Here is a 144,179-nt window from a genome sequence, read left to right as displayed (position 1 = left end):
CCTTCCCTCTCTTCTACCCTTAAACCTATACTCGCACATATTTTCAACCTCTCCCTTAGCACCAGTATATTTCCCTCATCTCTGAAACATGCACTGGTCACACCTATCTTCAAAAAACCTTCTCTTGATCCAACCTTCCTATCCAACTACCGCCCTATTTCCCTACGCCCTCTTGCCTCAAAGCTTTTCGAAAAGCTAGTATATGTATGCCTATCCCATTTCCTTACATTAAACTCCCTCTTTGACCCACTGCAATCTGGATTTCATCTCCATCACTACACAGAGACAGCAATCATTAAGGTTACCAACGACCTACTTACAGAAAAATCAAAAGGCTACTTCTCTCTGCTTATCCTCATTGATCTGTCCGCAGCCTTTGATACTGTTGACCAACCTCTTTTGCTCCAAACTCTCCAATCCTTCGGAATTTGTGACACAGACCTCTTGTGGTTCTCTTCCTACCTGTCAAACCGTACCTTTAGTGTAGCCTTCTCTGGGGCCTCCTTTGACCCGTCATCACTTTCTGTTGGGGTACCGCAAGGCTCTGTCCTTGATCCCCTTCTCTTCTCAATCTACACGTCATCATTAGGTTCCCTAATAAAGTCCCATGGGGTTCACTATCATTTAGTATGCAGACAACAGCCAAATATACTTCTCTGCACCAGACCTATCTTCTTCCTTGCTAACCCGTGTCACTAACTGTATTTCTCACATCTCTTCCTGGATGTCCTCTCACTACCTCAAGCTAAATCTCTCAAAAAATGAGCTCCTTATTTTCCCTCATTCCAAAATCTACACCCCCAAACTCTCTAGAACTGTCGGCAACTCGATCATTGTGGATGTTTTAACCTATATTAAATAAAGATTTTTGTTTTATATTCTTTTGGGCTCTAGTTCAGTGCCTGCTTCCAGTTTTTTGTGCATAACTCCATCATTACCCCTACCCCACATGCCCGTTGTCTTGGGGTCACTCTTGACTTTTGATCTTTCTTTCACTCTTCACATTCAGTCCTTGGCTAAATCCTGCCCCTTCCACCTTAAAAACATGTATAAAATTAGACATTTCTTGACACAACTAAGATTGTAATCCACTCTCTCATCCTTTCCCACCTCGATTACTGCAACTCTGTCCTCTCTGGTCTCCCCAGCTGCCGCCTAGCTCCAATCCATAATGAATGCCTTTGCCAGGCTCATCTTCCTTACACATCGCTCTTCATCTGCTGCACCTTTCTGCCAATCCCTTCACTGGCTTCCTCTTGCATCCAGGATTAAACACTACATTCTCTCTCTGACATACAAAGCCCTCAACTGCACTGCTCACCCCTATATCTCAGACATTGTTTCCAGATACTCTCCCTCCTGTCCCCTTCGCTCTGCTCATGACCTCCTATTCTCCTCCTCTCTTGTTAACTCCTCACACTCCCACTTACAGGACTTCTCCAGACTGGCGAGAGAGAGAGAGAGACACAGAGGGGTAAGAGAGAGGCACAGAGGGGTAGAGAGAGACAGGTTAAAGAGAAAGAGAGACATGGGGGAAAGACACACACAGAGGAGGGAAAGAGACAAACACAGAGGGGGTGAGAGAGAAACAGAGGGATGGAGAGACATACACAGAGGGAGGGAGAAAGAGACAAACAAAAGGAGGGGGAGAGAGAGACAGACACAGACAGGGGGGAGAAAGAGAGTCATACAGAGGGGGAGAGTGAGAGACACACAGAGGGGTAAGAGAGAGGCACAGAGGGGTAGAGAGAGACAGGTTAAAGAGAAAGAGAGACATGGGGGACAGACACACACAGAGGAGGGAAAGAGACAAACACAGAGGGGGTGAGAGAGAAACAGAGGGATGGAGAGACATACACAGAGGGAGGGAGAAAGAGACAAACAAAAGGAGGGGGAGAGAGAGACACACACAGACAGGGGGGAGAAAGAGAGTCATACAGAGGGGGAGAGTGAGAGACACACAGAGGGGGGGAGTGAGAGACGCAGACTGGGGGGAGAGTCAGAGACAAAGAGAGGTGGGGAGGGAGAGTCACACAGAGAGGGGGAGAGTGAGAGACACACATAGCGGGGGGGAGAGAGACAGATGGGGAGAGTGAGAGACACACAGAGGGGGGAGAGAGACACACAGAGGGAGGAGAGAGACACACAGAGGGAGAAGACAGAAATACACTGAGGCAGGAAAGAGAGAGACAAGGAGGGAGGAGAATAGAAAAATTGGATGGGGAAGAGAGAGACGGGTAAGAGAGAGAGACGGGTAAGAGTGAGAGACAGAGGAGGGGAGAGAGACACGGGGGGAGAGAGTCATGGGTGGAGAGATCGAGACACACAGGCTGGAAAAAAGAGATGGGGAGAGAGAGACACAAACGGGGGGAGAGAGACACAAACGGGGGGAGAGAAACACAGAGAGGGGAGAGAAACACAGAGGGGGGGAGAGACAGACACAAAGAGGCGGGAGAGACACAGAGAGGGGAGGGAGAGAAATACAGAGGGGGAGAGAGACACAGGGGGGGAGGGGGAGAGAGAGAAAGGCTAGAGTGACGACATGCATGGCAGTTAAAAATAATTACTAAATCAGTAGGCTCCATCCCTTACATTGCGAGACCCTTAGTCTACACATATTGAAGGACAGGCTGTATTCTTTTTGTTTGCCAGCTCAGGACTTACTGACAATTGAGTACTGCATCAGACCCACACACCCTGCACAAACCTGATTGACAGGGTTTCAGCAGACCCGAAACTTTTATAGTTCACAGGCACCACATCTACCTCTGGGCCTGTTCTCCCTCTATCCTCTGCGCTAGTTCAATGACTCTAAGGGCTGCTATACAGGCCCCCCTAGCTCTAACCCTCTCTTTAAAAAGCACTTGGTGTTTATAAAAACTTACAGATTGCAAATCAAATTTAAAAAAATAAATAAAATGGGTAAAACAAATTTAAAAAAACTCACAAACATCTTAAAGGCAAATTTCATAGGTGTATTAAAATTCACTTTTTAGTGGGTTACTTACAGATTTGTAATAATGGTTGAAATGCCCAGAGAGGATATTTATTTATATTGTATTTGATTGACCATTCAGCACTAGCTATACACATTGGTGTTAAAATTCAAGCTAATTTTCAAAATATAAAATGATTTTGTTAAAATGGCTATCTCCAGGGCTCAGGGGAGTGTGGAATAAGACAAATTATAAATAATATTTTAAACCAAAAAAAAAAAGGAAAATAAATAATGAATATTGTAAAGTTGATTTATTTCTATTAATTAAATTAAATAGGGAAAGCCAAATGTTGTTAACGTCCCTTTAAGCACAAAAAGCAGTGGCACAGAATAAAAAATATGGCAACAACGAAATGTAATTATAAAAAAATTGCATGGTGTATGCATAAATACATATATTAAACATGTTGTTTAAAGGAAAGTTACCTGAATAATTGAGATAAAGCAAAATTGTACAAGGCCCTTGTCAACTGCATCGCCTGTAAATTCACCAGTTGCCTGCAGTTCTTTGAATGCATCTATCCAGTAGTCAGCATTTTGTCTTCTGTAGATGCCCCACCAACTTTCAATTCGCTGGTTTGCTGGGCTTGTTCCTTGCAATACAGATGGTCCGTGAATAGTACCTGTTGAATCTTCACGGAGAAACTCTTGTAGCCTGTTCACATGGACATTTTCAGTTCCAAAATCAGATCTGATCATTTGTGGGTAGCCACCTATTTCAGCAATTGCATGGAAATAATAACCAGCAATTACTCGAGGATTATTATTGGTGAAATAAGCTTGCATCCAGATAATGTGCCTAGAGAAGCCATCAATGCACCCATTGATTGCTATTCCATATGGCTTCAATTTGTCATAAGAATCCATATGCCATAGGTAATTAGGGCCTGGCACTCTGTAATGTCTCCTCCGTAGCCTTCTACCACTCCTCTCCTGCACACCAATGGGATCCAGACTTAATTGTACCTCTCTCACCATTTCTCTTGTAAGACGCAAGCCATGTAAGTGGCATCTTTCAAACATCATTCTATAACCATGTAGACGTCCTGGTCCCTCAAGCTGGCTGGCAATGAAACTGATTACCTGTTCAGGCTCACTATAATGTCCACGACGGTAAAGGTGTAAGTTAGCCAACCTCCTTCTCAATTGACGGATGCTGATTTGCACATTGTCTATCACTGACAAACATACTGCTATTTCAGCTTGAGTCAGTCCATGATCAAAATAAATTTGGATGCGCTGGTCCATGGCAGTAGGCAGTAATGATACCTTATGCACTATAGTGGCCCGGAACACACAAATATAATTGTCCTATTTCCTGTTAGCAATACATATAGATCATTGGTTAGTTCTGTTACCAACAATAGAAAGATGTGAGTAACCCCTTCTCCTCCATGTAAAAGTAGACAGGGACAAACACACACATATACACACCCATAAGCAGGCAGGGATACACACACAAGAACACACACACAAGCAGAAAGGGATACACACACACACACACACACAAGCAGGCAGGTAAACACACAAGCAGGTAGGGATACACAAACAAGGGCACACACAAGCAGGCAGGGATACACACACAAGGACAAACACACAAAAGCAGGCAGGGATACACACTAACACACACACACACAAGTAGGCAGGGATACACAAACAAGGGCACATACAAGCAGGCAGGGATACACACAAGGACACACACACACAAGCAGGCAGGGATACACACTAACACAAGCAGGCAGGTAAACACACAAGCAGGCAGGGATACACAAACAAGGACACACACAAGCAGGCAGGGATACACACACAAACAAGCAGGCATAGACAAACACACACAAGGACAAACAAACACAAGCAGGCAGGGATGCACACACAAGGACACACACACAAGCAGGCAGGGATACACAAACACAAGCAGGGAGTAACACACACACAAAGACACAAAAAGTTTTACTAGAAGCATTTTTCCCAATACATGTATATCGTAAATATGTTTATATTTAAATATGTAATTTATTTATCATTGAGGACATTATTTAGATAGAGCATGAATTTGTAAACAACTTTTCCATTTGTTTTCATGATCAATTTTGCTTCATTTTCTTGGCATACTGTGTTGAAAGAGCAGCATTGCACTAATGGGAGATATTTGAACACACTGGTAAGCCAATCACAATAGGCATAAAAATTTGCAGCCACCAATCAGCAGCTATCTCACAGCTCCTGAGCCTATCTATACAGTTGGCCCTCGTTTTACAACGGTTCAATTAACACCGTTTCAGAATAACAACCTTTTTTTCCAGTCATGTGACTGCTATTGAAATGCATTGAGAAGCAGTTTTATTAAAATAGCCAGTAGGTGGAGCTGTCCGCTTGTGTTGCAGCAAAGCCAAGCAAGCTGAAATTAATCAGTTTAACCCGACCTGAGCTATCGAGCAGATTTCAAAGGAACAAGATTTTCCTGTCTATAAATCAGTCCAGATTGGAATGCATTGAAAGAACTGTTTGCAGAAAAATGCAAGTGAAGTCTGTGTTGTGTGATTATTTTATTAGGTTTATAATGCTGTTTAACAATTTTTTTTTGGTCATTTAACTTATTTTAATTATATATTCTGTGTTGTGTGATTATTTTAGTAGGTTTATAATGCTGTTTAGCATTCAAAGTCTTCATTTCAAAGCTTTAAAAATAATGTATTAGGTGTTACTTATGACAATTTTGAGAGGGGCCTGGAACCTATCTCCCTCACTTCCCATTGACTTACATTATAAACTGGGTTTCAATTTACAACGGTTTCGGTTTACAACCATTCCTTCTGGAACCTAAACCCGGCGTAAACTGAGGGCTACCTGTATAGCTTTTCGGCAGAGGCTAAGAAGAGAACAAAGAAAATTAGATAAAAGAAGTAATTTAGGAAGATGTTTCAATTTGTATGCTCTATCTAAATTATAAAAGAAAATGTTTGTGTTTCACGTTAGTCTCACGTGACACAATTTGTATAATTGTCTTTACAAAAAAGAGCTCCGCTTTAATTTCTGCTGCAGAAGAAACCTGAAAAAGTGACTGCAGTCTCTAGAAGCCGGCATAAAGAGATAGGGGGAGACAAGAGCTGACAAAAACACAGGGGAACAGAAAGACACATGGAAGGATATAGAGAAAAAAACACAGGGGATCAGAAAGACACATGGAAGGATATAGAGAAAAAAACACAGGGGAACAGAAAGACACATGGAAGGATATAGAGAAAAAAACACAGGGGATCAGAAAGACACATGGAAGGATATAGAGAAAAAAACACAGGGGAACAGAAAGACACATGGAAGGATATAGAGAAAAAAACACAGGGGAACAGAAAGACACATGGAAGGATATAGAGAAAAAAACACAGGGGAACAGAAAGACACATGGAAGGATATAGAGAAAAAAGGAAGAAAAATTGAGAGGCAAGAGATGCTGAAACACAGTGGGTTGAAGAGAAAGGACATATAGAAAGAGGGAGTAAAACACACACAGATGTAACTAGACAGAGGGAGACACTCATGAGAAGAGAAAAAAAAAGCAGAGAAAAAAGGAAAATAAGCCAGGGAAAGACTACATGAAGTACAGATTCTCATAGATAGATACAGATAAACACATTAGTAAAAGACAGAGAGAGGAGCCCTGTGTTTACAGAGCAGTCAGACAGCAACTTCAGTGAAATGAGAGGATTAGGAGAAATCAAGGCAAGGCAAAATATCCCTCATGATCTAACTAGTAGCAGGTCCTGAATGAGAATAAAAGTACTTACTCTGGCTGCTGGTGAGCACACTACACTGCTAGGATGATTAGGTAGAAGGTTGCAGGCTCCTGTGACAGCTTGGGAAGCTGCTTTCTCTTAAAATCTTTATGCTCCCTCAACACTTCCTGACTGAAATCTAGCAAGGCAAATGTATCAATCTGAGAGTAAAAGCATTCTTCATAAACAACACAATAGGAAAAGAGAGACAGAGAGAGGAGCCCTGTGTTTACAGGGCAGTCAGACAGCAACTTCAGTGAAGTGAGAGGATTAGGAGAAATCAAGGCAAGGATCAAATATTCTTCATGATCTAACTAGTAGCAGGTCCTGAATGAGAATAAAAGTACTTACTCTGGCTGCTGGTGAGCACACTACACTGCTAGGATGATTAGGTAGAAGGTTGCAGGCTCCTGTGACAGCTTGGGAAGCTGCTTTCTCTTAAAATCTTTATGCTCCCTCAACACTTCCTGACTGAAATCTAGCAAGGCAAATGTATCAATCTGAGAGTAAAAAAATTATTGGCAAATCAACTTGTTATTTTAAAAAAACAACTTGTTACCGCGAGAAAACAATTTTGTTATTTTAAAAAAACAACTTGTTACCGCAAGAAAACAATTTTGTTATTTTAAAAAAACAACTTGTTACCGCAAGAAAACAATTTTGTTATTTTAAAAAAACAACTTGTTACCGCGAGAAAACAATTTTGTTATTTTAAAAAAACAACTTGTTACCGTGAGAAAACAATTTTGTTATTTTGAAAAAACAACTTGTTATCTCGAAAAAACAATTTTGTTATTTTGAAAAAACAACTTGTTATCTCGAAAAAACAATTTTGTTATTTAGAAAAAACAACTTGTTATTTCGAAAAAACTATTTTGTTATTTAGAAAAAACAACTTGTTATCTCGAGAAAACAACTTGTTATTTTGAGAAATAACTTGTTATTTTGAAATAACAAGATAAAAAATTAATAAAAATGCATGGCCTCTCTGGGCTTCCGTATATGTCTTCCTGCTTCTGCCTAACTGACTGCCTTTAAACGCCCCTTTAATTTCTGCTAGACTCCTCTGGTATGTCTTCCTGCTTCTACCTAACTGACTGCTTTTAAACGCCCCTTTAATTTCTGCTAGACTCCTCTGGTAACCATTTCCTCTGTCTCCATTTTGTCTACCTGTAATCATTTTATCTTATATTGTCTAAAACGTATTCATCCTTTCACCCCACCCCCTCTCTAATTTGCAAGTGTGTAACTCCTGCTAGCTAAAACTGCCTGTAACAGCTGGCTAGAATCATTTCATCACTTCTCACTCCTACATATGGAGAAGGCTTAAGGCTCATTTTGGGCCGAGGCTCTCTGATTCTAAATAGCTCTCTGTTACAAGTAGCAAGAGTTAGCAAACTGCAGTTAGAAACGAGGTTGAAACTGCAGACCGACTAACAGGTAAACTTAATAACTATACTTCTACACAATGCTCTTTATGCCTTTTCTGCTCTCTCTGTCTTACCTTCTCCTAAAAATCACTGCATGTCCCTATAACAACAATCCCCACACTATCCATATCTCCCCCTCCCTTCTCTCATCCTCTATGCTGTCCTCTCATGAACTACTTTGTTTCCTTAGAAACACTTCCCCCTCTAACTCTCCTGTGTCTAATCATTCCCGCTCCTACGAATCTCACTCTCACCTTCTGTCTCTCTCACTGCTACTACTGCTTGCTGCTGGTGATGTCTCTCCTAACCCTGGCCCTGCAACAATCGCCACACTTTTACACTCTCGCTCCATCTCCAACTGCAAAAATCCTAGGTCATGCAGTACCAACAATCTCATCTCAATTAACACACAGCGCCTAACCCCTCCCTTTTCTTGTGCCCTCTGGAATGCTCGCTCCGTCTGTAACAAGCTTACAACTGTTCACGACCTCTTTGTTTCCAACGCTTTCAACCTCTTAGCTATTACTGAAACCTGGCTATCTTCCTCTGACACTGCTTCCATTGCTGCTCTCACACACGGTGGTCTTCACTTTAGCCACACACCTAGGCCAGGTGAGAGACACGGTGGCGGTGTTGGCATCTTACTCCCCCCCTCCTGCTCCTATCAGTGCCTATCCCCATTTCCATCTCTCTCCTTTTCTTCCTTTGAAGTCCACTGCATTCGCCTGTTCTCCCCTCTCTCTCTCAGAGTGGCAGTTATCTATCGCCCCCCTGCACCAACTTCCCAATTCCTTGATAACTTTGCTGCCTGGCTTCCTTACTTTCTCTCCACAAATACACCTACTCTAATCCTAGGGGACTTCAACATCCCCATTGACAACCCATCTGCCCCTGCTGCCTCTAAACTTCTCTCACTCACTAACTCCTTCGGCCTCTCACAATCTACCCTATTCCCTACCTACCGCGATGGACACTCGATTGATCTGGTATTCTCCTATCTCTGCTCTCTCTCTAATGTTGCATGTCGCCCATTTCCCATGTCAGACCACCATCTGCTCACCTTTAATCCTAATATAGATACTAAACCTACTTCCCCCTCTCGCCCCCGCACCAGCAGAAATCTGCACACTGTGGACGCTCCCCAACTCTCCAATTTTATTCAACTACGCCTCCCCCACACTTCCACGATATCCTGCCCTGACCTTGCTATAACCCACTATAACAATACTCTCTCTGCTGCACTTGACACTCTCGCTTCACCCCAACCTCGCAAAGCCCCACGTCGTCAGCTCCAACCCTGGCACTCCCAACAAATGCGTCACCTACAAAAATGCTCCCCCACTGCTAAGCGTGTCTGGAGGAAATCCCGCTCTGAACATGATTTCATGCACTATAAGTTCATTCTCTACTCTTACACCTCTGCCCTTCGCTTAGCTAAGCAAACCTACTTCTCCTCTCTTATATCCACTCACTCTTCTCTATTTTCAACTCTCTCCTCTACCCACCTGCACCACCCCCCTCATCTGCATTCAGTGCTCTAGACCTCGCTGACTATTTTTTCAATAAAACACGTGCAATCCGAGGAATCATCCCAACACAAACCTGCAATCTCCCAACTCCGCCCCCAGTCACCCCCTCTGCCACTCTCTGCACCCTCCTCCCAACCACTGAGAGTGAAGTGGCTTCCCTTTTGTCTTCCTCATACCTCACTATCTGCCCACTCGACCCTATTCCTTCACATCTAATCCCTCCTCTGTCTACCACCCTCACTCCGGCTCTTACTCACATATTTAACCTATCCCTTTCTACCGGCTCATTCCCTGCCTCCTTCAAACATGCGAAGGTCACCCCCATCCTCAAAAAACCCTCCCTCGACCCTAACTGCCCTGCAAACTACCGCCCCATATCACTGCTCCCACTAGCTTCAAAACTCCTTGAAAAAATAGTTTTCAATCGCCTAACCCACTTCCTGTCCTCCAACTCATTGCTCGACCCCCTGCAATCTGGCTTCTGTCCCCAACACTCAACTGAGACTGCCCTCACCAAGGTTACTAACGATCTCCTTTCTGCTAAAAACAAAGTCTACTACTCTATACTCATCTTACTTGACCTATCTGCTGCCTTTGACACTGTTGACCATCCCCTTCTCCTACGGTCTCTCAGTTCTCTTGGTCTCTGTGACACTGCCCTCTCCTGGATTCACTCTTATCTCTCTAACAGATCATTCTCAGTCTCTTTTGCTGGTGACTCCTCCTCTCTATTGTCCCTGTCTGTTGGAGTACCTCAAGGCTCTGTCCTGGGTCCTCTACTCTTCTCTATTTACACTTCTTCACTGGGTAAACTTATCAACAGCTATGGCTTCAGCTATCACCTCTATGCTGATGATACCCAGATCTACCTTTCCACCCCTGCACTCTCTCCTTCTGTCAACTCTCACATCAGCGACTGCTTATCTGGCATTTCCTCCTGGATGGCCTCTCACCACCTAAAAATAAATATGTCCAAGACCGAACTACTTCTAATTCCCCCCTCTAGCTCCACTCCATTCTCTAATTTTTCTATCACTGTTGGCGGCACCACTATCTCCCCATCACCCCAAGTCCGCTGCCTCAGAGTCACGCTTGACTCAAATCTGTCCTTCATTCCCCACATCCAACTGCTCTCTTCATCCTGCCGCAACCACCTACGCAATATCTCCAAAATTCACCTGTTTCTGAGTGCTGAAACTACCAAACAGCTCATCCACTCCCAGGTAATTTCCCGACTTGACTACTGTAACAACTTACTAACTGGCCTCCCTCTCTCCCGCCTCTCTCCCCTCCAATCCATCCTAAATGCATCTGCCAGGCTAATGCACCTCTCTCGAAGTTCTGTTTCTGCTGTGCCTCTCTGTGAGTCCCTTCACTGGCTCCCCATTCACAACAGAGTTAAATTCAAAATTCTCACCCTGACCTACAAAGCCCTCACCAATGCTGCCCCACCCTACCTGTCCTCACTCATCAACAAATATACTCCTGCCAATCCCCTAAGATCCAACAACGACCTGCTTCTTGCGTCCTCTACCATCACCTCCTCTCATTCTAGACTACAGGACTTCTCTCGTGCGGCACCAACCCTCTGGAACGCACTTCCTCGAGATGTCAGACTTGCCCCTAACCTCTCCTCCTTTAACCCCTTAATGACCAAGGACGTACGCCACACGTCCTCAAAAAAAAGACAGTTAATGACCGAGGACGTGTGGCGTACATCCTTGGTCTGGAAAGCAGCTGGAAGCGATCCTGCTCGCTTCCAGCTGCTTTCCGGTTATTGCAGTGATGCCTCGATATGGAGGCATCCTGCAATAACCCCCCTTGGCCATCCGATGCAGAGAGAGCCACTCTGTGGCCCTCTCTGCACCGGACATCGGTGGCCGGTATCGTTGGTGGGTGGGAGCAAGTCTGGGAGGCGGGTGGGCGGCCATCGATGTGCCAACTGGAGGGAAGGGGGGCGGGATCGGGGGCGGAACCGTCGGGAGCGCTCATGGGGGGCGGCGGGCGGGCGCGTGCACGGGGCGGGAGCGGGAGGGAACCGCTACACTACAGAAAAATGAAGCTGCTAAAAGTTAAAATAAAATGTTTGTTAAAAGTTAAAAATGAACAGCTAAGGGATCTAGAAGGGGTGGGGGGATGGTCTTGGGGGGGGGGAAGCTACACTACAGAAAAGGGCATTTTTTTTAAAAAAAAAAGGCACATTTGTTACTAAACTGGGTACTTGCAGACAGCTGCCAGTACCCAAGATGGCGCCCATTAAGGCAGAGGGGGAGGGTTAGAGAGCTGTTTGGTGGGGGATCAGTGAGGTTGGGGACTAAGGGTGGATCCTACACAGCAGCATATGTAAATATGCCAAAAAAAGCCCCCAAAAAAGCCCAAGTATAGCTTTTATTTTAGTACTGGCAGAGTTTCTGCCAGTACTTAAGATGGCGGGGACAATTGTGGGGTGGGGGAGGGAAGAGAGCTGTTTGGGAGGGATCAGGGGCTCTCATGTTTCAGGTGGGAGGCTGAGCTCTACACTAAAGCTAAAATTAACCCTGCAAGCTACATAATTAACCCATTCACTGCTAGCCATAATACACGTGTGAAATGCAGCGGCATTTGGCGGCCTTCTAATTACCAAAAAGCAACGCCAAAGCCATATATGTCTGCTATTTCTGAACAAAGGGGATCCCAGAGAAGCATTTACAACCATTTGTGCCATAATTGCACAAGCTGTTTGTAAATGATTTCAGTGAGAAACCTAAAATTGTGAAAAATGTAACGTTTTTTTTAATTTGATCGCATTTGGCGGTGAAATGGTGGCATGAAATATACCAAAATTGGCTTAGATCAATACTTGGGGTTGTCTACTACACTACACTAAAGCTAAAAGTATCCCTAAAAGCTCCCTACATGCTCCATAATTAACCCCTCCACTGCTGGGTATAATACACGTGTAGTGCGCAGTGGCATTTAGCAGCCTTCTAATTACTAAAAAGCAACGCCAAAGCCATATATGTCTGCTATTTCTGAACAAAGGGGATCCCAGAGAAGCATTTACAACCATTTAAGCCATAATTGCACAAGCTGTTTGTAAATAATTTCAGTGAGAAACCAAATGTTTGTGAAAAAATTAGTAAAAAAAGTGAACGATTTTTTATATTTAATCGCATTTGGCGGTGAAATGGTGGCATGAAATATACCAAAATGGGCCTAGATGAATACTTTGGGATGTCTACTAAAAAAAAATATATACATGTCAATGGATATTCAGAGATTCCTGAAAGATATTAGTGTTCTAATGTAACTAGCGCTAATTTTGAAAAATAATGGTTTGGAAATAGCAAAGTGCTACTTGTATTTATGGCCCTATAACTTACAAAAAAAGCAAAGAACATGTAAACATTGGGTATTTCTAAACTCAGGACAAAATTTAGAAACTATTTAGCATAGGTGTTTTTTGGTGGTTGTAGATGTGTAACAGATTTTGGGGGTCAAAATTAGAAAAAGTGTGTTTTTTTCAATTTTTTCCTCATATTTTATAATTTTTTTATAGTAAATTATAAGATATGATGAAAATAATGGTATCTTTAGAAAGTCCATTTAATGGCGAGAAAAACGGTATATAATATGTGTGGGTACAGTAAATGAGTAAGAGGAAAATTACAGCTAAACACAAACACAGCAGAAATGTAAAAATAGCCTTGGTCCCAAACGGACAGAAAATGGAAAAGTGCTGTGGTCATTAAGGGGTTAAACGTTCCCTAAAGACCTTTCTATTCAGGGAAGCTTATCACCCGACTTATTAACAAACTAACTTCAATTAACTAACAATTGCCCTCTATCCCCTCGCTAATATCATTCTCACCTCTGCAGTCCCCACCTCCTGTTTCCAATCCTCCTACCCATCTAGATTGTAAGTTCCCATGGGAACAGGGCCCTCAATTCCCCCTGTATTTGTCTGTAAAATTTTGTGTCTTATCGTATTGTTTCTCCACTGTACTGTTATCCTTGTACCCATGGGCAGCGCTGCAGAATCTGTCGGTGCTTTATAAATAAAGAATAATAATAATAATATGCTAAATATATGAGATGCATACTTCGTCTAGCTGTTTTGTTGTGGTATTTTTTATTAAAGGGTCGTTATACACTCATTTTTAAAACACATATATGTTTTTTCTATCTATTTATATAGTCCTTTTTTTATAAGCAATGTCTAGTTTTGATTATGTTTAAATAACATTGCAGTGATTTTCTGACTCCTCCCCAAGCCTCAAAGTTTGATGTGAGTACCATCAGCTACCTTCTCCAGCTTGCTCCTGTTTGTGTAAAGGGTCTTTTTATATGCAAATGAAGGGGTATTGTCTTATTTCCCAATTGGAATGTGCTTTCCAGCTAGCTTTTCAACATAGCTAAACAGATTTTCTAAGTAAGTCTTTAACCCGTTTTATCATGTACTTTGATATCAGTATGTGGTCATCTTGTTGTTTATAGTAGTATCTATTACATGCATTTCTGTGAAAATGATTGTATACTATCCCTTTAATGTAAATGTTGAGTATTGTGTCATGTATGAGTTCCACATTGGTTAATCTCCAAATATATTAGTGTGAGCATATATTTCTCAAGTAACTCATAAAAGGACCTGAAACCATATGCCTGCTAAATTAAATATCTTACTTAAAAAATTCAAACACAATAATGTCTCTTTAAGAAAATAGACTTTATTTAACACGTCATTAGAAATCCTATTCCAATATATTCTTTTTTAAACAAGTACATGTAGATATTCCAACAATCACAAAGAATTAGCATATGTTAGCATATGTAATTTTTAAAAGGGACAGTCTTGAAAAACAATAATGATTTTAATGTTTAAAAATACATAATTTTTTTTTTTTTTTTAAATCTCAAACGTTTCTCACCAATTTATCATAGTTCTCTTGTTATTCTTAGTTGATAACTAAACCTAGGAGGTTCATCTGCTCATTTCATAGAGCTTGAAGAGTGCATCGAATATAAATGCATTTTGACCACTAGAGGGCATTTTGATAGAATTTTCATATAGAAAACTTTGAGCTCATACAGCATAGTTACTCTGGATTGATCAGGGATTGGCTAAAATGTTGGAATGTCAAAATAACATAAATAAGTGGTCATTTTTCAGAAGCATAGATACAAGGGTAATCACATAAGTCACACGTGTATTTCTCTAGGTGTTTTTTTGACAAACTTGATAATGCGTAATACAGTGTTTTCTTTGTAAACAACAATAATGTTCTGACTGTCCCTTTAAGCTGTGTTATTGGCATTCAAACAGTAATATGCCATCATGTATAATTGTAATGGTCATTTTGTTTGAGATTAGGGAAACAGTTTGGACATCACATCACAGAAACCAATCAATGTAATGAACATGGATAGGTATGTGATGATGTGGTGTCCACACACTTGTAACCCACACTCTGCCAAAAATCTGCCTTCATGGACCCGGTCCCATAGAAGCAGATTATATGCAGAGTGTGGTCCACAAGTGTAAGAAGACCACATCATCACATACCTATCCATTACACACATTTAATAAACAACAATATAGATACCACAAAATACTTACTTCCTCTTCCTTCCCCTCTTCCCACGAGACTGAGGCTCTGGGGGGGGGGGCAACTGCCCCCTCTGACGAGTTCTCATTGGAGATGTTTGGGGAAGAGGGGAAGGAGGAGTACTGGGATGACCAGACTGAGGAGGAGATTGAGGAGTACCAGGAGCAGATGGCCCAGGTTCAGATGGCCCAGCAGCAGATGGCCCAGCAGCAGATGGCCCAGCATGCGCCTCCCGGAGGAACTGAAATAGATCTTGTAGAATCTGCACCAATTGGTTTTGTCCTTGTATAAGTTCTCTTTGGCCTTGTATAATTTCTCTTTGGCCTTCTCAAATGGCACGAATATCTTCTGACATCTGGACTCGAGTTTGAATATTTTCCCTCCGGGAGGCACGCATCTGTTCTTGAAAATCTAGCAATACCTGCACCTCAGCTATCTCCTCCTGAGGTACTGCTGGTGCACGGCGGGCTGCTGGTGCACGGCGAGCTGCTGGTGCAAGAGGGTCTGCTGGTGCAAGAGGGTCTACTGGTGCAGGGATGTCTTCGGAAGTGGGGGCTTCTTCTTCTTCTGAGTATAGAGGGATGTCTTTGATGTCTCCCCGAGGTGGCAATTCATCCCCACCACTCTCATACCTGGGTGAAGGAGGAGCCTGCAGTTGTTGTGCTGCCTCCTCCCCATATATATATATTGCAAAAAGAAAGAAATGTATATATTAGCATAGTTCCAAATAAAGATGTAAATGCTTTTGCTCACAATAGAATTACAAATGCAACCTCATTAATCCACTTTGAAATACAACAATACGATTTCCTCATTTTCCAAACCGTGTTTCTGATATCTATCTGGTCAATCTGAATGTTTTTGATTTTGTTTTCAGTCTGTTTAAATGCACACCTAACCTGTAGCCTTGATACTAATGTAATCGCAAGGTAATTGTGAATGCGTTTAGGTAATAATGTGTAAAAAAGCGTAATAGCATTAATCATATCCTTAAATACATTCTTTATTTTTGATGTTAAGAGATTATTAAATGAGCTTACCGTCAGATGAGAGTGGCAGGTTCCCGGTATTGACTCCTCTGATACCGACTATGGCCACCTTGGAGATGCTGGGACGTAACATTTTCTCCCAACTCCACAGCCATTGGAGGGCCGCCACCAGTTCCTGTTGCGTATTGGTACTCCCGAGATAATTTTCTTTTCAGCTCCATTTTGCAGTCCCGGTAGCGATGTTTAATGGATTTGACATCCCTGTTGTGACCCCCCACTGCATTAACTGCATCCCTGATCTCCAGCCAGAGATTCCTCTTCTCCCTCGGGGTGGCCTTCTGAGCTTGCAGCCTCCTAGCCCTCGGCATATATGCCTCTACGAGGGCCTCCTTTTCCTCCATAGTATACCTCGCCTCCCTAGTCAGCTTGGCCTTCCCCTGTGATGGTGTCCTCTGTTTCCCAGACTGTGAAGCCCTACTCTGTCGGCCACTGAGCCCAGCCACTTGTTCATCTTGAACCAAGTGGGTGGGTCCACCCACCGCTTCCTCCCCCACTTCCTGCCCCGCTTCCTGCCCCCCTTCCTGTCCTCTTCCTCTCCCTCTCCCCCTCCCCCTCCCTCTCCCTTGACTAATTTCCTGCCTGACCTCCTCTTCCATGTCTTCCCTACACTGCTCCCTAACTACTACAACAAAAAGTGAATGTGCCCAAATGAAAGGGGGTCAAAATAAAAAATAAAAAGACAAAAAAAAGTGCTCAAAGTGTGAAAGGGATATAAATTAAAGAGGGTAAGGAGTATTTAACAAACAACAATGTATAAGAAGACTAAAAGGAGGATATGTAAACAAAATGTAACTATGGGAGGCAGAGCTTGAAGAGCTGCAGAGCAGACGTGTCTGACAGAAGCTCCTGCAAATAAAAGTTATCAAAGTGAACAAAAGTAATTATTAAGACAAGCAAATACTACAGTTTCATCAGGCAAGTGTTTGGGAGACCTTTAGAAGCTTTTCTGGGCCGATTTTCAGAGGAAAAGGCGGAATCGGAGGCAGGCTGGTTGGGAGAACTGGAGAGATTCTTAGGAAAGTCCGAGGCTTCGGCCTACATCGGAACTCGGCAATAGCAACAACAAGGCCACAATAGAGCAGCATTGTACTAGCCAACTGAGGAACATCTAGGAAGAGCCCGGAGGGCTAACTACAGCTTATCACCTAAATAAAAAGGGACACATTTTTGGAAAGCCGCAGCCTGAAAAGAGCGGTGCAGAGGCAGAAGGTAATACACTACAGCTTCCCTTGATAATCATACTATACCCACTAAACTAGGAGCATAAGGGCTTTACAGTAATCTATCTGCACGAGATTTATTAATTTATATAAGGTCCAGTGAACATAAAACAGCAAGAGTGTGGTCTGGAGATCGCAGAGCCCCACGTGGGAACTACAACAGGCTTGCATGTTTAAATAATATAATTCAGGCTACATAACTTATATCTATGTAAATGTAGTATTCATCACATAGGGGATTCACAAGTTTTAGGTTCTTGTTAACAAGAGTTGACAGTTATAACATCTAAAAGTCTGACTAACTTGATTGTGCAACTATAGGGGCACTGTCAGGACACGATTAGTAGACTAAACAAGCAACTCTCAAAGGTCATATGACATTAGAACCTGAATTCCCTATCTAAAAAATTCAATATGATGTTCATTAGTATTGCAAATCAGGAAATTTTTTAAATGCGGCAGCAATAAAGGTCGGCCTGGAATGACTGAGCACAGTTGTAAAGAGATAAAATCCTCAGAAATGTTGTAATAGAGCTGGGATATTGGAATTGTGACCCTTCTTTATTCTTATATAGCTGACTGGCTAAGAGAACCCCACAAGAGAAAGACAGAAATCTAATATAAATACTCTGCAAGGAGTGAATAACCATAAACAAAATGAAAAGCAGAAACCAATCCATGAAAGAATGTCTCTCAAAATCGCAAACGAAGTTAAAAACATTGGATAAAACTACTTGTTCGCCAAAACAACACACCCTGATAGAAACCTCAGAGGAGGAAAACGGACATCAGGTAGACATTCCAAATATTGAACTTTTGAACCAAATAAAATCTTTTTTTCATGAAGAGCTAAAAACAGCCCTATATGATCTCAAGCAAGACATTAGGGATATTGGAGGTAGGACAACAGAAATTGAAAACAAGCTAGAAGATATTTCAGAAGAAATTCCCCAAATTCAACATACACTTATAGACCATTCCATTTACATTAAAAAGCTTGAAGATCAAGTAGAAGATCTGGAGAACAGATCCAGACGCTCTAACCTTCAAATCAGAAACCTCAGGACTATAAAAACTTACAAGCTGATATAACTGAAATTTTTCACCAATTAATCCCAGATACGGAACCCAACATGCTGATAATAGATAGAGTACATAGAGCTTTGACCAAACCCTCCCAATCTAAGACAAGGGATATTATTGTCAAATTACATTACTTCCACATTAAAGAAATGATCTTACAGGCAGCCAGACAAGCTTGCACTATTACATACGAGGGGCACAATTGTCAGGTTATTTTCCTTGTGCATACAGCTTTAAGGATTCTTGCACCAATCATCTGAATACGCCCCTTACAAAACACCTGCACACCTATCATTCTGTGCTTAGTATTTTGTTTAACTGCTCTAAGTTGGATACCTCTACCTAAGCTCCTGAAGCTAGTACTTTGCTTCATACTTTGAAATTACGGATCAACTAAATCTGTGCTTGCTCATTCTTTCTGTCTGATTCTACATTGGGACATTTTCAGTGTTCTTTAACCAAACCTTCTCTCAGCTATATATACCTGATTCCAGTGTGTGTGCACCATTGTGATATTTTACAAGACTCTGATTCATAAACCTCAGTCTTCAACTTGTATACTTTGTGTGTACTGCTTAACGCTATACTTACTATTTGATTCTCCTCCAGCAAGATCTGTGACTCCGCGGTATTCCGCCGCTGCTATACCTCTGACGTCACACGCCAACGGAAGCTCAGCTGAACGGAGACAGAGCGGTTCAACAACTCCACCGCGCTCTGCACTAAGGAGGTAGAATTACTTACCGGACTCAAGGTACCGATTATTGTATCTGAAGCTCTTCAGCCACTGTGAACTTTAACTTTGTGAATCGTACATTTTCTATTTTACGCGAATCTTGTAGGCTGTGTTTACATTCATCGGAACTCCGATAATTATATCTGTTAAAGCTATTCTCTCATAAGACTTTACCACTCTGAATACAAAGAGAGAAGCGCTCTACCAGGAACGAACAACAGCTCAGTGGCTTGTTCTATGGCGATTTACCACCCGGAAGCAGCCTCTTTTAGACCAGTGTGCTTTTCACAGAAGAAAACTTTCCTGAAGTATATCAGTCTGATCCCGCCAAGTAAGGTCAGTCCAGCCCCGAAATACCAGGCAATTCTCCTCTGAACAAGGAACATGACAACCCCAGACGATCGTTTCGGCCTTCTATGGGCCTCGTCAGTGAGGTGCAGCCACATTCCTCTAAGCACACTGGGCAAGGAGTCCACGTCTGGTTTCCCCCATCACCCATAGGGAGACTTCCCCAGGGTCATAATAATTTGCATACAAAGAGAGAAGCGCTCTACCAGGAACGAACAACAGCTCAGTGGCTTGTTCTATGGCGATTTACCACCCGGAAGCAGCCTCTTTTAGACCAGTGTGCTTTTCACAGAAGAAAACTTTCCTGAAGTATATCAGTCTGATCCCGCCAAGTAAGGTCAGTCCAGCCCCGAAATACCAGGCAATTCTCCTCTGAACAAGGAACATGACAACCCCAGACGATCGTTTCGGCCTTCTATGGGACTCGTCAGTGAGGTGCAGCCACATTCCTCTAAGCACACTGGGCAAGGAGTCCACGTCTGGTTTCCCCCATCACCCATAGGGAGACTTCCCCAGGGTCATAATAATTTGCATACAAAGAGAGAAGCGCTCTACCAGGAACGAACAACAGCTCAGTGGCTTGTTCTATGGCGATTTACCACCCGGAAGCAGCCTCTTTTAGACCAGTGTGCTTTTCACAGAAGAAAACTTTCCTGAAGTATATCAGTCTGATCCCGCCAAGTAAGGTCAGTCCAGCCCCGAAATACCAGGCAATTCTCCTCTGAACAAGGAACATGACAACCCCAGACGATCGTTTCGGCCTTCTATGGGCCTCGTCAGTGAGGTGCAGCCACATTCCTCTAAGCACACTGGGCAAGGAGTCCACGTTTGGTTTCCCCCATCACCCATAGGGAGACTTCCCCAGGGTCATAATAATTTGCATACAAAGAGAGAAGCGCTCTACCAGGAACGAACAACAGCTCAGTGGCTTGTTCTATGGCGATTTACCACCCGGAAGCAGCCTCTTTTAGACCAGTGTGCTTTTCACAGAAGAAAACTTTCCTGAAGTATATCAGTCTGATCCCGCCAAGTAAGGTCAGTCCAGCCCCGAAATACCAGGCAATTCTCCTCTGAACAAGGAACATGACAACCCCAGACGATCGTTTCGGCCTTCTATGGGCCTCGTCAGTGAGGTGCAGCCACATTCCTCTAAGCACACTGGGAAAGGAGTCCACGTCTGGTTTCCCCCATCACCCATAGGGAGACTTCCCCAGGGTCATAATAATTTGCATACAAAGAGAGAAGCGCTCTACCAGGAACGAACAACAGCTCAGTGGCTTGTTCTATGGCGATTTACCACCCGGAAGCAGCCTCTTTTAGACCAGTGTGCTTTTCACAGAAGAAAACTTTCCTGAAGTATATCAGTCTGATCCCGCCAAGTAAGGTCAGTCCAGCCCCGAAATACCAGGCAATTCTCCTCTGAACAAGGAACATGACAACCCCAGACGATCGTTTCGGCCTTCTATGGGCCTCGTCAGTGAGGTGCAGCCACATTCCTCTAAGCACACTGGGCAAGGAGTCCACGTCTGGTTTCCCCCATCACCCATAGGGAGACTTCCCCAGGGTCATAATAATTTGCATACAAAGAGAGAAGCGCTCTACCAGGAACGAACAACAGCTCAGTGGCTTGTTCTATGGCGATTTACCACCCGGAAGCAGCCTCTTTTAGACCAGTGTGCTTTTCACAGAAGAAAACTTTCCTGAAGTATATCAGTCTGATCCCGCCAAGTAAGGTCAGTCCAGCCCCGAAATACCAGGCAATTCTCCTCTGAACAAGGAACATGACAACCCCAGACGATCGTTTCGGCCTTCTATGGGCCTCGTCAGTGAGGTGCAGCCACATTCCTCTAAGCACACTGGGCAAGGAGTCCACGTCTGGTTTCCCCCATCACCCATAGGGAGACTTCCCCAGGGTCATAATAATTTGCATACAAAGAGAGAAGCGCTCTACCAGGAACGAACAACAGCTCAGTGGCTTGTTCTATGGCGATTTACCACCCGGAAGCAGCCTCTTTTAGACCAGTGTGCTTTTCACAGAAGAAAACTTTCCTGAAGTATATCAGTCTGATCCCGCCAAGTAAGGTCAGTCCAGCCCCGAAATACCAGGCAATTCTCCTCTGAACAAGGAACATGACAACCCCAGACGATCGTTTCGTAATTCTTTTATTAGAAAAATAATCATATATGCATATATACAAAATAAAATCATAATAACAAATGCAAACAATATATCTCTTGTTACAAAACTGAAATATTGACCCAAATTTTTGTCATCAGAAAAAAATCAAAATGCAAATATTAAACTTAAATAATCACACAAAATAAAATTAAACATATTTCAAATACAGACAAAAAAAAAAAAAAAAAAAAAAAAAACTAAATAATCCAATCCTTCCACTTCTTTGTCTTCCAGATGCCTTCAGAATCTAATTCCCCATATCGCCTCCTATCAAAAGAAAAATACAAAAACAACTTCCCACGGATCATACCCACACAATTACCTACAGTAACTACCTCTTTCTTAAAAATCAAAATATTACGCACATCCCACAACACCTCCTTCACACAACATGCCAACAACCATATCAATCTTGCTTTCTCCTTTTCCACACCACTTCCACACAAACCATACATCATCATATTAAAAGTAAAAAACTGCACTCCAGTCAAACCCTTAATCATCCTTTTCAAACTTCTCCAAACATCCCTAGCATACTCACAATTCCAAAACAAATGAATAACACTCTCGCTTTGAAAACAACCATCTCTAGGACACACTTCTGAAGCCACTAAACGACGCATTCTCTGAAAATCCCTTGTTGGCAAACACTTATGCACACTCATCCAACTAATATCTTTCTGCCTATTCATCAAATACTTATTACACACATTTTTCCATACCAACACACATTCATTTTCATTCAAACCCCCAATCAACTCAAGACCTTCCTTCTTCTCCAACATTTTCAACACCATTCTGTTTGCACACCACAACTCCCTACTAACATTCTCCAAACCATATTTTTTAATCCAACATTCCACCCTTACATAAAACCACGGAACAGCAAAACATACCGGTTTCTTTCTATCAATCTCAAATAAACCATATCGTCTTAAAACATTTCCACAAGCATACTTTACCATACAACCAGCCATGCTATCCTTACCACTCAGAACCACACACCTACTAACATATTTCACAGCCAAAAATCTCTCCACATTTGGAAAACCCTTACCACCAACATTCTTACTCTTAACAACAACATCTCTTTTCAAACGCTCCATACCAGAACTCCAGAAAAAAGAAAACAACACTCTCAAAATTCTCCGAAAAATCCTCTCAGGTGGCGGAAAAACTAACGCCAAATATAACATAATAGGAATCAAAACCGATTTAATAACTAACATTTTTCCTTCCAAAGATAAAGTCCTTAAAGACCAAAACTGAAGTTTTCTACTCACTTTATCAAAAACATTCTCCCAACTTTCCAAGCCTTTCAAATCCACATCAAATTTCACACCCAACACCTCAATTGCACCTTCAGTCACAGGCCATCCACAGGAATCAATCTCCCTATCATTACCAAAAACTTTAACTTTACACTTATTCCAATTAACTCTGAAACCACTTGCCATACAAAAACATTCAACTAAAGTTTTCACCCTCCTCAAACCAGCCTGAGTCTCACATACCACACTCACATCATCCATATACCCAATCACTTTTAAACACCTTCCATTACTACCAGGAACACTCACACCTCTAACTAATTTATCCTTCCTCAAACTAGTTAATAATGGCTCAATGACACATACAAATAACACAGGAGACAAAGGACATCCTTGACGCACTCCAGATTTAACACAAAATTCCTCAGTCAAAAAACCATTAACCTGGACTTGACTCACAATATCACTATACAAACATTTAAACCATCCAATAATCTTACCAGAAAAACCTAAACGTTCTAAAACATGAAACATAAAATCATGCACTACCCTATCATACGCTTTTTCAAAATCCACAATAGCAACAGCAACAGACCTCATCCTCTCCCTCACATACCACAGTACATCACGTAGTAACAACAAACTTTCAGAAATCTGACGCCCAGGAACAGCACACACTTGCTCTTCACCCACAACCTTACCAATCACTCCACGCATTCTATTTGCCAACACCTTTGCAATAACCTTATAGTCAACATTCAACAACGTAATCGGCCTCCAATTCCTCAAATCTCTCTTATCACCCTTTTTAAATAACAAAACAATCAAACCTTTCCTCATTGAAACAGGCAAAACATTCATTCTAAAAACAAACTTACAAACATCCAACATATCCACCCCAATCAAATTCCAAAAACAAGTATAAAATTCAACAGGCAAACCATCACAACCAGGTACCTTCCCATTCTTAAAACTCCTAACAACCTCTGCAATCTCATCCAAACTTAGATCCCTTTCTAACAAATCATTATCATATTTTTCCAACTTAACCTCAATGTTTTCCAACAACTCATTTTCCAATAAAACATCTCTTGTTTTTTCTTTATACAGCTCACTGTAAAACTCATGAACTTCACGCAAAACACCATCCGTACCATTAACTTCACACTCAACCTTATCAAAAACACTAACAAAACCAGTCTTTCCTTCAAAAGCTTTCTTAAAAAAATATTTACTACAAGACTCATCCTTTTCCATTTTCTCCAATCTTGCCATAAAAACAATTTTCTTTCCTTTTTCATGCATACACTTTTTAATTATCTTTCTTGCTTCAGCAATTTCCTCATGCACATCAATACCACAATTTCTCAATTCATACAAATACAACAACCTCAGATACCATTTATCATACAACTCCCTTTCCATTCTAGCTTTCTCACAGCCTTTCTTAATAAAAAACCTCTTTATTTCCACCTTCAACCATTCCCACCACATAAGCACATTACTAAAATCACATTTTCTTTCACGCCACCTTTCATACATCCAAACAAACTGACGCTTAAACTTCTCATCTTTTAACAAATCCACATTCAGTTTCCAAACACCCTTACCATACTTAATCTTGAAATCACAATTCACCTTACACATCAAAAGGGCATGATCCGTAAAGGGCATCCGCTTTAAAGAAAAATCATCAACACATAAAAATTTAGATAAAAAACAAAAATCAATTCGAGATTTTATCCCACCACTATCACTAAAGAAAGTAAAACCCTCCCCTGAAAAAGAAACAGACCCGAAGGCATCCTTCAAACCGAAAGATTTAAGCAAATCAAGTAAAAACTTCCCTGAGCTATCCACCCTACAATCACTCCCACCCTCTCTGTCCCCATTCTTAATAATACAATTAAAATCCCCAACCAAAAAAGTTGGCTCTCGACCTGGCAGAAAAAACTTTAAAGTTTCAAAATTAAGCAAACGTTCTACCCTATTTGGAGAAGCATATACATTAAACAAACGAAAAACAGTCCCACAAAAACTAAAACTAACCAAAAGTACCCGACCTGGGACAATATGAACTACATTAAGAATAGAAAAACTAAACCCCTTAAACAAAACTCCCACCCCCCCATTCCTATCAGAAGAACAAGACCATACTTTAGGACCATATTCCCAGTCAGCACATTTAGGATGTTCAGAGAGACCACATTCCTGCAAACAAAAAATATTAGCAGAACATACAGATAATAATTTAAAAATTGCAGCTCTCCTTGCTAAAGTTGTCATACACCTGACATTAAGGGAAGAAATGGTCAGAAACATCACAAAAATAAATTAAAGAAAAACAAAAAAAAGAAATAACATCAGGACTTCTTCTTTCCTTTCTTTTTCTTAGGACTCAAAGGAGATCCTTTAAATCTGCCTCTGTGACGTTCCGACCTCCTAGGCTCCCCCTTGCCAGCCTCATAACCAGTAACTTCAGCAAGTTGGTTCACATCTCTTTTATCTAGATAACCAACAGAAGAGGCATCAGAAAAGTCACCTATACACTGGCTTGAGTCAGAAGGAACGTCTTTAGTAGAGACAGAAGGAAACTCTGAAATTAAAGAGTCAGCATCACTTGTAGTATCTGGATCTGCACCCTTAACTACTGGAAGATTCAAATCAGGACTCTCCCATCCATCAGAATCCGGATCTATTTTTCGCTTGGAGGCAGATTTTTTCCCTTCAGTGTCCATATCCTCCTCAGAACTAGAGGACACAACAGCAGACCAATCAATGTTCTCCCCTTCACCAAGAACAGCATCAGGAGCAGCATCACAAGATGACTCAGTGAAGGAAACATTCTCTGTCCCAGGAACAGCAACAGTATCATCCACATTGGGCAACAGGGCTTCAAGAACATCTGAAGCAGCTATCACATTAGATGTAGCAAGATCCACTTCCTGAAGATGAGATTGGGCTTCCTCCACCTTCTCAGCCACAGGAACCACCACAGGAACATCAGACACCTCTCCGACAGGGACCCCAAATGCAGATTTCTTGCACAAAAGAGGTAATATAGAGTTCAATGCCTCATCAGAGACCTCCTCCTCATTCACAGATGGCTCAACTGCAACTGAAGATGGTTTTTTTGCAACATCAGCATAGGAAGGCTTCACTCTATCAAGCCCCTGCAACATCATCAAAGGACACATCCTGCACAGATGACTTGAAGAACCACACAGGTCACAGGTCCGGCGTTTACTACAGTGGGCAACAAGATGATCCTCCTCACCGCAATTTCGACATCTGGCACCTGGGCAATTTTCAGCAATGTGACCAAACAGGTTGCAACTACGGCAAAAAAGAGGCATGTCATCATAGTATAGGAAACCTCTATTTCCACCAATGGCGAAAGTCTGTGGAGGGTGTTTCTTTCCACCAATACCTAATTCATCAGGCACAAACCGCACCCAGAACCTGCGCTTTCCATTGAAAGTCCCAAACTGATTCTTCAGCTTGCTACCTCCTTGAACATCATCAAAGTAGCGACAAAGAAACAGACGAATTTCCACATCAGTGACCCAAGGGTTGTACATATGTACTGTCACCGGGATTCTTCTCTCCCTCTGCACACAGGCAACAAATTTCATGCCAACCAACTCTGGAGCAGCAGCCATATCAATAGTCCGTTGATAGCAGGTCTGTAAATAATGCTCATCGGTGAAAGCCACATCAAAAATCCCTCTTGAAGGGAATGACTGAACACAATGCAAACTTGCTCTTGGCATCTTCAAAACACCCTCCAAAACCACCTGCTGGACATGAGCCAAACCAATCTTCTCTCGAAAGTCCTCAGAAATCAACACCCGAAGTGTATGGGGAACATTTGGCACATTGGTAGCCATATTTGCCCTATTGCCTCTTTAGGCTGGATTTCAGAGCGTCCCCCCAAAAGCAGCATGTGGCTGAAGTCCAGGGACGATGCCACAAGGCCAAGGGGATGGCCCTACTACCCAGTTGCTCTACGCCTAAGGAGTAGCCACCCCCCCAATAGCAGCAGGAGCCCAAACCCCAAAGGGAAAGGACCCCAGGCTGAAGGAGCAGGTCTCCAGGCAGCAAACCAAGACCAAGACCAAGCACAGAAAACTGCACTTGATCCAAGCCAAAGGCCCGAGAAGCAACCTCAGCTGATCGTTTCGGCCTTCTATGGGCCTCGTCAGTGAGGTGCAGCCACATTCCTCTAAGCACACTGGGCAAGGAGTCCACGTCTGGTTTCCCCCATCACCCATAGGGAGACTTCCCCAGGGTCATAATAATTTGCATACAAAGAGAGAAGCGCTCTACCAGGAACGAACAACAGCTCAGTGGCTTGTTCTATGGTGATTTACCACCCGGAAGCAGCCTCTTTTAGACCAGTGTGCTTTTCACAGAAGAAAACTTTCCTGAAGTATATCAGTCTGATCCCGCCAAGTAAGGTCAGTCCAGCCCCGAAATACCAGGCAATTCTTCTCTGAACAAGGAACATGACAACCCCAGACGATCGTTTCGGCCTTCTATGGGCCTCGTCAGTGAGGTGCAGCCACATTCCTCTAAGCACACTGGGCAAGGAGTCCACGTCTGGTTTCCCCCATCACCCATAGGGAGACTTCCCCAGGGTCATAATAATTTGCATACAAAGAGAGAAGCGCTCTACCAGGAACGAACAACAGCTCAGTGGCTTGTTCTATGGCGATTTACCACCCGGAAGCAGCCTCTTTTAGACCAGTGTGCTTTTCACAGAAGAAAACTTTCCTGAAGTATATCAGTCTGATCCCGCCAAGTAAGGTCAGTCCAGCCCCGAAATACCAGGCAATTCTCCTCTGAACAAGGAACATGACAACCCCAGACGATCGTTTCGGCCTTCTATGGGCCTCGTCAGTGAGGTGCAGCCACATTCCTCTAAGCACACTGGGCAAGGAGTCCACGTCTGGTTTCCCCCATCACCCATAGGGAGACTTCCCCAGGGTCATAATAATTTGCATACAAAGAGAGAAGCGCTCTACCAGGAACGAACAACAGCTCAGTGGCTTGTTCTATGGCGATTTACCACCCGGAAGCAGCCTCTTTTAGACCAGTGTGCTTTTCACAGAAGAAAACTTTCCTGAAGTATATCAGTCTGATCCCGCCAAGTAAGGTCAGTCCAGCCCCGAAATACCAGGCAATTCTCCTCTGAACAAGGAACATGACAACCCCAGATGATCGTTTCGGCCTTCTATGGGCCTCGTCAGTGAGGTGCAGCCACATTCCTCTAAGCACACTGGGCAAGGAGTCCACGTCTGGTTTCCCCCATCACCCATAGGGAGACTTCCCCAGGGTCATAATAATTTGCATACAAAGAGAGAAGCGCTCTACCAGGAACGAACAACAGCTCAGTGGCTTGTTCTATGGCGATTTACCACCCGGAAGCAGCCTCTTTTAGACCAGTGTGCTTTTCACAGAAGAAAACTTTCCTGAAGTATATCAGTCTGATCCCGCCAAGTAAGGTCAGTCCAGCCCCGAAATACCAGGCAATTCTCCTCTGAACAAGGAACATGACAACCCCAGACGATCGTTTCGGCCTTCTATGGGCCTCGTCAGTGAGGTGCAGCCACATTCCTCTAAGCACACTGGGCAAGGAGTCCACGTCTGGTTTCCCCCATCACCCATAGGGAGACTTCCCCAGGGTCATAATAATTTGCATACAAAGAGAGAAGCGCTCTACCAGGAATGAACAACAGCTCAGTGGCTTGTTCTATGGCGATTTACCACCCGGAAGCAGCCTCTTTTAGACCAGTGTGCTTTTCACAGAAGAAAACTTTCCTGAAGTATATCAGTCTGATCCCGCCAAGTAAGGTCAGTCCAGCCCGAAATACCAGGCAATTCTCCTCTGAACAAGGAACATGACAACCCCAGACGATCGTTTCGGCCTTCTATGGGCCTCGTCAGTGAGGTGCAGCCACATTCCTCTAAGCACACTGGGCAAGGAGTCCACGTCTGGTTTCCCCCATCACCCATAGGGAGACTTCCCCAGGGTCATAATAATTTGCATACAAAGAGAGAAGCGCTCTACCAGGAACGAACAACAGCTCAGTGGCTTGTTCTATGGCGATTTACCACCCGGAAGCAGCCTCTTTTAGACCAGTGTGCTTTTCACAGAAGAAAACTTTCCTGAAGTATATCAGTCTGATCCCGCCAAGTAAGGTCAGTCCAGCCCCGAAATACCAGGCAATTCTCCTCTGAACAAGGAACATGACAACCCCAGACGATCGTTTCGGCCTTCTATGGGCCTCGTCAGTGAGGTGCAGCCACATTCCTCTAAGCACACTGGGCAAGGAGTCCACGTCTGGTTTCCCCCATCACCCATAGGGAGACTTCCCCAGGGTCATAATAATTTGCATACAAAGAGAGAAGCGCTCTACCAGGAACGAACAACAGCTCAGTGGCTTGTTCTATGGCGATTTACCACCCGGAAGCAGCCTCTTTTAGACCAGTGTGCTTTTCACAGAAGAAAACTTTCCTGAAGTATATCAGTCTGATCCCGCCAAGTAAGGTCAGTCCAGCCCCGAAATACCAGGCAATTCTCCTCTGAACAAGGAACATGACAACCCCAGACGATCGTTTCGGCCTTCTATGGGCCTCGTCAGTGAGGTGCAGCCACATTCCTCTAAGCACACTGGGCAAGGAGTCCACGTCTGGTTTCCCCCATCACCCATAGGGAGACTTGCCCAGGGTCATAATAATTTGCATACAAAGAGAGAAGCGCTCTACCAGGAACGAACAACAGCTCAGTGGCTTGTTCTATGGCGATTTACCACCCGGAAGCATTCTCTTTTAGACCAGTGTGCTTTTCACAGAAGAAAACTTTCCTGAAGTATATCAGTCTGATCCCGCCAAGTAAGGTCAGTCCAGCCCCGAAATACCAGGCAATTCTCCTCTGAACAAGGAACATGACAACCCCAGACGATCGTTTCGGCCTTCTATGGGCCTCGTCAGTGAGGTGCAGCCACATTCCTCTAAGCACACTGGGCAAGGAGTCCACGTCTGGTTTCCCCCATCACCCATAGGGAGACTTCCCCAGGGTCATAATAATTTGCATACAAAGAGAGAAGCGCTCTACCAGGAACGAACAACAGCTCAGTGGCTTGTTCTATGGCGATTTACCACCCGGAAGCAGCCTCTTTTAGACCAGTGTGCTTTTCACAGAAGAAAACTTTCCTGAAGTATATCAGTCTGATCCCGCCAAGTAAGGTCAGTCCAGCCCCGAAATACCAGGCAATTCTCCTCTGAACAAGGAACATGACAACCCCAGACGATCGTTTCGGCCTTCTATGGGCCTCGTCAGTGAGGTGCAGCCACATTCCTCTAAGCACACTGGGCAAGGAGTCCACGTCTGGTTTCCCCCATCACCCATAGGGAGACTTCCCCAGGGTCATAATAATTTGCATACAAAGAGAGAAGCGCTCTACCAGGAACGAACAACAGCTCAGTGGCTTGTTCTATGGCGATTTACCACCCGGAAGCAGCCTCTTTTAGACCAGTGTGCTTTTCACAGAAGAAAACTTTCCTGAAGTATATCAGTCTGATCCCGCCAAGTAAGGTCAGTCCAGCCCCGAAATACCAGGCAATTCTCCTCTGAACAAGGAACATGACAACCCCAGATGATCGTTTCGGCCTTCTATGGGCCTCGTCAGTGAGGTGCAGCCACATTCCTCTAAGCACACTGGGCAAGGAGTCCACGTCTGGTTTCCCCCATCACCCATAGGGAGACTTCCCCAGGGTCATAATAATTTGCATACAAAGAGAGAAGCGCTCTACCAGGAACGAACAACAGCTCAGTGGCTTGTTCTATGGCGATTTACCACCCGGAAGCAGCCTCTTTTAGACCAGTGTGCTTTTCACAGAAGAAAACTTTCCTGAAGTATATCAGTCTGATCCCGCCAAGTAAGGTCAGTCCAGCCCCGAAATACCAGGCAATTCTCCTCTGAACAAGGAACATGACAACCCCAGACGATCGTTTCGGCCTTCTATGGGCCTCGTCAGTGAGGTGCAGCCACATTCCTCTAAGCACACTGGGCAAGGAGTCCACGTCTGGTTTCCCCCATCACCCATAGGGAGACTTCCCCAGGGTCATAATAATTTGCATACAAAGAGAGAAGCGCTCTACCAGGAACGAACAACAGCTCAGTGGCTTGTTCTATGGCGATTTACCACCCGGAAGCAGCCTCTTTTAGACCAGTGTGCTTTTCACAGAAGAAAACTTTCCTGAAGTATATCAGTCTGATCCCGCCAAGTAAGGTCAGTCCAGCCCCGAAATACCAGGCAATTCTCCTCTGAACAAGGAACATGACAACCCCAGACGATCGTTTCGGCCTTCTATGGGCCTCGTCAGTGAGGTGCAGCCACATTCCTCTAAGCACACTGGGCAAGGAGTCCACGTCTGGTTTCCCCCATCACCCATAGGGAGACTTCCCCAGGGTCATAATAATTTGCATACAAAGAGAGAAGCGCTCTACCAGGAACGAACAACAGCTCAGTGGCTTGTTCTATGGCGATTTACCACCCGGAAGCAGCCTCTTTTAGACCAGTGTGCTTTTCACAGAAGAAAACTTTCCTGAAGTATATCAGTCTGATCCCGCCAAGTAAGGTCAGTCCAGCCCCGAAATACCAGGCAATTCTCCTCTGAACAAGGAACATGACAACCCCAGACGATCGTTTCGGCCTTCTATGGGCCTCGTCAGTGAGGTGCAGCCACATTCCTCTAAGCACACTGGGCAAGGAGTCCACGTCTGGTTTCCCCCATCACCCATAGGGAGACTTCCCCAGGGTCATAATAATTTGCATACAAAGAGAGAAGCGCTCTACCAGGAACGAACAACAGCTCAGTGGCTTGTTCTATGGCGATTTACCACCCGGAAGCAGCCTCTTTTAGACCAGTGTGCTTTTCACAGAAGAAAACTTTCCTGAAGTATATCAGTCTGATCCCGCCAAGTAAGGTCAGTCCAGCCCCGAAATACCAGGCAATTCTCCTCTGAACAAGGAACATGACAACCCCAGACGATCGTTTCGGCCTTCTATGGGCCTCGTCAGTGAGGTGCAGCCACATTCCTCTAAGCACACTGGGCAAGGAGTCCACGTCTGGTTTCCCCCATCACCCATAGGGAGACTTCCCCAGGGTCATAATAATTTGCATACAAAGAGAGAAGCGCTCTATCAGGAACGAACAACAGCTCAGTGGCTTGTTCTATGGCGATTTACCACCCGGAAGCAGCCTCTTTTAGACCAGTGTGCTTTTCACAGAAGAAAACTTTCCTGAAGTATATCAGTCTGATCCCGCCAAGTAAGGTCAGTCCAGCCCCGAAATACCAGGCAATTCTCCTCTGAACAAGGAACATGACAACCCCAGACGATCGTTTCGGCCTTCTATGGGCCTCGTCAGTGAGGTGCAGCCACATTCCTCTAAGCACACTGGGCAAGGAGTCCACGTCTGGTTTCCCCCATCACCCATAGGGAGACTTCCCCAGGGTCATAATAATTTGCATACAAAGAGAGAAGCGCTCTACCAGGAACGAACAACAGCTCAGTGGCTTGTTCTATGGCGATTTACCACCCGGAAGCAGCCTCTTTTAGACCAGTGTGCTTTTCACAGAAGAAAACTTTCCTGAAGTATATCAGTCTGATCCCGCCAAGTAAGGTCAGTCCAGCCCCGAAATACCAGGCAATTCTCCTCTGAACAAGGAACATGACAACCCCAGACGATCGTTTCGGCCTTCTATGGGCCTCGTCAGTGAGGTGCAGCCACATTCCTCTAAGCACACTGGGCAAGGAGTCCACGTCTGGTTTCCCCCATCACCCATAGGGAGACTTCCCCAGGGTCATAATAATTTGCATACAAAGAGAGAAGCGCTCTACCAGGAACGAACAACAGCTCAGTGGCTTGTTCTATGGCGATTTACCACCCGGAAGCAGCCTCTTTTAGACCAGTGTGCTTTTCACAGAAGAAAACTTTCCTGAAGTATATCAGTCTGATCCCGCCAAGTAAGGTCAGTCCAGCCCCGAAATACCAGGCAATTCTCCTCTGAACAAGGAACATGACAACCCCAGACGATCGTTTCGGCCTTCTATGGGCCTCGTCAGTGAGGTGCAGCCACATTCCTCTAAGCACACTGGGCAAGGAGTCCACGTCTGGTTTCCCCCATCACCCATAGGGAGACTTCCCCAGGGTCATAATAATTTGCATACAAAGAGAGAAGCGCTCTACCAGGAACGAACAACAGCTCAGTGGCTTGTTCTATGGCGATTTACCACCCGGAAGCATTCTCTTTTAGACCAGTGTGCTTTTCACAGAAGAAAACTTTCCTGAAGTATATCAGTCTGATCCCGCCAAGTAAGGTCAGTCCAGCCCCGAAATACCAGGCAATTCTCCTCTGAACAAGGAACATGACAACCCCAGACGATCGTTTCGGCCTTCTATGGGCCTCGTCAGTGAGGTGCAGCCACATTCCTCTAAGCACACTGGGCAAGGAGTCCACGTCTGGTTTCCCCCATCACCCATAGGGAGACTTCCCCAGGGTCATAATAATTTGCATACAAAGAGAGAAGCGCTCTACCAGGAACGAACAACAGCTCAGTGGCTTGTTCTATGGCGATTTACCACCCGGAAGCAGCCTCTTTTAGACCAGTGTGCTTTTCACAGAAGAAAACTTTCCTGAAGTATATCAGTCTGATCCCGCCAAGTAAGGTCAGTCCAGCCCCGAAATACCAGGCAATTCTCCTCTGAACAAGGAACATGACAACCCCAGATGATCGTTTCGGCCTTCTATGGGCCTCGTCAGTGAGGTGCAGCCACATTCCTCTAAGCACACTGGGCAAGGAGTCCACGTCTGGTTTCCCCCATCACCCATAGGGAGACTTCCCCAGGGTCATAATAATTTGCATACAAAGAGAGAAGCGCTCTACCAGGAACGAACAACAGCTCAGTGGCTTGTTCTATGGCGATTTACCACCCGGAAGCAGCCTCTTTTAGACCAGTGTGCTTTTCACAGAAGAAAACTTTCCTGAAGTATATCAGTCTGATCCCGCCAAGTAAGGTCAGTCCAGCCCCGAAATACCAGGCAATTCTCCTCTGAACAAGGAACATGACAACCCCAGACGATCGTTTCGGCCTTCTATGGGCCTCGTCAGTGAGGTGCAGCCACATTCCTCTAAGCACACTGGGCAAGGAGTCCACGTCTGGTTTCCCCCATCACCCATAGGGAGACTTCCCCAGGGTCATAATAATTTGCATACAAAGAGAGAAGCGCTCTACCAGGAACGAACAACAGCTCAGTGGCTTGTTCTATGGCGATTTACCACCCGGAAGCAGCCTCTTTTAGACCAGTGTGCTTTTCACAGAAGAAAACTTTCCTGAAGTATATCAGTCTGATCCCGCCAAGTAAGGTCAGTCCAGCCCCGAAATACCAGGCAATTCTCCTCTGAACAAGGAACATGACAACCCCAGACGATCGTTTCGGCCTTCTATGGGCCTCGTCAGTGAGGTGCAGCCACATTCCTCTAAGCACACTGGGCAAGGAGTCCACGTCTGGTTTCCCCCATCACCCATAGGGAGACTTCCCCAGGGTCATAATAATTTGCATACAAAGAGAGAAGCGCTCTACCAGGAACGAACAACAGCTCAGTGGCTTGTTCTATGGCGATTTACCACCCGGAAGCAGCCTCTTTTAGACCAGTGTGCTTTTCACAGAAGAAAACTTTCCTGAAGTATATCAGTCTGATCCCGCCAAGTAAGGTCAGTCCAGCCCCGAAATACCAGGCAATTCTCCTCTGAACAAGGAACATGACAACCCCAGACGATCGTTTCGGCCTTCTATGGGCCTCGTCAGTGAGGTGCAGCCACATTCCTCTAAGCACACTGGGCAAGGAGTCCACGTCTGGTTTCCCCCATCACCCATAGGGAGACTTCCCCAGGGTCATAATAATTTGCATACAAAGAGAGAAGCGCTCTACCAGGAACGAACAACAGCTCAGTGGCTTGTTCTATGGCGATTTACCACCCGGAAGCAGCCTCTTTTAGACCAGTGTGCTTTTCACAGAAGAAAACTTTCCTGAAGTATATCAGTCTGATCCCGCCAAGTAAGGTCAGTCCAGCCCCGAAATACCAGGCAATTCTCCTCTGAACAAGGAACATGACAACCCCAGACGATCGTTTCGGCCTTCTATGGGCCTCGTCAGTGAGGTGCAGCCACATTCCTCTAAGCACACTGGGCAAGGAGTCCACGTCTGGTTTCCCCCATCACCCATAGGGAGACTTCCCCAGGGTCATAATAATTTGCATACAAAGAGAGAAGCGCTCTACCAGGAACGAACAACAGCTCAGTGGCTTGTTCTATGGCGATTTACCACCCGGAAGCAGCCTCTTTTAGACCAGTGTGCTTTTCACAGAAGAAAACTTTCCTGAAGTATATCAGTCTGATCCCGCCAAGTAAGGTCAGTCCAGCCCCGAAATACCAGGCAATTCTCCTCTGAACAAGGAACATGACAACCCCAGACGATAGTTTCGGCCTTCTATGGGCCTCGTCAGTGAGGTGCAGCCACATTCCTCTAAGCACACTGGGCAAGGAGTCCACGTCTGGTTTCCCCCATCACCCATAGGGAGACTTCCCCAGGGTCATAATAATTTGCATACAAAGAGAGAAGCGCTCTACCAGGAACGAACAACAGCTCAGTGGCTTGTTCTATGGCGATTTACCACCCGGAAGCAGCCTCTTTTAGACCAGTGTGCTTTTCACAGAAGAAAACTTTCCTGAAGTATATCAGTCTGATCCCGCCAAGTAAGGTCAGTCCAGCCCCGAAATACCAGGCAATTCTCCTCTGAACAAGGAACATGACAACCCCAGACGATCGTTTCGGCCTTCTATGGGCCTCGTCAGTGAGGTGCAGCCACATTCCTCTAAGCACACTGGGCAAGGAGTCCACGTCTGGTTTCCCCCATCACCCATAGGGAGACTTCCCCAGGGTCATAATAATTTGCATACAAAGAGAGAAGCGCTCTACCAGGAACGAACAACAGCTCAGTGGCTTGTTCTATGGCGATTTACCACCCGGAAGCAGCCTCTTTTAGACCAGTGTGCTTTTCACAGAAGAAAACTTTCCTGAAGTATATCAGTCTGATCCCGCCAAGTAAGGTCAGTCCAGCCCCGAAATACCAGGCAATTCTCCTCTGAACAAGGAACATGACAACCCCAGACGATCGTTTCGGCCTTCTATGGGCCTCGTCAGTGAGGTGCAGCCACATTCCTCTAAGCACACTGGGCAAGGAGTCCACGTCTGGTTTCCCCCATCACCCATAGGGAGACTTCCCCAGGGTCATAATAATTTGCATACAAAGAGAGAAGCGCTCTACCAGGAACGAACAACAGCTCAGTGGCTTGTTCTATGGCGATTTACCACCCGGAAGCATTCTCTTTTAGACCAGTGTGCTTTTCACAGAAGAAAACTTTCCTGAAGTATATCAGTCTGATCCCGCCAAGTAAGGTCAGTCCAGCCCCGAAATACCAGGCAATTCTCCTCTGAACAAGGAACATGACAACCCCAGACGATCGTTTCGGCCTTCTATGGGCCTCGTCAGTGAGGTGCAGCCACATTCCTCTAAGCACACTGGGCAAGGAGTCCACGTCTGGTTTCCCCCATCACCCATAGGGAGACTTCCCCAGGGTCATAATAATTTGCATACAAAGAGAGAAGCGCTCTACCAGGAACGAACAACAGCTCAGTGGCTTGTTCTATGGCGATTTACCACCCGGAAGCAGCCTCTTTTAGACCAGTGTGCTTTTCACAGAAGAAAACTTTACCACTCTGAACTCTGTTATTTGGAACTGTTGGTTTTCAATACATTCCTGACCTACTACCTTAAATATACGTTACTCTCTATAAGAGTTCATGCTATTTTCTCCCCTCCTGGGAGCCTCAATATAAAAACACCTTGTTACTGAAGTTAACACTTCCCCATAGTGTTAATATTATCAAGGTGTAACATACACATATTATTGTGTACATAGGAAGTACATATCCTTCAATTTTAATAATTCCAGTTACTCTAATTAAGGCAACTGGACTTAGAAGTGCTGTTCAGCATTACATAATACTAAGCCCCAAAAAAGAATTGTTTCAAGATGGAACAACCAGATCTCCCACAGGTTGTATACAATTTGTACCAAAATTTGGACCAAATGGGACAAGCCATCTTAGATTTACAAATAGAAAATCAGGTACTAAGAGAATTAATCAAAGATACAAAAGAACAACACATTAGTACAGCAGAACCACAAGTTTGTCTACCAGAACCTTTTTCTGGTGACAGGAAACTGTATAGGCAATTTAAAAATGCCTGTGGTTTATTATATAATCTAAAGCCTAGAACGTATCCTACAGAACGTGTGAAAGTGTTAACCACGATCTCATATTTGAAGGCAGAACCTAGAATTTGGGCATTTACATGTAGAACCACATTTGCCATTTATATGATTAAATGCCCATGTGGGCGGAGTTACATCGGGGAGACCACTAGAATGGTCCGTGACAGGATATGTGAACACAAATCAGACATCAGAAATGGCAAAATAAAAAATCCAGTAGCAGAACACTTTATTCAGGCAGAACACAGGGTATGTCAATTAAGGTTTCAAATAATTGACCAGATTAGTTTACCCAGAAGGGGTGGTAATAGGGAGCTTTTTTTAAAACAGAAGGAAGTATTCTGGATTAATAAATTAGAAACCATGGCACCTGTTGGTATGAATAAAGAATATGATTTATCTGTTTTTTTGTAAATATTTCAATAGGATTAGTCTCTGTATCTTATACTCTGTAATTGTTGTTATTTTTGCAACAATATGTGATAGTTGTTTTTAATATGTATTACTATATATTTACCACTAGATGGTGCATCCTTCTCAAGGACAAGTAACACTGTAAAGGAAAAATGTGTGTGTATGCACAGGTGAATTGTTAATTAAGTAGGTGTGGTTATTAACCCCTATCCCTATATTAAGGTGTGTTACCTGCATTTATGTATTGACATGATTAAGGACTAGAGGTCCGAAACGTTGTCTTTTCTATTTCGAAATATCCCAATAAAAATGGAATTTTCTACATAGTGGTGAGTGCTGCTGAATTCTTTGGACTGTGCTATTATTTTAAGGGTTTTGTGTGGTACCCTTACAGCCTGCACCACCTTGTTATCTTAGTGCTGTACCACTATTGGACTGTGCTAGAATTTGGGCAGACCAGCTTTGTGAATCTAACTCACCTGTGTTAAATTCTCTAACTGACTTCTTTCATGCTATGGATGAACTATATTCTGACACTGATATTCAGCTCTCAGCAGAGACCAAAATGAGGCAATTGAAACAGGGAAAAAAACCGGTTGAAGATTATATAAGTGAGTTTAAATTATACGCAACGGATTCATCTTGGAGTTTAGTGTCTCTCAGGAATCAGTTTAGACTGGGACTTTCCGAGACTCTGAAAGATGAGCTTGCACGCACTGAAATGCCAGACACCTTAGACGGCCTGATGAAATTAGCTACTCAAATTGATCGCAGGATGCGTGAAAGGAAGGCTGAACGGCAACACTCCGAGGTACAGCAGAAAGTACAACCCTATGTCCGTTCCATGGATCCTAGCACATCTACTGACCGAAGTACTCCCATGGAGATTGGCATGTTGAGGGGTCCCCTCTCAGCAGAAGAAAGATTACGTCGCAGATTGCAGAGACTATGTATGTACTGTGCCAATCCTAATCATACAGTCACTGAATGTCCAACTCTCCGCAAGAATAAAAAGAGTAAGTCTACTTATCTGTATAAGTCACACAATTCTGAAGTAACTCAAACTTACTGCAATCTGTTTCTTTCAATACAGTGGGACCTTAAGAGACTGAAGACCAATGCCATAATCGACTCTGGAGCCTTCGGAAACTTTATAGATGCTACATATGTTAGACTCAATAAAATCCCTATTGTGAAAAAGTCTGTGCCTGTTTCTCTCAGAGTAATTGATGGCTCCACACTCCATACTGGACCCATTACTCATCACACCATTCCTCTTTTTACTACTACTGCATCAGGTCATACAGAAATTGTTACTTTTGATATAATTCCTTCACCCCATTTTCCGGTTGTTTTAGGTCTTCAATGGTTGCAGTTACACAATCCTTCAATCAATTGGAATACTTTAGAAGCATCATTCACTTCATCCTATTGTAAAAATACCTGTTTTCCACAACAAGAGTTACTACTCACATCCTCCGATACATTAAAATTACCACCCTGTTACAATGAATTCACAGATGTTTTTAGTAAGATTGAAGCCGAGACATTGCCACCCCATCGTGTTTACGACTGTCCAATTGAATTGATACCAGGATCTGTGCTTCCTGTTGGTCACTTGTATCCTCTAAGCCAGCCAGAACTCTTACATTTGAAAGAATACTTACAGGAAAATATACGTAAAGGTTTCATAAGACCTTCCACTTCTCCAACGGCCGCTGGAATGTTCTTTGTTACAAACAAGGACAAAACATTAAGACCCATAATAGACTACAGAGAACTAAATAAATGTACAGTGAAAAACAGTTACCCTTTGCCTCTCATACCAGAGCTAATTGAAAGGCTAACAAATGCTACCATTTTCTCAAAACTTGACCTTCGCGGGGCTTACAACCTCATACGTATACGTGAAGGTGACGAATGGCTCACTGCATTCAGGACCAGATATGGTCTCTTCGAGTATTTAGTGATGCCATTCGGCCTGTGTAATGCCCCTGCCACGTTCCAGCACTTCATTAATGACATCTTCCGTGATTTGCTGGACGTGTGTATGGTGGTATATCTAGATGATATACTCATTTATTCGACCACTCTAGAAGAGCACATTAAACATGTCAGATGGGTCTTAGCACAGTTAAGGGTCCACAAATTATTTGCCAAACCAGAAAAATGTTCTTTTCATAATACTACAATATCATTTCTAGGATACACCATTTCACCATCTGGTATACAAATGCAAACCGAAAAGGTTGAAGCAGTTAGAGATTGGCCTACTCCCACGAATAGAAAGGAATTACAAAGATTCCTAGGATTTTTGAATTATTACCGAAAATTTATAAAAGATTTTTCAAAAATTGTTCGACCTCTCACACAACTTACAGGATCTACCGTGCCATTCAAATGGACTTTTACCCATTCTGAGGTCTTCCAGTCATTAAAAACACTATTCACTACTGCCCCAATTTTAAAGTTCCCAAATGTTAACCTACAATACATCCTTGAGGTTGACTCCTCTGATCACTCAATAGGAGCAGTTCTTTCTCAACAAGTCTCAGCTACAGATCCTTTACATCCCATATCATTCTTTTCCAAAGCAATGACTTCAGCAGAACGGAACTATGCCCTAGGAGATAAGGAGCTGCTTGCCATCCGTAAGTCTCTTGAATTCTGGAGACATCTCTTAGAAGGAGCTCTACACCCAATAATCATTTTAACTGATCACAAAAACTTACAATATCTACAAAACAATAAAACTTTATCTAGCAGACAGGTACGCTGGAGTTTATATTTTTCTAGGTTTGATTTTCAAATAGTTTACCGCCCTGCATACAAGAATGGTAAAGCAGACGCGCTCTCTCGCCAAGAAACAGCCCCCAGCGATCTCAGGAATCCTACATGCATTATACCTACAGAACGATTTTTAGGGTATACTTCCAAGCTTCTGAAAGAGGTACAAAAACACACTGACCAGTCACCACCAACTAACTACAAGGATGTGATATATAAAGATGGGTTATATTACCATAAAGACCAAATATATATTCCAGAAGATTTCAGGATTCAGCTATTAGAACAATACCATGATTCTCCTCTTGCTGGACATCCAGGAGTTAAACGAACCGTAGACTTACTCTCAAGGAAATATTGGTGGCCAAACATGTTTAACACAGTACTTGAATACGTTAAGACCTGTGTTACCTGTCAAGTTTCTAAAACAGAAAAGAAATCTCCCTATGGTTTGCTTATGCCTCTACCCAGTGCAACTAAACCCTGGCAACAAGTAGCTTTGGATTTTATTGTTGAATTACCACCATCTAAGGCTTATACTACTATATTGGTAGTTATTGATACCTTTACAAAAATGGCGCACTTCCTACCATTCCATAAATTGCCTACCTCCTCAGAGACAGCCACTTTATTCTTGGATAATATCGTCAAATTACATGGACTTCCTAAAATAATAATATCGGACACGGGATCACAATTCACTTCACATTTCTGGAATAGTCTTTGTTCTTCTCTTAAAATAGACCATCATTTCACAACATCTTACCACCCACAGGCTAATGGTCAGGCTGAAAGACTTAATCAATGGCTGGACGAAAATTTACGATGTTTTTGCTCATACCAACAAAACAATTGGTCTGACTTCCTGCCATTAGCAGAATTTGCATACAATAATTTAACCAACTCATCCACCAAGCTCTCACCATTTTATGCTAATTATGGATTACATCCTAGTTTTGATTCTGTTTCTTCAACTGCATCCAGTTCACCGATAGTAGATGAATTATGTAACAATATATTGGACAATTTCAGATTCATCAAGGAGAACATAGAAAAGGCACAATCAACACAAAAGTATTACTACGATCTACGATGAAGGGAAGCTCCACCTTACAAAGTAGGAGATAGGGTATGGTTATCCACTAAGAATTTAAGGATACAAGTTCCTTCTAGGAAACTAACACAAAAATTCTGTGGGCCGTTTCAAATTCAAAGAATAGTCAACAAAAATGCTGTCACACTCGACTTACCTTCTAGCCTAAAAATCCATCCTACGTTCCATGTTTCTTTAATCAAACCATACAATCCGACTAGAAATACAGTGCCAGTGCTGCCATCAGCCATGGATTCACAGGATCCAGATGTTTATGAGGTTCATTCACTCCTTGACTCCAGGTATTGTAGGGGTACCTTGCAATACCTAATTCGTTGGAAGAACTGTTCTACTGATGAGGATAGTTGGGAACCATCCTCCAACATTAACGCTCCTCGTTTGGTCGCTCAGTACCATCGCAGGTTTCGGGATCGTCCTCGTCCGCAAGCTGTGGGACAGCTTGCCTGAGGAGGGGGTCCTGTCAGGTTATTTTCCTTGTGCATACAGCTTTAAGGATTCTTGCACCAATCATCTGAATACGCCCCTTACAAAACACCTGCACACCTATCATTCTGTGCTTAGTATTTTGTTTAACTGCTCTAAGTTGGATACCTCTACCTAAGCTCCTGAAGCTAGTACTTTGCTTCATACTTTGAAATTACGGATCAACTAAATCTGTGCTTGCTCATTCTTTCTGTCTGATTCTACATTGGGACATTTTCAGTGTTCTTTAACCAAACCTTCTCTCAGCTATATATACCTGATTCCAGTGTGTGTGCACCATTGTGATATTTTACAAGACTCTGATTCATAAACCTCAGTCTTCAACTTGTATACTTTGTGTGTACTGCTTAACGCTATACTTACTATTTGATTCTCCTCCAGCAAGATCTGTGACTCCGCGGTATTCCGCCGCTGCTATACCTCTGACGTCACACGCCAACGGAAGCTCAGCTGAATGGAGACAGAGCGGTTCAACAACTCCACCGCGCTCTGCACTAAGGAGGTAGAATTACTTACCGGACTCAAGGTACCGATTATTGTATCTGAAGCTCTTCAGCCACTGTGAACTTTAACTTTGTGAATCGTACATTTTCTATTTTATGCGAATCTTGTGGGCTGTGTTTACATTCATCGGAACTCCGATAATTATATCTGTTAAAGCTATTCTCTCATAAGACTTTACCACTCTGAACTCTGTTATTTGGAACTGTTGGTTTTCAATACATTCCTGACCTACTACCTTAAATATACGTTACTCTCTATAAGAGTTCATGTTATTTTCTCCCCTCCTGGGAGCCTCAATATAAAAACACCTTGTTACTGAAGTTAACACTTCCCCATAGTGTTAATATTATCAAGGTGTAACATACACATATTATTGTGTACATAGGAAGTACATATCCTTCAATTTTATTAATTCCAGTTACTCTAATTAAGGCAACTGGACTTAGAAGTGCTGTTCAGCATTACAACAATATCCAGATCTTCACTGACTTATCGCCAATAACACTGAGGAGACGAAGGGAGATGAGACCAGTGGTGACAGCTCTCTTAAGAGAAAATCTACGATACCGATGGAACTTTCCATTCAAACTGATCTTTACCCATAAAAACATCACACACTCTTGCTCAACGCTGGAAGTGGGACTACTGATACTATCTAAACTGGAAATCCAAGTTGAAGAAGGAGAGTCCCAAGCCACACCAAAGCCTTTGAGAAAGCCGATACAGAAGGACTGGTCTGTAGTAAACAAAAGGGGAAAAACCAAAAAAATGAAGCCAAAATCAACCAGGGAAGAGGAAGATGACAGCTCCCCGGAGGAACCACCTACAGTAACATGACATTCTCCTTGTTGAATGTTGAGACCCCTACTACTGCAGGAAGAGGTGGACTGGTAGGAGAACTGTCCTAAAGATCACAAGAAGATAAATATAAGAAGTTTAAACTCATTATCACCTTGACTTTCATGTTGCTGATACGAGGAGGACTAAATTTAACGTTATACCATGAGAGTCCAGGGTTCATTAATACCCTTTCTTAGTTGCTATATTTTAGCATTTCCCACTTTCTATCAACTTTACTACCTAATATTGCTTTTTCTTTGTCCTTCATATCTCAGCCTTTTGTTTTAGTATTGCTGATATCATTTACTCATTATCTATTTTCTTGAGATGAGATCAAAGAAATGTTGTCGGGAGTTCCAGAGTTGACCTAATTTAATAGAACTTGTATTTTTACTGATGTGCAAGCATCCTCCTTCATGCCTCCCTAAATTTTAAGAAAGATGAAATTCTCAAAGACAAGGAAGGGAGATTTTTAGTTGTTAAAGGCTCAATCCATAATACCCCGGTAATTTTAATGAATGTCTATGCACCTAACGACAATCAAGCAGACTATTATCAAGCTGGAAAAAAAGTAAGATCATCATAGGGAGGGACTTTAACTTGACATTAAATGATGATTTAGACAGAACCACACAAATAGCTGGCAAAAAGAGACGAGCGACCCCGGCACAGCAGCTCCTAAAAGACCTACTTTTAGATTTTAACCTCATAGACAGTTGGAGAGCATTTAATAAAGGAGTTAGAGACTATACCTTTTATTCTACGGTTTATGGCACATATTCTAGAATAGACCTAATATTGGTTAGCCAGTTGCTCCTACCACTAATAACATCTGCTACCATACGCAATTGTGCATGGTCGGATCATGACTTGGTGATAGTGGAGTTTGAGGGGATGATTAATCCACACAGAGCTAGGTCCTGGTCTCTACACCCGAGTCTACTTCAAAATGATATACTACTGCAGAAGATACAAAAGCATATTAAAGACTTTGTAACTATAAATGAAGGGACCACAACAAATCCTATGTTTGGAGTGCACTCAAAGCCTCTTTGCGAGGGTTACTGATAGAAGAGTCAGGTAGACTTAGGAAAGCACACAACTCCAGAGTAGTTGAGCTTAGAAATGAAATTGATACCATAAGGGATCAGGTAGTTAAAAAGAAGCAAAATAAACTAGTGAAACTAATCAACAGCAAAAACGAGGAACTAAATCAACTTCTAGACAGGGAGGCGGTCCAATCGATCAAAGTGGTAGACACTAGATATTATATATATGGCAACAAGCCAGATAGGATGCTGGCAAACAAACTAAAGGAAATGACTAGGGCTTCCACTATTCCACAAATTCAAAAAGCTAACGGCCAAGTCACTAATGACCCACTCCAAATAGCCAATACATTCGCCGAATTCTATAATAAACTTTACAACCTACCCATTACCAAATCAGGAACTAGCATAAGGAAGGATTTAGACAACTACCTAGGAAATAGCAGAGTAAACACAGTAACAGAAGAAGAATTGGATTCCCTAAATGCCCCTGTCATGATACAAGAAGTTTTACTGGCCATTAAGGAACTAAAAAGAAATAAGGCGCCAGGCCCAGATGGGTTTCCAGGCTCTTTCTATAAAGATTTGCAACTCTCGGTGGCTCCCTTACTGGTGACTTTATATAATAATATTTTACAAGGCGTAGATATCCCCCCAGATCTGTTAACTGCAAGGGTAACAGTCATTCCGAAACCTGTAAAGAACACACAATACTGTCAGAATTACCGGCCAATTTCATTAATTAATCAGGATTTGAAATTGTTCACTAAAATTCTTGCAAATAGATTAGCCCTGCCCATTAGAAAATTGATAGATACAGATCAAGTAGGCTTCATCTCACAGAGAGAAGCTCCAGATAACACACGAAAAGTGATTGACCTAATTAATTTTGTGACGGTGAAGAAAGTGCCTTCTCTGTTCCTAGCTTTGGACGCAGAGAAGGCATTTGACAGAGTAAATTGGGATTATATGTTTGCAGTCATTCATAAAATGGGAGTCAGGGGACCCTTCATTAATGCTCTAAAAAGAATATATTCAACTCCTGATGCATTCATTAGGCTTTCAGGATATCAATCAACACAAATTCAAATCCAAAATGGCACAAGACAGGGGTGCCCCCTGTCTCCCTTGCTTTTCGCACTATGCATTGAGCCATTAGCAGTGCTAATAAGAGATAACCCAGATATTGCAGGAATCAAGGTAGGAGATAGAGAATATAAAATATCCCTTTTTGCGGACAATGTCATCCTTGCAGTAACGAAGCCGCTTCTTTCTTTGCCTGTAATATACTCTATTATAAATAAATTTAGTCTATTATCGGGTTATAAAATTAATGAAAGTAAATGTGAAACCCTTAGTACTCATCTCCCAAATACGACAAAGAAGTTATTAGAAATAAACTTTGCGTTCAATTGGGTTAGATCATCCCTTAAATATCTAGGTGTTAATCTCACAAATGATATCAATAAACTATACAAAGAAAATTATCTCCCCATGTTCTTACACATTAGAGAACTTCTACTTAAATGGGCCAAATATAATATATCACTCTATGGGAGGATAATATCAGTCAAAATGACAATACTCCCTAAACTCTTATACTTATTCAGAACCCTCCCGATAACTATCCCAACTACTGAGTTACATAACTTGCAAAAGGAAATTTCAAAGTATATCTGGCAGGGTAGGAGAGCAAGAATAAGCAAACAAAATCTGATGAGGCATAGAAGAAACGGAGGGATTGGATTACCGAATTTAATTGCATACTACTATGCAGCCAGAATGGCACAGACCACACATTGGTATAAGATAGATCAAACACCCCAGTGGGTACAATTAGAGAGAGACATCCTAGAGGTAGGAAGATTGGACACTATTCTCTGGGCAACGAAACAACATCGGCCAGGGCGTATTAAAGAATATGTCTCGATTAGACATACCACCTTTATTTGGGATAAACTGACCAAGACATACCCCATAATTAATGTTAGATCAAGGCTGACACCATTAGCTCCAATCACTTCGCTCATTAGCACACACATCCAAAAGAAATGGGAAAACAAAAGCCTTTACCAAATAGCGGACACATTCATAAACAATAAAATACTGACCTTTTCCCAATATAAAGAATTAGGCACCCCAGAACAAAATGAATGGTATCATTACTTACAACTTACATCTAGGATAAGAGAAATAATGGGATCAAATAAACCCCCATCTAACACCACATTAGAGACAATATGTCTGTCCAATACGCATAGGAAGGGATTAATTGCACTATTATATCCATTATTTAGTGAGGGAATCAGCAAAGAGAAGAGTCACTTTATGACTAAATGGGAACAGGACCTAAACAGGACCTGGACATTAGAGACGTGGCTTTCAAACATTGATAGAGGCCTTTCATTCTCCCCAAATGCATTGCTAAAAGAAAACTACATCAAGGTTGTATATAAATGGTATATGTACCCCACAAGACTTACCAATGCTCAGATAGATAATCCCCATATGTGTTATAGGGGATGTGGAGAGACTGGAATATATTTACATATGTGGTGGCAGTGCGAGAAAGTTAAAAGAATATGGGACATGACATCAGCTTATTTAGGAAATATCCTTGAGACTGAGATTGATCTAACCCCAGAACAAGCCTTACTACACTTCCCTACAGAAGGCATCAGTAAAAGACACCACAAATTAGTAGCAATGATTTGTACCATAGTAAGGATCTCTATAGCTAGATTCTGGAGGGGAGATCCTCCCACATTTGATTATATCGAAAAGAGAATCAACTATCACTACAATATGGCGAGCTCCTCAGCAGCCATACTGAACACTAGAAACCAATTTATTTAACTATGGGAACCGTATATTATGCATATAGAAAAGGTAAATAGAGCTAGAACCTTAGCCACCTAGATAGCATTAGAACCTAAGATCTATAGGAGAATATATCAGGGGAGGCTGAGTTCCAGATTACCAAGATTATTAAAATTAAATTGAGATATAAGTATATGGAGGGGAAAAAATAAGAATGTAAGATGGGAGGCTAGATCAGAATGTTAGCCGATAACCCCTGAGATTTGAAGGTAACAGTTTGGGGTAAGGAATCTAGAGAGGAAAAAGTAAAAGATTTGAATTGTACTAATTAAATGTATAATGAGAGAAATAATTTGAAGACTGTATTGTTATTGTTTGACTGTTTATTTATTGTTATTGATGATGTTACATGTACATTTTACATAATATGTGAAAAATCAATAAAAAGATTTCAACAAAATGTAACTATGGGAGGGGTATGGGCTTAAAAGGAATGGGGTATGGGATTACAGGGAATGGGGTATGGGCTGAAAGGGAATGGGGTATGGGCTGAAAGGGAATGGGGTATGGGATGAAAGGGAATGGGATTACAGGGAATGGGGTATGAAGTGTAGTATGAGAGGGCATGGGGTATGGAGTGTATGTAGTGTTATTGATGTGTATGTATGTATTGAATGTGTTTGCGTGTAAATGTGTTACGTATACAGAAAAAGCACTCGCACACTCACCCAAACCAATTCTCGCTCACTACAGCTCTCTTACTATCTCACACTACAAATAACTAACTCACACCACCACTAACTAACTCACTCTAACACTAACTCACTCTAACACTAACTTACTCTACCACTAACTCACGCTACCACTAACTAACTCGCACAATTACACTAACTCACTCTCTCACACTAACCCACCAGCAACACAGTCAAAGAAGCCATGCTTATATACCCTGTGTAAATGTTTAATGATATACCTGTTTGCCTTGTAAATTGTGTTCAGGTGTGCTTTGTTAGTAATTAGTATGTGTGCAATGTGTATTAGTTGTGTGAATTTGCGCATGCTCATTTTGAGTTAGTATTTGTGGAATGTGTATAATGCGATGATGTCATAGTGATCATTTTCCATAACATTGTCCAATAGTATTATGTCTAAATCTAAATGTTGATTTGTGATGGTGTCGTATTTGTGAAGTGTTGTAGATGTTTGTTTGTACTAATATTCCGTAATATTGAATGCGAGTGTTTTGCTTGTGTATGAGTGTGCATTTATTTTTTCTTGTTGTTTTGTTCCGTGTTTCCGGATCGTAAGGTTTATATGTATTCCTCGTTTAGTGTAATGCTTGATTTTTCCCACATGTGATGTGAATGTGTAATGCGTGTGTGCTATGTTTAGTGATTGTTGTGATGACATTTGCAGTTTGTTTTTATCGTGCATTATGTGGTATAGGTCATATGACCGAGCAGTGCGTATTTCTCACGAGATCGAGTGTTAGGTGAAAAATGCGTGCTTTTCTGATTTCTTATTGATCTCTATGGGAGACGCGTTAGGAGCTTGTTTTGAAACTCAAAATACCAGCGTTAAAAACAGTGTGCGTTTAAAAAAATAACACGCGTAGCTAACGCACCCCTTCTAACGCAAAATTCGTAATCTAGGCGATTGTATCTAGCTTAGGATTGATATTTATTTTACAGGCAACTTTGCATTTATTTTAACTATGTACAATAGTTATTAAATAGTTATTAACTATTTAATAACTACCTAGCTAAAATAAGTACAAAAGTACCTGTAAAATAAATCCTAACCTAAGTTAAAATTACACCTAAAACTGCACTATAATTAAACTAATTACCTAAACTAACTACAATTAATTACAATAAAATAAAATAAACTAAATTACGAAAAAAAAACCCCCCACTAAATTACAGAAAAAAAAAAAAAGAATTACAAGAATTTTAAACTAATTACATCTAATTACATTACTAAATTACAAATAGCCCTTAAAAGGGCCTTTTGCGGGGCATTGCCCCAAAGTAATCAGCTCTTTTACCTGTAAAAAAATATACAATACCCCCCCAACATTAAAACCCACCACCCACACACCGAACCCTACTCTAAAACCCACTCAATCCCTCCTTAAAAAAACCTAACACTACCCCCTTGAAGATCTCCCTACCTTGAGCCGTCTTCACCCAGCCGGGCACAAGTGGTCCTCTAGAGGGTCCAAAGTCTTCATCCTATCCGGCCAGAAGAGGACATCCAGACAGGCAGAAGGTAGGAAAAATCATAATCGGATTGAACTTCAATCCTATTCGCTGATTGCATCAGCCAATAGGATTTTTCCTACCTTAATTCCGATTGGCTGATAGGATTCTATCAGCCAATCGGAATTCAAGGGACATCATCTTGGATGACATCACTTAAAGGACCAGTCATTCAGTCGTCGGCCTTCAGATGAAGAGGATGCTCCTCGTCGGATGTTTTGAAGATGGACCGGCTCCGCTCCGGAAGGATGAAGATAGAAGATGCCGCCTGGATGAAGCCTTCTGCCGGTCTGTATGTCCTCTTATGGCCGGATAGGATGAAGACTTCGGACCCTCTGGAGATCTTCAAGGGGGTAGTGTTAGGTTTTTTTAAGGGGGGGTTGGGTGGGTTTTAGAGTAGGGTTTGGTGTGTGGGTGGTGGGTTTTAATGTTGGGGGGTATTGTATTTTTTACAGGTAAAAGAGCTGATTACTTTGGGGCAATGTCCAGCAAAAGGCTCTTTTAAGGGCTATTTGTAATTTAGTATAGGGTAGGGAATTTTATTATTTTGGGGGGCTTTTTTATTTTATTAGGGGGATTAGATTAGGTGTAATTAGTTCTTGAAATTCTTTTTTTTCTGTAATTTAGTGGGGTTTTTTTTCGTAATTTAGTTTATTTAATTTAATTGTAATTAATTGTAGGTAGTTTAGGTAATTAGTTTATTATAGTGTAGTGTTAGGTGTAATTGTAACTTAGGTTAGGGTTTATTTTACAGGTACTTTTGTACTTATTTTAGCTAGGTAGTTATTAAATAGTTGACACAGAAAAAAAGGTGAGACCTCAGCACTGAAATCACAAAGCTGCAGTATATTTTAAGGAATCCCTCTATCCTTAAAAAAATCAAATACTTCTAAAACAATTTAACTACTAAGTATGCAGATACTCTGCTAACTAGTAATTAACACAGCTGTGCTATAATAGCTAAATGTGTGCAGTACCAATAAAGGGATGTTGCTTGCTACGTTAAATTTAACTGTGGTACATAAATATCTCTAAACAAAAGTAGTTTGCAAAAAAATTATGTCAATTTTATAAACAAAAATTCATAGCATAAAAACATATGAGAACACAATACATAACAATAAATAACAATATCACAATAAATCAATGCTATAGCAGTAAAAACATAAAACACATAACATATATAAAAAGGGACAATGAATGGATCGTTTGTTGAAAGACAATGGTATTCCACTAAGTAGCGTCTTTCACAATATGATAAAAGTCTTTTTGGTCATAGAGTTAAAAAAAGTCTTTTAGGCAGAATAACAGTGTGAGTTATGTCTCCAAAACAAGTTAGCTGGTGATTCAGTTAGCGTGGTTGTTAATTGTAAGAAGCCATGCAAAGCTGTATTGGACGAGAAGAAGGATGGAAAATCCTTTTACAAGCAAGAAAGTGAATATGGCAAAGGTGCACTTTTTTACTTACACCAGAAGCCAATGATCCGTCTTTGAAGCTGCTTCCAAAATGCCGCCAGTCTGTTCAGCGCCTTACAAACAATCACGGAGGGTACTCTGTCAGTACATTCAAGCTCCAGGAGTCTCTCACGCTGTCAGAACGTTGCAGCTACGGAAGCCTAAGGTGGACACAGTACAGAGCAACGCGTTTCGGCTTTCCAAAAGCCTTTCTCAAGCTCAATACTGACATGTCTGTTATCCTCCTATTTGTACCGTCTTCTTAAAGGCATAGTGCCGTTTTAGTTAACAATTGTGCATATGTATATACAAACTTATACAACAATGGAGGAAAAAAAGGAGAGATTTTTTTGTTTGCAATAGACTAGCATTTGCTGAGATCACTCATAGACTGATATACAAAGAGAAAGCCAAATCGTAAAACATATAATACAAGGTACATATAAAATATCACAAGTGATAAAGAAAAATGGGATTGAATTAAAAAACTAGGATAAAAATATATAATAAATATTCTTACTAACCCAATGTTTTCTAAAAATGCATTCATTTAAAAAGAGTCTTATATTTAAAATATATATATTCGCTGTTGGAAATTCAAAAGTGCAGTACTCTATCGGCAATTCATTGTTAATCCCTAAGAGTAAAATTCAATTAGTGATATCATTCTAATCTCGTGTATAAATAAATAAATAAATAAAAAATTGATATCATAAAATCACTACCCTGATGCTTTCTTCAAGAACTATATATATGATCTTTACTATATATTAAATGTAATAAATACTAAGGATAAAATTTACGAATTAAAAATTAGAGAAAGGTTCCTATAGTTAATCCCTAAGTTTAGGAGTAAATTTAGTTAGTGATAGGCAAATATCATAAAAAGTAATAATAAATAGGATGATTAAAAAATTATTACAATTTTTTTAGTAATCTGGACCAAATTCATATTTAGAGGTGCCTTTGGACTTTACAGAGGATTCTCTATATATAACCTAACCCAAATTTGAATAATATATGATTTTGGTATCGATTTATTTTAAGTGACAGTTTAAGTCTAATTCTAAATTAAGACCACAAGGAGTTAAAGTACCTAATTGGAATATCCATTTTCCTTCTCTTTTTAGAATTTCATTATGGAGGTCTCCTCCTCTCCAATGATTGGAGACCTTATCAACCCCCATGAAACTGAAATGCTTTAAATTTGCATTATTACAGGTTGAAAAGTGCCTGGGTACAGGGAGATCTTTATTGCGCTCTTTGTTGTGATTTTCAATTGATAAAATGTGCTCCCTTATTCTGTCCCGTAGGGGCCTTTCTGATTCCCCCACATATTGGGCTCCACGTTTGCACTCTATTACATAAATCACTTTTCTATCAGTGCATCTAATCATCTGTGGAATTTTGAATATATCCTTATTAAAATTTGATTTTATTTCTTTTTTCTTCATGCCATATTGGCATGATTTGCACTTATGACAGGGAAAGTAGCCTTTTAAGTCCTTTCCCCATAAATCTTTCTTTTTTTTATCTTGTACTTTTTTTAAATCTGAAGGGGCAAGTTTCATTTTGAGATTCCTTGCTTTTCTATAAACAATTTGAGGTTTATTAGGCAAAAGTGGACCTAATTTGTCGTCCAGTTTTAGGATATTCCAATGTTTTCTTAAGATTTTTTCTATCAAATTTTTATTGCCACTGTAGGTTGTAATAAATGGTAGAAAAGGAGAAGTTTTCTCCTCCTTTTTTCTTCCATTATTACTTAGAATTGTATCTCTATCTTGGCTGCGTACATTCTTTATAGTTCCTTCTAGAGTTTCCACAGGGTATCCCCTATCTATACATTTTTCTTTTAGCATCTCTGACTGAGTGTCATAATCTGATAAAGAACTGCAATTTTTTCTTATTCTTAAAAACTGCCCTTTCGGGATACTTGTCTTCCATTGAGTGTGATGGCAACTTAATTGGTGTATGAAATTGTTCGCATCTACCTGCTTAAAATGAGTCTTGGAATTCAATTTATTATCTCTTACAAAAATATCCAGATCTAGAAAGTGTATAGCAGTTTTACTTTTTTCCCATGTAAATTTTAGATTTATTTCATTTTGGTTCATAGATGAAATGAATTTATCTAGATTTTCTTCACTGCCACGCCAAATCATAAAAATATCATCTATGTACCGCCTGTAAGAGACCAGGCTTGACCCCATTGAAGAAAATCTAGATGAAGTGAAGAAAATCTAGATGAATTCATTTCATCTATGAACCAAAATGAAATAAATCTAAAATTTACATGGGAAAAAAGTAAAACTGCTATATACTTTCTAGATCTGGATATTTTTGTAAGAGATAATAAATTGAATTCCAAGACTCATTTTAAGCAGGTAGATGCGAACAATTTCATACACCAATTAAGTTGTCATCACACTCAGCGGAAGACAAATATCCCAAAAGGGCAGTTTTTAAGAATAAGAAAAAATTGCAGTTCTTTATCAGATTATGACACTCAGTCAGAGATGCTAAAAGAAAAATTTATAGATAGGGGATACCCTGTGGAAACTCTAGAAGGAACTATAAAGAATGTACGCAGCCAAGATAGAGATACAATTCTAAGTAATAATGGAAGAAAAAAGGAGGAGAAAACTTCTCCTTTTCTACCATTTATTACAACCTACAGTGGCAATAAAAATCTGATAGAAAAAATCTTAAGAAAACATTGGAATATCCTAAAACTGGACGACAAATTAGGTCCACTTTTGCCTAATAAACCTCAAATTGTTTATAGAAAAGCAAGGAATCTGAAAATGAAACTTGCCCCTTCAGATTTAAAAAAAGTACAAGATAAAAAAAAGAAAGATTTATGGGGAAAGGACTTAAAGGCTACTTTCCCTGTCATAAGTGCAAATCATGCCAATATGGCATGAAGAAAAAAGAAATAAAATCAAATTCTAATAAGGATATATTCAAAATTCCACAGATGATTAGATGCACTGATAGAAAAGTGATTTATGTAATAGAGTGCAAATGTGGAGCCCAATATGTGGGGGAATCAGAAAGGCCCCTACAGGACAGAATAAGGGAGCACATTTTATCAATTGAAAATCACAACAAAGAGCGCAATAAAGATCTCCCTGTACCCAGGCACTTTTCAACCTGTAATAATGCAAATTTAAAGCATTTCAGTTTCATGGGGGTTGATAAGGTCTCCAATCATTGGAGAGGAGGAGACCTCCATAATGAAATTCTAAAAAGAGAAGGAAAATGGATATTCCAATTAGGTACTTTAACTCCTTGTGGTCTTAATTTAGAATTAGACTTAAACTGTCACTTAAAATAAATCGATACCAACATCATATATTATTCAAATTTGGGTTAGATTATATATAGAGAATCCTCTGTAAAGTCCAAAGGCACTTCTGAATATGAATTTGGTCCAGATTACTAAAAAAAAAATGTCATAATTTTTTAATCATCCTATTTATTATTACTTTTTATGATATTTGCCTATCACTAACTAAATTTACTCCTAAACTTAGGGATTAACTATAGGAACCTTTCTCTAATTTTTAATTCGTAAATTTTATCCTTAGTATTTATTACATTTAATATATAGTAAAGATCATATATATAGTTCTTGAAGAAAGCATCAGGGTAGTGATTTTATGATATCAATTTTTTATTTATTTATTTATACACGTGATTAGAATGATATCACTAATTGAATTTTACTCTTAGGGATTAAAAATGAATTGCCGATAGAGTACTGCACTTTTGAATTTCCAACAGCGAATATATATATTTTAAATATAAGACTCTTTTTAAATGAATACATTTTTAGAAAACATTGGGTTAGTAAAAATATTTATTATATATTTTTATCCTAGTTTTTGAATTCAATCCCATTTTTCTTTATCACTTGTGATATTTTATATGTACCTTGTATTATATGTTTTACGATTTGGCTTTCTCTTTGTATATCAGTCTATGAGTGAGCTCAGCAAATGCTAGTCTATTGCAAACAAAAAAATCTCTCCTTTTTTTCCTCCATTGTTGTATAAGTTTGTATATACATATGCACAATTGTTAACTAAAACGGCACTATGCCTTTAAGAAGACGGTACAAATAGGAGGATAACAGACATGTCAGTATTGAGCTTGAGAAAGGCTTTTGGAAAGCCGAAACGCGTTGCTCTGTACTGTGTCCACCTTAGGCTTCCGTAGCTGCAACGTTCTGACAGCGTGAGAGACTCCTGGAGCTTTAATGTACTGACAGAGTACCCTCCGTGATTGTGTGTAAGGCGCTGAACAGACTGGCGGCATTTTGGAAGCAGCTTCAAAGACGGATCATTGGCTTCTGGTGTAAGTAAAAAAGTGCACCTTTGCCATATTCACTTTCTTGCTTGTAAAAGGATTTTCCATCCTTCTTCTCGTCCAATACAGCTTTGCATGGCTTCTTACAATTAACAACCACGCTAACTGAATCACCAGCTAACTTGTTTTGGAGACATAACTCACACTGTTATTCTCTATGACCAAAATGACTTTAATCATATTGTGAAAGACGCTATTTAGTGGAATACCATTGTCTTTCAACAAAAGATCCATTCATTGTCCCTTTTTATATATGTTATGTTTTTTATGTTTTTACTGCTATAGTATTGATTTATTGTGATATTGTTATTTATTGTGATGTATTGTGTTCTCGTGTTTTTATGCTATTAATTTTTGTTTATAAAATTGACATAATTTTTTTGCAAACTACTTTTGTTTAGAGATATTTATGTACCACAGTTAAATTTAACGTAGCAAGCAACATCCCTTTATTGGTACTGCACACATTTATCTATTTTTGAATAGTGCAGCTGTGTTAATTACTAGTTAGCAGAGTATCTGCATACTTAGTAGTTAAATTGTTTTAGAGTTATTAAATAGTTAATAACTATTTAATAACTATTGTACCTAGTTAAAATAAATACAAAGTTGCCTGTAAAATAAATATAAATCCTAAGCTAGCTACAATGTAACTATTAGTTATATTGTAGCTACCTTAGGGTTTATTTTATAGGTAAGTATTTAGTTTTAAATAGGAATCATTTATTTAATTGTAGTAAATTTATTTAGATTTATTTAAATTATATTTAAGTTAGGGGGGTGTTAGGGTTAGGGTTAGACTTAGGTTTAGGGGTTAATAAATTTATAATAGTGGCGGCGACATTGGCTGTGGCAGATTAGGGGTTAATACATTTATAATAGTGGCGGCGACGTGGGGGGGCAGATTAGGGGTTAATAAATATAATGTAGGTGTTGGCGATGTTGGGGGCAGTAGATTAGGGGTTCATAAGTATAATGTAGGTGGTGGCGGTGTCCGGAGTGGCAGATTAGGGGTTAATAATATAATGCAGGTGTCGGCGATGTCGGGGCGGTGGATTAGGGGTTAATAAGTGTAATATTAGGGGTGTTTAGACTCGGGGTTCATGTTAGGGTGTTAGGTGCAGACATAAAATGTATTTCCCCATAGGAAACAATGAGGCTGCGTTAGGAGCTGAACGCTGCTTTTTTGCAGGTGTTAGGTTTTTTTTCAGCCAGCTCAGCCCCATTGTTTCCTATGGGGAAATTGTGCATGAGCCCGTTTTGCCAGTTTACCACTGACTTAAGCAATGCTGGTATTGAGGCGAGATGTGGAGCTAAATTTTGCTCAACGCTCACTTTTCTGAGGCTAACGCCGGCTTGCTGAAAACTCATAATACCAGTGTTGGCTTAAGTGAGCAGTAAGAAAAAAAGGCTTGTTAGCAACGCACCCCTGTTACCGCAAAACTCGTAATCTCACCGTTAGAGTTTAAAGCTGCAGATCTAATAAAATACAGTATATATTGATTTATTTACAAAAATCCTCATAGACTTTAATGGTGGTTTTAGGTTTTTATAAATGATTGCAAATGTATGACAGCCTGTTAAGATAAGTGATTAAATAGCCGCACACCAAGTACGGGGCGATGCAGTCATCGACCTTGCATCTATTCGGCTTTTTACCAACTTTATTTATACCCTGTGACTAAACGCTGCCACTATACTAAAATGTTTAAGCCCTATCCCGCCACTCCCTGACCCTGCCGCAACCTAAATAAATGTATTAACCCCTATCCCGCCGCTCCCGGACCCTGCCACCACCTAAATAAATATATTAACCCCTACGCTTCCGCTACCAGACCCCGCCGCCACTAAGTAAACGTATTAACCCCTAAACCTCTGGTCTCCCACATCACTACCAATAACTAAACCTAATAACCCCTAAACCGCCAGCCCCCCACATCGCCATAAACTAAATTAAGCTATTAACCCCTAAACCTAAAAACCCGCTAACTTTAAATTAAAATTACAACATCCCTATCTTAAAATAAATTTAAACTTACCTGTAGAATTAAAATAAACTATTTTTAAACTATTAATTAACCTACCCTAACTATTATACTACACTTAAATTAAACTACCAATTAAATTAAATCTTAAATTTTAGAAGCTCTAATCCTATTGGCTGATTGGAACTTTTCAGCCAAGAGGAATGCAAGGGACGACATCTTGGATGACATCACTTGCATTCAAGTTCCAGTTTACGGCAGCGACCGTATTGAAGAGGAGCTCCACGCAGGATGTCTTCAGGATGGACCCACTCCGCGCCGGATGGATCGAGATAGAAGATGCCATCTGGATGATGACTTCGCCGGCTGGATGAAGATGGAAGAGGCCGCCTGGATGAAGACTTCTTGCCACCTGGATGAAGACTTCTTGCCGGCTGGATGGATCCTTCAAGCAGAACTTCAAGAACTGTAAGTGGATCGTCGGGGTTAGTGTTAGGTTTATTTAAGGGTTTTTTGGGTGGGTTTTATTTTTAGAGTAGGGTCTGTGCAGTAAAAGAGCTAAATGCCCTCTTAAGGGCAATGCCCATACAAATGCCCTTTTCAGGGCAATGAGGAGCTTAGGTTATTTTAGATAGGGTTTTTATTTGTGGGGTTGTGGAGGTGGTGGGTTTTACTGTTGGGGGGTGTTTGTATTTTTATTTTTACAGGTAAAAGAGTTGATTTCTTTGGGGCAATGCCCCACAAAAGTCCCTTTTAAGTGCCATTGGTAGTTTAGTGTAGGCTAGGGTTTTTTTTTTATTTTGGGGGGGCTTTTTTATTTTGATAGGGCTAATAGATTAGGTGTAATTCGATGCCATCTGGATGATGACTTCGCCGGCTGGATGAAGATGGAAGAGGCCGCCTGGATGAAGACTTCTTGCCACCTGGATGAAGACTTCTTGCCGGCTGGATGGATCCTTCAAGCAGAACTTCAAGAACTGTAAGTGGATCGTCGGGGTTAGTGTTAGGTTTATTTAAGGGTTTTTTGGGTGGGTTTTATTTTTAGAGTAGGGTCTGTGCAGTAAAAGAGCTAAATGCCCTCTTAAGGGCAATGCCCATACAAATGCCCTTTTCATGGCAATGAGGAGCTTAGGTTATTTTAGATAGGGTTTTTATTTGGGGGGTTGTGGAGGTGGTGGGTTTTACTGTTGGGGGGTGTTTGTATTTTTATTTTTACAGGTAAAAGAGTTGATTTCTTTGGGGCAATGCCCCACAAAAGTCCCTTTTAAGTGCCATTGGTAGTTTAGTGTAGGCTAGGGGTTTTTTTTTTATTTTGGGGGGGCTTTTTTATTTTGATAGGGCTAATAGATTAGGTGTAATTCGTTTTTATTTTTGATAATGTGGTTGTCTTTTTCCGTAATTTAGTGGGGGGGTTTGTAACTTAGCGTTTATTTTTTTTTGTAATTTAGTCATATAGTAATAAGGTTAAATAGTAGATTTAAATATTTTGAGTAGGGTTAGGGTTTTTTTAATATGTAATTTAGTTAATTTAATTGGTAGTTTAATTTAAGTGTAGTATAATAGTTAGGGTAGGTTAATTAATAGTTTAAAAATAGTTTATTTTAATTCTACAGCTAAGTTTAAATTTATTTTAAGACAGGGATGTGGTAATTTTAATATAAAGTTAGTGGGTTGTTAGGTTTAGGGGTTAATAGCTTAATTTAGTTTATGGCGATGTGGGGGGCTAACGGTTTAGGGGTTAATAGGTTTAGTTAGTGGTAGTGATGTGGGAGGCCAGAGGTTTAGGGGTTAATACGTTTATTTAGTGGCGGCGGGGTCCGGAAGTGGCGAGATAGGGGATAATACATTTATTTAGGTGGCGGCGGGGTCCGGGAGTGGCAGATTAGGGGTGTTTAGACTCAGGATTTATGTTAGGGTGTTAGGTGTAAACATTACTGGTTTTCAACCATATACATCAATGGGATATCTGGCAGCATCGGACATAAGTTTTTGCTGCTTTCAGACTCCCATTGATTCCTAAGGCATCCGCGGTCTCCAGGGTGGCGGATTGAAAACCAGGTATGCTGGGCCGGAATAGCCACGAGCGTACCAGTTAACTATTTGATAACTTTGAAAAAGTGTCAAATAGTGCCGAATGTGTATTCGGAACATCTGTAATGACGTAAGCATTGATCTCTGTTGGATTGAGACTGGTGGATCGCATGTTACGTCACAGATTTCAAATTTTGCCGGTCTGTAGGCTTTGATAACTAGGTCGGATCAAACTCGCAACAATTACGCTGCGGAATTCCAGCGTATTTGCAGTTGACGGCTTGATAGATATCCCCCTAGGGTGCATAGTGTAAAATTCTGATCTTCCAATAGAATTGCAGTTAAGGTGTGTATTATAACTCCTCCCACTGAAACAGGTGATTGGTGCTCCATTTTGTGTGTGCAATACAAGGTGTGTTATGTCTATTCTATGTTAGCTTGACAAAGGGGCAGGAGCCCCGAAATGTTTCTCTTTAATAAAGCTTTGCTTTTAACCTGCGTGCTACCTATGCCTTTTGTTTGGACTGTATTACTTGGCTTCACAAGGGAAGCCTTTTAGGTTATGCACCTCACTTTAATCTTTTGTTGTGAACAGGTGAATAGGTGATGCGCTGATCCTGTGTACTCTCATAAGAATCCTTAACATTTTGAGAGTATGGCAAACAAATGAAATAATAAATTAAGCATTTTGGGCCAGAATACAAGTGGAACGCTAAATTATTTGTACTCCACTGAGTAGTACCAGCGCAAAAATCAAGTCGGATTTTATCTCAAAAGCTGTATGCAGGTGAAGTTTGCACAAAATTAACAATACACTTATTTTAACTAACAGAAAAGTAATAGTAACTAAAATATAGACATAACCAAGTTAAATTGTAGTGAAAACATTTCAGTTTAATTTGGAATTGATGCAAATGAAGCCTTTATATTAGCCCTAGGGTTTCTACAGTTACCTTTGTAACTGTATCCCAGAGAGCTTCATTGCTTTCTTAAGAAGGCACCTCTCATCTCTCTGGGATTTCCAGGTTCCTCCCCCTTTCTTAGAAAATTCAATGAGTTCTGCCCCTGTGAAGCCTGCAATATAATCTCTCTCCAAACTATAGAATGTTTGATTATCTGGCCCATAGAAAGTAATTCCACTCTCTGGGAAATTTAAGATGTCAGTTTTTCAGTTTTAATTTAAATAAAAGTCATGCAATGTGCAATGTAATTTGTAAAAAAAAATTAATACACATAAATATACAAAGTATAATCCTAATTTGTTAAAGTTACACAGAAACTGTGAAGGCATAATCACAATTTGTAAAATCACAATCCTAAATACACTGCTGTAAACCAAATAAAATACAAAATAGAAAGTGTCAAGTTTAAATGTAATAAAATTTAATCTGAAGTGTAAAGTGATAGAAAAGAATAGAAAGCACAAAGTGTAAATGCAGCAGAATTATCATGTCATGCAGTGCTATATTGCACTGAGCTTGTCTCTCCTTCATATCTTCCTTTTGAGAACTTCACTAGGGATCTCACATTGCTGGAAGATCATTTTAGAATATCATTTTAAAGAGAATATCAGAACCTATGAGAGGGCAGCAGATGCTGCCCGCATTTAACATTGCACTAGCTTTTGCTTGTGCAATGCCACCATCTGTTCGCAGGCGGCCAATCAACCGCAAGCAGGATCTGTCAATTATCCCGATTGGATCTGGATGATTTCACTCCGCCACACTATAGGTGGCGGAGAGGTTAAGAGGCAGTGGTCTTAAGACCGCTGCTTTTTAACTTGTTTTTTAGGTGAGCCTGAAATGCTGGAGCCTGAAGCTACTTTTGCCGCTTTTTAAATGGGACCCAGTGTATATGAAAAATATATAAAAATGAAAGAAGTTGTACATGTTTAAGTTCAAGCCTAAATGAACACCTTTCAATTATAGTTACAAAGCAATATATGTTGAAAATATATTCATGTTTAATCTTTCCCACATTCCTGTTGCTACTGTTGACCCAAAAGAAGACAAAGCAATGTTCCAATTGTGCCAGAAAAGGAAAAGTCCTTCTTGCAATCAGACTTATGGGATAAACAAGCTACTATAATATTAATACTGACTGTTATAGCCTTATATATCTCACATTACCAAAAATGTATCTAGACCTTTTCAAAAGAATCTACTGAATTTGCCAAAACAACTTCATTAGGCAGATCATTGATATCCTTATTTTTCTTAGAACCCTTTACATTGCTGTCATTGAAATCCTCTGTTCCTCAATTCTCAATGAATGACTTCTTGTCCTTTGAACAGTCCTGTTAATAAACAGGCCAGTTAATAATTTCTTATATGGACCCTGTGATATAATGTACTCATATCCCCTCAGAGATGTCTCTTTCTGTGTTTACTTTTAATCTGGGCAAAACCTTAGCATTAGAAGGAGCTGCCCACTTTTTTCATCTTGATTTACAGACTGTGTGAGTTGTGCTAGCAAGATTAGAGAGTTTATGTTTCACTGAAAAACTTTAAATTAATTACAATATGTGCATCTATCTGGGCAAAAATCTAAATGCCTCCAATTATGGATACATTTCACTCTAAATGAAGTAAAAATAATAACTTCATCTATTCGGTATGCGGTGGTCTTGTCCTCTGTATTACTTGCTTAGTATCCACAACAGATATATATATATATATTGCGCCTTACCAACTGCTTAATAAATTGACCCCTTTGTCTTTACAAGTTAACTTACTACATAGTCATATACATGTTATGTCTTTACAAGTTAACACTGCATAGGTGTATACATGCTATGTCTTTACAAGTGATCTAACTACATAGTCATATACATGCTATGAGGCCTACTTATCAAGCTGTCAACTGTGCTGCATTCGCCAGGACCAATACGCTCGCCTAGCATCGCCTAACATCATGGCCGCGGACCTGAATACGATCTCCATATTTATAAAGAAAGCTGTCAAAAAGCCGCGCACCAAGTACGGGGTGATGAGCAGCAGACTGTTGTTAACAGTCATCGATCTCGCTGCTATTCGGCTTTTTCCCAACTTTATTTATACACTGTCACTAAACACCGCCACTATACTAAAATGTTTAACCCCTATCTCGCTGCTCCCCGACCCCGCAGCAACTCTAATAAATGTATTAACCCCTATCCCCCCGCTCCCGGAGCCCACCACAACTCTAATAAAGTTAGTAACCCCTATCCCTCCGCTCCCGGAGCCTCACCGCAACTCTAATAAAGTTATTACCCCCTATCTCGCCGCTCCCGGACCCTGCTGCAACTAAATAAAGTTATTAACCCCTATCACGCCACTACCGGACCCCGCCACAACCTAAATAAATGTATTAACCCCTAAACCCCTGGCTTCCCACATCACTATCACTTGCTAAACCTATTAACCCCTAAAACGCCAGCCCCCCCACATCTCCATAAACTAAATTAAGCTATTAACCCCTAAACCTAACAACCCGCTAGCTTTACATTGAATATGAACTCATCCCTATCTTATAGTACATTTAAACTTAACTTTAGAATTAAAAGAAACTATATTAAACTATTAATTAACCTATCCTAACTATTATCCTACAATTACATTAAACTATATTAAACTATTAATTAAGCTACCCTTACTATTATACTAAAATTACATTAAATTACATTAAACTATATTAAGCTATTCATTAATCTGCCCTAACTATTATCCTACAATTACATTAAACTACAAATTAAATTAACCATATTACATATTTAAAAACCTAACCCTACTCAAATTATTTAAATCTACAATAAAAAGTTACACAAAATAAAAAACACAAAGTTACACAAAATAAAAAACACTGTTACAAAAATAACATACACTAAATTACACAAAATAAAAAAAAATTATCAAATATTTAAACGAATTACACCTAATCTAAGAGCCCTAATAAAGCCCCCCAAAATAAAAAAAAACCCTAGCCTACAATAAACTACCAATGGCCCTTAAAAGGGCCTTTTGCGGGGCATTGCCCCAAAGAAATCAGCTCTTTTACCTGTAAATAAAAATACAAATACCCCCCAACAGTAAAACCCACCACCCATACAACCAAACCCCCAAATAAATCTAAAAAACCTAAGCTCCCCATTGCCCTGAAAAGGGCATTTGTTTAGGCATTGCCCTTAAAAGGTCATTTAGCTCTTTTTCAGTCCAAACCCCGAATCTAAAATTAAAACCCACCCAATAAACCCTTAACAAAACCTAACACTAACCCCCGAAGATCCACTTACAGTTTTTGAAGACCCTACATCCATCCTCAACGAAGCGGCAGAAGTCCTCAGCAAAGCCGGCAGAAGTCTTCATCCAAGCGGGCCGAAGTCTTCATCCAACCGGGCAGAAGTCTTCATCCAGACGGCATCTTCTATCTTCATCCATCCGGCATGGAGTAGCTCCATTTTCAAGACATCCGGCGCGGAGCATCCTCTTCTGTCGACGTCTTCTGAACAATGAAGTTTCCCTTTAAATGTCGTCATTCAAGATGGCGTCCCTTACATTCCGATTGGCTGATAGAATTCTATCAGCCAATAGGAATTAAGGTGGAAAAAATCCTATTGGCTGTTGCAATCAGCCAATAGGATTGAGCTCGCATTCTATTGGCTATTCCAATCAGCCAATAGAATGAAAGCTCAATCCTATTGGCTGATTGCAACAGCCAATAGGATTTTTTCCATCTTAATTCCTATTGGCTGATAGAATTCTATCAGCCAATCGGAATGTAAGGGAAGCCATCTTGGATGACGTCATTTAAAGGGAAACTTCATTGTTCAGAAGACGCCGACAGAAGAGGATGCTCCGCGCCGGATGTCTTGAAGATGGAGCCGCTCCGCGCCGGATGAATGAAGATAGAAGATGCCATCTGGATGAAGACTTCTGCCCGGTTGGGCAATCTGGAGCTTAGGTTTTTAGATAGGCTTTTATTTGGGGGGGTTTGGTTGTGTGGGTGGTGGGTTTTACTGTTGGGGGGTTGTTTGTATTTTTAGTTACAGGTAAAAGAGCTGATTTCTTTGGGGCAATGCCCCGCAAAAGGCCCTTTTAAGGGCCATTGGTAGTTAATTGTAGGCTAGGGTTTTTTTTATTTTGGAGGGGCTTTTTTATTTTCATAGGGCTATTAGATTAGGTGTAATTAGTTTAAATATTTGATAATTTATTTTTTTATTTTGTGTAATTTAGTGTTTATTATTTTTTTGTAACTTAGTGATTTTTATTTTGTGTAACTTAGTTGTTATTTTTTTGTAACAGTCATTTTGTATTGTAGATTTAAATAATTTGAGTAGGGTTAGATTTTTAAATATGTAATATAGTTAATTTAAGTTGTAGTTTAATGTAATTTTAGTATAACAGGGTAGGTTAATTAATAGTTTAATATAGTTTAATGTAATTTAATGTAATTTTAGTATAATAGTTAGGGTAGATTAATGAATAGTTTAATATAGTTTAATGTATTTTTAGTATAATAGTTAGGGTAGGTTAATTAATAGTTTAATACAGTTTAATGTAATTGTAGGATAATAGTTAGGGTAGGTTAATTAATCTCTGAAGAAGCGCATGTGAACATGCGCGAAACATGTCAGATGGTTTGAGTTGTTCCTGCTATCTATCACCTTGTCAATAAAACTCTAAACTGCACTGGCAACTTGTCCGGATTAGTCCTTTTTTTCTGTAGGTTAATTAATAGTTTAATATAGTTTATTTTAATTAATTCTAAAGGTAAGTTTAAATTTATTATACGATAGGGATGAGTAAATATTTAATGTAAAGTTAGCGGGTTGTTAGGTTTAGGAGTTAATAGCTTAATTTAGTTTATGGCGATGTGGGGGGCTGGCGGTATAGGGGTTAATATATTTATTATGTTGCGGTGGGGTCCGGGAGCGATGGAATAGGGGTTAATACATTTATGTAGGTGGCGGCGATGTCAGGGAGCGGCGGGATAGGGGTTAATACATTTATTTAGTTGCGGTGGGCTTCGGGAGCGGCGGGATAGGGGTTAATACATTTATTTTGTTGTGGTGGGGTCCGGGAGTGGCGGGATAGGGGTTAATACATTTATTTAGTTGTGGCGGTGTCGGGGAGCGGCGGGATAGGGCTTAATACATTTATTTAGTTGCGGCGGTGTCGAGGAGCGTCGGGATAGGGGTTAATACATTTATTTAGTTGTGGTGGGGTCCGGGAGCGGCTGGATAGGGGTTAATACATTTATGTAGGTGGCGGCGATGTCGGGGGCAGCAGATTAGGGGTGTTTAGACTCGGGGCTTATGTTAGGGTGTTAGGTGTAAACGTTACTTTTATTCTACCATATAAATCAATGGGATATCGGGCAGCAGCGAACATAAGCTTTTGCTGCTTTCAGACTCCCATTGATTCCTATGGCATCCGTGGCCTCCAGGGTGGCGGATTGAAAACCAGGTATGCTGGGCCGGAATAGCCGCGAGCGTACCTGTTAGAAATTTGTTAACTTGCAAAAGTTGTCAGATAGTGCTGAATTTGTATTCGGAACATCTGTAATGACGTAAGCATCGATCTGTGTCGGACTGAGACCGGCGGATCCTATGTTACGTCACAAATTTCAACTTTTCCAGTCTGTAGGATTTGATAAATAGGGCGAATCAGGCTCGCCACAATTACACTGCGGAATTCCAGCGTATTTGCGGTTGCCGGCTTGATAAATAGGCCTCTATGTCTTTACAAGTGCTCTTACTACATAGGTGTATACATGCTTTGTCTTTACAAGTTATCTTACTACATAGGCATATACATGCTATGGGGTAGATTTATCATAGTGCGAGTGAACATGATACAATGTAGCGGATCATGTCCACTGCACATCGATAAATGCCGACAGCATATGCTGTCGGCATTTATCATTGCACCAACAGTTCTTGTGAACTGCTGGTGCAATGCCGCCCCCTGCAGATTTGTGGCCAATCGGCCGATAGCACAGGGTGTCAATCAACCCGATCATATTAGATCAGGTTGATTTCTGTCCGTGGCCTCAGAGCAGGCGGAAAAGTTACGCTGCTTCATAACTTCTGCTTCCGGAGAGCCTGATTTATACCCCCTGAATGCTGTCGGCATTCAGCAAAGTCTGTCTGAAATGAAACGCTACAGCGTATCATGTTGGACAGACATTGGTAAATCTACCCCTAGGCCTATACAAGTTATCTTGCTACATAGGTGCATACATGCAATGTCTTTACAAGTTATCTTACTACATAGGTATATACATGCTATGTCTTTACAAGTTATCTTACTACATAGGCATATACATGCAATGTCTTTACAAGTTATCTTACTACATAGGCGTATACATGCTATGTCTTTACAAGTTATCTTACTACATAGGTGTATACATGTTATGTCTTACAAGTTATCTTACTATATAGGCATATACATGCTATGTCTTACAAGTTATCTTACTACATAGGCGTACATGCTATGTCTTTACAAGTTATCATACTACATAGGCGTATACATGCTATGTCTTTACAAGTTATCTTACTACATAGGCATATACATGCTATGTCTTTACAAGTTATCTTACTACATAGGCATATACATGCTATGTCTTTATAAGTATACATGCTATGTCTTTACAAGTTATCTTATATATAGGCGTATACATGCTATGTCTTTACAAGTTATCTTACTACATAGGCATATACATGCAATGTCTTTACAATTTATCTTACTACATAGGCGTATACATGCTATGTCTTTACAAGTTATCTTACTACATAGGTGTATACATGCTATGTCTTACAAGTTATCTTACTATATAGGCATATACATGCTATGTCTTACAAGTTATCTTACTACATAGGCGTACATGCTATGTCTTTACAAGTTATCATACTACATAGGCGTATACATGCTATGTCTTACAAGTTATCTTACTACATAGGTATATACATGCTATGTCTTACAAGTTATCTTACTACATAGGCGTACATGCTATGCCTTTACAAGTTATCTTACTATCTTACTACATAGGCGTATACATGCTATGTCTTTACAAGTTATCTTACTACATAGGTGTATACATGCTATGTCATTACAAGTTATCTTACTACATAGGCGTATACATGCTATGTCTTTATAAGTATACATGCTATGTCTTTACAAGTTATCTTACTACATAGGCATATACATGCTAAGTCTTTATAAGTATGCATGCTATGTCTTTACAAGTTATCTTATATATAGGCGTATACATGCTATGTCTTTATAATTATACATGCTATGTCTTTACAAGTTATCTTACTATATAGGCGTATTCATGCTATGTCTTTAATAGTTATCTTACTACATAGGCATATACATGCTATGTCTTTACAATTTATCTTACTATATAGACGTATACATGCTATGTCTTTATAAGTATACATGCTATGTCTTTACAAGTTATCTTACTACATAGGTGTATACATGCTATGTCTTTACAAGTTATCTTAGTACATAGGTGTATACATGCTATTTCTTTACAAGTTATCTTACTATATAGGCGTATACATGCTATGTCTTTACAAGTTATCTTACTACATAGGCGTATACATGCTATGTCTTTACAAGTTATCTTACTATATAGGCGTATACATGCTATGTCTTTACAAGTTATCTTACTACATGAGCGTATACATGCTATGTCTTTATAAGTATACATGCTATGTCTTTACAAGTTATCTTACTACATAGGCGTATACATGCTATGTCTTTATAAGAATACATGCTATGTCTTTACAAGTTATCTTACTACATAGGTGTATGCATGCTATGTCTTTACAAGTTATTTTACTACATAGGTATATACATGCTATGTCTTTACAAGTTATCTTACTACATAGGTGTATACATGCTATGTCTTTACAAATTATCTTACTACATAGGCGTATACATGCTATGTCTTTACAAGTTATCTTACTAAATAGGTGTATACATGATATGTCTTTACAAGTTATCTTACTAAATAGGTGTATACATGCTATGTCTTTACAAGTTATCTTACTAAATAGGTATATACATGCTATGTCTTACAAGTTATCTTACTACATAGGTGTATACATGTATTGTCTTTACAAGTTATCTTACTACATAGGCGTATACATGCTATGTCTTTACAAGTTATCTTACCACATAGGTGTATACATGCTATGGCCTCTAGTTATCAAGCCGTCAACCGCAAATACGCTGGAATTCCGCAGCGTATTTGTGGCGAGGCTGATTCGCTGTAGTAATCAAACCCTACAGCCCGGCAAAAGTAGAATTTAGTGACGTAACCTACGATCCGCCGGACTCAGTCCGACACAGATCGATGGTTACGTCATTACAGATGTTCCGAACGCAAGTTCGGCACAATCTGACTACTTTTGGTAGTTATCAAATACCTACCAGGTACGCTCGGCACTATTCCGGGCCAGCGTACCTGGTTATCAATCCGCCAACCTGGAGGCGGCGGATCCCATAGGAATCAATGGGAGTCTGACAGCAGCGAGAGCTCATGTTCGCTGTCGCCCGATATCCCATTGATTCCTATGGGAAGTCTCTGCACCTAACACCTTAACATGTACCCCGAGTCTAAACACCTCTAATCTGCCCCCCCTACACCGCCGCCACCTACTTTTTACTTATTAACCCCTAAACCGCCGCTCCCGGACCCCGCCGCAACTAAATAAACTTATTAACCCCTAAACCACCGCTCCCGGACCCCGCCGCAACTATAATAAATATATTAACCCCTAATATAGGTTTAATATAGGTGGCGGCGCTATAGGGGGGCAGGATAGGGGTTAATAAGTTTAATATAGGTGGCAGCGGGGTCCCGGAGCAGCGGTTTAGGGGTTAAACATTTAATTTAGTTGCGGTGGGGTCAGGGAGCGGCGGTTTAGGGGTTAAACATTTAATTTAGTTGTGGCGGGGTCCGGGAGCAGCGGTTTAGGGGTTAATGAGCTTAATGTAGGTGGCGACAGTGTAGTAGGGGGCAGGATAGGGGTTAATAATGTAGGTGGCGGTGGGCTCCGGGTTTGGCAATTTAGGGGTTAAACAATTTATTTAGTTGCGGTGGGGTCCGGGATCCGCAGGATAGGGGTTAGTAACTTTAATATAGGGGGCGGCGGTATAGGGGGTTAATAGTTATAATGTAGGTGGCGGCGGGGTCCGGGAGCGGCGGTTTAGGGGTTAATACATTTATTAGAGTTGCAGCGGGGTCCAGGAGCGGCGGTTTAGGGGGTAATAACTTTATTTAGTTGCGGGGGGCTCCGGGAGCGGCGGTTTAGGGGGTAAAAAAGTGTAGTTTAGTGTGGGTGCTTAGTGACAGGCTAGCAAGAAAGCTGCGAAGAAGCCGATGAGCAGCGAGATCGATGACTGTCACTTAACAACAGTCATCAGCGGACTGTTGTTAACTGACAGTCATCGATCTCGCTGCTCATCGCTTGGAGCGAGGCTTCTTGACAGCTTTTGCGATAACTTTGGCGAACGTATTCAGGTCTGCAGCAGTAAGTTATCTTACTACATAGGTGTATACATGCTATGTCTTTACAAGTTATCTTACTACATAGGCATATACATGCTATGTCTTACAAGTTATCTTACTACATAGGCATATACATGCAATGTCTTTACAAGTTATCTTACTACTTGTCCACTGCCTCTGAGGCTGCGGTCTTCAATCCGCCCGATCCTATACGATCCTATACGATCGGGCTGATTGACACCCCCTGAATGCTGTCGGCATTCAGCAATGTCTGTCTGACATGATACGCAGCAGCGTATCATATTGGACAGACATTGGTAAATCTACCCCTTGGTCATTACAAGTTATATTACTACATAGGCATATACATGCTATGTCTTTACAAGTGCTCTTACTAAATATGCATATACATGCTATGTCATTACAAGTTATCTTACTACATAGGCGTATACATGCTATGTCTTACAAGTTATCTTACTACATAGGTGTGTACATGCTATGTCATTACAAAATATCTTACTACATAGGCATATACATGCTATGTCTTACAAGTTATCTTACTAAATAGGTGTATACATGCTATGTCTTTACAAGTTATCTTACTACATAGGCGTATACATGCTATGTCTTACAAGTTATCTTACTACATAGGCGTATACATGCTATGTCTTTACAAGTTATCTTACTACATAGGTGTATACATGCTATGTCTTTACAAGTTATCTTACTACATAGGCGTATACATGCTATGGGGTAGATTTACCAAAGGTCGAGCGGACATGATTCTTATGTTAATATTGTGTCTCAGACATTGGAAAGCTGATTTTGTTAATATTTATTTTCAACTTTGCAAATTCTATTTTTATTTGCATAATTCTGACATCCGGTCTCAAGTACTAAGGAACAGGATGTGGATGTCTGCTGTTACTAACTCAGTAATGGTGTAAATGCTCTTTTTTACTTTTTTTATGTTTTGATATAATATTCAGAGAAGTAGGTTTTGCAGTTATCTTTTAGAATTGTATCTGCTCTTTAACAGCCTCATTTTGTAACTTTTTTGTTTGCAGCAGACACAAGAAGCAGACCATAGTCAGTGATAGTCAGGTTACAATCAGATTACTGTAGGAGAAGGATATATCACATATGCTCCTTATAGAATACTTCCAGGAGATTTTTACTTCTTTCCTTTTGTAAGGTACTTATTTCTATGTCTCATTTGTGGATAATAGCGAGTTTTTATTCCTTATATTTTCAGTGTTATGATCTGGTTTACACAATGTTTTATTTGGTAAGCCTGCATTCATTGTTAGAGACAGCCACCATTATTTGTGTTTCAGGGAATAGGTAGTGAAAAGTCTTTAAAAAAAACCTAATGATTTAACTATCAGACCCAGGCTGGCTGCTTTTTAAGTCGAATTTGTTTGGGAGCTGTTTCTCTAGGTCAGTTTTTGTAATTACCTAGGACCTTCAGTCTGGGATCCTGACTTAGAATTATACTAGAACTTGGTGTAAGTTTTTTATGGTTTTCTGCTTATAGTTATTTGAGACTTGACAACCAACACTTCTGTAGTTTACAGGACAATGTCTGCAGTTTTGTGAATTTTAGGATTTAACACCTGTTTATTTCTGGACATAGTGTGTTATTTCCAATTACAAGGAAATTGTGTTTCAAGTTGAATGATTACTGGATGTTAGTCTCTTCCATGATATAGTATTTAGGCTAAAAGATCATTATATGCTTCTATGACATCTAGTTTAGATTTCAAGTTTACTTGCTTCTTCAGCTACTTATTTTTTCATGCACCGGTTCATATACTTTGGTGATATTGCTTTGGGCTCATCATTTATTATTTATTTCTTATACTCTTTCAGACTTTTATAAGTGGCTATGTAAATATATATATATATATATATATATATATATATAATTTTTTGTAATAATCTGTTTGGGTGAATCTCAAGGTCAAGATAATTAGAAATCTTGGCCTTTTCGGAAGAGGTTTCTTTTTTTAAATATGTCTGGCTGTGGTTTAGAAATCTCTTCTTAGCTTTTCTACTCTTCAGTGTTCTTCAATTATTTTGGCACAATGTTTTTTTTAGTTGTGTTATTTCGAAAATAATTCCTAAATTTCTAGCTTTTACTTATCTTGCCATTTTAAGAGGTTTTTTTTTTTCTTATCTTCTCACCCTATGTTTTTGCACTGCTTGGTGTTCATCTCACTTGGTAACTATTTGTCTAGGAAGGTCAAGATAATTAGAAATTTTCATCACACATACAAGTAATTTCTATTACATGGCCTATATACTGGACAAACTTTACCAAGGTCCCATCCCTAATTTGTCCATCTTATGATGAACAGACTAAGAATGGGGATAGCTAGTCATATGATCATTTTATAGAGTGGAAATCTGTCCACACCCCCTCTTGGGAGGGGTATCTCCCTTGGTAAGTATTGTCTAGGATATAGGGCAAGATTTAGAAATTACTTGTGTTTATGATGACAATTTCTAATTTTTATTCTGTTTTAGGAATGTGGGGAATGGGGATAGCTAGTCATATGATCATTTTATAGGGTGGAAATCTGTCCACACCCCCTCTTGGGAGGGGTATCTCCCTTGGTAAGTATTGTCTAGGATATAGGCCAAGATTTAGAAATTACCTGTGTTTATGATGACAATTTCTAATTTTTATTCTGTTTTAGGAATGTTCAAAGATACTAAATATGGAACCTTTGCTTTAATGCAAAATTTGAAAAAATATTAACCCACATGCTGTTAATTCCCATTATAGAAATTTACATTACAAAATTATAGTTATAGTTATATATGTTTATAGTCTTTTTTGCCATTTTGTTAAATATTGGTAAAATAGATATATTTTCCTGAAGTATACTGTAATTACAATAATATAATCAGGGACATCACTAAATCTGTCACATTTGATATTACAAATTAATTTGAGTGGTATTCCCTTGCGTTTGTTGCTAGACCTTTTCCATTAGTCATAATTTAAAATGTATTATTAGATAAAGCTTGTAAAGTTGGTAGGCCATTGGTAATGGTAATAATTACATCAAATATTTTTAAAACTGGGAGAAATTCAGTGACTAAACACATTTATGTAAGTTGCTTTTGAAATTAGAGAGCTTATGTTATCCCTCAAGACACACAAATAAAATCTATGATTTGTTGAGCTCATCATCAGTAGAATCATCAATAAGATCTTCAATTTGATCATTGACATCAATGACCAACAGCTCTTGATAGTTCCCGTTGTTATTGAAATAAAAAAAGTAAACAAGAATATTGATTCCATGATTTATTAAAGGAAATTAAATCCAGAATCAGGGCATATCCAAACAGGAAAAAGAATCATAAAAATCATTTGTTCCACTTTTGCTAATAACGGTTACTGTATCACACCTTGGATTACTGTAAAGGAAATAGAAAATAAACATTAATTTTAATGACTGATAAAAACTAGCCAGCCCATAAAGTATAATAATTTTTTTCTAGGTATCTCGCAGTGCTGCAGGATCATTTTAGATCATCTCATAAATCATTTGATAATTTTTTTTTTACAGTAGTGGTAGAGTAGTGTGCCTGAAATGCCATTCCAGCCGAAACTGTTATGTGTTTAACTTTTGGATGGAAGCATTTTTGGAATGTGCATATATTAGAAAAAATTCTGCTAACTAAAGCAAACAATGATTAATTGAGAGTTTTTCCTGTACATGTGCACATGGAATGTATTAATATATATATATCCCTGTGCAAGCATTTTAAACAGTGTCTACACAGAGAGCCGTCAATGGCTTGTATCACATGGATCATCGTCAACGTCATACAAGGCATGATAATCTGATGTTACACTTGCATACACAACTTTCCTTAATAAATTAGTAAAAGTTAATTAAATGATCACTAAAATATATAATACCACTTGTGTTTATTTATAACTTATGTTTAAAGTGAATGTAAAGTTTCACAAATGAGCGCCCGGTTCTTAAAAATAATATTAAAAACAGGGGCACTTTCATTCATGAAAGATTACATTTCACCGGTTTTGTTAAAATACTTACCTTTTCTTCTTGCAAGTCGTAGCATCGATTCCCCCCGCCCGCCGTTCGTCTTTTCATACGTCAGCAATGAAGAATCTGAAGAATCTGACTTCCTCCAATCACAGCGTGGCCTCAGGCATTGTTTGCTCTGGGGGGGGAAACCGTGATTGGAGGAAGCCATAATCGTCATTGCTAACATATGAAGAGACGAGCTGCGGGCGGGATAAAAGCTGCTTTAGCTTTCAAGAAGAAAAGGTAAGTATTTTTAAAAAAACAGTGAAATTTAAGCTTTCATGAATGAAAGTGCCCCTGTTTTTAATATTATTTTTAAAAACCGGCACTCATTCATGAAAGTTTACCTTCTCTTTAAGTAATTTTTGTGAAACCACTATTAATCAAATCTGTCTACATAATAAATGACATACAGAATAAAGTTACCATTCTCATTTTATTTTGATCCAGAGTAGCACCAGGCTGTGCCACGCACACTGGAATCATAGCAGCAACCTTTAGAGTAGCAGTCCTTAGAATTAATATTGGGGTAGCCACAGTCTTGACGGATTTTGGGATGCACAAAGCAACCTGTTCAGAATTTAAAAAAAAATAACATATAGCTATTAGATTTCTTAAATTTAATTATAAAAATACTAAAATACTACATAAATATTAAAGTGTAACATGTTACATATCTACACTAAAACTATGAAAGCTAAAGGGATATGAAACCGTATTACTTTAGTAGAAAAAAAATATGTTAAACCAAACTAAACATTAAAAAGCAGCAAACAATTTACTTGTTTTTGCTTAATGAGCACTTAGACATTCTCAGTGTACCCACTGCCTGTAGCTAGATAATTAACCAGACATTACACAATTTAAGTTCTATTGTCACCCAATGTTTGCAGCAAAAGTCCTCTACTTAACTTGGGTAATAAACTAATTGCAGCTAAATTAGATGTCTCTTAGCAACACTTCAAAGAAAAACTGCTACTTTGTCTTCATGTAGAGGCCCCAGGTCCTTTGAAGGGCTGAATTAGAAAACATGAAGTAACAGTGATAGAATAATAGAACACAGAAGTAGTATTAGAAACAAGAATGATTTAGCCCCAGTAGCCCACCATTTCTTAAAGATGGGTCAGGAAATTAATCAGTTGAGATTTGAAATTATTGATTTTGTTCCTAGACCCCGTAGGGGAGGTGATAGGGAGATAAAAACAAAGAGATAAAACAAAGGATTGGATAGGGATTGGGACCTTTCAGTTTTTCTTTAATTCCTTTATTTATTTATTTATTTATTTTTTAAATAATAATAATAATTTTTCTTGAAAATTCCCTTTAAGTATTTAGAGAGCTATTACTTGTATATACAATACCTCCTTTTCATATATTAGGTTGATAATACTCCTTGTCAGAGTAGGTATAGGAATTTTGTTATTTTATTTTTGTTTTGATGAGAAGTCTGTACAAGATATTCTTTTTATAAAATTGTGAGAATATTACTAATGAGTTTACAGATGTTGCATGTTTTGGCACCATCTAGTGGTGCTTATGTATTAATAGATGATGTTGATCAGTTTTTATAATAGCATTATATAGGGAGCAATCCTGAAACGTTGCTTTCTGTAACCTGTGCGTTACATACAAACCCTTTATGCTGCCACTCTTTTGGACTTTTTTGCTACAGTTTGCTTGGATTTTGAGTGGTTCCCCAGTGTGGCTTGCATATTCCTTAAATGCTGGACTGATTTCTTTGTTTTGGGTTAGTCCTTTGTAGGGCTGTGACAGGAATTAATGGACCATTCACAGATTAAGTAAAAAAAAAAGTAAAACACTGTTTAGTGCTGTGCTTTTTTGTTGCAACAGTAAAACAGGTTGTTTTATATCCCTTTAAGTGATTGAAAACACTGCATGGCAACTCTGAAATGTCCTTTCTGGCATGTGTTAAAAGCAGTCATCACAAACTGATATGTTGTTTAGCAGAAGCAGCAAAGTGAGTTTTCACAAGGTAACATAGACTTGCATAAAAACACACATGCACACACACGGTAACATGCACTTGCATAAAAACACACATGCACACACACGGTAACATGCACTTGCATAAAAACACACATGCACACACACGGTAACATGCACTTGCATAAAAACACACATGCACACACACATAGTTGTATGTTGCATTGTAAAAAATGCATACTAAGAGGCCCATTTATCAAGCTTAGGCCCATGTTTCTAAAGACCACTGCTTCATAACCCTGTCCACCTGCTCTGAGCAGACGGACAGGAATCACCACAATTCAACCCGATCGAGTACGATCGGGTTGATTGACACCTCCATGCGGGTGGCCCATTGGCCATGAGTCTGCAGGGGATGGCGTTGCACCAGCAGCTCTTGTGAGCTGCTGGTGCAATGCTGAATACGGAGAGCGTATTGCTCTCCGCATTCAGCGAGGACTTGCAGACCTGATCCGCACTGTCGGATCAGATCCGCAAGACCTTTGATACATAGGTCCCTTAGTATTTCCACCATTTTTAGAATTTCTACCACATAATCAATTAGATGCTAGAAATATGTTCATCTTATTGCAAAGCAATGTGTTGCAGCATATTTGACTGCCATGGAGCTAATTTTAATATATTTGGTGTATTATAATCCTTCAGAAAAGTTTATTACCAAAGGATTATAATATAACCCATGTAGACAACCCATACACATACATTTTTTGTTTTTAAATCTAGTCAAAACATTAATAAGTGGACAGAGCCTATGGACACTTGTTTGACCTCATTGCCTAAACCCACTGACTGCAATGTGTTTTAGCCCTCTATGGCAGCCAAAGGGTTAAATGAAAAATATATACGTTTTATGACTACTCAGAGTTTCCCAAAAAACCTGTTTAAGACTGATTGGTATTCGTATCTGTGCACTGTGTATGGAAAGTTCCTTTTGGCTGCACCACTCATTTATCAAATGAAGAAGAAAAAGACTTTGTAGAGAGGCGGAGTGTGATGAACTTATCCCCAAAGCTTATTCTTTATAAAGATGCAAAACAATATTAGTGACTTTACCATCACTTGAACTTTTATTATTATACTTTAAATACTATTGTTATGCTATATACATTTTTTGTAGATACGTTTGTTCATGAAATAGATTCATTTATACTGCACTCACATCAACAAAACAGAGCAAATGTTAAGATTACGATATTGCTGAAAACTGAAGATTTGTAAGAATTGTTACAAATAATTGTAAATGTTTTCAAATATTTGTTGAAACTTATTGATAATTACCTGAAGGTTTTGGGTAGAAACACCACTTAACCCCTTTAATGCTTGAATTAAAACAGCACCCGAGGGAGTTGCATTTATTGGCACTAATTCCTGGATAACCACAGTCTGTTCTGTCCTGGGGATCAACTGAGCACTGGGCTTTCTCTGGTAAACAAAACAGCATACAGAAGTATTAGGTTTAAACTTTCTAATTCCCCCTACTGTAACCATTTATCATCTTTGCCAAAAAATGAAAAATTAAGGTCTGGATCTAAGGTGCACAATAGACCCATATTTTCATGTATTTATTTTACATTATGAACCTGATAAAGTTCAAATGAATATGCGTTGCATACTAAATACCACTAAGCCTAGCCAAATCTTTTATGAAATGGGGTAAATATTAATAATCATGCGCAGTCATTCTTTTCTGAATGTTTGATGTGTATGTATCATTCATTTTATTTGTTATTGTTGCTTTTAATAAATAGTTGTTTGTACTTTTGTATTAATTACTCGCGCAGAGCATTACGTTATTTTCATCCAATCATCAGACAATTATTATAGCTGGTCTAGTATTTCAGGGGTTAATCATGATCCTTTAGAAAAAAAAAACAAATCTAATTAATTGCAACAGAAAATCACCATTAAAGTCTAGGTTGAGATTTGTAGATAAATAATTTGTTAATTGTTTCTAAAGCATTCGGATCAACTCCTAAGATTGTTGCAAGATTTATTGTCAGCACCAACAAAAAACTAAATTTGTATAATGTATTAAGGCTGGCAATCAGTACAAAACGGAAAAATATGAAGGGAATAGTTTTTGAGATTTTCAGCTGAATATATTTGGCTGAAGCTTGGTTTGGATAAGGAACTTGGTAACATTTGGGAAAAAAGAGTTTGAAATGAAGCAGTGGTTTTTGAGACAAACAAAGAACCAGATTTTAATTATTAACCTCGGAGTTAATGAATGGATAACCAGTTCTATGTTCAACAGAACACTGAATTATATGTGTCATTTTTCATTATTTAAATGCTTCTAACTTTTGATAGCAATTGTATGTAGAATATTAGATTAATTTTTCCAGTTCCCTTTTTATAACTAAGTAACATATGTTGAACATTTATTCAAATGGAAGGTTTTTCTCCTTAAAGGGACAGTCTACTCCAGAATTTGTATTGTTTAAAAATACATGATAATCACTGTATTACCCATTCCCCAGGTTTGCATAGCCAACAGATATATTAATATACTTTTTATGTCTGTGATTACCTTGTATCTAAGCTTCTGCAGACTGTCCCTGTATTTCAGTTCGTTTGACACAGTGCTGACTCAAAGGTAAAGCCACAGGCGTGAGCACAATGTTATTTATATGGCACGTATGAACAAGTGCTGTCTAGCTGTGAAAAACTGCCCAAATGCACTGAGATAAGAGGTGGCCTAGAAATTAGCATATAAACCTACCTAGCGTTCAACAAATAGTACCAAAGGAACAAAGTAAATTTCATTATGGGGGCGTGTCTTGGTGGCGCCGTGAGAGGACGTTATATTGGAGTCTGCTGGACTGAGATTGGTAATCCGCCAATTGCTGATGAAATTCGGCAGTAATATTGTTGGCCAACTATACAATTAGCCTTACGAATACTTGCTGATTCAGTGGATACCAAGCTATGTTGACTGTATGAAGTCTACACTCTAATCCAGACCACTGAGGCCTAAGGTGGCGGCCTAGTTCAGAGACCTCAACACCCTCCCCCAGTAACCTGGGTAAAATAGTCGTGTGTCGGCTATCTATTGATTGGCAGTGATAATATCCCGCTGATTAGTAACCTAGCAGCTAACTAATTCTCATTCATATGGGAGTTGAGAGAGAAAAGAAGAAACTTCCCGCTGAACAGGACACATACGCTAAACTAAGATGGAGACTGACATCATCGTGGCGCTTGCCGCAATAGAGCGAGCCATGGATTTACAGTTTAACAGCTTGCTGTACCATATATCTTCCGTAAGGAATAGAACACCAGATGAGGACTGTTAACCAATTTCTCATCCTGGCTCATTGCCAGCGGAGTATGGGAGTGACCTGCTGCAGTTGGACCTAGCTGAATTGCCTAACACTCAGTTTCCTGCTGAACCTAGTGCACCTATGGAGTGGGCTAGAGAGGCTTACTCCCGAGAGACTCCTTGTGTTTATCCGGGCAGACAGATGGATAAGAGCTCTGTGAGTACTACAGCTACTCTGGATACTGCTACGAGGCGGACGATCGTGGTAGGGTCAGGATACAGAGCTATAGCTGATGAGCACATAATGCAGCACTTAATACCGGGTCTTTCCCATACAAAACACAGAAGGGTCGACCAGGTCGTATGGAATGAAAACACAGGGGCGCTGAAAGCTACACTCTATGGCAGCTCATTAACCCTGGAACCTGTCCCCTTGTGTTACCCTTTGTACATTGAGACTTGGAGGAAAAGAGGAGCGATTCTCCCAATAACTGTTTTAATCAGCTTACGGGGAATAGGTGTTGGTTAATAATCTTAGATATATAGTAATTTTATTTTATTGTTTTTCTTTTTCCTTTCTCTCTTAAGCACTGAAACGCTATTATAACTTGTATATTTCAGCTCTTGTGTTGTAGCTCTGCCTCATGCTATTAGAAAAGTAACCAGCAGACTAGTTCACCTATTTTGCAATGAAGATTCATGGTTTATGGTTGCTTTAGTACTACAGATGTTAAGTATAAGCTTATTTTCCTGTCAAGCTATTTTATGCAATTTAATTGATGTTTTTTTGGCTCTTAGACTGTGCTTATGTCAGGTTTTGCTTTCAAGATTTAGTAAAGAGGGGTACATTAGCCATATGTAAAGTTATATTGTTATCTGTCCTAGACTAACTGCTAGGAATTTCATTTACAAAAATGTTAATGGTGTTATCATTGTTTTATATAGTGTTGAAAACCCAAGAATCCTTATTGACATATAAGGTCCGCAGACTGTAATTAATAGAAATTAATTCATTAACTTCATCAGCTAATGAGATGGGTCGTTAACACTCCTGGTCAATTATCTAACCATACTTACCTATTATTGGTTATGTCTCTCCAACAGATAAGTATAAGAGTTCCTGTAGGGGAGCTAGATTTGTATAAGGTTGATTCACTTCACTCTCTATAAATATATGGGGTGTGGAGCCATGTACAGTATATTGTAATCATAACCATATTTAGATGTGACTCATCTATTTAGTATGCAAACTCACGCTTTGACTATAGTATCTTAACTTATCTAGATATTCATATAGCATATCCCATGTATGGTATCAGTGGCTAAATGATGCACATTTTACATTACAAAAGATTTACATCTGCCAATCAGGCTACATATATTGTTTCAGTCACTCTAAGTTACCATAAGTGTACATTATATACAGATAATGTTGAGTTTTAACTTATTTCTCATCTTACCCTGACTAAGAGCGGCTCTGTATCACTCTAATTTACCAAACTTCAAGGTCCAAGAGTGATCGTATGTAATATTAGGGCACCTCCTTTAAACTATTTAGACTACATAGGTCCATGAGTGGCCTAGTGAAGGTCTGGAGGCGCAGTCATTTTCTTTAAACAAAAAAAGTGGGGTCCCAGTTTATAGGTTCAGTGTTATTCTATTTAAAACTATTGTGTTGTCCATTTGATTATATATTTTAATGCAATATATTACACATGAATGTGTTAGCAATACTATATTTGCATTGCCTGTTGTATTTATGCAGCTGAACTTTTGATTATTGTCTTACTTTCGAACAACCTCAATAAAAATATTTAAAAATGAAAAAAAAAAAATTGATTATAAAAGTAAATTGGAATGTTGTTTAAAATTGCATGCCCTATCAGAATCATGAAAATATAATTTTGACTAGACTGTGCCTTTTAAGTTCGATTTTACTTTTGCAATGCCATTTATCAAAAAGCACACTATTGAGCTGTCTCTGGGCTCTACACTCACAGAGTCAGCTGCCTGGCTGGTCACATGATACAGCTTTATAAGCCACTACCAGAGACGTCATTTCTGTTAATACTACCTGCTAAGAGCTAAAGAGTAAACAATGTATAAACTTTTTGAACTGAAAGAAGAGCATAGTTTTGATTAATAAACTATCTTTGTTTAAGAAATATTTCTATCTAAGTATATGTAATTACATAATTAAATTAAATATCATATTTTTATTAATCACACTGTGTTAATGGTCTTTCAATCTCACCTTGACTACAATTAGCGTTGCCACTTTTTCTTGAAAAAAATACCGGCTATGCTTGCTCATTAGCAAACATTTGCATAAATAATTATACAGCATAAATAAGAAACTACAAGTGCTAGTACTGATTTAAATGATCATTGGTTTAGAATAAGATTCTAGCACATCATGATAGCGTCTTTATTTTTATATTTAATTGTTATTTACATACAGTATATGAATAAAGTCTTTGTTTCCATGCAATATACCTTGGGTTGCAGAAAAGAAGCACCAATTAACTCCAGGGATGCTGGAATCAAAGCAGCAGTTCCTCTTATGACATTCTGTGGCACTTATTCCTGGATATCCGCAATCCCTTCTCTTATACGGATCAACACCACATTCTTTCACGGCACTTGCTGGTAATTTATAAATAAATAATTGTCAGACATCAAATAAGGTGACAGGAAATGATGGGCTTTCTGATACGAAGGGGTCCTCAAAATTCTTGTGAGAGAGGTGAGGACAATGAATGGCAGACAAAAAAATAGACAAAATAAAAAAGTCTAGATGTAAAACAAAGAAAAAGGATGAAAGGAAAATGCGTGGTGAGGAAAATAGGGTTTATAAAATATAGGTGAGAGGAAGAGCGAATTAACATTCATAAAAACAACTAGTGTTTTATATAAAGTTGTGAACGTACATTTATTGGGCTGTGATCTCTTGAACTCTCCACTTTAACAACCTCACCAAAATATCTCATTTTTTATAACAATTCTTCTACTTTTTTGCTTTGTTTTGTTTTGTTTTGGTTGGATGTTGGGAAAAAAAGTTGGGTTCTATTCTTAGCACTAATTATTAACTAAGGGGTCGACCACAATCTTTTTAAAAAAAACTTATGGAATTATTTATTTGCTTAAATCTTTGTAGATATTAATGGTGCTTTTAAAAAAAAAAAAAACATTAGATAAGTTTATCTAAATTCTCTGATTGACCCCCTTGTTAAACACACTGGTAAAACTGCTGAATTGAAGGACTTAGGGGTAGAATACAATCCTTTAGAACTTTGCAAATGATTTAGCTACAAAAATCCTCTAAAGGGTTGTGATTGACCCATAAGTTAAGCACACTGGTAAAATAGCTGAATTGGAGAACTTAGGAGTCGATCACAATGCTTCAAAAAAACTTATCAAATGATTTATATACACAAATCCCAATAGACTTTAATGATGCTTTTCTATTGAAAATCATTTGGTAAGTGATTCTGAAGCAGTGTGATCAACCAGAAAAATAGCCCACTTTGGGGTTGATCACAATCCTTTAGAAAAACTTATGTAATGATTTGTCAACAGAAAACACCATTAAAGTCTATGGGGATTGTTGTAGATATTCATTTATTAAAGTTTTTTAAAAAGATTGTGAGAGGCCCTATTATCTTTTCACAAAAGCTTTATGAGAAATGAAGTAGAGAGATAGAACAAGTTTTCAAAGCTTCAACTATCATCCTTATTGGAATTAATTCTACTCCAGATGCAGCCTTATCACAAAATGTATCACACCATATCATCACAATCCTTTAGAAAAAAACGTATCAAATAATGTATCTACAAAAAAATGCTTTGCATCAGCAGAAATGTGAAGGTTAGTCCGAGTGTTGAAAAAGCATTTGTTCTATATATAAACTCACATTTTTTTCAGCTTTTAATCACCCTAAATCCACCACATGGCAGTCTTTTTTATTCGGAACTAGTGCAGCCAGTAGGAACTGCACCACCTGCTGTGTGTACTTTTCCTATTGGCTACTCAGCTTACTTATCAAATGAAGAAAAAAAAAACTTTGGGGAGAGGAGGAGTGGGGTGGTTAAAAGCAGAGGAAAAATGTGCGTTTGTTTATAGAATTAATGGACTTACATGCACTTAGCCCGAACATTGAATTTTATAAATATGCAAAGCAATTAGTGACTTTATCATCACTTGAAATTGTATTATTTTATATTTTGTTTTGTAAATAAGTCTATTCATGCAATAAAATACTTTATACGGCATCCACAAAAACAAAATGGAGCAAATTTTAAGATGACAATATTGCGGACAACTGGATATTTGTAATATTTTGTTAGGGCAAATGTTTATATATGTTTAGAAATATTTTGATGTAACATTGATAATTACCTGTAGCTTTTGAATAGAAACACCACTTAACCCCTTTAATACTGGAATTAAAACAGCACCCACGGGAGTAGCATTCATTGGAACTAATTCCTGGATAACCACAGTCTGTTCTGTCCTGGGGATCAACTGAGCACTGGACTTTCTCTGGTAATCAAAACAGCATACAGGAGTATTAGGATTACAATTGCCAATTTACTAACTTTTAAAAAAAACTTTCATTTAAGAACACTGAGTTATCTCCAGAATTATTTAATTTAATACATATATATTTTTTTTTTCTTAAGCATAATGGGTTAACCCCTTTGCTACCGGGAATTTCAGAGATCTTGCCCAAAATGCCAGAGAATGTTTAGCATTTTTGCTATCACTCCATTTAAACAGAAATAGAGCCTTGTTTTTTATATTATTTACCTATCAAAAATATATATATATTTTTAAGTAGCCAACCCTGCAGTGAAGGAGTTAATCAGGTAGCTTTAAAAGTTAATTTTATCTGTAGTGTAGAGATTACCCACCCATCTGATATCCCCACCCCTTGATCCCTCCCAAACAAATCCCCCACACACCCACCAACACTCACCCTCACCATCTTAGGTATTGGCAGACAGTTTGCCAGTGTGCATTTTAGAGCTTTTTTATTTTTTGTATTTTTTTCTGCAGTTTAGTGATGGTCCTCAACCCTTCCACCTCCCTGATCCATCCCAAACAGCTCTCTAACCCTTAAAATAATGGTGGCCATCTATGGTACTGCCAGGATTAAACATACATATTTTTTTCAGTTTTATATTTTTAAAAGCTTTCTGTAGTGTAGTGGTATCCCCACCTCCCTCTCCCAGCAATCCTGATTCCTTAAATATAGGAACTCACATCCCCGCATTCCATCCTTTTTTCTGTGGTGTAGCTCCCCATCCGTCCCTCTTCCTTTAATTTTTTTTCTGCAGTGTAGGGCCCCTCCTTTCCCCTCCCCCCTCCATCGCTGGGCCGCCCACCCAACTGCATCCTGCTTTCCCTCCCACACCTCCCGCTGGCACCATCAGATGATCGTTACAAACTGTGACACTCACAGGGCCACCACCTGTAACGATCTGGGATCTACCTTCATATAAAACCGGAGCTCCAATCGTGCTCTGATTCCATATACAGACAGGTGCCTGCAGCTCAGTTTACTTAACAGCTTTCTGCTTCTGTGACGTATATCTATGTTATGCTGTAACATGGCCTTTGTACCACATGACGTATATATATATATATATACAGTGAGTGCAGAATTATTAGGCAAATGAGTATTTTGACCACATCATCCTCTTTATGCATGTTGTCTTACTCCAAGCTGTATAGGCTCGAAAGCCTACTACCAATTAAGCATATTAGGTGATGTGCATCTCTGTAATGAGAAGTGGTGTGGTCTAATGACATCAACACCCTATATCAGGTGTGCATAATTATTAGGCAACTTCCTATCCTTTGGCAAAATGGGTCAAAAGAAGGACTTGACAGGCTCAGAAAAGTCAAAAATAGTGAGATATCTTGCAGAGGGATGCAGCAGTCTTAAAATTGCAAAGCTTCTGAAGCGTGATCATCGAACAATCAAGCGTTTCATTCAAAATAGTCAACAGGGTCGCAAGAAGCGTGTGGAAAAACCAAGGTGCAAAATAACTGCCCATGAACTGAGAAAAGTCAAGTGTGCAGCTGCCAAGATGCCACTTGCCACCAGTTTGGCCATATTTCAGAGCTGCAACATCACTGGAGTGCCCAAAAGCACAAGGTGTGCAATACTCAGAGACATGGCCAAGGTAAGAAAGGCTGAAAGACGACCACCACTGAACAAGACACACAAGCTGAAACGTCAAGACTGGGCCAAGAAATATCTCAAGACTGATTTTTCTAAGGTTTTATGGACTGATGAAATGAGAGTGAGTCTTGATGGGCCAGATGGATGGGCCCGTGGCTGGATTGGTAAAGGGCAGAGAGCTCCAGTCCGACTCAGACGCCAGCAAGGTGGAGGTGGAGTACTGGTTTGGGCTGGTATCATCAAAGATGAGCTTGTGGGGCCTTTTCGGGTTGAGGATGGAGTCAAGCTCAACTCCCAGTCCTACTGCCAGTTTCTGGAAGACACCTTCTTCAAGCAGTGGTACAGGAAGAAGTCTGCATCCTTCAAGAAAAACATGATTTTCATGCAGGACAATGCTCCATCACACGCGTCCAAGTACTCCACAGCGTGGCTGGCAAGAAAGGGTATAAAAGAAGAAAATCTAATGACATGGCCTCCTTGTTCACCTGATCTGAACCCCATTGAGAACCTGTGGTCCATCATCAAATGTGAGATTTACAAGGAGGGAAAACAGTACACCTCTCTGAACAGTGTCTAGGAGGCTGTGGTTGCTGCTGCACACAATGTTGATGGTGAACAGATCAAAACACTGACAGAATCCATGGATGGCAGGCTTTTGAGTGTCCTTGCAAAGAAAGGTGGCTATATTGGTCACTGATTTCTTTTTGTTTTGTTTTTGAATGTCAGAAATGTATATTTGTGAATGTTGAGATGTTATATTGGTTTCACTGGTAAAAATAAATAATTGAAATGGGTATATATTTTTTTTTTATGTTAAGTTGCCTAATAATTATGCACAGTAATAGTCACCTGCACACACAGATATCCCCCTAAAATAGCTAAAACTAAAAACAAACTAAAAACTACTTCCAAAAATATTCAGCTTTGATATTAATGCGTTTTTTGGGTTAATTGAGAACATGGTTGTTGTTCAATAATAAAATTAATCCTCAAAAATACAACTTGCCTAATAATTCTGCACTCCCTGTATATATATATATATATATATATATATATATATATATATGTTATTTTATCTTAAGGGGTTAATTAATATATACCTTGTGATTCAGAAAAGAAGCACCAATTTACTCCACGGATGCTGGAATCAAAACAGCAGTTTCTCTTATGACATTCTGCTGCACTTATTCCTGGATATCCGCAATCGATTCTCTTATACGGATCCACACCACAGTCCTGAGGGCCACTTGCTGGAACTTTATAAAAAAATAATTGTCAGATATCAAATAAGGTCTGGGACCTCAAAAGTTTTTGTGAGAGAGGTGAGGACAATGAATGGTAGACAAAAATTAGAAGACAGAAAAGTCTAGATGAAAAGCAAAGAAAAAGGATAAAATAAAAATATGTGGGTGAGGAAAATAGAGTTGATAAAATATAGGTGAGAGAGAATCCACATTAATAAAAATAAACTATTGGCTTATATAAAGTAGTGAAAGTACGTTAGTTTGGCTGTGAACACTTGAACTCTCCTATTAATAACCTCACCAGAATATCTCATTTTATACTAATTCCTCTACTTATTGCTTTTTGGGGGGAAAAAGATAATGGGGTCTAGTCTTAGTACTAATTATTAACTATTGGGTTGATCACAATCTTTTAACAAACAATGATCAGTATCTATCAAATATTTTTCCAACAGACACACACCATTGAAATCTACAAGGATTTTTGTAAATAAATCATTTGATAAGATTTATATATGATTGTAATTGACTCCATATAGCAATATGCAAGCAATAGTGCAATAATAAAGGGGTTGATAAAAATCTTTTAGAAAAACAATGTACAGAATATATATATATATATATCTCAAAGGTATGTATTTTTGCTTAGAGTAAATGCATTAGTCATTTTTTTTCACTTGCTGTTTAAGTAAAACCCATGTTTGTAATACAGGTGAAAATAAAGACCACTATTGATGAATGCACTCCGTCAATCATAGGATTAAAGATAATAAAATACGGGAGATGTTTTATGAACATCTGTTATTTGTAAACAAATATTAATTATTCATAAATTAAATGTGGCATTGATGTGTTTAATATAAAGTTTGAATATAAATATTCAAATGTTGATTCTCTTTGACTTTTAAAACAAGTCTGTGGGAATAAACACTCTAAAGTGATATTTAATGTAACAATTGTTAATTAACAATGGCTAATGTACCAATTATCAAGACATTCATAATTCAACAATGTCAGTTGGAATATTTGCTGCCCCAACTAGATACTAACAAATGGATATTTGTCCATCCATAATACAAATAAGCTCTTTCCTATATTTTCCTAATCTTCCGAAAATTATCCTCCTCGGTGCTGTGGCTGTCGCTTTTGCTGTTGCTGTCGCTGTTGCTACCCTTTTTAGCTAAACTTTGGTGTCCCAGAAGAATAACTGCTACTAGTATGAAGAGTATCTTAGATGCCATTGCTTCTTTTAGTTTTTCTGCTCTATAGAAAGTTTCAGGTTTTATGCAAAGACTTAACAACCTCACCAAAATATCTCATTATTTATAACAATTCTTCTACTTTTTTTGCTTTGTTTTGTTTTGTTTTGGTTGGATCTTGGGGAAAAAAGTTGGGTTCTTTTCTTAGCACTAATTATTAACTAAGGGGTCGACCACAATCTTTTAAAAAAAAACTTATGGAATTATTTATTTGCTAAAATCTTTGTAGATATTAATGGTGCTTTTTTTTTTTTTTTTTAAATCATTAGATAAGTTTATCTAAGTACTGTGATTGACCCCCTTGTTAAACACACTGGTAAAACTGCTGAATTGAAGGACTTAGGGGTAGAATACAATCCTTTAGAACTTTGCAAATGATTTATCTACAAAAATCCTCTAAAGGTTTGTGATTGACCCATAAGTTAAGCACACTGGTAAAATAGCTGAATTGGAGAACGTAGGAGTCGATCACAATGCTTCAGTAAAACTTATCAAATGATTTATATACACAAATCCCAATAGACTTTAATGATGCTTTTCTATTGAAAATCATTTGGTAAGTGATTCTGAAGGAGTGGGATCAACCAGAAAAATAGCCCACTTTGGGGTTGATCACAATCCTTTAGAAAAACTTATGTAATGATTTGTCAACTGAAAACAACATTAAAGTCTAAGGGGGATTGTTGTAGATAATCATTTATTAAAGTTTTTTTTAAAAGATTGTGAGAGGCCCTATTATCTTTTCACAAAAGATTTAAGAAAAACGAAGTAGAGAGATAGAACAAGTTTTCAAAGCTTCAACTATCATCCTTATTGGAATTAATTCTACTCCAGATGCAGCCTTATCACAAAATGTATCACACCATATCATCACAATCCTTTAGAAAAAAACGTATCAAATAATGTATCTACAAAAAAATGCTTTGCATCAGCAGAAATGTGCAGGTTAGTCCGAGTGTTGAAAAAGCATTTGTTCTATATATAAACTCACATTTTTTTCAGCTTTTAATAATCCTAAATCCACCACGTGGCAGTCTTTTTTCATTCGATTGACAAGGAACTAGTGCAGCCAATAGGAACTCCTGATGTGTGCACCATTCCTATTGGCTACTCAGCTTACTTTTCAAATAAAGAAAAAAAAACTTTGGGGAGAGGCGGAGTGGAATTGTTAAAAGCAGAGGATAAATGTGTGTTTGTTTATAGAATTAATGGACTTACATGCACTTAGCCCCAACATAGAATTTTATAAATATGCAAAGCAATTAGTGGATTTATCATCACTTGAAATTGTATTATCTTATATTTTATTGTGTAAATAAGTCTATTCATGCAATAAAATACTTTATACGGCATCCACAAAAACAAAATAGAGCAAATTTTAAGATGACAATATTGCGGACAACTGGATATTTGTAATATTTTGTTAGGGCAAATGTTTATATATGTTTAGAAATATTTTGATGTAACATTGATAATTACCTGTAGCTTTTGAATAGAAGCACCATTTAACCCCTTTAATACTGGAATTAAAACAGCACCCACGAGAGTTGCATTCATTGGAACTAATTCCTGGATAACCACAGTCTGTTCTGTCCTGGGGATCAACTGAGCACTGGGCTTTCTCTGGTAATCGAAACAGCATACAGGAGTATTAGGATTACAATTGCCAATTTACTAACTTTTAGAAAAACTTTCATTTAAAAATACTGAGTTATCTCCAGAATTATATAATTTAATATATATATTTTTTTGTTAAGCATAATGTGTTAACCCCATTTGCTACCGGGAATTTCAGAGATCTTGCCCAAAATGCCAGAGAATGTTTAGCAATTTTGCTATCACTCCATTTAAACAGAAATTGAGCTTTGTTTTTTATATTATTTACCTATGAAAAAATATATATATATTTTTAACTAGACAACTCTGCAGTGAAGGAGTTAATCGGGTAGCTTTAAAAGTTAATTTTATCTGTAGTGTAGAGATTACCCTCCCACCTGATATCCCCAACCTCCGATCCCTCCCAAACAGATCCCCCACACACCCACCAACACTCATCCTCACCATCTTAGGTATTGGCAGACAGTCTCCCAGTGTGCATTTTAGAGCTTTTTTATTTTTTGTATTTTTTTCTGCAGTTTAGTGATGGTCCTCAACCTTTCCACCTCCCTTATCCATCCCAAACAGCTCTCTAACACTACAAATAATGGTGGCCGTCTTTGGTACTGGCAGCTGTCTGCCAGGATTAAACATACATATTTTTTCAGTTTTATATTTTTAAATACTTTCTGTAGTGTAGTGGTATCCCCACCTCCCTCTCCCAGCAATCCTTAAATATAGGAACTCCCATCCCCACATTCCATCCTTTTTTCTGTGGTGCCATCTGTCCCTCTTCCTTTTTTTTTTTGTTCTGCAGTGTAGGGCCCCTCCTTTCCAATCCCCCCCTCCTTCGCTGGGCCGCCCGCCCACCTGCGTCCTGCTTTCCTCCCACACCTCCTGCTGGCACCAGCAGATGATCGTTACAAACTGTGACAATCACAGGGTCACCGCCTGTAACGATCTGGGATCTACCTTCATATAAACCCGGAGCTCCGATCGTGCTCTGATTCCATATGCAGACAGGTGCCTGCAGCTCAGTTTACTTAACTTTAATCACCATAAATCCACCACGTGGCAGTCATTTTTCATTCGATTGACAAGGAACTAGTGCAGCCAATAGGAACTGCACCACCTGCTGTGTGCACCGTTCCTATTGGCTACTCAGCTTACTTATCAAATGAAGAAAAAAAAACTTTGGGGAGAGGCTGAGTAGGGTGGTTAAAGGCAGAGGATAAATGTGTGTTTGTTTATAGAATTAATGGACTTACATGCACTTAGCCCGAACAATAAATTTTATAAATATGCAAAGCAATTAGTGAATTTATCATCACTTGAAATTGTATTATCTTATATTTTATTTTGTAAATAAGTCTATTCATGCAATAAAATACTTTATACGGCATCCACAAAAACAAAATAGAGCAAATTTTAAGATGACAATATTGCGGACAACTGGATATTTGTAATATTTTGTTAGGGCAAATGTTTATATATGTTTAGAAATATTTTGATGTAACATTGATAATTACCTGTAGCTTTTGAATAGAAACACCACTTAACCCCTTTAATGCTTGAATTAAAACAGCACCCACGGGAGTAGCATTCATTGGAACTAATTCCTGGATAACCACAGTCTGTTCTGTCCTGGGGATCAACTGAGCACTGGACTTTCTCTGGTAATCAAAACAGCATTCAGGAGTATTAGGATTACAATTGCCAATTTACTAACTTTTAAAAAAAACTTTCATTTAAGAATACTGAGTTATCTCTAGAATTATATAATTTAATATATATTTTTTTATTAAGCATAATGGGTTAACCCCTTTGCTACCGGGTATTTCAGAGATCTTGCCCAAAATGCCAGAGAATGTTTAGCATTTTTGCTATCACTCCATTTAAACAGAAATAGAGCCTTGTTTTTTATATTATTTACCTATCAAAAATATATATATTTTTTAAGTAGACAACCCTGCAGTAAAGGAGTTAATTGGGTAGCTTAAAAGTTAATGTTATCTGTAGTGTAGAGATTACCCTCCCACCTGATACCCCCACCCCCTGATCCTTCCCAAACACCATCTTAGGTATTGGCAGACAGTCTGCCAGTGTGCATTTTAGAGCTTTTTTATTTTTTGAATTTTTTTCTGCAGTTTAGTGATGGTCCTCAACCCTTCCACCTCCCTGATCCATCCCTAAAAGCTCTCTAACCCTACAAATAATGGTGGCCATCTTTGGTACTGGCAGCTGTCGGCCAAGATTAAACATAAATATTTTTTCAGTTTTATATTTTAAATGCTTTCTGTAGTATAGTGGTATCCCCACCTCCCTCTCCCAGCAATCGTTAAATATAGGAACTCCCATCCCCGCATTCCATCCTTTTTTCTGTGGTGTAGCTCCCCCTCCGTCCCTGTGACGATCTGGGATCTACCTTCATATAAAACTGGAGCTCCGATCGTGCTCTGATTCCATATACAGACAGATGCCTGCAGCTCAGTTTACTTAACAGCTTTCTGCTTCTGTGACGTATATCTATGTTATGCTGTAACATGGGCTTTGTACCACATGACGTATATATATATATATATGTTATTTTGTCTTAAGGGGTTAATTCTCACTCTCCATCCAATGTCACATTGACTGCTATATATACAATACATACAGTATATACATAAAGTATGTTTCTATGCAATATACCTTGTGATTCAGAAAAGAAGCACCAATTTACTCCACGGATGCTGGAATCAAAACAGCAGTTCCTCTTATGACATTCTGCTGCACTTATTCCTGGATATCCGCAATCGATTCTCTTATACGGATCCACACCACAGTCCTGAGGGCCACTTCCTGGAACTTTATCAAAAATAATTGTCAGACATCAAATAAGGTCTCTATCAGTGACTTTCTGATACCAAAGGGACCTCAAAAAATATTGTGAGAGAGGTGAGGACAATGAATGGTAGACAAAAATTAGAAGACAGAAAAGTCTAGATGAAAAGCAAAGAAAAAGGATAAAAGAAAAATATGTGGGTGAGGAAAATAGAGTTGATAAAATATAGGTGAGAGAGAATCCACATTAATAAAAAGAAACTATTGGCTTATATAAAGTAGTGAAAGTAGGTTAGTTTGGCTGTGAACACTTGAACTCTCCTCTTAATAACCTTACCAGAATATCTCATTTTATACTAATTCCTCTACTTATTGCTTTTTGGGGGGAAAAAGATAATGGGGTCTAGTCTTAGTACTAATTATTAACTAAGAGGTTGATCACAATCTTTTTGAAAAACAATGATCGGTATCTATCAAATGTTTTTCCAACAGACACACACCATTGAAATATACAAGTATTTTTGTAAATAAATCATTTGATAAGATTTCTATATGATTGTAATTGACTCCATAGTAATATGCAAGCAATAATGCAATAATAAAGGGATTGATCAAAATCTTTTAGAAAAACAATGTACAGTATATATATATATATATATATATATATATATATATATATATATATATATATATATATCTCAAAGGTATTTATTTTTACTTAGAGTAAATGCATTAGTTATTTTTTTCCCTTGCTGTATAAGTAAAACCCATGTTTGTAATACAGGTAAAAATAAAGACTAAACCACTATTGATGAATGCACTCCGTCAATCATAGGATTAAAGATAATAAAATACGTGAAATGTTTTATGAACATCTGTTATTTGTAAACAAATATTAATTATTCATAAATTAAATGTGGCATTGATGTATTTAATGTAAAGTTTGAATATAAATATTCAAATGTTAATTCTCATTGACTTTTAAAACAAGTCTGTGGGAATAAACACTGTAAAGTGATATTTAATGTAACAATTGTTAATTAACAATGGCTAATGTACCAATTATCAAAACATTCATAATTCAACAATGTCAGTTGGAATATTTGCTGCCCCAACTAGATACTAGCAAATGGATATTTGTCCACCCCTAATACAACCAAACTCTTTCCTATATTTTCCTATACTTACAAAAATTATCCTCCTCGGTGCTGCGGCTGTCGCTTTTGCTGTTGCTGTCGCTGTTGCTACCCTTTTTAGCTTAACTTTGGTGTCCCAGAAGAATAACTGCTACTAGTATGAAGAGTATCTTAGATGCCATTGCTTCTTTTAGTTTTTCTACTCTTCAGAAAGTTTCAGGTTTTATGCAAAGACTTAACAACCTCACCAAAATATCTCATTTTTTATAACAATTCTTCTACTATTTTTGCTTTGTTTTGTTTGGTTTTGGTTGGATGTTGGGGAAAAAAGTTGGGTTCTTTTCTTAGCACTAATTATTAACTAAGGGGTTGACCACAATCTTTTAAAAAATACTTATGGAATTATTTATTTGCTAAAATCTTTGTAGGTATTAACGGTGCTTTTATTGAAAAAAATCATTAGACAAGTTTATCTAAATACTGCGATTGACCCCATTGTTAAACACACTGGTAAAACTGCTGAATTGAAGGACTTAGGGGTAGAATACAATCCTTTAGAACTTTGCAAATGATTTATCTACAAAAATCCTCTAAAGGGTTGTGATTGACCAATAAGTTAAGCACACTGGTAAAATAGCTGAATTGGAGAACGTAGGAGTCGATCACAATGCTTCAGTAAAACTTATCAAATGATTTATATACACAAATCCCAATAGACTTTAATGATGCTTTTCTATTGAAAATCATTTGGTAAGTGATTCTGAAGGAGTGTGATCAACCAGAAAAATAGCCCACTTTGGGGTTGATCACAATCCTTTAGAAAAACTTATGTAATGATTTGTCAACAGAAAACAACATTAAAGTCTAGGAGGATTGTTGTAGATAATCATTTATTAAAGGTTTTTTTTAAAAGATTGTGAGAGGCCCTATTATCTTTTCACAAAAGCTTTATGAGAAATGACGTAGAGAGATAGAACAAGTTTTCAAAGCTTCAACTATCATCCTTATTGGAATTAATTCTACTTCAGATGCAGCCTTATCACAAAATGTATCACACCATATCATCACAATCCTTTAGAAAAAAACGTATCAAATAATGTATCTACAAAAAAATGCTTTGCATCAGCAGAAATGTGAAGGTTAGTCCGAGTGTTGAAAAAGCATTTGTTCTATATATAAACTCACATTTTTTTCTGCTTTTAATCACCCTAAATCCACCACGTGGCAGTCTTTTTTCATTCGATTGACAAAGAACTAGTGCAGCCAATAGGAACTGCACCACCTGCTGTGTGCACCATTCCTATTGGCTACTCAGCTTACTTATAAAATGAAAACAAAAAAACTTTGAGGAGAGGCGGAGTAGGGTGGTTAAAGGCAGAGGAAAAATGTGCGTTTGTTTATAGAATTAATGGACTTACTGTACATGCACTTAGCCCGAACATTGAATTTTATAAATATGCAAAGCAATTAGTGAATTTATCATCACTTGAAATTGTATTATCTTATATTTTATTTTGTAAATAAGTCTATTCATGCAATAAAATACTTTATACGGCATCCACAAAAACAAAATAGAGCAAATTCTAAGATGACAATATTGCGGACAACTGGATATTTGTAATATTTTGTTAGGGCAAATGTTTATATATGTTTAGAAATATTTTGATGTAACATTGATAATTACCTGTAGCTTTTGAATAGAAGCACCACTTAACCCCTTTAATACTGGAATTAAAACAGCACCCACGGGAGTTGCATTCATTGGAACTAATTCCTGAATAACCACAATCTGTTCTGTCCTTGGGATCAACTGAGCACTGGACTTTCTCTGGTAATCAAAACAGCATACAGGAGTATTAGGATTACAATTGCTAATTTACTAACTTTTAAAAAAACTTTAATTTAAGAATACTGAGTTATCTCCAGAATTATATAAATTAATATATATATTTTTTATTAACCATAATGGGTTAACCCCTTTGCTACCGGGGAATTTTGCCCAAAAAGCCAGAGAATGTTTATCATGTTGGCTATCACTCCATTTAAACAGCAAAAAGAGCATTACTTTTTATATTTATTTATCAAAAAAATATATACAACCCTGCAGTAGTGTAGAGATTACCCTCCCATCTGATACCCCCACCCCCTGATCCCTCCCAAACAGACCCCCTACACATCCACCAACACTCATCCTCACCATCTTAGGTATTGGCAGACAGTTTGCCAGTGTGCATTTTAGAGCTTTTTTTTTTTTTTTTTTTTTTTCTGCAGTTTAGTGATGGTACTCAACCCTTCCACCTCCCTGATCCATCCCAAACAGCTCTCTAACCATACAAATAATGGTGGCCATCTTTATTACTGGCAGCTGTCTGCCAGGATTAAACATACATATTTTTTCCAGTTTTATATTTTTAAATGCTTTCTGTAGTGTAGTGGTATCCCCACCTCCCTCTCCCAGCAATCCTTAAATATAGAAACTCCCATCCCCGCATTCCATCCTTTTTTCTGTTGTGTAGCTCCCCATCCATCCCTTTTCTTTTAATTTATTTTCTGCAGTGTAGGGCCCCTCCTTTCCCCTCCCCCCTCCTTCGCTGTGCCGCCCACCCACCTGCGTCCTGCTTTCCCTCCCACACCTCCCGCTGGCACCAGCAGATGATCGTTACAAACTGTGACACTCACAGGGCCACCGCCTGTAACGATCTGGGATCTACCTTCATATAGAACTGGAGCTCCGATCGTGCTCTGTTACCATATTCAGACAGATGCCTGCAGCTCAGTTTACTTAACAGCTTCCTGCTTCTGTGACGTATATCTATGTTATAGTGTAACATGGGCTTAGTACCGCATGACGTATATATATATGTTATTTTGTCTTAAGGGGTTAATTCTCAATCTCCATTCAATGTCACATTGACTGCTATATATACAATACATACAGTATATACATAAAGTATGTTTCCATGCAATATACCTTGTGATTCAGAAAAGAAGCACCAATTTACTCCACGGATGCTGGAATCAAAACAGCAGTTCCTCTTATGACATTCTGCTGCACTTATTCCTGGATATCCGCAATCGATTCTCTTATACGGATCCACACCACAGTCCTGAGGGCCACTTGCTGGAACTTTATAAAAAATAATTGTCAGACATCAAATAAGGTCTCTATCAGTGACTTTCTGATACCAAAGGGACCTCAAAAATTATTATGAGAGAGGTGAGGACAATGAATGGTAGACAAAAATTAGAAGACATAGAAAAGTCTAGATGAATAGCAAAGAAAAAGGATAAAATAAAAATATGTGGGTGAGGAAAATAGAGTTGATAAAATATAGGTGAGAGAGAATCCACATTAATAAAAAGAAACTATTGGCTTATATAAAGTAGTGAAAGTACGTTAGTTTGGCTGTGAACACTTGAACTCTCCTCTAAATAACCTCACCAGAATATCTCATTTTATACTAATTCCTCTACTTATTGCTTTTTGGGGGAAAAAAGATAATTGGGTCTAGTCTTAGTACTAATTATTAACTAAGGGGTTGATCACAATCTTTTTGAAAAACAATGATCAGTATCTATGAAATGTTTTTCCAACAGACACACACCATTGAAATCTACAAGGCTGTTTGTAAATAAATCATTTGATAAGATTTCTATATGATTGTAATTGACTCCATAGCTATATTCAAGCAATAGTGCAATAATAAAGGGGTTGATCAAAATCTTTTAGAAAAACAATGTACATTATACAGGGAGTGCAGAATTATTAGGCAAATTAGTATTTTGACCACATCATCCTCTTTATGCATGTTGTCTTACTCCAAGCTGTATAGGCTTGAAAGCCTACTACCAATTAAGCATATTAGGTGATGTGCATCTCTGTAATGAGAAGGGGTGTGGTCTAATGACATCAACACCCTATATCAGGTGTGCATAATTATTAGGCAACTTCCTTTCCTTTGGCAAAATGGGTCAAAAGAAGGACTTGACAGGCTCAGAAAAGTCAAAAATAGTGAGATATCTTGCAGAGGGATGCAGCACTCTTAAAATTGCAAAGCTTCTGAAGCGTGATCATCGAACAATCAAGCGTTTCATTCAAAATAGTCAACAGGGTCGCAAGAAGCGTGTGGAAAAACCAAGGCGCAAAATAACTGCCCATGAACTGAGAAAAGTCAAGCGTGCAGCTGCCAAGATGCCACTTGCCACCAGTTTGGCCATATTTCAGAGCTGCAACATCACTGGAGTGCCTAAAAGCACAAGGTGTGCAATACTCAGAGACATGGCCAAGGTAAGAAAGGCTGAAAGACGACCACCACTGAACAAGACACACAAGCTGAAACGTCAAGACTGGGCCAAGAAATATCTCAAGACTGATTTTTCTAAGGTTTTATGGACTGATGAAATGAGAGTGAGTCTTGATGGGCCAGATGGATGGGCCCGTGGCTGGATTGGTAAAGGGCAGAGAGCTCCAGTCCGACTCAGACGCCAGCAAGGTGGAGGTGGAGTACTGGTTTGGGCTGGTATCATCAAAGATGAGCTTGTGGGGCCTTTTCGGGTTGAGGATGGAGTCAAGCTCAACTCCCAGCCCTACTGCCAGTTTCTGGAAGACACCTTCTTCAAGCAGTGGTACAGGAAGAAGTCTGCATCCTTCAAGAAAAACATGATTTTCATGCAGGACAATGCTCCATCACACGCGTCCAAGTACTCCACAGCGTGGCTGGCAAGAAAGGGTATAAAAGAAGAAAATCTAATGACATGGCCTCCTTGTTCACCTGATCTGAACCCCATTGAGAACCTGTGGTCCATCATCAAATGTGAGATTTACAAGTAGGGAAAACAGTACACCTCTCTGAACAGTGTCTGGGAAGCTGTGGTTGCTGCTGCACACAATGTTGATGGTGAACATATCAAAACACTGACAGAATCCATGGATGGCAGGCTTTTTTCAGTGTCCTTGCAAAGAAAGGTGGCTATATTGGTCACTGATTTGTTTTTGTTTTGTTTTTGAATGTCAGAAATGTATATTTGTGAATGTTGAGATGTTATATTGGTTTCACTGGTAAAAATAAATAATTGAAATGGGTATATATTTGTTTTTTGTTAAGTTGCCTAATAATTATGCACAGTAATAGTCACCTGCACACACAGATATCCCACTAAAATAGCTATAACTAAAAACAAACTAAAAACTACTTCCAAAACTATTCAGCTTTGATATTAATGAGTTTTTTGGGTTCATTGAGAACATGGTTGTTGTTAAATAATAAAATTAATCCTCAAAAATACAACTTGCCTAATAATTCTGCACTCCCTGTATATATATATATCTCAAAGGTGTGTATTTTTGCTTAGAGTAAATGCATTAGTCATTTTTTTTTACTTGCTGTATAAGTAAAACCCATGTTTGTAATACAGGTGAAAATAAAGACCACTATTGATGAATGCACTCCGTCAATCATAGGATTAAAGATAATAAAATACGGGAGATGTTTTATGAACATCTGTTATTTGTAAAAAAATATTAACTATTGATAAAATAAATGTGGCATTGATGTGTTTAATATAAAGTTTGAATATAAATATTCAAATGTTGATTCTCGTTGACTTTTAAAACAAATCTGTGGGAATAAACACTCTAAAGTGATATTTAATGTAACAATTGTTAATTAACAATGGCTAATGTACCAATTATCAAAACATTCATAATTCAACAATGTCAGCTGGAATATTTGCTGCCCCAACTAGATACTAGCAAATGGATATTTGTCCATCCATAATACAAATAAGCTCTTTCCTATATTTTCCTAATCTTACGAAAATTATCCTCCTCTATGCTGCGGCTGTCGCTTTTGCTGTTGCTGCCGCTGTTGCTACCCTTTTTAGCTAAACTTTGGTGTCCCAGAAGAATAACTGCTACTAGTATGAAGAGTATCTTAGATGCCATTGCTTCTTTTAGTTTTTCTGCTCTACAGAAAGTTTCAGGTTTTATGCAAAGACTTAACAACCTCACCAAAATATCTCATTATTTATAACAATTCTTCTACTTTTTTTGCTTTGTTTTGTTTTGTTTTGGTTGGATGTTGGGGAAAAAAGTTGGGTTCTTTTCTTAGCACTAATTATTAACTAAGGGGTCGACCACAATCTTTTAAAATAAACTTATGGAATTATTTATTTGCTAAAATCTTTGTAGATATTAATGGTGCTTTTTAAAAAAAACATAATTAGATAAGTTTATCTAAATACTGTGATTGACCCCCTTGTTAAACACACTGGTAAAACTGCTGAATTGAAGGACTTAGGGGTAGAATACAATCCTTTAGAACTTTGCAAATGATTTAGCTACAAAAATCCTCTAAAGGTTTGTGATTGACCCATAAGTTAAGCACACTGGTAAAATAGCTGAATTGGAGAACGTAGGAGTAGATCACAATGCTTCAGTAAAACTTATAAAATGATTTATACAAACAAATCCCAATAGACTTTAATGATGCTTTCTATTGAAAATCATTTGGTAAGTGATTCTGAAGCAGTGTGATCAACCAGAAAAATAGCCCAATTTAGGGTTGATCACAATCCTTTAGAAAAACTTATGTAATGATTAGTCAACAGAAAACACCATTAAAGCCTATGGGGATTGTTGTAGATAATCATTTATTAAAGTTTTTTAAAAAGATTGTGAGAGGCCCTATTATCTTTTCACAAAAGCTTTATGAAAAAGAAGTAGAGAGATAGAACAAGTTTTCAAAGCTTCAACTATCATCCTTATTGGAATTAATTCTACTCCAGATGCAGCCTTATCACAAAATGTATCACACCATATCATCACAATCCTTTAGAAAAAAACGTATCAAATAATGTACCTACAAAAAAATTATTTGCATCAGCGGAAATGTGCAAGTTAGTCCGAGTGTTGAAAAAGCATTTGTTCTATATATAAACTCACATTTTTTTTTCTTCTTTTAATCACCCTAAATCCACCACGTGGCAGTCTTTTTTCATTCGAATGACAAAGAACTAGTGCAGCCAATAGGAACTGCACCACCTGCTGTGTGCACTTTTCCTATTGGCTACTCAGCTTACTTATAAAATGAAAACAAAAAAACTTTGAGGAGAGGCGGAGTTGGGTGGTTAAAGGCAGAGGAAAAATGTGCGTTTGTTTATAGAATTAATGGACTTACATGCACTTAGCCCGAACATTGAATTTTATAAATATGCAAAGCAATTAGTGAATTTATCATCACTTGAAATTGTATTATTTTATATTTTATTGTGTAAATAAGTCTATTCATGCAATAAAATAGTTTATACGGCATCCACAAAAACAAAATAGAGCAAATTCTAAGATGACAATATTGCGGACAACTGGATATTTGTAATATCTTGTTAGGGCAAATATTTATATATGTTTAAAACAATTTTGATGTAACATTGATAATTACCTGTAGCTTTTGAATAGAAACACCACTTAACCCCTTTAATACTGGAATTAAAACAGCACCCACGGGAGTTGCATTCATTGGAACTAATTCCTGTATAACCACAATCTGTTCTGTCCTTGGGATCAACTGAGCACTGGACTTTCTCTGGTAATAAAAACAGCATACAGGAGTATTAGGATTACAATTGCCAATTTACTAACTTTTAAAAAAAACTTTCATTTAAGAATACTGAGTTATCTCCAGAATTATATAATTTAATATATTTTTTTTGTTAAGCATAATGTGTTAACCCCTTTGCTATCGGGAGTTTCAGAGATCTTGCCCAAAGTGCCAGAGAATGTTTATCATTTTTGCTATTACTCCATTTAATCAGAAATAGAGCCTTGTTTTTTATATTATTTACCTATAATATATATATATATATTTTTTAAGCAGACAACCCTGCAGCAAAGGAGTTAATCGGGTAGCTTAAAAAGTTACTTTTATCTGTAGTGTAGAGATTACCCTCCCACCTGATACGCCCACACCCTGATCCCTCCCAAACAGACCACCTACACACCCACCAACACTCATCCTCACCATCTCAGGTATTGGCAGACAGTCTGTCAGTGTGCATTCTAGAGCTTTTTAATTTTTTAATTTTTTTCTGCAGTTAAGTGATGGTCCTCAACCCTTCCACCTCCCTGATCCATTCCAAACAGCTCTCAGTCTCTAACCCTACAAATAATGGTGGCTATCTTTGGTACTGGCAACTGTCTGCCAGGATTAAACATACATATTTTTTTAAGTTTTGTATTTTTAAATGTTTTCTGTAGTGTAGTGGTATCAACACCTCCCTCTCACAGCAATCCTTAAATATAGGAACTCCCATCCCCACATTCCATCCTTTTTTCTGTAGTGTAGCTCCCCATCCGTCCCTCTTCCTTTATTTTTTTCTGCAGTGTAGGGTCCCTCCTTTTCCCTTTCCCCCTCCTTTGCTGGGTCGCCCGCCCTCCTGCGTCCTGCTTTCCCTCCCACACCTCCTGCTGGCACCAGCAGACGATCATTACAAACTGTGACACTCACAGGGTCACCGCCTGTAACGATCTGGGATCTACCTTCATATGAAACCGGAGCTCCGATCGTGCTCTGTTTCCATAGGCAGACAGATGCCTGCAGCTCAGTTTACTTAACAGCTTTCTGCTTCTGTGACGTATATCTATGTTATGCTGTAACGTGGGCTTCGTACCACATAACGTGTATATATATATATATATATATATATATATATATATATTATTTTGTCTTAAGGGGTTAATTCTCTATCTCCATTCAATGTCACATTAACTGATATATATACAATGCATACAGTATATACATAAAGTATGTTTCCATGCAATATACCTTGTGATTCAGAAAAGAAGCACCAATTTACTCCACGGATGCTGGAATCAAAACAGCAGTTCCTTGTATGACATTCTTCTGCACTTATTCCTGGATATCCGCAATCGATTCTCTTATACGGATCCACACCACAGTCCTGAGGGCCACTTGGTGGAACTTTATAAAAAATAATTGTCAGACAACAAATAAGGTCCCTAACAGTGACTTTCTGATACCAAAGGGACCTCAAAAATTTTTGTGAGAGAGGTGAGGACAATGAATGGTAGACAAAAATTAGAAGACATAGAAAAGTCTCGATGAAAAGCAAAGAAAAAGGATAAAAGAAAAATATGTGGGTGAGGAAAATAGAGTTGATAAAATATAGGTGAGAGAGAATCCACATTAATAAAAAGAAACTATTGGCTTATATAAAGTAGTGAAAGTACGTTAGTTTGGCTGTGAACACTTGAACTCTCCTCTTAATAACCTCACCAGAATATCTCATTTTATACAAATTCCTCTACTTATTGCTTTTTGGGGGGGAAAAGATAATGGGGTCTAGTCTTAGTACTAATTATTAACTAAGGGGTTGATCACAATCTTTTTGAAAAACAATGATCAGTATCTATCAAATGTTTATCCAACAGACACACACCATTGAAATCTACAAGGATTTTTGTTCTATATGATTGTAATAGACTTGGGGTTGATCAAAATCTTTTAGAAAAACAATGTACAGTATATATAATATATATATATATATATATATATATATATACGTTGATTGGAATAGCCGTGTTAGTCCAGAGATTTAGATATCAAAATAACAAGAGTATTGCATTGAGCAATGATACTTTTTTATTGGACTAACTATACATTTATAAGATGACAAGCTTTCAGAAGAGTGTCTTCCTTTTTCAAGTCGGAAGCAATACTCTGAGTATAATCTGAGTATTGCTTCAGACTTGAAAAAGGAAGACACTCTTCCGAAAGCTTGTCATCTTAAAATGTATAGTTAGTCCAATAAAAAAGTATCATTGATGCAATACTCTTGTTATTTTGATATCTATCTATCTATCTATCTATCTATCTATCTATATATCTATCTATATATATATATATATATGTATATATATCACAAAGGTATGTATTTTTGCTTAGAGTAAATGCATAAGTCATTTTTTTCACTTGCTGTTTAAGTAAAATCCATGTTTGTAATACAGGTGAAAATAAAGACCACTTAATGAATGCACTCCGTCAATCATAGGATTAAAGATAATAAAATACGGGAAATGTTTTATGAACATCTGTTATTTGTAAACAAATATTAATTATTGATAAATAAAATGTGGCATTGATGTGTTTAATATAAAGTTTGAATATAAATATTCAAATGTTTATTCTCGTTGACTTTTAAAACAAGTCTGTGGGAATAAACACTCTAAAGTGATATTTAATGTAACAATTGTTAATTAACAATGGCTAATGTACCAATTATCAAAACATTCATAATTCAACAATGTCAGTTGGAATATTTGCTGCCCCAACTAGATACTAAAAAATGGATATTTGTCCATCCCTAATAAAACCAAACTCTTTCCTATATTTTCCTATACTTACAAAAATTATCCTCCTCTGTGCTGCGGCTGTCGCTTTTGCTGTTGCTGCCGCTGTTGCTACCCTTTTTAGCTAAACTTTGGTGTCCCAGAAGAATAACTGCTACTAGTATGAAGAGTATCTTAGATGCCATTGCTTCTTTTAGTTTTTCTACTCTTCAGAAAGTTTCAGGTTTTATGCAAAGACTTAACAACCTCACCAAAATATCTCATTTTTTATAACAATTCTTCTACTTTTTTTGCTTTGTTTTGTTTTATTTTGGTTGGATGTTGGGAAAAATAGTTGGGTTCTATTCTTAGCACTAATTATTAACTAAAGGGTCGACCACAATCTTGTAAAAAAAAAAACTTATGGAATTATTTATTTGCTAAAATCTTTGTAGATATTAATGGTGCTTTTTTTTAAAAAAAAAACATTAGATAAGTTTATCTAAATACTGTGATTGACCCCATTGTTAAACACACTGGTAAAACTGCTGAATTGAAGAACTTAGGGGTAGAACAGAATCCTTTAGAACTTTACAAATGATTTATCTACAAAAATCCTCTAAAGGGTTGTGATTGACCCATAAGCTAAGCACACTGGTAAAATAGCTGAATTGGAGAACGTAGGAGTCGATCACAATGCTTCAGTAAAACTTATCAAATGATTTATATACACAAATCCCAATAGACTTTAATGGTGTTTTTCTATTGAAAATCATTTGGTAAGTGATTCTGAAGGAGTGTGATCAACCAGAAAAATAGCCCACTTTGGGGTTGATCACAATCCTTTAGAAAAACTTATGTAATGATTTGTCAACAGAAAACACCATTAAAGTCTATGGGGATTGTTGTACATAATCATTTATTAAAGTTTTTTAAAAAGATTGTGAGAGGCCCTATTATCTTTTCACAAAAGCTTTATGAAAAACGAAGTAGAGAGATAGAACAAGTTTTCAAAGCTTCAACTATCATCCTTATTGGAATTAATTCTACTCCAGATGCAGCCTTATCACAAAATGTATCACACCATATCATCACAATCCTTTAGAAAAAAACGTATCAAATAATGTATCTACAAAAAAATGCTTTGCATCAGCAGAAATGTGCGAGTCCGATTGTTGTAAAAGCATTTGTTCTATATATAAACTCACATTTTTTTTCTGCTTTTAATCACCCTAAATCCACCACGTGGCAGTCTTTCTTCATTCGATTGACAAGGAACTAGAGCAGCCAATAGGAACTCCTGATGTGTGCAACATTCCTATTGGCTACTCAGCTTACTTATCAAATGAAGAAAAAAAAAACTTTGGGAAGAGGCGGAGTTGGGTGGTTAAAGCAGAGGATAAATGTGTGTTTGTTTATAGAATTAATGGACTTACATGCACTTAGCTCGAACATTGAATTTTATAAATATGCAAAGCAATTAGTGAATTTATCATCACTTGAAATTGTAATATCTTATATTTTATTTTGTAAATAAGTCTAAATAAGTCTATTCATGCAATAAAATACTTTATACGGCATCCACAAAAACAAAATAGAGCAAATTCTAAGATGACAATATTGCGGACAACTGGATATTTGTAATATTTTGTTAGGGCAAATGTTTATATATGTTTAGAAATATTTTGATGTAACATTGATAATTACCTGTAGCTTTTGAATAGAAGCACCACTTAACCCCTTTAATACTGGAATTAAAACAGCACCCACGGGAGTAGCATTCATTGGAACTAATTCCTGGATAACCACAGTCTGTTCTGTCCTTGGGATCAACTGAGCACTGGACTTTCTCTGGTAATCAAAACAGCATACAGGAGTATTAGGATTACAATTGCCAATTTACTAACTTTTAAAAAAAACTTTCATTTAAGAACACTGAGTTATCTCTAGAATTATCTAATTTAATATATATATTTTTTTGTTAAGCAGAATAGGTTAACCCCTTTGCTACCGGGAATTTCAGAGATCTTGCCCAAAATGCCAGAGAATGTTTAGCATTTTTGCTATTACTCCATTTAAACAGAAATAGAGCCTTGTTTTTTATATTAGTTACCAATCAATTTTTTTTTTTTTTTTAAGTAGACAACCCTGCAGTTTAGGAGTTAATCGGGTAGCTTAAAAAGCTAATTTTATCTGTAGTGTAGAGATACCCCCCCACCTGATACCCCCACCCCCTGATCCCTCCCAATCAGACCCCCTACACACCCACCAATACTCATCCTCACCATCTTAGGTATGGGCAGACAGTCTGCCAGTGTGCATTTTAGAGCTTTTTTTTTTAGTGATGGTCCTCAACCCTTCCACATCCCTGATCCATCCCAAACAGCTCTCTAACCCTACAACTAATGGTGGCCATCTTTGGTACTGGCAGCTGTCTGCCAGGATTAAACATACATATTCTTTTCAGTTTTATATTTTTAAATGCTTTCTGTAGTGTAGTGGTATCCCCACCTCCCTCTCCCAGCAATCCTTAAATATAGGAACTCCCATCCCCGCATTCCATCCTTTTTTCTGTCGTGTAGCTCCCCATCCATCCCTCTTCCTTTATTTTTTTTCTGCAGTGTAGGGCCCCTCCTTTCCCCTCCCCCCACCTTCGCTGGGCCGCCCGCCCGCCCACCTGCATCCTGCTTTCCCTCCCACACCTCCCGCTGTCACCAGCAGATGATCGTTACAAACTGTGACACTCACAGGGTCACCACCTGTAACGATCTGGGATCTACCTTCACTTGAATCCGGTTCACCGATCGTGCTCTGTTTCCATATGCAGACAGATGCCTGCAGCTCAGTTTACTTAACAGTTTTCTATGTTATTCTTTAACATGGGCTTCGTACCACATAACGTATATATATATATATATATATATATATATATATATATGTTATTTTGTCTTAAGAGGTTAATTCTCTATCTCCATTCAATGTCACATTGTCTGTTATATATACAATACATACAGTCTATACATAAAGTATGTTTCCATGCAATATACCTTGTGATTCAGAAAAGAAGCACCAATTTACTCCACGGATGCTGGAATCAAAACAGCAGTTCCTCGTATGACATTCTGCTGCACTTATTCCTGGATATCCGCAATCAATTCTCTTATACGGATCCACACCACAGTCCTGAGGGCCACTTGCTGGAACTTTATAAAAAATAATTGTCAGACATCAAATAAGGTCTCTATCAGTGACTTTCTGATACCAAAGGGACCTCAAAAATGATTGTGAGAGAGGTGAGGACAATGAATGGTAGACAAAAATTAGAAGACATAGAAAAGTATAGATGAAAATTAAAGAAAAAGGATAAAAGAAAAATTTGTGGGTGAGGAAAATAGAGTTGATAAAATATAGGAGAGAGAGAATCCACATTAATTTAAAAAAAAAACCTATTGGCTTATATAAAGTAATGAAAGTACATTAGTTTGGCTATGAACACTTGAACTCTCCTCTTAATAACCTCACCAAAATATCTCATTTTATACTAATTCCTCTACTTATTGCTTTTTTTGGGGGAAAAAGATAATGGGGTCATGTCTTAGTACTAATTATTAACAAAGGAGTTGATCACAATCTTTTTGAAAAACAATGATCAGTATCTATCAAATGTTTTTCCAACAGACACACACCATTGAAATCTACAAGGATTTTTGTAAATAAACCATTTGATAAGATTTCTATATGATTGTAATTGACTCCATAGCTATATGCAAGCAATAGTGCAATAATAAAGGGGATGATCAAAATCCTTTAGAAAAAAACAATGTACAGTATATATATATATATAGCAAAAGTCAGGTTAAGTGCACTTACTGTTACATTGACATCTGCCGGGGTGCTGCGTGAAAACATGTAGTGATAACAATCAACCCCATAAGTGGAAGAAAAAACGCTTTCTTTTTTTGTCTAACAAGGATGGATTAAAGTCTTATCGTTTGCAAAGACCGGAGAGTGAAGCGTTTTTTCTTCCACTTATGGGGTCGATTGCTATCACTATATATATAGATATATAGTTATTTAGGACAGAGTGCACTCCAGATCGCAATCCACAAATGCCTTGGGTGCTGTTCAAAATAAGTATAGCAAGCAGACATGAAGCACTCCAAAGGTCATATATCCTTTTCAATTTATTGTGAATATATATATATATATATATCTCAAAGGTATGTATTTTTGCTTAGAGTAAATGCATTAGTCATTTTTTTCACTTGCTGTTTAAGTAAAACCCATGTTTGTAATACAGGTGAAAATAAAGACCACTATTGATGAATGCACTCCGTCAATCATAGGATTAAAGATAATAAAATATGGGAGATGTTTTATGAACATCTGTTATTTGTAAACAAATATTAACTATTTATAAAATAAATGTGGCATTGATGTGTTTAATATAAAGTTTGAATATATATATTCAAATGTTGATTCTCGTTGACTTTTAAAACAAGTCTGTGGGAATAAACACTCTAAAGTGATATTTAAGGTAACAATTGTTAATTAAAAATGACTAATGTACCAATTATCAAAACATTCATAATTCAACAATGTCAGTTGGAATATTTGCTGTCCCAACTAGATACTAGCAAATGGATATTTGTCCATCCCTAATAAAACCAAACTCTTTCCTATATTTTCCTATACTTACGAAAATTATCCTCCTCAGTGCTGTGGCTGTCGCTTTTGCTGTTGCTGCCGCTGTTGCTACCCTTTTTAGCTAAACTTTGGTGTCCCAGAAGAATAACTGCTACTAGTATAAAGGGTATCTTAGATGCCATTGCTTCTTTTAGTTTTTCTGCTCTACAGAAAGTTTCAGGTTTTATGCAGACTCTGAAAATTCACTTATATATAGTCACGGATCTGTTTAACTATCCCTGGGAACATTTACTGAGGGTGGATATTTTCAGTGGGTATTGTCACATTGTACAAATGGTTTTACAATAATGTATAAGAAATATTGAATAGGTAATTGACAGGGTAAGATATCAGTCTATTTGTATAATGACACATCTGCATCAAAACCTTACTGTAGTTTAATAAAGAATGTGTAGGTTTTTTTTTAGACAATGCTTTTATTACTAAAAATCAACACGCAATGCAATACAAAGGGTGCATATCAGTAGATAATGTTAATTGGCATTTGATCTACTTTCTAACAATTTTTGTCACTTGCTATTCATAAAGGAATGCATTTTTGTTTAAATACCACTATCTCCTGAGATTCGTTGTGGAAATTCCCAGTACTTTGTGAGTCAGTGTGTTTTGTTTTTGTGCGTATGTACATAAATATTTTATATACTGTATATATATATATATATATATATATATAAATAATAAATAAAAAATGTTAAAAGTAACATTTAATATAGGAAATAGTTCAAATGCTTGACGTTTCGGGGGCATTACAGTTCTTTTATCAAATTATATTAGCATATCATAACGAATCCGGCTTCCTCCAATCATTGCGTGCCCCAAGAGTTGGACGCCAAAGGGGGCATACAACGATTGGAGGAAGCCGGATTTGTCATTGATTTGCTAAAGAAAGCAGGAGTTGCGGGCGGAAGATCAGAGTTATGTTTACTATAAGGCAAAAGTAAATATTTAAAAAAACAAGCAACTTTGTACACTTTAATGAATTAAGTGCCCATGCTTTTAAGATTATTATTTGATACTAGGCTTTAATTTGTTATAGTTTAAAATCACTTTAAGAAGCACCCTGGTAGTTGCCTATTAGGTACATAGAGTGCATTTCTTATTTAGAATAATACTTATATATCTATTATACCTTGTTGTAATTGTTAGACTATTAAAGCCCAATTATTACCGGTAACCTATTTGCTATGTTATTGACAACTATTAAGAAGAAGTTGGGATACTCCCAAAAACAAGAGAAGAGAAGCCTGATGAAACAGCTAGGAGAGCTGAGAAACGTGTTGCCCTACTGTTTTAATACACATAGGGTACAAACTGTTTTTTTTAAACAAATTTCTACAATAAAATCTTAATTTTTGGAAGTCTGAACTTTTATTATCCAACACTGGGAGCAGTCAAGAGGATCATGCCTGTTCTCTGGATCAGTGAGCTGGAACACGGAGAATTCCCAGAACGCCCCACTTAGCACAATTAGATGCTACCATACTTGTGAGTATGTTGTGATAGTATATATCAAATTTCTTATATATCACCTGAGTTACACTAGGAGGCGCCCTTGTTTTGTGATTCCTTTTCACAGAAATCTACTCCCAAAAACAAGCCTGTATGGAATAATGATATAATGATAAAGAAAGCACAAAATTGTTTATTATCTGAAAAAATTACACACCAAAACATATATATAAAAAAAAAAATTTCCAGCAAACTATAGATGAATAATAATGGTTGATTACAAACTAAATACAATATTGATGAGAGCAATCTTAACCCCTTTGCTACAGGGAATTTCGGAGAAGAACTTGCCCAAAATACTAGAGAATTTTTAACATATTTTCTATCACTCCATTTAAACCGAAATAGAGCCTTATTTTTTTTTTTAAATAGACAACCCAAGGTATTGATCTAGGCCCCTTTTGGTATATTTCATGCCACCATTTCACCGCCAAATGTGATCATATAAAAAAATCATTAACTTTTTCACAAACTTTGGGTTTCTCACTGAAATCATTTACATACCACTTATGCAATCATGACACAAATGATTGTAAAAGCTTCTCTGGGATTCCTTTTACTCAGAAATTGCAGACATACATACAATTATTCCATGCATAGAGTATATATATAATTTATTTGTTTTCTTTAGTGTAGTGATCCTCCTAAACCCGGTCTTATGAGGGGTAGCTGTCCCCGAAACGTCACGTAAATTAAAGCTTCTATTGCTTATCCTTAAGCCCAGCGAGTGCTGTCTTCTATTACCTTTATCTCTACCTGCATTCAGCACCCTGGCAACTGGACACCTGTTTGTGCGAGTGCACCAGCCTCTGTGAATATATATATATATATATATATATATATATATTTATTTTTTAAAATCTTTTTATTTGAATTTGCATTTTAAAAGTACAGTCTTTAGTCGTAGAATACAAAACATCAAAACTCGTTTACAACAATTGTAAATAAATTAGGTAATTACAAACAAAATATGAGTCTAAAAGTTAAAGGGACAGTCAAGTCCCAAAAAAACTTTCATGATTTAAATAGGGCATGTAATTTTAAACAACTTCCCAATTTATTTTCATCACCAATTTTGCTTTGTTCTTTTGGTATTATTAGTTGAAAGCTAAACCTAGGAGGTTCATATGCAAATTTCTTAGACCTTAAAGACTGCCTCTAATCTGAATGCATTTTGACCACTTGAGGGCATTAGTTCATGTGTTTCATATAGATAACATTGAGCTCATGCACGTGAAGTGACCTAGGAGTGAGCACTGACTGGCTAAAATGCAAGTCTGTCAAAAAACTGAAATAAGGGGGCAGTCAGCAGAAGCTTAGATACAAGGTAATTAAAGAGGTAAAAGTGTATTATTATAACTGTGCTGGTTATGCAAAACTGGGGAATGGGTAATAAAGGGATTATCTTTCTTTTTATACAACAAAAATTCTGGTGTTGACTGTCCCTTTAAGTGTAACTTTACAGCCGAGACTACTGAAGCTTCCTGCAGCTTAGGCATATATATATATATATATATATATATATATATATATACGTCATGTGGTATGAAAGGAAAATATATATATATGTATATATATATATATATATATATATATATATATATATATATATATATCAATGTGAGTTAAGGGGTTAATAAACAAATGTATCATTTTAGGATGCATCCTTAATGAATAAATGTCCGGCCACAAAAAAGACTGAAAAAATAGATATCCACCTTTATATCATACAGTCAAATCGTGCAACCACAAACATTGTTGCTATCCTCCTATACAGGGCTAGATAACAAGTGTCACATTATTTTTGCTTTTGCTCGAGTGCAAAGACTGCTGGAAATAAACTTTTTATACATGTGGCTTAGCGAGCATATTACAAGTTTATTGTAAATGGTCTGACCGTGAGTAAACTTACGGACTTCAGATATCGCAACTGCATTATCTTCTTCATTGTTCAGCATTCATTCATTTCCTTTATTTCCTTTTTTAAGCGTTTAATACTTTCCTTAACGTGCTGCCCATGCTCTGGAGAGCACATTAAGGTAAGTATTGTAGCTACAGGGGAAGTTTTTACCTGTGGCTTTGAAACATTTACATTCATTTTAACAAAAATAATCGGAATAGTTTAACAAAAATTTGAATTTCGTTTAGTTTTAAACTAAACTAAAACCGAATAGTGCAGGCAACGAATATTCAGGGAAACAAATTTCCTTTAATATCAAAAATGAAAATTTTGTCCAAAACAAAATTTTCTTTCCTGCAAATCTCTAATACATATATAAATACATAAATACACTTGTAAAAACATATAGACATATAAGGAAACACAGTTACTCACCAGCTGAATACTCAATATAGGGCTATATTACAAGTAGAGTGTTAATGTTTTGCGAGCCCCGTTTGTGGGCGCTCAATAAATAACCGACCATTACAAGTGGCTGGTTAATGCTACCGCATCTCTGGTTAATTTTCTAAAAGTGCCCCAAATGCCCCCAAAAATAGAGGGTCTTTTATTTTATTATGAAAAAAGTAGCATTTTTTCGTAAACAAATACTGCACTAAGCAGTTTTAAGGGGTTACAAGTCGAAGTGGAGTGGAGTGTTCGAAAAGAAACGGCACTGAAAAGTGCCTTTACATTGCTGTCTATGGAAACTGCGTGTTCCCTGTAAATATATATGTATATGCTTATATACAAATATATTTATGTGTTAGTATATACACATATTAACACATAAATATAAATGTATATAAGCATATACAGTCAAGGCTAAAAATATTGGCCCCCCTACATTTCTGTCAGATAATGCATCACTTCGCCCAGAAAATTGTTGCAATTACAAATGTTTAGGCATTCTCATGTTTATTTATTTTGTTTGTATTAGTATGACACAAAAAAGTGGAGAAAAAAAAGCCAAATCTGACATATTCCACACAAAACTCCCAAAATGGATTGGACAAAATTATTGGCACCTTCTCAAAATTGTAAGAAATAATTGCATTCCAAGTTTGTGATGTACCTGTAATTTGTAATTAAACTCACCTGTATCAATTAATATGTGCTGACAATAAAGAAATCACACTGCAATCAGTTAAAATGGTTTTAACCTTTCTGTTGTGTGTCTCTGTGTGCCACAATCTTAAGATTACAAGTCCATCTACAGAGATCTTAATGTTCCTGTGTCCACTGTGCGCAACATTGTCAAGAAGATTACAGCCCATGGCACTGTAGCTAATCTCCCTGGACATGGACGAAAGAGAAAAATGTATCAAAGATTGCAACAAAGAATTGTTCGAATGGTGGATAAAGAACCTTGATCAACTCCCAGACAAATTCAAGCTGACCTTTAGGCACAAGGTACAAATGTGTCAGCTCGCACTATACGTCGCCATCTGAATGCAAAGGGACGCTATGGTGGGAGACCCAGGAGGACCCCACTGCTGACACAGAAACATAAAAAAGCCAGATTGGAGTTTGCCAAACTTACCTGAGGAAGCCAAAATTCTTTTTGGAGAATGTGCTGTGGACAGCCAAAACAAAATTACAGCTTTTTGGTAAAGTCCATCATTCTACTGTTTTCAGAAAAAGAAATGAGGATTTTCAAGAAAAGAATACAGTCCCTACAATCAAACATTGTGGAGGTTCACTGATGCTTTGGGGTTGCTTTGCTGCTTCAGGCGCTGGATGTCTTGACTGTGTGCATGGCATTATGAAATCTGAAGACTACCAAAGAATTCTGTGGTGCAATGTAGGGCGCAGTGTCAGAAAGTTTGGTCTCTGTCAGAGGTCATGGGCGCTGGTATTACAAAGTTGAGCACAAATATTGATTTCACAGAAACAATATTTTGCACTCAATTTGTAATCTGGCCCATAATAATTAATCAGTGATACCTAGGTTAACTATACAATATTGGTGTATAATAATATTCATGTGGAAATAAAGATAAAGGTGCTTGATGCCCCGTGTTTCTGGCAAGCAGTTATGAAGCAGCGGTCACAAAGACTGCTGCTCCATAACCTGTCCGTCTGCTCTGAGCAGGCGGACAGACATCGCCGGAAATCAACCCGATCGAGTACGATCGGGTTGATTGACACCCCCTGCTGGCGGCCCATTGTTCGCGAGTCTTCATGGGGCGGCGTTGCACCAGCAGCTCTTGTGAGCTCTTGGTGCAATGCTGAATACGGCAAGCGTATTGCTCGCCGTATTCAGCAAGGTCTGGCGGACCTGGTCCGCACTGTCGGATCAGGTCCGCCAGACTTTCTTAAATAGGGCCAAAGTAAAGTAAAGAAACAAAGTGTGTTCCAGCCAGCACAACTCATCAGATTACTCTGATTACTGTACCAGCTATACATATGTATATATATATATATATATATATATATATATATATATATATCTATACCATACTTTTTAACAATTATAAAATATTTTAATTAATATTTATATATATTTTTTTATTAGTGTAAATATGAGTGTAACACTTTATTTTAACATATTTATGATGTGTTTAGTGCAACTTTATTTTAGCCCTAACCCTTTATGCAAGATCTTTAATTGCGCTAACCCAATGAGCGCAAATTTATATTGCACTTGGTGGTGCGTGTTTACTTTCAACTTGTAATCTTGCCCTAAATGTACAACATAGTCTCGATTCAGATTAGATGTTTTTAACTCTTAGTGAATCTTTTATTTGGGGGATATTCTACATTAGATCCATTCTAAATGCAATATAGCAAAGTTCCAACGGCTCACAAATAAATCACAAGTTTATAAGTGCACACGCAGAAAGCATCACTATAAGTTACTCTCCTTTAAGTCAGACCATTTTCACAGCATTTAACAGTCTGCTGCTTGTATTGCATCTGAAAAGCTATGTCTGGCAGCGTAATTACAAACTCTCCTGTCCTCCTCCCATAGTACACAAACATACTGTATATGTACATATACAGTTGCAAGAAAAAGTATGTGAACCCTTTGGAATGATATGGATTTCTGCACAAATTGGTCATAAAATGCAATCTGATCATCATCTAAGTCACAACAATAGACAATCACAGTCTGCTTAAACTAATAACACACAAAGAATGAAATGTTGCCATGTTTTTATTGAACACACCATGTAAACATTCACAGTGCAGGTGGAAAAAGTATGTGAACCCTTGGATTTAATAACTGGTTGAACCTCCTTTGGCAGCAATAACTTCAACCAAACGTTTCCTGTAGTTGCAGATCAGACGTGCACAACTGTCAGGAATAATTCTTGATCATTCCTCTTTACAGAACTGTTTCAGTTCAGCAATATTCTTGGGATGTCTGTTGTGAATCGCTTTCTTGAGGTCATGCCACAGCATCTCAATCGGGTTGAGGTCAGGACTCTGACTGGGCCACTTCAGAAGGCGTATTTTCTTCTGTTTAAGCCATTCTGTTGTTGATTTACTTCTATGCTTTGGGTCATTGTCCTGTTGCAACACCCATCTTCTGTTGAGCTTCAGCTGGTAGACAGATGGCCTTAAGTTCTCCTGCAAAATGTCTTGATAAACTTGGGAATTCATTTTTCCTTTGATGATAGCAATCCGTCCAGGCCCTGATGCAGCAAAGCAGTCCCAAACCATGATGCCTCCACCACCATACTTCACAGTTGGGATGAGGTTTTGATGTTGGTGTGCTGTGCCTCTTTTTCGCCACACATAGTGTTGTGTGTTTCTTCCAAACAACTCAACTTTGGTTTCATCTGTCCACAGAATATTTTGCCAGTACTGCTGTGGAACATCCAGGTGCTCTTGTGCAAACTGTAAACATGCAGCAATGTTTTGTTTGGACAGCAGTGGCTTCCTCTGTGGTATCCTCCCATGAAATCCATTCTTGTTTAGTGTTTTACGTATTGTAGATTCTCTAACAGGGATGTTAGCATTTGCCAGTGACTTTTGTAAGTCTTTAGCTGACACTCTAGGATTCTTCTTCACCTCATTGAGCAGTCTGCGCTGTGCTCTTGCAGTCATCTTTACAGGACGGCCACTTCTAGGGAGAGTAGCAGCAGTGCTGAACTTTCTCCATTTATAGACAATTTGTCTTACCGTGGACTGATGAACAGCAAGGCTTTTGGAGATACTATTATAACCCTTTCCAGCTTTATGCAAGTCAACAATTCTTAATCATAGGTCTTCTGAGAGCTCTTTTGTGCTAGGCATCATTCACATCAGGCAATGCTTCTTGTGAAAAGCAAACCCAGAACTGGTGTGTGTTTTTTATAGGGCATTGCAGCTGTAACCAACACCTCCAATCTCATCTCATTGATTGGACTCCAGTTGGCTGACATCTCACTCCAATTAGCTCTTGGAGATGTCATTAGTCTAGGGGTTCACATACTTTTTCCACCTGCACTGTGAATGTTTACATGGTGTGTTCAATAAAAACATGGCAACATTTCATTCTTTGTGTGTTATTAGTTTAAGCAGACTGTGATTGTCTATTGTTGTGACTTAGATGATGATCAGATCACATTTTATGACCAATTTGTGCAGAAATCCATATCATTCCAAAGGGTTCACATACTTTTTCTTGCAACTGTATATATATATATGTATATATATTGTGCTTTTGGGTCGATTTCAAGAGACCACAAGATTGTACCTTTGATTCCAGGTTTTCATATGGAATGCTTGATCCTACATTATTTAACTCTGTATGTCGCTGGTAATCTGATATTGGAGAATGTGTTTAAAAATATAACATTTCATTATTTTAAGAGGCTCTAACTAGGGGGGGGGGGACAGTTCTTTTTATTACTGTCCTGTTTTAGAGCAGTTTACACATGCCTAGTATGGCCCCTTAAAAGATTTATTACATCACCCCATTCAATTATATAAAGCGACGTTAAACCCAAACATTTTCTTTCATTATTCAGATAGAGCATACATAAGTTGACAATTTTCCAAATGACTTCTATTATCAATTTTTCTTCATTCTCTTGGAATCTTTTCTTGAAGTGGCAGCAATGCACTACTGGGAACTAGCTGAACACATTGGTAAGCCAATCACAAGAGGCATATTTGTGCAGCCATCAATCAGTAGCTAGATCCCAGCTCCTGAGCCTATCTAGATAGTCTTTTAAACAAAGGATACCAAGAGAAAGAAGTAAATTAGATAATAGAAGTACAGTGAAAAGTTGTCTAAATGTGTGTGCTCTGTCTGAATCATGAAAGAAAATGTTTGGGTTTCATGTACCTTTAAGCTTAGACGTCCTAGGGGAAGAAAAAAAGGTACAAAAAATTCCTATTGGCTGACAGGGACTTAGCTTGTGTCCATAGCTGGTTCTTTTCCTGAATGTGGACCCTGTTATAGAGTGAATAGTGTAAATGGGGAGTTCCTAACTGGCACCGTGCATTCCTCAAGGTCGGTGAAGGGAACCAGCAACAATTTCCTGTGGATTTAGAAGAAGAGCCTAGACTTCAGTTCAGGTAAGCTCAGGATGCACCGAGCAGTTGCCATGCAGTTAGCATAGCAGCAGGCTGCAGGGATTTGTGAATTATAATTTTGGTGAAGTTCAAAACTAAAACTAGTAGCAAAAGGTGTTGTTCTATGGGGCCTATCTATCAAGCTCTGAACGGAGCTTGATGCCCCATGTTTCTGGCAAGCCTACAGGCTCGTCAGAAACAGCAGTTATGAAGCAGCGGTCTAAAGATCACTGCTCCATAACCCTGTCCGCTTGCTCTGATGAGGCGGACAGGAATCGCCGGAATTCAACCCGATCGAGTACGATCGGGTTGATTGACACCCCCTGCTGGCGGCCGATTGGTCGCGAGTCTGCAGAGAGCGGCATTGCACCAGCAGCTCACAAGAGCTGCTGGTGCAATGCTGAATACGGAGAATGTATTGCTCTCCGCATTCAGCGATGTCTGTCGGACCTGATCCGCACTGTCGGATCAGGTCCGACAGACATTTCATAAATAGGCCTCTATAACTGAGGAGCCATTGAGCGCTCGTATAGGGCATACACAAATGCTCAATGGCTCCTCAGCAGTTATAGAGTTAACACCTTTTTGCTACTAGTTTTAGTGAGTCTATGCCACTTTACACCACACCGCCATACAGATGTGCTGAAGGTGGGATCCGGAGCTATAAAAGATTAATCTCTGTTTGCACTGTCCGGTGGATGGATTGCACTGACAAGGCCCTACTAGTGAATTTGCCTCAATTGAAGTGGGACCCTGGGGGCATGCACGCAATAATGTTTGCCAGCGAGCTTCCCCTGAAGGAAGAAGCGGACTGTGGTGTGTCTGCCCAAATTTAGATTATGACGGTAGGGTCCATATAGTTATGTTGGGAGAAAGACACGTGTTCTGGTATCCTACCTGAATTGCCCTTCTCCTTTCACAAAATTCGCATTAGCAGCGACATTTGTGAACTCTTTGCTCTTTACATTACTACATAAAGTAAAATATTATAAATTCTTATATCCATATGGGTCTATATATATATATATAATATATATATATATATATATATATATATATATATAAAAATACTGCCAGATAACCTAATACCATGGCACCATCATATCTAGGTGGAGGTCTTGAGCTTATTTGTACAGTACTTATATAGTAGCTTGCATATATGTTTAGTTTTTTTTTAGATACCAGTCAGTAAATATAGCTTATGCCATTGAACTGGATGTTTTTTGACACCTAACTGTTATTATCCATTTGTTTTATACATCGGAGAAGTATTTGTATTAAATTTGACTTCATTGTGAAAAGGGCTTATGTGCCATAGATAGAGGTTTAGAATATAATATGTCTGAGAGCTGTTTCTTGCATTCACTTTTTCATGATTTTATGCGTTTAGGGCTAGATAACAAGATTACTAGTTCCCATAGGCCGCAATGTAAAGGCCCTTTTCACTGCCATTTTTTTTCTAATACCCCACTCCCAACATCTTTAATGCCCCAAAACTGCCTAGTGTAGTTATTTTTATTTTAAAAGATGCTATATATTTATTTTAATTATAAAAAACTATAATGCCCTCTATTTTGAGGGCATTTGAGGCACTTTTAGATCTATGGTTAATTTTTTGGGTGATAATTGCTACTGCGAGGTCACGGTAGCAATAAACAGCCACTTGTAATGGCTGGCAAATTTGCCCGTTTGTGGGAGCGCAACATTTTATCACTCCGCTTGTAATCTAGCCCAAAAGAAGCCACAGTTTGAACTTAACAAATATGTTAGAAAGGAAGAGCAGACACTACTGAGTGTGCAATATATAAAAACATAATTTTATTGAATTTTCAATTAAAAAATGAAGATAGGCATAGTCACAGACATGGAGGTGATAGTCTGATGCGTTTCGCGCTCTAGTGGCGCCTTTTCATAGACTGAAAAGTAAAGGGAGCACATATATAGAGAAAATTTAACCCTTTAACTTGAAGTTCAATTAAATACATACCAAATATTTTAAAAATATATATGTACAGTATATATACAGTACAATAATTAAAAACATTCACAGGACCTACTCAATCATTTTAAACACTAGCATTAGTGTATTTGGGCTGAACTAAACATCATTTATCCATTTCAACAGACAATATAGTAACAATGTATGTGTGGTGTACAGTTAATGGGATTAGAGAATGACATAATTATGTATACAGTAATATTTTGTTTGAGGATTTATAAACAAATATATCATAGCTCAATCTTTATCATGTCTAATATGAGTGATTTTTCAAAAAAAAGTAACGCTGTATTAACAGTAGTCTGTAGCATGTATATAACACATTAACAAATCATCAATTAGAATATGGATCACGACTGCAAGGACCCAAGATATACTCATTCAGTTATCTATAAAATAATTGATGTCACATTCCTTATTTATACCCAGCAGTACTCGTGAATTTAGCTTCAAGATCCAGAATAACTCCTTCTAGTTCTTAAACAGGATTTTCTGGTTGTTACCCCCCCCCCCCAGGTGGAATGGTTGCCACATCTATTATTTGTATTGACATATCTGCTATATGGTAAGGTGCAAGCTATTAATATGATTGGCCACTGAGAATCTTTATTGTAATTCTTGACATCCCTGACTTGTTCCCCAAATCTGGTTCTAGCTACTCATGAGGTTTTTCCCACGTACTGGTATTTACATAAATTGCATGTTAAAAGATACACTATAAACGTGGTTTTGTCGTTTAAAATGTATGCTATATTTTTAATTGTTGTAATTCGACACAACAGTATCTCCTGATAACACATGTGTGTAGATACTTGCAATTCATTTTTCCACATTTGAAATGACCTTTCCTACTTAGCCAGGTTGATGTTTTAGCCCCATCGTAATTTCTCACTAAACTTGGAGATAATGATCAAGCCAATGTTCTCATTTTTTTAGAAGCAAATCTACATTTTTTAATCATAAGCTTTAGCACCTGATCTCCTGATAATATATGTAAGTGTTTTCTAAGTATCTTAACTATATTATTATATTGCTGTAAGTATTCTGTAGTAAACACTATGGTATCCTTAAAGTTGTCTTCAGTGCTGCCTATTTTACCCTGGTTAGTATTAGTTTGATTGTATCTGCAATACTGTCTTTACAGAGTTTCTGCACTCCTAGTTGAAGCGCATCATATCCTTTGCATAATCTCTCCTTTAATTCCAACGATTGTTGTTCATAATGTATTCAACAAATAGATCACGTGTATATATATATATATATATATTGTATTTCTTAGTAATGTAGGGGTGACTAATTTTGGAACAGGGTATAATAGTTGAATGCGGTGCAACCATACCACCTTGGTGTTATCTAACCATGTGGTTTTCTTATGACAATGCCTGGAATCGGTCAATGCCAGTTGGTCCATACATTTTTATTATGCTTAATTCCTACTTTGGTGACATCATATTCTCCAAAAGGTAATCCAGGGTCACTGGGATATGCCAATCTTGGGTCAATGTTTGACAAATGTAATTGATATTGGGACTATATTTTGTGGTGAAGGTCAGTTTTGCATTCTGGCTGTTCAAGATTAATGCACTTATAAGATTTGTCCTGTATTTTAGAAGCCTCCATACTTTGGAACAAATCATTAGGATGGCATCCTCTTTCAAGGAGCTTCTGGGCCATTAAATCCATTTGAGCCTGTCGGTTGACCTAATCACTGTTATTTCTTACCACTCTTCTCATCTTTGCCTTGTGGATTGATCCTGGATGGCAGCTTTTTGCATAGACCAGAGAGTTCCTGTCTGTAGGTTTTTGGAATAATGTCTAGATGAGATCTAGGAAATCAAGCATATTTTGAACTTGACAGAGCTATTCAAAGTCTTCAAACCAGGATGCAAGGTGAACTTTGCCATCCTTCAATATTAGGAATCCATTATAAATATAACGCCTGTAAAAAAAACTATTTCAGGTGTGTCATACACTCTCATTACCATTTTTTTTACATCTCCATGTACAAGTTGGCTGCTGGCATATGATGGGGCCACTATGGACCCCATCTGTTTATAAACTGGTTCTGAAAATGGAAAGCCCAACTCAAATCCAAAAGTTGGAGTAGAAATACCACTGGTGGGCTCACATATGAGTATTGATTTAACCCCTTAAGGACCAGCGACGTACCCTGTATGTCACTGGCTTTTTTTGGGACTTGATTGTTTTATAGCGCGGTCTTGCCACCAGCGTTGAGACTGCTCTATTCCACAAAGCCTGCTGGATGGAGTGCATTAATAGCGTGTTCTTGCTAGACTTGTGCTATTATGTCCTGAAAAAACCCTTAAGGACCAGTGACATACAGGGTGCATTGTGGTCATTAAGGGGTTAATGCCCTCCTAATGCTAGGTTTACCCTCTGCATGTGGGATGATAGTGCACAGACTAATCACATCAGCTGTGATCAGAATCCACTATGGTTCAATCTGAACATCCTTTATAATATCAATAGGTTCAGTAGAATGTTGAATGTTTTAATTATATGTATCTTATTCTATAATGTGATTTTAAAAAGGTTTTATATTGTTTACGTGTTTTTTTTAGGAATAAGATTATTTCTTGTGATATTAATATATCATAGAGGAAGGTATCTACAACTTTAGTTTTACATAACTGCATTGTTTTTAACGTTGCCAAGGTAAAGAAATGCAGTTATGTTAAACTGTAAAGCCGTGGATTCTGTCTTCTATGACATAAATATCACAAGAAATACATTTTATTCCTACAAAAAATGCTAAACTTAGTAAAGTAACAACAATACTTAAAATACGTTTTATTGCATTATACTTTAAAATACATATAAAATATATTATATATATACATAAAAAGCACAATAACCCCCAACACAGCCTAACCCCTCTACACTATTAACCCTTAAGCAACATAACCCCTTATGCAATATAAGCCCATTACACTGTTAACCCCTTAAGGAACATAACCCCCATGCAACCTAAGCTCACTATAAACTAAAGAAAATAAACAACCCATTAGACAAAACTACACAACAAAAAACACCATTAAAAGAAACAACAACAAAGTAAACAAATCATTAAACTGCATACTACCCTAATACTGGTGTATATACTTACACTATTAACCCCATAAGCATCCTAATCCCCAACGCATCCCAAATTTTTAAAAGAACCACGCAATTTACACAACAAAAAAACACCAATAAAAGAAACAACACCAAAGTAAAGAAATCACTGCATTAAATTACACAAAAAGCTATAAAGTAAACAAACTACAATAAAAAAACGTATAAAAAACAAAACAAAAATGTAAATAACATTTTTGAGTTTATCGTCCCTTTAACCCATGAGAAGGCCTTTTCAGGAGCTTTTCTGTTTCGCGGTGCAGGTTTTTAACAAAGGAATCCGTTTTGCATTGTGAATACCCAATCAACTTGACAACCAATCCGGCGAAAAGCAAAAATCCATTTTGAAATGTATTGCCGATAGATTGTAATTAACCCCAAAGACAGAAGAGACCTAAGTTTATATCGGAAGCCAATTATGTCAAACATGCAGACTTCCCATCCACAACACGTTAGGTGTGGAACTGCAAAAGAAGAAGTTAAATGTTTAAAATTGAATTACTCTGAACCTTAGACATATTTACAAGGAAGTAAATAAAGCAAAGGGTCACTCCACACATATTATAAACAGAGGATGTTGTGCTGACAATATGCACACATTACAAAGGGGCATTTTATGCAGTTAATATGCTAATATTAAATGTTAAGCCCCATTTATTAAGTTGCAAATGCTGCTCTGATGTCTTAGCAAATCAGGTTTGCTGCAAGCCTGAAATGCTAGTTAAGTAGCTGCGGTTTTAAGACCATAGATACTTAACCTATCTGCACTTTGTATTATTGAAGAACAAGTGTTGATACTTCTGACTTGAATCACTAAGGGCACAATTATCAGCCTCTCTGCATGGAAATAGTTAACTTTTGTCTTTTTAGAGCTCTGTATGTGTCTCTCCTTCATATCCAGAACCACACTTAAATGTGCAGCTAAAATGTTCTTAGATAATCTTATCAGTGCAGAGAGCTTTAAAGATTCTGGCCCTATATGAGAGAGGGGTGTATGAAAATGTAAAGCATGTGATCACACAAACTGTTCAGTATTAGTTTTAATCATTCACAGTGCATCTCTCTGCTTATAATTGTTTCTTGACTGGACATATTTAAAGGTATTGGGCTTTTAGGGAGCTAAATAGCTACTGTGTATGTATTATTGGCTCTGAGTGGAAAAAATCTCAACCGTGTGTGTCACTGGATCTTAAAAGGCTAAAGGGATACTGTACTATAAAATTTATTTGCCTTAATGTGTTCCAAATGACTTGTTATGCCAGCTGCAGAATATTAAAATTATGAGAAATCCCCCATTCATGTTTATGTTTGCATTTGAAATAGCAGGTTTTGCTCATGAAACCATCACCTATTGTTTTCAAAGAAAAGCCAAATTAAATGTTTATGACTTTGCAGGAAAAGCAGAGCTAATTCTCTCTCTCTCTCTCTCTCTCTCTCTCTCTCTCTCTCTCTCTCTCTCTCTCTCTCTCTCTCTCTCTCTCTCTCTCTATATATATATATATATATATATATATATATATATATATATATATATATATATATATACATACATACAAGCCTATTAGTTAAGTATTAATTAAGTAATGCTAATTATTGTGGGGGTGTTCATCAATGAGCAATAGCAGCTCTTTCAGTTAAAACAAATATTTCTTTCTCCTACCCCCACTGAGAGATTCATTTATTTTGCTGGATCTTATTTAGTTAGCTTTCTGACAGCTGTATTCATATTTTCAGTTTAGGTTTTGTTTCAACAAGCAAAAACAGTTATATCAAATAGCGAAATAAAGTTAAAGGAGATATTTGGAAACAATTTAATACATTTCAGAGGGTAAAATAGATTATTGAGGCCATATTAAAGGGGAGAATATTTTACAGTACAATAATCCCAAGGGCTTAAAACAGAACTCCGACCCCTAGAATAGCCCCAGATACATAAATATGTTACAAAGTAAAAACACAGTATGAAAACAACAGAAAAACTCTTTACACTGCAGCCCAAATAATATTCCAGCAGAGTCTAATAACTTGCTTAGTTAAAACTGATAAGGGTTCAGCCTAGTTCAGCTTTAAGTTTTTTGTTGGGTTACTTAGCAGCCTCACTTACACGACATAAAATGACTTATTTCTACCTTAAAATTGCTTTCTTTTTTTTTTTAAAGATACAACTATAGAACTTTCTATCACTGGGGGCGGCATCACTATATCCCCATCACCCCAAGGGGCAGGCTCGCCAGAAACAGCAGTTATGAAGCAGCGGTCACAAAGAACGCTGCTCCATAACCTGTCCGCCTGCTCTGAGCAGGCGGACAGACATCGCCGGAAATCAACCCGATCGAGTACGATCGGGTTGATTGACACCCCCTGCTGGCAGCCCATTGGCCGTGAGTCTGCAGGGGGAGCATTGCACCAGCAGCTCTTGTGAGCTGCTGGTGCAATGCTGAATACGGCCGCACTGTCGGATCAGGTCCGCCAGACATTCATAAATAGGGGCCCAAGTCTGCTGTCTAGGAGTTACACTTGACTCCAATCTGTCCTTCATCCCCCACATCCAACTGCTCTCTTCATCCTGTCGCAACCACCTACACAATATCTCAAAAACTCCTCAGTTTCTGAGTGCTGACACCACTACGCAACTGATCCACTCTCTGTTAATTTCCCAACTTGACTACTGCAATAATCTACTCACTGGCCTTACTTTCTCCCACCTCTCCTCCTTCAATCAATCCTATATGCCTCTGCCAGGCTAATCCACCTTTCCCGTTGCTCTAAATCTGCTGCACCTCTCTGTGAGCCCCTTCACTGGCTCCCCATTAACAGCAGAATTAAATTAAAAATTCTTACCCTAACCTACAGAGCCCTTACCAATGCTGCTCCCCTCTACCTGTCCTCACTAATCAACAAATAAGCTCACTAAGATCCAACAATGACCTTCTTCTCGCATCTTCTATCATCACCTCTTCCTCTGCTAGACTGCAGGACTTCTTTCGTGTGGCACCAACCCACTGGAATGCATTTCTTCGTGCTGTCAGACTTTTCCCTAATCTTTATTCTTTTAAAGGCTCCCTAAACAGATTTTTGTTTATGGAAGCCTACCACCCAACTCAGTAACAATTGAATTTCCCTGACTTAATAATTGCCCTTATTTAACACTGTATTAACATCATTCTCGCCCTTGCAGTCCTTACCTCCTGTTTCTCACCCTCCTACCCTTCTACATTTTAAGTTCCCACGGAAATAGGGCCCTCAATTCCTCCTGTGTTTGTTTAGCAAATTTTGTCATCTCTTTCAAGTATTGTATCATAAGTACCCACAGGAATAGGGCCCTAAAGTCCTCCTGTATTTGTTTGACCAATTTTGTCTCGTTTCTCATCAAGTATCATTGTATCAATAGTTGTACCCATGGACAGTGCTAAGGAATTTGTTGGCACTTTATAAATAAAGTATAATAAAAATATAAACTTGATTTCATTCAACATATTTCACTGCTGATGTTCTAGACACTTCCCTGTGCCTGTAAAAAGGAAGAATACATATTAAACTTCCACTTCAATTAACAATTTGTGCCACTTTTCTAGAATCAGTGGATGCCTGAAAATGTGCTGTCCCCACACAGAAAAGTTGCATGCGCTGGCACAGGCGTCACACCTGTTAAATGCAAAAAAGGTTGTTGTTACATTTCAAGCATCTTTAATACCATATGGGGCTTTAGACCTCAAGGTAATTTTATGTATCTTATAATACAAAATATATGGTTATTTAATAAAAGTATAACATAATTATATTTATATTATATGCTTTAGGACTATGTATGAGCTTAAAAAAGGACATGTAATTCAAAATCAAACTTTTATGATTCAGAGCCTGCATTGAAAAACCCTAATATCCTTTTATATATAAAATTCAAATTTTTCTCTTTGCATCTTCCTGTCCATGAGGGCATACTGAGGTAGGCTCGGGAGTGTGTACTCAGTATTACATCAGCATCACAAAAGCACCTTCAAAACAGAACAAACTTTAAAAACAAAAAACAAAACATACTTCAATAAAACACTCCACATCAACATGAACAAAGAAAGGAAATGTTTCAACAGCAAGAGACAAACTTGAGTAAAAAAAAGACAGATGCTATTTTTGAGCCCTTCTCTTTCTCTATCTTTTCCTCCAACCATCTCTCCCCCACTTCTTATCCCTAGCTCTCTACCTCCCTCCCTATTTCTCTCCCTCTCTTCCCCTCCCTCCCCATCTTTCCACCTTCCATATCCCTTTCTCACCATCACTCCCTTTAACTCTCTCCCTCCCTGTATTTCTCTCCCATTATCTCTCCCTCCCTGTCTCTCTCTCATTATCTCTCTCTCTCTCCCAGTCTCTCTCTCATTATCTCTCCCTATCTCTCTCTCTTTATTGCTTTCTCCCTCTCTCTTCTTCCCTCTGCCTTCCTATCTCACTAACTCTCTCTATCTCTCTCACTTTATTGCTCTCTCCCTCTCTCTTCTTCCCTCTCCCTCCCTATCTCACTAACTCTCCCTATCTCTCTTTCCTTCCCTGTATTTCTCTCATTATCTCTCCCTATCTCTCTCTTTATTGGTTTCTCCCTCTCTCTTCTTGCCTCTCTCTCCCTATCTCACTAACTCTCCCTATCTCTCTCTCCCTCCCTGTATTTCTCTGTCATTATCTCTCTCCCTATCGCTCTCTCCTTCCCTGTATTTCTCTCCCATTATCTCTCTCTCCCTTCCTGTCTCTCTCTCATTATCTCTCTCTATCTCCCTCTCTCTATTGCTTCCTTTCTCTTCTTCCCTCCCTATCTCTGTCTCAGTAACTCTCCCTATCTCACTCTCCCTCCCAATCTGTCTCACATTCACTACCTCTCAATCTACCTATCACTAAGAAAAAAACACGTAATGCAATACAAAGGGTTCATATCAGTAGATAATGTGTATTGTATAAATGCAAGCAATCAGTTGACATTTTTCATCTAATGTTTATCATTTTTTGTCACTTGCTATTCAGGAAAAAAACATTTATATTGAGCTATCACTAGCTCCTGATATTCTTAGTGGAAATTCCCAGCCCTTTATGTGTAGAGTTGTGTTTTTGTATATAGCCATAAACAATCCCAGTACCAGGGAGCAGAGGAAATATAATATGTAATCCAAAAACTAGATGCACTCCCTGGATTTAACACACAGCAAACTTCTTAAGTCTGTGATATTTCGGGGTCTGAGGAAGGGGTAGAGACCCTGAAACTTACCTTGAGGTCTAAAGCACCATATTGTATTGAAGATGCTTGAATTGAAAAAACAAACCTTTTTGTCTTGCATTCACCAGGTGTGACGCCTGCGCCAGCGCATGCAACTTTCTGTTTGTAGGCACAGCACATTTCCAGCCATCCGCTGATTCTAGAAAAGTGGCACAACTTGTTAATTTAACTGGATGCACGTTTAATTTGTATTCTTCCCTCTTTACAGGCAAAGGGAAGTGACCATAACATCAGCTGTGTTTTTGGATTATATATAGAAAGTCTGGTACTCTCTTGCAAGCAAACATCTAGATTAAAATCAAAATGGAAGAGTTAGTTACAGGATTTGGTAAAATGGTAATAGGCCCAGGACCTCGTTAAGGTTTCTTCCTCCCTGGGTCCCTAACCTACAGTCACAGAAGGCCACCTCTAATCTAAATACATTTTGACAACTTTTCACCACTAGAGGGCGTTAGTTCATGGGTTTCATATAGACAACATTGAGCTCATGCAGGTGCATTAACCGAGGAGTGAACACTGATTGGCTAAAATGCAAGTCTGTCAAAAGAACTGAAATAAGGGGGCAGTCTGCAGAGGCTTAGATACAAGGTAATTACAGTGGTAAAACGTTTATTATTATAACTGTGTTGGTAATGCAAAACTGGGAAATGGGTAATTAAGGGATTATCTATCTTTTAAAACAACAAAAATTCTGGTGTTGACTGTCACTTTAACAAACAAAATGGGCAATTGCTAACTTGTTCTAATCTTAGCAATTTATATTTTTTGGCTACTTGTACATCCATAATATGCTCGGTCCATTACAGCTAATAAAACCATCTCCATAGAAAGGATCTGCGAAATATGCTCTCTCTATTTGTAGTAATGGATGTATGTAGCAATACTACTAGTAAAGTAAGTACCTTGTTAAATGTCATACCTAGACTAAGGTTGGAATTAAAATGTAATCCATTTATTGTATTAAAGTTAAATAACACTTACAGTTCAATGTGCAGCAAACACTCACAATGTACTGACTTTACTAGTCTTATTGCTACATACATCCATTACTTCAAATAGAGAGTGAACTTTTAAACTCTGAAAAGTTCTGATGTGACTTTTCCTACAGATCCCTTTAGGGGTTCAGGATATCACTCAGCCAACACATCTATATATGTATATGTCCTAATACATATGTAAATGTGTGCCCTGTATCCTTTATATGGCTTCTCCAATAGGGATAAATGGAGCTTTAATGAATAGACACCATGGGGCATATTTATCAAGCTCTGTATGGAGCTTGATGCCCCGTGTTTCTGGCGAGCCTGCAGGCTCACCAGAAACAGCAGTTATGAAGCAGCGGTCACAAAGACCGCTGCTCCATAACCTGTAGGTGGCGGCGGTATAGGGGGCGGCAGATTAGGGGTTAATTAGGCAAGCGTATTGGGGCGGCCATCAAATGCAGGTAAGTTGACGGCTTGATAAGTACGGGCCTTTGTCTGCATTGATAGGGCTAGATCAATCCTGTGGCAAAAATGCAGCTATATTTTCTGTGCAACTCCATTTCACAATCAAATCACTCACCTTGATTACGAGTTTTGGGCGCTATAGGGAAAGTAAAGAACACCACAAAAGTGGCGTTATTTAATTCCCTATAGCACTGCTATTACAAGTTTAAAAAAACACTGCTTGTGCGGGCGATATGGAGATTTTAAGATCCATACCGCTCCCAAAACAAGCGCTGTGTTTGACGTGCTTGTGCACGCTTTCCCCATAGACATCAATGGGGAGAGCCGGCAAAAAAAAGTCTAACACCTGTGATCGCGGAAACAAAAGCTCTGTAACGATGTGTATGGGGAAGATAAAATACAGTTTAAACCTAACACCCTAACATAAACCCTGAGTTTAAACACCCCTAATCTGCTGCCCCCGACATCGTTGACACCTGACTACAGTTATTAACCCCTAATCTGCCGCTCCCAATATCGCCACCACCTAAATAAAGCTATTAACCCCTAAACCTCTGGCCTCCCACATCACTACCACTAAATAAAACTATTAACCCCTAAACTGCCAGCCCCCCACATCGCAACAACCTAAATTAAACTATTAACCCCTAACCCTAACATAACCCTAACCCTAAACCTAACCCTAACACCACCTAACAATACCTATTAACCCCTAAACCACCAGCCCCTCACATTGCAACAACCTAAATTAAACTATTAACCCCTAAACCTAACATAATGAAATTAGATCTAAATAGGCTGACCATATTGCCGCTTTAAAAAGGGACACATATAAAAAATACATATGTCAGGGTTGTTTTCAGGGCTGTTTAAAGAAATGGTTTTGTATAAGAACCCTCACATATGTATTTTCCATATGTGTTCCTTCTTAAAGCGGCAATATGGTCAGCCTAGATCTAAACTAAAGTTACTATTAATTAACTAAATAATACCTATTTAAAATGAATATTTACTTACCTGTAAAATAAAACCTAAGCTAGCTACAATATAACTAGCCAAAAATGTAACCAATAGAATGAGAGCTGCTTAAATTGTATTGGCTGATTTGAATAGCTAATGGAATTTTAGCAGTCCTAATTCCTATTGGCTGATTCAAATTTTTCAGCCAATAGGAATGCAAGGGACGCCATCTTGAATCGCGTCCCTTGCATTGAAGATTCAGTGTACAGCGGCGACCATATGAAGAGGATGCTCCTCGCCGGATGTCTTCAGGATGGACCCGCTCCGCGCCGGTTGGATGAAGATCGAAGAGGCAGCCTGGATGAAGACTTCGCTGGCTGGATGAAGACAGAAGAGGCCGCATGGATGATGACTTCGCCGGCTGGATGAAGATCCTTCAAGAGCGACTTCAACAACTGTAGGTTGCTCGTCGGGGTTAGGGTTAGATTAGGGTTAGGCCCTTTTAAGGGCAAGGACCATACCAATGTCCTTTTCAGGGCAATTGTTAGCTTAGGTTATTTTAGATTTTATTTGGTTGGGTGGTGGGTTTGGAGAAAGAAAAACAGAGACGCCACAATGGCCTAGTACCACCAAAAAAGATGATGTAAATCAATATAGTAAGAGTAATATAGTAATATAATAAGAGATATACTCACAAGAGTATTGCACCCAATGGTGCTATTCAGGCAGGCTGGAACTTTGCAGTAGTCCAGCTCACTGATTACACCCAGCAGTCGTGTCAGGTCTAGAACATATCAGATTGTAGTCTCCTTGTCTGTAAAAGAACCAACAACCATAGCCCAATACCATTTGGACAGGGAAGACAAGGTACAAGGTAAATGATTGCACTTACAGAATTTGAAGCACCTCCATGTGCAGTAAGAGCAGGCTGGGATTTCACAGCCTCCCAGCTGACTGTACTCCACAGCTTACTGCACACTCAGGAAAACAGTGATGTGATATCCAAAAAAAGGGCAGAGTGATATTTGGATAGACTCCACCAAACATAGCAAGTGTATATAAAAACAATTTTATTAAAAGTAACGTGTTTCTCAGCCTCTGTGAGTGGTGGGTTTTACTGTTGGGGGGGTGTATTTTTTTTACAGGTAAAAGAGCTGATATCTTTGGGGCAATGCCCCACAAAAGGCTCTTTTAAGGGCTATTGGTATTTTATTGTAGGCTAGGGTTTTTTTATTTTGGGGGGGGCTTTTTTATTTTGATAGGGCTATTAGATTAGGTGTAATTCTTTTTTATTTTTTAAAACTTGTTTGTTATTTTTCGTAATTTAGTGTTTGTTTTTGTAATTTAGTTTGTTTTTATTTTTTGAAATTAGATACTTTTTGTAATTTTAAGAATAGTGTTAGGATTTTTTTTATTGGTAGTTTAGTTTTATTTAATTGGTAATTAGTTTAATTTTAGTTTAATAATTATAATAGTTTAATAGTAGTTTAAATAGGCTCTCAGCAAATCACCAATGGTTTTTTAGGCATTTGGAGACTTTTTGGTTAGTTTTGTAAATATGCCACTATACATTAGATACATTCCCCACCACATCTCGTTTAATCCTTTTTAGTATTTTATGGTGTTCATTACCCTTTATATTGGAGAGATATATTATCTGCCACATACTTCATATGTTTTTCTAGGATTATATATCACTCCTATATTTTTTTATTTTGGACATTTTTATTTTGGTGTTATAGACACCCTATTTGTCTGTATTATACACTTCATTTTATTAAACACCATTCTGGGTTGGAAGTCTGAGCATTAGTACCTCACTGCTCTATATACCAAAAATTATTCACTTTTTTGTTTTTACATGTTTTGGCATGGATCTTACCACAGCACTAGAAGATAATTGATTGTCTCTCTTAGGTATACTAGGGAATCAGTTATTTAGTACGGATTTTTAGTTATTTAGGTTCTACGTACATTGAACACTCACTATTATTTTATATCTTTTTTTGCACTCATATTTCCACACACTTTGACTGAGGACATTAGTTCATCATAATAGTATTATATATCTTATTTTTTAACACAAATACCTACTACCACTAATAATCTTCTTTAAGACACAGGGTATAGGTATGCCCATGTTAGTTGGTATACATTTCATATTTCACTTCAACATTATCACGCATATAAGTATTCACTATTATTAGTCATAAGACACACAATTTTATAAATATATGATCACTTTATAAATATATGATCACTTAGTCCCTCAATATTGATATGCGGTCACAATTTATACTATAATACAATATTGGAATTGAGAGCGGTACACATTAGAATTATCACCTATCATAATAGTCTGTCTATATTGAGCATAACATTTCCCTTTTTAACAAATGTAGTGCTTTCTACTACACCTATTAGGTATTTTCTAGCAACCAGCAAACCACAGGCTTAGGCTGTCACACTTTTACCACAATTTTTAATAATAACAACACACTATTTAGATCTCATAGTATGATTCACATATAACATGCGCAAAAGAATTAGCTATAATCCGGGTTTTAATGTGGTGCATTGCACGTTCTTATAGCCTTCCCCACTATTATATATATAGTTTGTAGATTTTAAGAATTGTATTCAAAGGGCTAGGAGCACGATCTCCCAGATTAAACATATGGGAAAAAAAGCTTTGGTAGACCGTTACATCAAGATTGTAGTCATCTCTGATGTTGCGAGTGATTTTGTTTCCATCCATGCTTGACACCGCCTCCCCTGGGTCTCCACTACACCATGATTGGTTAATAGGCACACACCTCTCCACACACGTAGGTTACCCCAGGTCGAGACGGATCAACATGACCTTTAAAGTCGTCAATCCCCGGCCTTAACCTTATAACCATTATAAACTAACATAATAACTATAAATAAAGAGTTACACACAACTTTGGTATAAAATTTGGCCGCAGCCATTTTATTAACATCATAATTTAAATATTGTGTAATAAATATTTTCAAACATTTTAACAGAACATACCTGATGTTCATAAATAACATTCCAATCAAAACTGTCAAATAAAACTGTCAATTCCCCACAGCGGTGCTAGTTCCCAAACCCACAAAACAAGATGGCCGTTATTCCACAACTGGACTCAACTATATCCCTGTTGAGTCCGTCCAAGGACACCTACACTTTAATAGGGAACCCCTTGCCCCTATAAAACCAGTTGCCCACTCACCCCATGGAGAGGCAACTACTTAAAATCTTCCAAATCACTTGGCCATATTGCATACCATATTTGTCTGGGAACTAGCACCCCCGCCACCGACTGGACTGACCGAACAGCCCAGTCCCGCCAAACCCAACATTTTTCCCAACGCTTCTTTTATATCAAAAAGAAATAGCTGCAGCCCAAATTGGTTAAAATGAACACCATCTTTTAAGTAAAATTCCTCAGCCCCTTCTACTTCGAAATCTGGGTGGAAAGCTACACTTCCCCCCAACCTTTTAACAAAAGAGCTAACTATTTTGTTAACTTTCTTGCGACTCTTTTCTAGCCTATCGTAATCCCTCGCTGATCTCCAAACCAGCCTAGGAGTAATCTGTGACCAGACTATTTTTATTCCGGGATAAAGCTCCTTTATATTGCCCAGATCCCTTTTAATTCTTCTCACTAATTCTTTTTGAGGAATCATACCTAAATCATTTCCCCCCAAATGCACTATCAAAACATCAGGATGGGGAAAAACTTTGCTATAGTCTAGAAACACCGGAAACAAGAGTTCCCAGCACATGCCCCTAATCCCAAACCATTTGACCTCCCATTGATCAACTGGACACCCGAGCTGAAGGCCGCCCATTTTCTTACTGGCCTCAGCATTGGCCCAGTATATAAACGAATGCCCCATCACCCATACGATCCTCACACCTAAAATAAAAGAAATAAAGAAAGTATTCAGGATGATTAGAGCTCAAACATACCAAAACATACGCTCTATTCAACTTTTTTTTTTTATATCCTTAAATCAGGCCTAACATAGGATTTATAACGACTTGAACCCCATCTACCAATCTTTTTAACTATATCCTCTCTGAGACCTAACATAGCAGCTTCAGTAGCAGCTCCAATCCGGAAAGAGTGAGATCCGAACTCTAAAGGATTAAGACCCAATAAAACAATTGAACCTTTTAAAATGGCTCTAAATTGATACTGTGATAAAAAAGAACCATCTGAGTGAACCAACAAAGGGCCATCCTGCAAAGGCCGTATGGACCCAAAAAGCATCATTACCTGACATGGACATATCTCTCCACCACTAGGGAACAGCACTATGTTCTTGCCTTTCCCATATATGTCCGTTTTACTACTTCTCAGTAATATTTCTACCCTGCTCTCGTTCCATATTACATCTTCTTTTTGTAAACCTCCTGAAACTTTTTTGCTAGGGTTTACCAATTCCGAAAGTCTAAATGCCCCAAAAAAGGTCAATACAAAGGTCGTTCTGAACAATATTATTTCAAATCTTGATGCACAAATCTCTGCTAATACTACCCAAATTTTTTTAAGTAAAGAAAATGTAATAGGCCTTCTCTTATCTCTAATCTTTGCCTTTTTCTTCAAGCCCTTAAGAACTTGACCTACCCAAAAAACTTTTGTAACGTCAGACAAACCTAATAAACGAAATCTAAAAGCTAGGGCCGCCAATCTTCTTTCCATATTAGATGGTGACAAACCCAAATTTCCCCAATGCCACATCCATTCCAATAAGCAACCCGTGACATCATCAGACCCTTCTTTAATTTCAGATTGACATAACCACATTTCCCATTCCCTCCAAACTGATACATAGGACGTCCAAGTACCTGGAGCCAAAGATTTTTTAATTAATTCAGCCAATCCTCCGTCCCAAGCTTCCAAAGTTGGACAGGAAAAATCGCTCCAGCTACATCCGCCTGAGGAGCCAACTCTCGAAAGCGAGACCACTGTGAACGAGATAAAGAATCTGCTATCAAATTAAGCTTACCAGGGATATGTTTTGCCCTGACAAATACATTCATACTTAAACATTTCAGGACTAATACTCTTAATAAACGCAAAACTGGTAATGATGATGCAGATAAAGAATTAATAGTAGAAACGACACCCATATTATCCGTATGGAACAATATGGATTTATTCATCAAATCAACTTCCCACACAAACAGAGCCACCAGAATCGGAAATAGTTCAAGGAAAACTAGGTTCCTAGTTAAACCCAAATTGACCCACTCTTGAGGCCACACCTCTGCACACCAATGCCCCTGAAAATAAGCCCCGAAACCAACACCCCCAGCTGCATCAGTTATCAAATCCAAATCAACATTAGAAATCCCAGCTTCCATAAATATTGCAACACCGTTAAAGTTTTTAAGGAATTCCAACCAGACTTTCAAATCATCCTTGTGGCCTTTTTTAATCCTTACAAAATGATGAGGCTTACTAACACCAGACGTAGCCAATGACATTCTTCTAGAAAAAACTCTACCAATAGGAATGATTCTGCAAGCAAAATTCAATTTTCCCAGCAAAGATTGCATTTTTCTCAAAGTCACCTTACGGACCGCCAAAAATTGCTGAATCATTTCTGACAAATCCACAATCTTTTCCACAGGTAGCCTACATTCCATACTTTCGGAGTCGATTGTAATACCCAAAAATTTAAGGGCCGTAACTGGACCCTCAGATTTTTCCATTGCAATAGGAACCCCAAAATCAGATGCCATTGAATAAAAACAATCCCTTAGCTTCAAACAAACGTCCGAATCAGGGGGACCAACAAAAAGAAAATCATCCAAATAGTGAACCACTGACGAGACTCCAGACTTGAATTTAACGACCCATTCCAAAAAGGAACTAAAACACTCAAACAAAGAACAAGAAATAGAACAACCCATCGGGAGGCAGAGGTTGATGTAGAAAAACCCCTCAAAACAACAACCCAAAAGATAATGTGAAGAAGGATGAACTGGAAGTAACCGAAAAGCCGCCTCAATATCCACTTTAGCCATTAAAGCAAATTGACCAGCCTCTCTAACCAAATTAACTGCCATGTCAAATGATGTATAAGACACAGACGATAATTCATCCGGAATATCATCATTAACAGATCCACCTTTTGGAAAGGATAAGTGGTGAATAAGACGAAATTTACCAGGCTCTTTCTTAGGAACCACTCCTAAAGGAGAAATACGCAAATGGGGGATAGGAGAGATTTTAAAAGGACCTGCCATTCGACCCAAAGAAACATCCTTCTCAAGCTTAATCCTGACAACCTCAGGCCATTCTCTAGCAGACTTAAGGTTACCCCTGAAATGAACAACACCCCCTGAAGATGGGATTCTGAAACCAAACTCAAAACCATGTAGCAATAACAAGGCCTTATCACCACAGCCCTTCTGTTTAGCGTAGAGTACGAGCCACAGCTCCATCCCGCTTAGCCTCACCGGAGTTAATCCCTTTTTCAGGAAGCTCCTGGGTTCCTCCAAATTTGTTCTTTTTGAAACACTTAATGGAAGGGTGAGATCCCCCACACCCTGAGCATTCGTGTCTGAATTTACAGGACGATCCCCATTTACAGAACTTTTCATTGAAAGCAAAACAGAAACCTTTTTTGACTGTTGCAGACAAACCGCTTTGAAGAGACCCGCCGGCACCCCCGCGAAAAGGCTGCGAAGACCTTAACGGGGTCATCACTTTTAACCATAGACCCATATCACGATCATCCCATTTCATCTCAGGCTTAACCGACAAACGTTGTCTAAATTGTTCATCATAAAACCACCAAGCCATACCACCATATGTTCTCTGAGCAGCAGCAATTTCATCTAAATAGCAAAAGAGAGCCGCACCTTGATCAGGGAACTTAACAGCAAATACACTAGCATAAATAACAAAAGCCTGGAACCAGTTAGTAAATGTTTTCGGTAATTTTCTGTAACGTCTTTTCCTTTCCTCCTCCTCCTTCTTGGCCGAATCCTTTTTTGAGTCTTCAGGTATCTCAAAAGACTGATCAAGAGGAAGGAGGGAAAATAATTCAATAAACTCTCTCTTGTATATCTTTTCCCTTAACTCGACCGTCAAATGCATACCCAAAGGCCCGATAGAACACAAACAAGACCTGGCCAAAGCCGTGTCAGCAATCTTAAGCTCGGGACCCCCAGACGCTTTATTATCGACATTAACCACCTTTTGCTGGGATAAACCGACCATTTGAGATTGGGGTACCGACCTTACATCTTTTGTTCCCTCACCAACAATCCCTAAAACCCCATTTTGGAGAGCCAATTCAGGGGGAACCCATGAATTGGCGACTCCCCCCGAGACTTTGGCCCCTTCTAATTTGGCTAACAAGTCCCTTAAACCCGCTACAACAGTTATAGATAAAGGATCAGCATGCACACCAACTGTATCAACCCCCACATTCAGATTCACCACCCCGGATCCCTCATTACCTGTTTTACTCTGATCCTGCGTCGCTGCAGACTGATCCCCTTGAGATGCAGCCGTAACCTTTTCTATATTCTGGAAACCAGTAGTCCTGGGATCCGTATTAGCCATTAATTGCTGACCTTTTTCCGCCTGCAAAAAAGAAACATGTGACAAACCCCCAGAAGGTGCCCAAATTCCAATGCCCCTACTAGCTGTAGACATACCCAACCTACTATCCACTAAAACACCCTTACCCCTCTTAGCAGATGGAACCTCAAACCCTTCTCCCTTTAAATCCCCATACCTCTTGCGTTGTCTACCTCTACCTTGTATTCTCCCAATCCCAGACCTGTTTGGACGTTGAACAGAGTTAACCGAGCTATGAAACGTATTATTAATACTCTGACCCATCATGCCCTGAAGACCAAAATTAAAATTGTTGGCCGTACTCACCCTTGTTTCTTCTCCCCTTGCATTAAAACGTTCCGCCCCCGGAACGCCGTCCTCAATATCCAGCCTGATATTTTCCGTCCAGGATTCCTGCAGACCATAAGCATCCCCACTTAGGCCGTCATTTCCCACCATTAAAAGACCCGGGGAATTCTCAGGCCGTGACCCAGTCTCATTCCCCTCTAAAAGAAAAACATCATTAGAGACAGGTAAATTTTTAACTACGTCAACATTCCTATCCCTCAAATTTCTTAACTCACCCCTTAAAACCAAATCACTCGGGACCGTGACTGACGGTTTAAACTGGCGAATAGGGTTAACTACACTGGGAGAAGGGGGAATAAAATCCTCCTCTGAAGAATCTAAATATAAAGCTAATTCTTCAACACCGTTATCAACCTCGGTGTCATGCTGGCTCTCACTGACTTCAGGCCCTTCCACCCTCTCGTCTAACCCTCGATAAGCCTGTTCCTCAATATTACTACAAGGTCTTAAAATCTGTGCCGTTTTTGAAACTTTATGTAACTGTTCTGAAACCGCCTGAGGTAGCTCAGTCAGCCCCGACACATTCAAACCCTCACCTTTCTTTTTCACTAAAACACTTCCTAAACTACCTATACTCACTTGCTCCTTACCCCCACACGGCAAACTAGGCCTCGGCGGGCCGTCACTTTTACTAGCTTGCCTTTTTCCCTTAAATGCTACTTTTTGGCCTAAATTGGCCATCTTACCCTTAGGCAAAGAATCACCCTTCATTACAGGCTCTACGAATTGTTCCGGAAGGGAACAAGTGCTCCCGGACAGCACCACATTATCCGCAACCTCCGCTCCGGCCTGCCAACTTCCGGAACTAGAACTTGACTTCTTCCTCACAGTCGCCTTTAACCCCGGACTGGGGCTGGATTTTCTCCGACCGTCATTACCCCCCTCCGGATCCGGCTCCGAACGAACTGGGGGCCTCGAACGCCTCACAGGTCTCGATGCAACATCCACGATATCCTCCCTGGGTTCGATAACCGGGCTAAACAATGGACGTAACTTATCCTCGAGCCAGGTAGGGCCCATTTTGGCAGCTTCCAACTTAAGTTGGTCAAAAATCGCATCAAAATGCGCCATCACAAATTACCAATTTAACAAGCACTTTCCAGAAAGGTTTGATAAATAATCTGATGACAGATTCTCCCGCTCTTTCCTTAAATGCGTAACAGCGCGTGCTAAGCCCGCCCCATTACAGGTACCAACCAATCACACCCAAGGCCTAATTCCTCCAACGGTCAAGTCCCCTTCCCGTTACTTCGAACTCCCAGGGGTTCCCGTTACGCCATAAATGTTTGCCACACACAAATATGGTTTGTGGTTTTTCTTTACAATAAATGATATCCTGGTCTGAATCGAGCAATCTAACGGTTCTAATAAGGCAGGTGCAATCTTTATTGAATGTTTAATCCAAGTTTATTTCTACTGTTGTTTGCATATGTTAATTTTGGAGCAATACGTTATTTTCTAGTTATTTGCAACATCACTCGAGTTTATAATACACTTATCAATCTGGTGTACCTTGGTAAATGAATTTATGGCTCTATGGTGCCAAGAAATATGTTTGCCCTGTGAATATATGTGTTATTATGAATAGGTCTATACTTTTATGTATGGGAGGCTACGTTAATATGTAGGTTGTTTTTATTATTATATGTTTATATGTATTATATATATTTTTTATTGTATATATATATGTTTTACTTTACTGTTTGCATAAACTTGATAGTTTTAATTTAATTTAAGATAGGAAAATTGTAATTTTAATATAAAGTTAGGGGGTCCTTAGTTTTAGGGGTTACTAGTTCAAATCAGTTTATTTCCTTGTGGGGGGCTTTCGGTTTAGGGGTTAATAGTTTATTTTAATATATTTTCTTGTGGGGGGCTTGTGGTTTAGGGGTTTATAGGTTTATTACAGCGGCGGTGTGGGCGGACGGCAGATTAGGGGTTAATAATATTTAAATAGTGTTTGCGATGCGGGAGGGCAGTGGTTTAGGGGTTAATAAGTTTATTATAGTGGTGACAATGTTGGGGAGCGGCGGAATAGGGGTTAATAAAAATTTTTAGTGGCGTTGATATCGGGAGCGGCAGATTAGGGGTTAATACATTTATTATAGTGTTTGCGATGCGGGAGGGCCTCAGTTTAGGGGTTATTAGGTAGTTTATGGGTGTTTAGTGTACTTTGTAGCAGTTTAATTATGAGTTTTATGTTACAGATTTGTAGCATAAAACTCATAACTACTGACTTTAGATAGCGGTACGGATCTTGTTGTTTTAGGCTACAACGTTCACTTTTTAACCAGAACGCAAAACTCGTAATACTGGCGCTATGGAACTCCCATGAAAAAACTTAATTTTTACGTGTGCGGGACTGACATGTTACAGGCTAAAAGGTGTGCGATACACCTATACCGACAACACTTGTAATAGCTTTGGTGCTGTTTTAACACTAAAAAAATGCCATATTTTCAGCGTTACAAGCCGCAACGCAAAACTTGTATTCTAGGTGACCGTTATTTAGTAATAATGTGTTATTTGCTTTTCACCCCAACCACAATAAACACTGGCATTTATTTCATATATGGGTCGATCACAATCGATTTTTGTAGATAAATTATTTTATTTGATTGAAGCTTTTCTAAAGGATTGTGATCAGCTCCATAGTTAGTGACAAGTAAATATAAACTCTGATTCCCCACCACCACAATAAACCCTATCTGCACAACCACTACAATAAACCCTAACTGCACAACCACTACAATAAACCCTAACTGCACAACCACTACAATAAAACCTAACTGTGCAACCACTACAATAAAACCTAACTGTACAACCACTACAATAAACCCTAACTGCACAACCACTACAATAAACCCTAACTGCACAACCACTACAATAAAACCTAACTGTACAACCACTACAATAAACCCTAACTGCACAACCACTACAATAAACCCTAACTGCACAACCACTACAATAAAACCTAACTGCACAACCACTACAATAAAACCTAACTGTTCAACCACTACAATAAACCCTAACTGCACAACCACTACAATAAACCCTAACTGCACAACCACTACAATAAAACCTATCTGCACAACCACTACAATAAAACCTAACTGCACAACCACTACAATAAACCCTAACTGCACAACCACTACAATAAACCCTAACTGCACAACCACTACAATAAACCCTAACTGCACAACCACTACAATAAAACCTAACTGCACAACCACTACCATAAACCCTAACTGCACAACCACTACCATAAACCCTAACTGCACAACCACTACAATAAAACCTAACTGCACAACCACTACAATAAACCCTAACTGCACAACCACTACAATAAAACCTAACTGCACAACCACTACAATAAACCCTAACTGCACAACCACTACAATAAACCCTAACTGGACCACCCTTAATACCCATTAGAACCCTGGTTAGAATTATTTTCAGCTGTGGGGATTATATATGGATTAATGTCAGCGGGTCTTGCAATTAAGGTTTATTGCAGTTAGGGTTTTGGTTAACGTGAAGGCATATAATTTATGTTTGATCCATTCTTACTGAGTTATAAGACATTTGTAATGAAAAAGGCTTTAAAGGAACAGTAAAAACGTAACTTTAGCATGGTTTATAGAATGTGCAGTTTTAAACAATTTTAAATTTACTCCTATTGTCAAATTTGCTTTTTTCTCTTGGTATCCTGTGTTGAAGAGTAAATCTCGATAGGCTGATAAATGCTCCGGAGGGCACTCACATCTGTAGCGTTCTATAACGCTTCTGCAAAAAAAGTTGCAAAATACTGATGCTATGGACTTCTAAAGACATAAACTTCTGAGCTCCCATGAGCCTACGTAGACAAAAGGGTACTGTAAGATTTTAATATATATAAATGGTGTCACTATATTTACAGAGAGGTTAGTGTGTCCTTTGGACTATTTTAACACCAGGCATGATGTAATGCTGACCTAGTCAGTAAGCAAGCATATAACATATATAGATATCTGGGAGTGACTAAGTTACAGAAGCTTACAATAACTTACAATACCTTGTTTGGAATGGTGCCAAGATTGTTTGTCAGCAGTTTAAAGGGTATATAACTCAGTATAAGAATAGGGAATGTTGAGGGTCTCTCCAGAAGAAGGGAAAACGTCAGTTTATTCTCCATGACTTTAGGCCTCCCACAGATAAACTGAAGGGGGTAATATAATTCAATTTGACTATTTCTCTTGTTATTTTGTTTTGTCTGTGTTTTAACCTTGTGAGCAATAATAAGTTCATCTTGTTATTTACCTTTGTTATTTTATACCTGGAGGGTTTTTAACCGATATTAAAAAATCAGTTTGTACAAGGCTCATTATTAATAAATATATATATATAATTCTGTAAACAGACTGCACTCTTTGGTCTTTAATATAAAAAATAACTCAATTTTTTTTTCTTTCATGGTTCAGATAGAGCATGACATTTTAAGCAATTTTCTAATTTACTCTAATTTTTCTTTGTTCTCTTGCTATCTTTATTTTAAAAGCAGGAATGTAAATCTTAGCAGCCAGCCCATGTTAGGTTCAGCACCATGGATAGCGCTTGCTTATTGGAGGCTTACATTTACCCACCAATAAGCAAGCATAACCCATGTTCTCAACCAAAAATGGGACGGCTCCTATGCATCACATTACTGCTTTGTAAATAAAGATAGCAAGAGAACAAAGAAAAATTGATAATAGGAGTAAATTAGAAAGTTGCTTTAAATTGCATGCTCTGTCTGAATCATGAAAGAAAATGTTAGGGTTTAGTGTCCCTTTAAGCCTAGCCCCAGTCAGTCTATTATTGGAATATTCCTATAATATAGAAGTATGTATAGTTAGTATCTGTGTTGAACTAATATCTTGAAAAAGGGTGTGTGTACAAGCGCTAAGGTAATCCCCAAGCTGTATCCAAACAGAGATCCTAACCAACCTCCAAAAAATATGCACAAGTAGTAAGAAGTGAATACAGCGCCAACAAGAGGCCAAGGGATAAATATACTCACAGAGAGATAAAAGAAGATTATTTAATGAACCATGTTAAAAAGCATCAGTAATAAAAGACTATATATAAAAAATGTAAAAAGCACATATAAATAAAATTACAAATACAGGAATATCTTACAGAAGCGGCTCAAAGGGCCAAAGCTGATAATTACAATAAAAACAGAGGTAATAACAGGTGATCAGTGTGAGTGGTACACCAGAATAAGAGTGTATACTAATAAAACAGAATTAGCCTAAGTACAACTGTAGCAAGTGCATCAAGCAAAAAACTAATAAACAATAATACAAACAATAGTGTTCAAAATTAGTGTTACAAAAATAGTGTTCCAAAAAATAGAAAATGCTAATTTGTACATGGGAAGATGGGAGAGCATCTTCTGGGATTCATGCCCAGCGAGCGCGGACCTGGTCCTATACCGCAGATATATTGATGATGTCCTAATAGTCTGGAAGGGCTCAACAGAAGATCTCTTGTACACAATTGAGGTCATGAATCAAAACCATCAGAATTTGAAGTTCACCTACAACTGGAACTTTAAGGAAATC

Source organism: Bombina bombina, chromosome 3 (assembly GCF_027579735.1).
Source record: "Bombina bombina isolate aBomBom1 chromosome 3, aBomBom1.pri, whole genome shotgun sequence".
Lineage (NCBI taxonomy): Eukaryota > Metazoa > Chordata > Amphibia > Anura > Bombinatoridae > Bombina > Bombina bombina.
This window is presented reverse-complemented; position numbering follows the sequence as displayed.